The following is a 144,179-nucleotide window of genomic DNA, read 5'->3' as shown; positions in this document are numbered from 1 at the left end:
AAGGGGACTGGTAAAAAAATTCATGGCTTAATATATGTTCCGGTTTGATAATGCTGCCATTATGCAAAAATACCAGAAATGGATTGGCTTTTGTAAAGGGGGTTTATTTGGTTACAAAGTTACAGTCTGAAGGCCATAAAAATGTCCAAATGTTGTCCATCAACACAAGAATATCTTCAACGAAGGAAAGCCAATGGCATCCGGAAAACCTGTTAGCTGGGAAGGCACGTGACAGGCATCTGGTGATCCCAGATGGTGTTCCAGCTCCACTCTCAGCTCCTGTGCATTCTTCGATGTGTCTCTCTTGTCTGTAGCACCTCCTTTGGTCTGTGAACTTTTTACAGGACTCCAGTGATTTAATTCAGACCCACCATGAATGGGTGGGATAACACCTCCATGGAAATAATAAAATCAAAGTTCTCGCCCACAGGTGATAGAGTCACATCTCCATGGAAACTCTCAATCAAAGGATTCCAACCTAATCAACACTAAAACATCTGCCCCCACAAGATTGCATCAAAGAATATGGCATTTTGGGGGACATAATACATTCAAACCTGTACAATATTTTTTTCTGTGTTTTTTTTTTGTTTGTTTGTTTGCCAAATACATTGACATACACACATATCCCTTATTTCCCACTCTTCCTATTATTTTGAGACATTAAGACCCTCTCTTCGGTGCACTGTGGTCCAGTTGCTAAAGGAAAGGAGACAGTAACATCTAGCCAGATGTATGCTGGAGCCGGCTCATGCTGGCTCATGAAAGTCAATTGTTAAATTCTCAGGAATTTTACAAACTGATTGTTAAGCTTAACCATTATTAAAAATCAAATTTTATAAACTTTCCATGAAATAAATTATATAAATCAAAGATGGTAAACAACACTCATAGCTCATCACTTCCTAGTTATTTTACTACATTTACTATTATCTACGCTCTAGAAGCAATTACAACTGCTGTATTTAAATGGTGGAAATACTATATTGTGGTATTCAGTGACATTGTGTTGGTATCTTGAAATCAGCTTTAAAGGGAATATTTAGCAATTCTCTGCAGGATCTGAATATGGTGGATGATAAGCTCCCTCAGGAGATGTGCAATTCAACAGCTTGTTAGATCTAAGCATTTGTGATCACAAGAAACATGTTACTAACTGATTTCTGGTGATAACCATTTCCCCTCACGTGTAGCCTGAGCATTCTAGTTAAAGAACTGGAACACGCTGCTTACATGTGAATTGAACCCTGTGCAGGAAGCTTACCATTTTAAAGTATTCTATTGTAAACAAAAACATCACTCTCTAATTTGTGTGTTGAGTAAATGTTGATTTTAATTTTTGTAAGAAAAAAAAAGAAAGAAAGAAATGGGCAAAAACTACCAATAGGTTTGTTTCTTCTTCTGGAGAACCAGTTGTTAACCAGTTACCAGCACCCCACTGGGCCTAGTATGGGTTTAAATTTGGAACCTCTTTGCCATTGGAAAATAAATCTCCAGCAGAGAGGGCCCCTCCTTTCCTAAGCCCCTCCAAGTATGTTCGGGCAATGATGAAGGTGGGTACCCACGACTAGTGGGTGTTCACTAGCTTCTTTTGGAACCAAGTTTTGGGGAAAGAAGTAAAAAGGGTCACTTGGTGCCTGGTGGAAGATGTGTGAAGCCAGAGGTTCTGTGTTTGAGCCTGTGCACAGCTGCTGCATTATTCACAGCTGTCCGTTCTGCCCAGGGCAGCTCACACCAAACCCCTCAGTCAAAAGTCCCCGCAAGTGTGGACCAGAGCTGCATATCTCCATGCAAACACACGCCTTTAGTTACAAGTGCTAGGAATCATCCCAGTGCAACCAGAGACAGAATGGTGAAGTCTGGATGATAAAACATGGTACCTCTCTTTCTCCAAATACTTACTAATTGCTTGACTGGATACATTTGGCAACTCCAGAAAGCCCTATTAGTATCAGGAGGAAGTCACTGGTGCCCCCTAGTGGCAGACTTTGGGGAAGTGAGAACCTGTGCAGCTGCCCAGAAAATGTGGAAAAAAAAAGAGCAGGTTAGGTGACTAAAGAAAGTGCAAAACAGTGCATGTGATTGGGCATCCACTGGCGTTACAAAAGGGGGGTGGGGATGGGGAAGCAGGTCTATACATAGACTATCTTTAGAAATGTTACCACCTGAATGCAGTGCTTTACAAAATGTTTCTAAAGAAATAGATAGAGACAGCTTGTCCTTGCATCAGTAGAGATCGCACAGCGAGTATTTACGGAGCATTGTGCCAGCCACTCCTGGGTGATGTTTCTCAAAGTCTCGTCCTCCAGCTACCTCATCAGAATCCTGTAGCATGCCGATGCATTCCCCAACAGCACCCAAACCCTGCTAGGTAAAAGGAGCGGGTAAAATGAGCTCCCCAGGTGATTCTTATGAACACATGTTTGAGAACCCCTTGAATACAAAGAGGAGTCAGAAATTCCAAGGGATTGTCACTGTTTTTGGCTGTCTCTCACTGACAGTCTCCCATGTAAACTGTCCCAGATTGAAAGAGAGTAAGGAGACAAGACCACAAAATACAATGTGTGGTCCCAGATTGGATCCTGGTCTAGAAAAAGGACATTAGTGGACAATTAATTGAAGACATTTGAAAAGTAGATAGCGTAGTTAATAGTATTGTCTCAACATCAATTTCCTTTTGATCACTGTATTATGATTATATGTAAGATGTTAACATTTGGGGAAGCTTGGTGAAGGGTCTATGGTATTTGTATTATTTTTTTTCAACTTTTTTTTATAGGTCCAATATTATTTCAAAATGAAGAGTAAAAAATTAAAAAAAAATTTAAGCCTCCCATTTGGTAAGTACTTTGCATTTTGGCTTCTGGTAGGCAACAGAGCCAGAGATTCTCAGCTCCCGCAAGACTACGGAATCGGCGCTGCCCCCGGACAGGTTCCCCAGGTGATTCCTCGAAGTCGGAGAAACACAAACCTTACTCCCATCACCTCATCTAATCCTTCCAACAATACTACAATTCAGATATTACCATCTGTACCGGTTTGTGTATATTATGTCCCCCAGAAAAAGCCATTTTCTTTGATGCAATCTTTTGGGGGCAGACATATTGGAGGGGATTAGGTTGGAATGTTTGGATTAGGTTGTTTCCATGGAAATGTGCCCCACCCAACTGTGGGTGATAACTCAGATTGGATAGTTTCCATGGAGGTGTGGCCCCACCCATTCAGGGTGGGTCTTGACTGATTCACTGGAGTACTTTAAAAAGAGCCACACAGACCCAGATGTTTGCTACAGCCAAGAGGAACACTTTGAAGAATGCACAGGAGCTGAGAGCACAGCTGCAGCTGAGAGACAGCTTGAAGACAGCCTTTGAAAGCAGACTTTTGCTCCAGAGAAGCCAAGAGAGAAAAATGCCCCAAGAGCAACTGTGAGTGACATTTTTGAGGAACTGCAGCCTAGAGAGGAATGTACTGGGAGAAAGCCATTTTGAAACCATAACTCCAGAGCAGATGCCAGCCACGTGCCTTCCCAGCTAACAGAGGTTTTCTGGACACCATTGGCCATCCTCCAGTGAAGGTACCCGATTGCTGATGCATTACCTTGGACACTTGATGGCCTTAAGACTGTAACTGTGTAACCAAACAAACCCAATTTTATAAAAGCCAATCCATTTCTAGTGTTTTGCATTCTGGCAGCATTAGCAAACTAGAACACCATTCCCATTTACCAATTTGGAAATAGAAACAGAGAATTGTTACTTGTCCTGTGTCAGGTAGGTGAATAAATAGAAAATCCAGATTTGAACCCACCTCTGACTCTAACGCCCCTTCTCTTAGTCATGTGCTGTGTCCCATCTGGCTGCAGACAGACAAGTCACTCTTATATGCAAGACTAGCCTCAGCAATTAGAGACAGCATTTTCTGGCTTCCCACCTGAAGGAAGGAAGACAGGGTAGGAAGAGCACTGAACCAGGAGTCCGGAGGCACAGGGCTGACCCTGCCGCAGGCTGCACGGCTCTGTGGTTCTTTGAGGCTGCTAATCTTTCAGACCTCGGTGTCCCCATCTGTAAAATGAATGAGCAGGACTAGACTCTGTTCAGTGCTTTCCAGCTCACCTGTCCAGGTCATCTCATTGCTGGTGACCCTTATCCAGCCGGTGCTGCAGGTCGCGGGAGGGGCAGGAGAATCTGTTTTGTGCACCCGGCCGTCTGGGCCTCCCCGGGCTGGTCTTCCGCACCCAGGGGGAAAGCCGCCTGGGCCATCGGTGTCCTTTGCTCCCTTCCACATCACCTCCCTGCGGACGTCCCAGCACAAAGGCCTTTATCTCAAGACAATAGGATTATACCCTCAGCTGGTTGTCTGGGTCAGAAAGACCTGAGCCAACCAACCCACTTTCGCTGAAAGCAGCCGGCGGTGTGGCCCGCCGAGGACGTCTCCGAGGACCCCGCGGCGCTGACCACAGAACCCGACAGCCACGGGCTGCTGAGGGAAATCCTCCCAGGCCTGTAGGTCTCCTGCCACGCAGGGGCTTCTGCTCAAAGCCAGCCTTTTGAGGAAGAAGGTGCCCGGGTCGCTAACACCATTACACAAAGGCGAGAGTGAGGAGGCCGCGGCCCCGGCGAGCCCCAGCGGGAGGAACTTCAGGCCACTTTAGGTTTCATCCCTCAGAAGATTTATATGCAAAGCCTGTCTTCCCGAGCTCCCTTCCTCTTCTCAGTCCCAGTGTGTGTGTGAGTGTGTGTGTGAGTGTGAATGTGTGTCTGTGTGTGTGCGAGTGTGTGCATATATGTGGAAAAGAGAGAAATTGAGATTGCGAGAATGATGTGAGAATGATAGAAACGTCCTCAAAAATCCACTGAAATTGGGTGTATGGGGCCAAAGGCATCTGGATTCCCAAGCGTGGGGAGTTTCACTTCTCTTACTTCTTTCTCTCTTCCTTATTGCATGGTTATTGGGAAACCTCACATTCTTAGAGCTGTGGTTCCCACTGGAGAGGGTTGGTAGGGGCTGGGGTTGAGGGTGGGAATCATCAGAGGAGCTTTTCATCTGTGCACCTAGAGCAGTTGTCTCAGACTAGTTTCCTAAGAATCACATGGGGTGATTCTACTACGGCTTGGGCAGGACCCAGGAATGTGCATTCTTTATAAGTGTTCCCAGACAGTTCTGCTGAGGGAAGTCTAAAGACCACCCTCTAAGAAGCAAGGGTCCATAGCAGAGCTCCTCAAACTTTAATGAACATTCCTGGGGATTTTGTTAAAATGCAGGTTCTAATTGTGTAGGGCTGGCATGAGGCCCAAGATTCTTCATATATAACCAGCTCTGAGAAGATACTGATGCTGGTCCCAGAACCACACTGAGTAGCAAGGCTCTAGTTTGAAGCTCCTTTCAGTTGTGTACTCTGATTTGGGCACTATCTAATGTTATATGCTTTGCTCAGGAGAGTTATCAGAAATACAGCTTGATCTAGGAAAGATAATAATTTTGTATTTGCCTCTTCTTGCTAAAAAAAAATGTGCATGAAATATTGTGTGATTGCTTGGGCTTAGGTAGAATTGTGTGAGACAACCAAACATAACTAAATCTTGCCAGTCAGCTAGCATTCATTGATTTCTGAAAGGCATATAAAATTCAATACAGCGTCTGCTGGTACCAGATGGTTTCCGGTCTTTGGAGAGAAACCTGCTAATTCAGTCTCCAGCTGCAAAGATTTTTTCTTCTCAGCTTTTTCTTTCCCCATTGGGAAAAAAAGCTTTTAAATTCTGTGAGAGCAGAGCTCTAGAGCCCATTTAGAAAGAACTTAAGATGTTCTCCAGTTTGCTGTCTGCCACGCTGTGTTTATTCCAAAGGCCCTAGTAGAAAGACATCTTCTCTGTACCAAAAGCAATGGAATGGGAAAGGGGACACCTTGGCCTAGGATGATCATGTGGAACCAGGGATTCTGAAAGGTCATAAGGTGTCCTTTTAGATGTATAAGCCAAGCCCACCCATTTGGGTGCCAGCATATCACTCTCATCCCAGGGCTGACCTTAACAGGATCTAAAAAGGAGAAAATTGTGTCATTCTCTGAGATGTGTTCAGCATCTCTAGTTCTTCATCTGTGCCCAGTAAGGCACAGCAAGCTCAGCGAAGAAAAATTCAAACTCTCAGCTGAGTTCTGAGCAGGTGATGAAAGCCTGAAACAGTTAGAAGACTTCACAGCTCCCAGAGGACAGTCTAGTAATTCCACTGGACTCTCTTCTTCCTCCTGCCAGCTTGTGTGCAGACTCATGCTGTACAGCATCTTAAATGTCCAATCCCTGGTCTCTGACCTTCCTTCAAGGCTTTCAAGGAGGTAACCTGACGTTGTTGTTGCTGTTTAGTTTAAATATACACTTCTTCTTTGTAGTACAATGTGATGCAGTCTTTCAAAACTGGAAATTCTCAAGGACTATGACCCAGTAGTGCCACTTCTGGGAATCTAACGGAAACATTTGCACATGTGCACAATAATATTGTGCAAGGCTGTTCATTGTCAAACCTGTCAGTCTTTTCCTTTACAATACCAACTTATAAGTTTGTATGCTGTCATAACAAAACCCTAAAATATGTGGCATAGGCTTTGTGTTGGAAATGCAACTGCTAAAGAAGCTTGAAAAAATGGCAAGCAAACTGTTAATGGAAGTTGGAAAAACAATGAGAAAAACTGCTATTACAGCTGGAAAAATAGCAATCTCTGTAATGTAGCAGCTCAACTACTGGTAAAACTGTCTCCTGTACTAACTTGGCTGATAGAAAATGTACTTAATGATATTTCAGATCTGGTTAAGGAAATTTCAAGGCAGAAAGTTGAAAGTGACAATTAGCTTCATTTAGCTGTGCATGGCACAGTACAGAAAACAAGAAATAAGCGAAATTGTGTTTTGAAGCACGATTTAGAGGAAATATAGAAGACCCAGGCAGAGCCTGCTGGGTTGGAAAGTAAAAACATTTCACATCTCCCATCTCTCCAGCTGGCAAAAGATTTTCAAGTAAGAAAAGGTCTGAGGGTAAAATAGTGGCTTTAAAACCCTTTTTAAGACCTCAGAAAGATAAGGTTGTGCCTAGTAGATCATCTCAGCCAGACAAAAGGTCCAGGTGGACTTTTCATGAATACAAAGTTGTATCTCATTCTGACCTTAATCCGTAAAGCCTGATAGATCATATTTCCATGTGTATTGGCCACTCACAATTCCTTTTCTGTGAAATGCCTTCATTCCTTACCACTTTGAGGAAGAGAAGGTCCTCCCCAGGAACCTAATGAGCTGGTGGGTTTTCTGGTCTTAAATGCTCTTCCTTTCTAGCATGACTAGTACTCTAAAGCTTCTGAACTCTTCCATGGATATTTTGGCAACTCCATCTCATCTCCAAAATTCAAGGAGCCATTCCAGCAATGCATTAGCACTGGCCACAGGCTTCCTTGCCAGGATGTTGCATATTGAGTCATGGGGAACTAGCACTAATGTGAGTCTCCATATAAATAAACTCTTCTCTATCTAACTTTCTAATCCATCCCCTGCCCACAGACAATACCTTCCAGATCCACTCCCACACTTATAGTCCTGCCTTCTGCTGACGTATATTACCCAGGTCCTGCAAGGTTTTTTTTTTACTGGGGGCGGCTAGGAGGTGGGGGGAGAGAGAGATACATTTGCTCTCATAGCAGGGACAGTGCTTCCCTGATCAGGCCATTCTGAGAGCCAAAAGTATTTATCAGTCTACAAGCAATGAATGGAAACAAAGGCAGATATTGAGAGGAACAAACATCATTTTGTAATACATCTGCATCAGGTGAGACTTTGCATGGTCTCTAGGTGATAGGAATCTGCTCTTCTCTACCAAGGTGGAAGGGCTGCTTCTATTGGCCAGAGTGTCCAAGACACCTGGGGCTTTCAATGCTTAAAAGCGCATCCAGAAAAAAACAACTCAGGTTGGAGGCAGGGCAAGACAGTGGAGTGGTGAGGTATGGAATTTAGTCACTCCTCTAGGGAAGCTGGTAAATAGCCAGGAACTGTTTGAAACAGTCTTTTCAGGGTTTTTGGTGATGGGTCACACATCGTACACCAGACACTGAGATTGCAGTCAAAAACTAAGTTTCCCCAGCCAGGGGATTGGTGCCCCTCCCCCTCAGACATGGCAGGCTGTCCTGGAGCTGGCTTCCCAAGGGAAAAAGAAACAATCCATTCTGGGAGCAAGAAGGGGAGCTCAACCCAGCCTCAGTTGCAGAATTAATTAACAAATTCAGACTGTTGAATAAAAGCTCCAAGCACAGATAAACCAGGAATAGGCAGGGGAAAAAAAAAAAAACCCAGGGGATCTTTGGCCTGGCAGAGAGGAGACAGGGCTAACAACAACAATAACAACAACAACAGATGCTTTTGGAGTTGGAAGTGTTCAGCAAACTGGAAAAGGGCAGGGCTCCAAGAAAAAGGGGCATATAGAAATGGGCACCAAATCAAGCTCTCATTTGCACTTTGAGAGCCACTGTCCAGATCCAAAAAGGGATTTTCCCCATTTTCTTTTCTTGCTCTCTGACTCTTTATCTTTTTAATCTTCAGTAGTCCCTCAGAGCTCCTGCTTCAGCACTGCCCCAGGCAAGGGTGGAATTAAAGGTGTTGTAGAGTAACTATTCAGGTGAAAGAGTTAATAGCCTAAAGCCTATATCTTTAAATAGTCTATACTGTGACTAACCAAACTTGGGGGCTGGGGAAAGGCCTTGAAAAGGGATTCCTTTTTTTTCTTTTCTTTTTTTCTATTAAAATAAGTATTCTAAGTAGCTCTCCATAGAAAGCCTCAGATATTTGCAGCTGCCACTGGACCAGGCAGTGGAAAGCTAAGATAGGTCTGAGAGACAAACCAACAAATCTAGTGGGGGAGACAACTCCCTAAAGGGCATAAATTCCCCAAGAAAAGGGGAGGGCAGGGCCCAGCTCAAGTGGCTGCTCTCCTTCAAAGAACTCTGACCCCAGGGGCTGGGAAAAAGAAACCCAGCTTGAGTCAGCCATGCTCTTTGCAGGGACAGAGGCTGTAGGGAATTTAAGGCACCTGTGGCCTCTCTTTACACTGGTGGGGAGCTGTGGGCTAATAAGTGCCACCTGTTGGGCAGGATAGGACAAGCACAGAGTCTAGAGGCCTCACAGGAGGGTCTCATTCTCAGGGAAGCTCCATACCTTCCTCCTGAGACCTGGGCCTCTCTGGACTGGGAAAACCTGACTGCAGTTGAATATATCTGGGAGACTCTCTCACAAAAAGATTACATAGAGGCAGGGCAAGAACCAGAAAAACAAGAGGTGAAAAATTCTGATCAACTAAAGAGAAGCTATGTTAGAGGTCTAGAAAAATTGATCTGAACACCAGAAAAGAGATAGAGAACAAAGCCAACCACCAAGAAAACCCTAGGTAAAAGAGTGAAAACAAGCTCCAGAATAAACTAATCAAGAAAATCAGATGCCTAGAGAGCTAAAAATAATGAGCCATACTAGGAAACATGAAAATATGGACCAGCCAAAGGAACAAACTAACAGTTCAACTGAGATACAGAAATTGAAACAACTAATTAAAGATGTTCAAACAAATCTCATAAACCAAATCAACTAGCTGAAGGAAAATGTGGGCAAAGGGATGAGGGATGTAAAGAAGGCACTAGATAGCCTTAAATAAGAAGTCATAAGCTTGAGAAAATAAATGGCAGAACTTATGGGAATGAAAGGCATAATAGAAGAGATTAAAATTAAAAAACAATGGAGACATGCAACAGGTTTGAACCAGCAGAAGAAAGGATCAGAGAATTGGAAGACAAGATATTTGAAATCATACACATAAAAGAACAGATAGGAAAAAGAATGGAAAAATATAAGCAAGGTCTTAGGGAGCTGAATGACAATGTGAAGCACATGAACATACATGTTATGGGTGTCCCAGAAGGAAAACAGTAGGGAAAAGGGGCAGAAAGAATAATAGAAGAAATACTCACTGAAAATTTCCCAACTCCTATGAAAGACATAAAAATACAGATTCAAGAAATCCAGCACACCCCAAACAGAATAGATCCCAAGAAACCTACTCCAAGACACTTACTGATCAGATTGTCCAATGTCAAAGACAGAGAATTCTGAAAGCAGCAAGAGAAAAGCGATCCATCACACACAAGGGAAGCCCAATAAGACTATGTAAAAATTTCACCACAGAAACCATGGAGGTGAGATGGTAGTGGTATGATATATTCAAGATACTGAAAGAGAAAAACTGCCAACCAAGAATTCTATATCTGGCAAAACTGTCCTTCAAAAATGAGGGAGAGATTAAAATATTTTCAGACAGACACTAAGAGTTTGTGAATAAGAGACCTGTACTTCAAAAAATACTACAGGGAGTGCTAAAGGCTGATAGGAAAAGACAGGAGGAAGAGGTTTGGAGAAGAGTGTAGAAATAAAGACCATCAGGAAGGGTAAAAGGTGAAAGAGAAAAAAAATAAGATATGACATAAAAAATACAAAAGACAAAATGGTAGAAGAAAGTACTGCCCTGAGAGTAATAACACTGAATGTTAATGGATTAAACTCCCCAATAAAAAGACATATGCTGGTAGAATGGATTAAAAAACAGCACCCATCTATCTGCCGTATACATGAAACTCGCTTTAGACACAAGGACAAAAATAGGCTGAAAGTGAAAGCATGGAAAAAGATATTTCACGCAACAACCAGAAAGAAGCAAGAGTAGCTGTATTAATATCAGACAAATTAGACTTCAAAAGTAAAATGATTAAAAGAGACAAAGAAGGACACTATATATTAATCAAAGGGTCAATTCATCAAGAAAACATAACAATCATAAATATTTATGCACTAAGCCAGAGTGCCCCAAAATACATGAGGCAAACACTGAGAACACTGAAAGGAGAAGTAGATATCTTGACAATAACAGTTGGACACTTCAATACACCACTGTCATCAATGGATAGAATATTTAGACAGAGGATCAATAAGGAAAAAGAAATTTTGAATTGTAAAATAAATCAACTAGATTTGACAGACATTTATAGAACAGTATACCCCAAAACAGCAGGATTCACATTGTTCTCAAGTGTGCATGGAACATTCTCTAGGATAGACCACATTTTGGGTCACAAAGCAAGTCTAACAAATTTAAAAATATCGATATCATACAAAACACTTTCTTGGATTGTAATAGAATGAAGTTCAAAATAAATAACAGGTAGAAGGTTATAAAATTCACAAACACATGGAGACTAAACAACACACTCTTAGAAAACCAGAATTTCTTTAAAGAAATTACAAGAGAAATTAGTAAATACCTCGAGGCAAATGACAATGAAAACACAACATATAAAAATGTATGGGATGCAACAAAGGTGGTGCTGAGAGGGAAATTTATTGCCCTAAATGCCTATATTAAAAGAGAAGAGAGAGCAAAAATAGAGGAATTAAATTTTCACCTTGAGGAACCAGAGAAAGAACAGAAAACTAACTCCAAAGAAAACAGAAGGAAAGAAATAGAAAAAATTAGAGCAGAAGTAAATGAAATTGAGAACAGGAAAACGAGAGATTCAACAAAACCAGGAGTTGGTTCTTTGAGAAAAATCAATAAAATTGATGGGCCCTACGTTAGGCTAACAAAAGAGAGAGAGATAGAGAGAGAGCAGATGCAAATAAATACAATCAGAAATGAGAAAGGGGACAAAACTACTGACCCAGAAGAAATAAAGGAGATAATGAGAAGATACCACAAGCAACTAAATGCTAATAAACTTGACAATTTAGCTGAAATGGACAACCTCCTAGAAAAACATGAACAACCAACATTGACTCAAGAGGAAACAAATGACCTCAACAAACCAATCACAAGTAAAGAGATTGAGTCAGTCATCAAAAAGCTCCCCCAAAAGCCCAGGATGAGATGGCTTCACATGTGAATTCTACCAAGCATTCAAGAAAGAATTAGTACCAATCCTGCTCAAACTCTTCAAAAAAAAATGAAGAGGAGGGAAAGCTAACTAACTCATTCTATGAAGCCAACATTGCCCTATTACTAAAATCAGACAAAGACACTCCAAAAAAAGGAAATTAGAGACCAATCTCTCTAATAAATATAGATGTAAAAATTCTCAACAAATATACTCATGAATCAAATCCAGCAGCACATTAAAAGAATTATACACCATGACCAGGTGGGATTTATTCCAGGTATGCAAGGCTAGTTCAACACAAGAAAATCAATTAATGTAATACACCATCAATAAATCAAAGCAGAAGAACCACATGATCATCTCAATTGATGCAGAATAGGCATTTGACAAAATTCAACATCCTTTCTTGATGAAAACACTTCAAAGGATAGGAATAGAAAGGATCTTTCTCAATATGATAAAGGCAATGTATGAAAAACCCACAGCTAACATCATACTCAATTGGGATAGATTGAAAACTTTCCCTCTAAGATCAGGGACAAAACAGGGATGCCCACCGTCACCAATGTTATTCAACATTGTGCTGGAAGTTCTAGCTAGAGCAATTAGGCAAGAAAAAGAAATAAAAGGCATCCAAATGGGAGAAGAAGAAATAAAACTTTCACTGTTTGCAGATGACTTGATCCTATATGTAGAAAATCCAGAAAAAATCTACAACAAAACTACTAGAACTAATCAATGAATACAGCAAAGTGGCAGGCTACAAGATCAACATGCAAAAATCTGTAGTGTTCCTATACACAAGTAATGTATAACAGGAGGAGGAAATCAAGAAAAAACTTCCATTTACAATAGCAATCAAAGGAATCAAGCATTTAGGGATAAACTCAACCAATGCCACAAAAGACCTAGACAGAGAAAACTTCAAGAAACTGTTAAAAGAAATGAAACAGGACCTAAAAAAAAAAAAAAAATGGAAGAAATATCATGTTCATGGATTGGAAGACTAACTATAATTAGGATATCAGTTCTACCTAAACTGATTTATAGATTCAATGCAATACCAATTACAATCCCAACAACTTACTTTGCAGAAATAGAAAGACCAATAACCAAATTTATTTGGAAGGGCAAGTTGCCCCCAAATAGCCAAAAATATCTTAAAAAAGAGGAATGAAGTGGGAGGTCTCACACTATCTGTCTTTAAAACATATTACAAAGCTACAGTTGTCAAAACAACATGGCACCAGCATAAGGATAGATATACCAACTAATGGAATCAAATTGAGTGTTCAGAGATAGACCCTCACATTTATGAGCAATAGATCTTTGATAAGGCAGTCAAGCCAAAGCAACTGGGACAGAGCAGTCTCTTCAATAAATGGTGTTTGGAGGACTGTATATCCATATCCAAATGAAAGAAGACTCCTATCTCACACCATATACAAAAATTAACTCAAATGGATCAAAGACCTAAACATTAGTGCTAAAACCATAAGACTATTAGAAGAAAATATAGGGTAATATCTTAAAGATCTTGCAATAGGTGCTGGTTTCCTAGACCTTACACCCAAAGTGCAAGCACCCGAAGAAGAAATAGATAGGTGGGAGCTCCTCAAAATTAAACACTTTTGTACATCAAAGGGCTTTGTCAGAAAAGTAAAAGGGGAGGCTACCCAATGGGAGACAATATTTGGAAACCACATATCAGATAAGGGTTCGATATCTTGAATATATGAAGGCATCCTACAACTCAACAACAGAAATACAAACAACTCAATTTTTTTTAAATGGACGAAATGCATGGACAGACACTTTTCTGAATAGGAAATACAAATGGCTCAAAAGCATGAAAAGATGCTCAAATTCACTGGCTATTAGGGAAATGCAAATTAAAACCACAATGAGATCTCATCTGACACCTACCAGAATGACCATTAACCAAAAAATAGAAAATTATAAGTGCTGGAGAGGATATGGAGAAAGAGGCACACTTATTCACTGTTGGTGGGTATGTAGATTGGTGCAACCACTCTGGGAGGCAGTGTGGCAGTTCCTCAGGAAGCTAAATATAGAATTGCCGTATGATCCAGCAATTTCATTACTATGTATATACTCAGAGGAACTGAAAACTAGGGCATGAATGGACTTTTGAAAACTGATGTTTATAATGGCTACCAAGAGATGAAAACAGCCCAACTATTCGTCAAGGGATGAGTGGATAAACAAAGTGTAGTATGTACACATGATTGAATGTCACACAGCTGTAGGACAGAACAAAGTCACAGAACATATAATTACTTGGATGAACCTTGAGGACATTACGTTGAGTGAAGTTAGCCAGAAACAAAAGGACAAATACTGTATGGTGTCACTGATATGAACTAACATTTATGAGAAAACTTTGAGAATTAAAAGCTGAGAACATAAGTTATCAGGAGATAGAAAGAGGGGAGAGATCAGGCATTTGATGCTGAAGGAGTGTTCAAAAGGATTTTTTGTATAGATCCAAAAATGGATAGCATAATACTGTGTGATGGTAGCACAATATTGTAAGCACACTGAACAAAGATGTCTGTGAGTAAAGCTGAAAAAGAAGTGCTAGGGGCAAGTATTACACCAGAAGGAAAGACAGACAATGAAGACTGGGACTGTATAACTTAGTGAAAACTAGAGAGGTCAATGATTGTAACTAAATGTACAAATATAAAAATGTTTTTACATGTGGGAGAACAAATGAGTATCAACCTTGCAAAAAGTTAAAAAAGGGATGGTATTGGGGAAAAAATATAATGAAAGCAAACTGGAGTCTATGGTTAACAGTAACATTGTAATATACATCTATTAAATGCAGCAAAGGCAATATACCAAAGTTAAATGTGCATGAGAGGGTGATTTAAGGGGGAGGTATAGGATTCTTGATAGTGGTGTTGTCTGACCTCATTATATTTTATTGTAGAGTATTTTATTATCTTTTTCTTTATTCTTTAAAAATTTTTTTTCATAGTACTGAATGTGTTCAATTGCTGATTGTGGTGATGAATGCACAACTATATGATGATACTGTGAACAATTTGTTGTACACTGCATGGGTTGTATGGTATTTGAATATATCTATATAAAATTGTATGGGAAAGTATAAATAGGGATACAAGTGCTGGAGAAAACATGGAGAGAGGGATGTACGTATTTACTGTTGGTGGGGAAGTAGAATGGTGTAGCCTATCTGGAGGGTGGTGGTTCCACAAGAAGTTAAGTATGTGGGTGCCATAAAGTCCTAAAACCACATTATAGGGTATATATTTGGAAGACCCGAGAACAGCGACATGAATGGACATTTGCACACTGGTGTTTATGGAGGCAGTGTTCATGATTTGCAATGGGTGAAGGTGGCCTAAGGGTACATCAACCGATGAACAGAATGGTGAACTGTGGTGTATGCACACAATGGAATATTGAGCAACTGTGAGGAGTGAAGCTATGGCACACACAATGAGGTGAAAGGATCCTGTGGACAGGATTTTGAGTGAAGTATGCCAGAAACAAAAAGACAAACATTATAATGCCTCACCAATGTGGACTAACTACAATGTGTAAACTGTGAGAATTCAATCTTAGATCACAGCTTATCAGGGGGATGCTTATTGTAGTGGTCCCTAGATTGTAAGCTCTTACAGCAGTCACATCTATTCCTGAATTGTAATGGCTATCTTCAAATTCTGAGATGATGATCTCTTTGTGTTTAACCTGGTCAGTCTCTGGAGCACTGGGTATCTGTGTGACACCTGAAACTCAGAGCTAGAGCTTGGCAGCTATGAATGTCAGTATTAGCACATACAGCAACTGCTAAAAAGCTGAAAAAGAATACAGACTTCAATTAGAGATATGAATGAAGCAGATCTGTTAGGTAAAGGATGTTATTGACTGTGTTTTGAAACTTCAACTTCCATGTGAGACCAAGTGAAGAGACATTTATTTGGTGCAGGACATATAAATTCTGCAGCACACTAAATAATTTAACTTGTATGATCAATTTATTCAAACACCATAATTACATGGAATTCTGAATAAGAAGTGAGATCTGATAAATAGGGATACAAGTGCTGGTGAAAACATGGAGAGAGGGATGCACCTATTTACTGTTAGTGTGAAATAGTGGTACATCCCAAAGTAATTTGGGCAGAGAATAAAAATATATCTTCAGGTCCTCCCTGAGGAGCTGGGGAAAAATGTGGAAATGTTTGATGCCCCCTCGCCCAAGTTATTACTGATATTCTCACAAACATTGAGGACTGAAAATTTGGTATGCTGATCCCTTGATCTTGGGGCTTGCCCTTATGAACTTGTTACTGCAAAGGAGAGGCTAAGCCTACTTATCATTGTGCCTAAGTTCTCCCCCAGAGAATCTCTTTGTTGCTCAGATGTGGCCCTCTCTCTCTCTCTCTAAGCCCACTTGGCAAGTGAACTCACTGCCCTCCCCACTATGTGGGACCTGACTTCTAGGGGTGTAAATCTCCATGGCAATTCAGGATATGACTCCCAAGGATGAGCCTGGACCCAGCATCATGGGATTGAGAAAATCTTCTTGGCCAAATGGGGGAAGCAAAATAAACAAAATAAAGTTTCAGTGGCTGAGAGATTTCAAATGGAATGGAGAGGTCACTCGGGAGGGCATTCTTATGCACTGTATAGATATCCCTTTTTACGTTTTAGAGTATTGGAATAACTAGAAGGAAATACCTGAAACTGTTGAGCTACAGCCCAGTAGTCTTGATTATTGAAGATGATTGTATAACTATGTAGCTTACATGGTATGACAGTGTGATTGTGAAAACCTTGTGGCTCACATTCCCTTTATGCAGTGTATGGATGGATGAGTAGAAAAATGGGGACAAAAACTAAATGAAAAATAGGGTGAGGTGAGAGGGGTGGAATGATTTGGGTATTCTTTTTTCTTTTATTTTTTAGTCTTATTTTTATTCTTTTTGGTGTAAGAAAAATGTTTGAAAATTGACTGGGGTGATGAATGCACAACAATATGCATTCTGTGAAGAGTTGATTGTACACCATGGATGTATGGTATGTGAATATATCTCATTATAACTGATTTTCTTTTTTAATGGAAAAAAAGTGCATCCACCCACATGTCCCCATCCCACATCTCAGGATCCTAACTTTAGCAAAAAAAGCCTTTCTGGAGCTGTGAATTCATTCTATAGTGTAACTCTGCCAGCCTTACAATCAAATTTTGGACCTGGTTTTTAGCATGGTCTACCTCTACCTCTAGCAGCCAGAGGGGAAAAGTTCACATTGTGGGCAGAGGAACAAATAAAAGAATGACAGAATTTTCACCAAAACCAGTGCAAACCAGAAGATAATAGAACAAGATTATTAAGTTGTTTTTTTTAATACTATAACCAGGGAGGGGGCAAGATGGTGGAATAGTGAGAAGTGGAATTTAGTTCATCCCCCTGGGGCAACTAATAAACAACCAGGAACAACTAGTACATAATTTGGAATAACTGCTGGGGGGTAGCCATGACTATCCACACATCGTACACCAACCTGGATTGGGAGGAATGCCTGAGACCACAGCATAAATTCTGTAAGTAAAAACTGTGGAACCACTCCAGAAGCTCCCTGCCCCCATGGCAGGCTGAGCTGCAAAACCTTACTGTGGTAGAGAGCAGCACTCTCTGAGCAAGTGAATATAGCTCAACCCAGCTCCAACTGGGGTTTTCATTAACAAATGTGGACTGCTGAATACAAGTTACAAATCCCCAACAAGCAGACAGAGGCTTTTAGTGATGACTGACCTTAAAAAGCTGGAGGATTTCCTCTCTCCTGAGAGGGGAAGCCCAGAAGACCAGGTGCTCTCTGGTGATGGGTGAAACTGGCGGGCTGTGGACTGGCTCTGAAAGGGAGCTTTCTGTCCTTTTTTCTCTCTCAACCTGAGGTGCCCAGTGGAGAAACCCTCAACCATTTTCAATTTTCAGCACTCTGACCCAGACAGGGGAGTAGATAACAGAGTCAGAGAGACAGAGGAGCTATTCAAGTGCAGCTGATAACTCCCTAGGGGAGATATCTTCCCTGAGAGGAAGGAGGTGGGATCCAGCTCTTCTACCAGTCTTACCTTAACAAGTAGAGCCCAGAGCTGGGGGAAAATAGCCAAAACAGAAACTAAATGGGTCACACCTCCTTACACCAGTCAGGAGTGACACGCTGACAGGCACGACCTGCTGGGCAGGTTAGGAAGAGTACAGTGGCTAGAGACCTCACAGGAAAGTTCGTCAATCTCTAAGACACGCCCTAAGGGAGACTTGAAACTGAATATAACCCCATTCTGAGATCTGAACTCATTCTGGTCTGGGAAAATCTGATTGGGGTAACCAAGGAAACCAGATGTCTAGACAATGGAAAACTACAATCCACACTAGGAAAAACAAATATATGGCCCAGCCAAAGGAACAAACTTACACCTCAGTCAAGATACAGTTGATATATTGTTTCACTTTAATGAAACAATCTATTAAAGCTTTTCAAAGAAATATGCTAAATCAAATAAAAAACAGGTCAATAAGTTAAGGGAAGATATGGCAAAAGAGATGAAGGCTATAAAGAAAACACTGGGTGAACATAAGGTAGAAATTGAAAGTTTGAAAAAAGAACTGACAGAAATGAAAACAAAAGGCACAACACAGGAGATGAAAAACACAATGGAGACATACAACAGCAGGTCTCAAGAGGCAGAAGAAAACACTCAGGAACTGGAGAACAAGACACCTGAAATCCTATACACAGAAGAACAGATGGGGAGAAGAGTGCAAAAGTATGGGCAACATCTTGGGGAATAGAGTGACAACATGAGTCACGTGAATGTATGCGTTATGGGTGTCCCAGAAGGAGAAGAGAAGGGAAAAGGGGCAGAAGCAATAATAGAGGAAATAATCAATAAAAATTTCCCATCTTTTATGAAAGACATAAAATTACAGATCCAAAAAGCTCAGCATACCACAAACAGAATAGATCCCAAAAGACCTACTCCAAGACACTTAGTGATCAGATTGTCCAATGTCAAAGACAAAGAGAGAATCCTGAAAGCAGCAAGAGAAAAGTGATCCATCACATACAAAGGAAGCTTGATAAGACTATGTGCGGATTTCTCAGTAGAAACCATGGAGGCAAGAAGGAAGTGGGATGATATATTTAAGATACTGAAAGAGAAAAACTGCCAACCAAGAATCCTATATTTGGCAAAACTGTCCTTCAAATATGAGAGTTTAAAATATTCTCTGACAAACAGACAATGAGAGAGATTGTGAACAAAATACCTGTTCTACACGAAATACTAAAGGGAGCACTTCAGACTCATAGGGAAAGAAAGGAGTGAGAGGTTTGGAACACAATTTTGGGTGATGGTAGCACAGCAATGTAAGTACACTGAACAAAGATGACTGTGATTATGGTTGAAAGAGGAAGGTTAGGAGCATGTGGGACACTAGAAGGAAAGAGGAAAGATAAAGACTGGGACTATATAGCTCAGTGAAACCCAAAGAGCTCAACAATTGTGATAAAATTTACAAATATGTTTTTACATGAGGGAGAACAAATGAGTGTCAACCTTGCAAGGTGTTAAAAATAGGGCGATATTGGGGGAAAATACAATCAATGCAAACTAGAGACTGTAGCTAACAGAAACATCATATTATGCTTCCTTTAATGTAACAAAAGGCAATATACCAAAGCTAAATGCCCATAAGAGGAGGACATAAAGCAGGGGTATGGGACTCTTGGAATTGGTGATGTTGTCTGAGTCTTTTATTCTACTTTAGTTTAATTCTATCATTCCTTTTGTTGCTTTCTAGCTTTCTTTTTTTTTTTCCTTTCTTTTCCTTTGTCTCTCTACATTCTTTGACTCTTCCTCCTTGTTTGTGGGAGAAATGGAGATGTCCTTATATAAATAGTGGTGATGGTGTTGAATACATATATACATGACTATACAGGGAACCACTGATTGTTTACTTAGGATGGAATGCGTGGTGGGTGAACAAAATCATCTTAAAAAAAAATGGGTTGATGAATCCTTGAGGGCACTATATTGAATGAAATAAGTCAGACCATAAGGACAAATATTGCATGGTCTCATGATATGAACTAATTAAAATATGTAAATTCATAGACATGAAATATAACTTACCAGGATACAGAACATGGCTAAAGAATGGGGAGTGGTTGCTTATTATGAGCAGAATGTTCAACTAGGTTGAACTTAAATGTTTGGAAATGGACAGAGGTGATGGTAGCACATTATTGTGAGGGTAACTAACAGTGCTGAATGGTGTGTGAATGTGGTGGAAAGGGGAAGCTTAGAGCCACATATGTCACCAGAACGAAAGTTGGAGGTTAAAAGATGGGAATGTATATAACAGTGAATCTTGTGGTGGACAATGTCCGTGATTAACTATACAAATATTAGAAATTTCTTTCATGAACTAGAACAAATGTATGACACTATAACTAGAAGTTAATAATAGAGAAGTATATAGGGAAAAATATACCTATTGTAAATTATATACTACAGTTAGTAGCATTTTAACATTCTTTCTTCAACAGTAATAAATGCTATGAGTGAAGAATGGAGGGGGTGGTTACTGGTATGGGAGGATTTGAGTTTTCTTCTTTTGTCTTTATTTCTTTTCTGGAGTAATGAAAATGTTCTAAAAATTGAAAAAGAAATTAATTGTGGTGATGGATGCACAGCTGTATGATGGTATTGTGGGCACTTGATTATGCACTCTGGATCTTTGGATAATTGCATGTTATGTGAACAATCTCAATAAAATTAAATTAAAAAATTACTATAATCAGAGAAAATACCTTTCAAAGTTGAAGGTGAAATAAGAATTTTCAGACAAGCAAAAACTGAGATAATTAATGACCAGCAGATCTTCCTTACAAGAATTGTTTAAAACAGTTCTTCAGACCAAAGGAAAATAATTCCAGATGGAAACTTGGATATAAATAAAGGAATGAAGAGCACAGAAAATGGTAAATATTTTGAGCAAAAATAAATTATATTTTTCTCATTTTTAATCTCTTTAAAAGAGTGTTTAAAGTAGAAAGAATAACAGTGTATTGTGGGGTTATGACATGTAGAAGTGAAATATATGACAGTGATAGCACAGAGGACAAAGAGGAAATAGAAATACACTGTTGGAAGTTTCTTTCACTATACAGGAAGTGATTATTATTAGTTGAAAGCAGACAGTGATAACCTAAAAATGTATATTTTAAACCTGGAACAACCATTTAAAGAAATTAAGGGAGTTATAACTAATAAGCCAACTATAGACATAAAATTTTATTACAAAAATACTCAAACAATCCAAAGAAAGGCAAGAAAAAGAAGGGAAAAGAAACAAGGAAAAGATAGGATATTTAGAAATAAAAGGAAGATGATAGATTAAAACCCAGACATAACAATAATTATATTAAACGTAAATTGTCCAAATCCTCCAATTAAAAGGCAGAGATGATCAAACTGGATAAAAAAGCAAGACCCTGAAATTGACATTAAATATAAAACTATAGATAGCTTAAATATAAAAGGACTGATAAAGATATGTCAAGCAAAAACCAATCAAAAGAAAGCTAGAGTGGGTTATATTAATATCAAAGTATAAAAGAGGACGAGGAATACTACCAAAGATAAAGTGACACATTTCATAATGTCACAGGGCTTAATTCATCAAGAAAAACAACAATCCTAAATTCGTATATACCTAGCATCAAAGCACATGAAGCAAAAACTGATAGAACTAAAAGGAAAAATGGACACATTCTCCATGAGAGTGGGTGATTTCAATACTCCTCTCTAAGCAGTTGTAAAAATGAGTAAATAAATGATCAGTTAAGATACTGAAGACTTGAACAACACATGCCCTAATTGACGCTTACAAAACAGCAGAATGCTCATTCAAGTGCACCTGGAAAATAGATCAAGAAAGACCCTATTCTGGACCATAAAATAATTCTCAATAAATTTGAATGAAAGTAATTAAAGTATGTTTTATGACTGCAATGAAATCATATTAGAAATCTGTAACAGAAAGATGTTTAGAAAATCTCTCAAATATTTACAAATTACAAAACAGGGGTGGAGGTGACCAGGAGGGCTATGAATGAGGGAGAAAAATTGGTGCACGTGGTTTGCATGGGTGATATTTTTTCATGAGGATATAATGAGGACCTGGGAGAATTTAACCACTGTTGGCCCCTTGATTTGTAGAATGGAGGAGGAGAATAAACATTCACAAGGTTTAGCCACAAGGTTTTCACAATCACAGTCACACCATGTAAGCTACATAGTTAGGCAATCATCTTCAAGAATCAAGTCTACTTGGTTGCATTTCCACAGTTTCAGGAATTTCTTTCTAGCTATTGCAATACAATAAAAACTAAAAGGGTTATCTATATAGTGCATAACAATGGCCTCCAGAGTGACCTCTCAACTCCATTTGAAATCTCTCACCCATTTTTGTTTTATTTCTCTTCCCCCTTTTGAGTTCCCCTGCCAAGTGGGCTTAGAGAGAGAGGTGTGGCTCACTTCTGAATTGTAAAATTTTGGCTGCACACATCAAGGAGGTGTCAAAAGACTCAAAACGCCACTAGATAAGTTGGCAGTAATTTCAAGACCTTCTCAACTGATATCTCATAATATTCACAAAAGAACCACAGTTGTCACTCTCCAGAAGTGTGAGTTTGTTTGAGTAGAACAGTTTATTGTCTTGACAGATGTGTACACACTATGCATTTACGGTTTCAAATCTCAGCCGTAGCCTCGACACGTCAGCAGCCCTATTCCGTGTTCCTGCTGAGCGGCCATCATCTTTATCCTCACAGCTGTCTTTCCTGATCTTGCCATATTCTCTCAGCATAGAAGTTTGCTCTAGTTCATGGAGAAAAATGGAGTCTTTCAAGCATGAAACCTCCTAATTCTCTGCCCCCTTTCCACTCAGTTATTTGTATCTGCACCTACACATACCTCCTTTGCCCCTCCCTGCTGCTCCATAAAGAAAGATGTGGTTCTCCATCCACGCAAGGCTAATACAGGCTCTTGTGCTCTGGATCCATCTCCTCAAACATGTTGCTTTTCAAGAGTATTCCTTCTTTTTCCTGTATCACCAACTTCTCCCTTTCCATTGGCTTCTTTTCTTCAATAAACATGCTCATATTTCTTAAGTCTTGAAAAAAAACCAAAAGCACCTAAATCTTTCCTTTCATGGCAACTTTTTCTACTTCACCATTACTCTGGTTTTTAATTGAAAAAGTTTTTTTGCTATTTCTAACTGTGAAGGGAAGACATTTTTACTGCTGGACAACTTTTTACTTAGCCAGAATTAAAAATAATCTACTTTCATTTTCCCTAATTTAGTTACATCAATGTATTAGGCTCAGAAGCAAGCCCTTATAAAAGGAAAAGTTGTAAACAGATAATTAGCATCATACCAACTACCATTCCAGTCTTCCCGGCCCCTGTGCTCCCTCCCTGGTTCTAAACCCAACGCTGTCCTAATTCTTCACCCAGGAAGGTGTCACTGTGACCACTGAGGGTGTGATGGCTCCTGCTGGTCCATGTCTTGGACTCTCTGAGCTCCCCACCTACTTGAGGGCCAAGGAAGGCACAAAGTGGAAGTGAATACAATGGATGGCCTGGCCACCAGAGTCCCCAAAGAAACCCTGAGGTAAGACCAAGGTTGACATGTTTAACAATGCTCCACACCACCCAATTTCTACACCATCCCCCTAAAGCTTTAATTGGCTTATTACCTCTTCAAACTAAGTCAGAAGAATAGAAGTGTGTGTGGGGGTATTACTATTGGATCAATTACTTTCTTTGGTAATAATCCATAATAATTGGGAATCAAAGCTTTCTTTTGGTCAAGTCTCGTATTCTCATACAAAGTCGCACCTGTCTGACCCTTCTTTCCTTGTCATATCTCTCTCGGATTCCAGCCAGGACAGATTCTCCACTTGTAAGAACTCATGTGATTGGATTGAATCCACCCAGATAATCCAGGATAATCTCTAGATCTCAAAGTTCTTAACCTAATCATGTCTGCAAAATTCTTTTTTCCCTGGAAGCAAACATGTTCACAGCTTCCAGGGATTAAGATATGGACATTTTTTGATTGGTGGTGGGAAGACATTATCCTGCCTACCACAAATGGTGTGTCCTAAATTTTCAATAACTGAATCTTCTGCCGTAACTCTTTACGAGCATGAGAATGTTGTACAGTGAAGGTGGTTTACTGGTGTGAACTGTCATATTGATGATCATATGCTGAGTACAGTTAGGGCTGAAGTCCAGAGGCCTTGGTCCACTTATTCAAGCTATCACTCCAGACACAAAATCTACACACTGTTGGATGCACAGAGAAGCCCTCAGTTGTCTAAAGATAATGAGAAGTATCTTAGGTATTTAATAAAGATGTTAAATTGTTAAATTTGTCCATTTTAAATGAATTCCAAACTTTTTTTCAGCTCTATATGGAGAGGAGCAGGGACATCAGATAGCTAGTCTTTCACATTTTTGGTTGTCCCAGTGCCCATCCAAATTATAAGAAAGTCTTTCTGAATGGGTTTCATTTAATCTCTCCACTGATAGGCATGATTGGGTGACTACAAATTAGCAGAACCTGCAGATACATTTGCTTATTGGAAATACTTGAATTTATTACCACAAAGCAGTGTTTGCTCGGCAAGGCAAAGTATACACAGTGGCCATAAAAAAAGATCTGGGGAGGGGCACCCCTTTGTTGAGATATGTTTGATTCCTTTGGTATCTGAACAAATTGGTTTTGAACACAGCCAAAAATCTTGCTGAGAAAATTTTGAACTAAACAAAGACTTTAGCAACTTAAGAAGAGATCTTCATAAAGGTTTTTCCAATCCTACTGGCAACCTTGAGTTGCATAAGAAATGTTTTTTCGTCATTTGGGGCATCATCACCAAATAACTTGATGCAAATATAAATTCTGGCAATCTTTTCAAATGGCCTCTCCTAACCAAAGTTTGTGGAACAAAAGTCATAGCCCTTTGCTTAGGAACTGTCAAAAGGATAAATTACAGGTAATCACCTTTCTAACTATGAATACATGTGAATTAGAATTCTTGGTGCTAATTTACATCAATCCTAAAAAATTCTCATTGATACAGAGCCTCATTTGTTTCATAAGCAATGTGAAATTGAGCTGAATACCTTTGTTTCTTGACTGATCTTAAAATTTCCTTCCATTGGGGAAATATTGGGAAATGTCTTATTGTTTATATTACATGCTATACTTCATTTCCATGCATGGTAAGTGATACAGTTTCCCACATGAGCTAGAAATATAAATTTTGCTTTTAAAATACATTTATACTAGTAAAAAATGAATCAAATTAGAGAAAATAATATTTAATAATGAATAGTATAAGTGGCAAAAATCATGAAGATGGTATACAGAACTGAATTTTGGGTAACACTGAAGTAACAAATATAAAATCTTTGACTAAGTACCTGGCAGATAGTAAATGTGCGATGAAAGATAGCTACTATTGTTTAAACATTTTTACTTATTTTGTTAGTTAAAGTATTATGAAAGTCTATATTTACATTATTGTATTTTTTAATTTAAAAATCCATTGAACAAATAGATATTGTCTGCCTATAACATGCCAGGCCCTGGGAATTCAAAAATGAAAACAAATGAATTATAAAATGAAAGGTGCTATCATTTTAGTGGAGAGAAATAGACCAAGCAACAAGTAACAACATAATATTCTATTATTAATAATAAATTGGAGCTACGTTCAAAGAGTTGTAGGAGCACAGGGCAACCCATTCCACCCCAAGTCTGCCAATCAAGGGCAGGGAATTCTTTCCAGGGGCAAGCATTTGAGCGGATGTGAAGGGTGGGTAAAGGGTTCCCCAGGCCACTGCATCTCCAGGGAGATGAGAAAAAGAGGGAGATGAAGCTGAGCAGGAAGGCAGGGTCAGCTCTCAGGGCCTTAGGGTGCCAGGCAAGCTTTAGGTTGGATTCTGTGGTTAGCAGGGAGCCACTGATAACTGAGCTCTCGGAAGTAATGTAATCAGATTTGTATGTAGGAAAAATCACTCAGCCTGGAGCAAGGTGGAGAAGGCATTGGAGGGCACAAGGCTAGAGGCAGGGAGAGTGGCTGAAAGTTGCACCCAAGCCAGACACTCAGACAGGGCGGCCGAGAGGAGCTGCCTCCAGGCTCTGCCAGACCGACCTGGGGATGGACAGGAGATGGAAGGCGAGGGTGGACCTCTCCAGCTTGCCCCTCAAACCTACCAGATTTCTAGATGATTCTGTAATCAGTTCCGCTTTCTCTTATTCCAACCACACCAGCATCTTTGCATCCACGGACTGACACTGTCATGCAAAATAACAGGAACCAGTTGGTTTCCAAATCAAGCAACTGTTGATTGCCTTGTCTTTGGAAATCAGTATTCTATTCACAATACTGCAAATGGCCTCTAATGAATATGACTTGAACAGATGTTAAAATTATGTTTTGGGTAACTAGGGTGCTCTGTGAACAAGGTTGGAATCTTCCCATTGCAATTTTCCAAAACCACACACCTGGCATCTTTGCTAATTGAAACTATTTGATAGCATTCACCATATATCCTCCTCACATGGCTTATACAGCATGAAATTATGCCAATTGAAGCAAAACATAATATACAATAGATACTGGTAAAACCGGTGACCATGACAGCAGGCTTGCATATGGAGCACGAAAACAGGTTTTCTTCTTGGAACATATGGCCAAGTCTTATTTTTCTTTTTTAGCTTAAGTGGAATACACAAAACAAAATACTGTAAGTGATGTTTACCAAATGCTCATCATAAAGTAAAAATTCCCTGGTTATGGAAACAATGATAAGGATGACACAAAGGACCATAGTAAGGTTGTCCCTGATTTCTGGAAGGTGGTTTTGCAAACTTGGTGCCTTGCAGGTGTGTGCAGATCCTTCAGGTCGAGGACAAACTTGGGAGGTCAGGGCCAGTTATCCAAAGGCATCCACTTCTCCCATGCTCTGCTCTGCTTGCCTGTTTCTCTGCCCTCACTTTAGGTAAGGGTTAGGTATTCCTTAATAATGGTGATGATAATATTTATTATTAAATTATTTAGTGCTTACTATCAGCCAGATATGTCTCCAAGAGTTTTTACATTAATCTAAGAGGTTTAGATTAGTGGAGGCCCCTTTCAGCCAAGGCCCTTTTCCGCCAAGGAAATCAAGGCACAGAGAGGTTTACTAACTTGCCTAAAGTCACACAGCTAGGAATGACAAAGCCAGGATTCAGACCTGGGCACTACTACACCACTAACTGTCTTGCTCCAAGAAGGAGCTTGGTGGCCTCAGGATCTGGATTCATTCTTGGGTTTACGCCTTCAGCAGAGCCACCTGCATGATAAACCAGAAACCTACCACATTCTTTACATCAACCAAACACTGCAAGAAAATACAATTAAAAAGTGAGATTTCATTTAGGATGATGACCTCTCCCACCCCATCCCCCCCAAAAAACGCAAGACCTCCTAGCACTTGTGCAATAATTTAACTTAGGACCCAAGAGAGTTAATTAATGAAAACTGCAAAATCAGAGTGGGGGTTAGTTAAGCTGAGTCAATTAGCATTAAATATATAGAAATATTTCATATTATTTCTTGTTTCTTTTTCTGGATAAACCCTATCATAAATTTATAAAGTTCTAGAAAATATTCTTTGAGAATTTTAATCTAAATGAAAACTATAAAATGAAAATCCTTAAAATAATGTTAAAAACTAAAAAAGACTCTCCAGAAATTGACTCCAACAATTATATGAACTTAATGAATTTTAAACCATAAGTAGCACAGCAGAGGGGAAAGGGAAACACTCTTTAATAAATGTTGTTGGAACAAGTCTATAACTCGGTAGCAGATGGACAAAGTTGTTTTACTCCCCAAACTGCAAAATAATGCAGGTGAGTTAGGAAATTAAATATTTAAAAATCTTTAAAACTCTAGTTCATCCAACTGGGAAAGAGAAATAAACTTATGGATGAAGAAATGAAAGATATTATCAGTTCTAAGATGTGTAGGCATTTTAAAAATTTATAAATGCATAATGGAACATATTTTGTACAGGTCAAAAGAAAAACAACAGTCAAGAAATTGTATTTGTAAGAACATGTGACAAAAGCTGTATGTTAAGAACATATAAAGAATCAAACCAAAAGTATCTATTAAATGCCCAGATTTCATTCTATGAGTGATTCAAAGAAGATTAATTAAGACTTTACATGGAAGGAAATAGAGACAAAAGCAACAAATAAAACATTGTCATATTCAATAACAAAAGAAAGGTATTTAACGCAACTGAAAGAACTATACTACAAATGAGAACTTTTTGCTTAATTGTGTTTAAAACTCTAGCTCCTGCTGCAATGTTTAACACATAGATGGTCTTAGAAAAATTATTTGAAACACGAGAATAGGCAAAAATTTCTAAGTTCTTTCCGAGGAGTGCTGACTTGCACCTTTGATTGACTTTCTTTTGACTGGGCTATTTTCCAACTCTCTAGGCAAAGAGGTCAACTTGTGGATTTTTGTTCGATAGAGATGCAACTATGTCTGTCTGGTGGAAAAGACAACACCAAAGGTTAAATTTATGGTCTTACAGGATATTAACTAGTTTTCTATCTAACCCAGCAATCTTATCCCAACATTCCTTTATTAAACTGCTTATAAGTCCCCAGTCCCCCAAATGCTCCTTGAGTCAATTTTAACATTTTACTGGTTCCCTCATTAATTAATGAAATTTAATAATGTCTTTGGCACTGTTCATGTTATATTTGTATCAGAGTCATGATTTTACCTTTCTGAAAGTTTGCTTTCCAGCAGTTTCAGGCGTCACCGAATTGAAATATCCAAATGGACTCACCCAAGACAATTCAGCCGCCTTGCTTGAGCAGTGAACTTTGTTGGCTTCCAGGGGATTCTCAAATGGTGATGGACTTCAACTTTACTGATTCTGGTGGTGTTTTATACCCCCATCCACTGATTTTGTGGGTTTTTTTTTTTTTTTTTTTTTTTTTTTTTCTGGTTCATCATGGCCAATCAATCAGTCCCCATCCGTGGCAGTGATGAGTAAGAATTTGGTGATGCGGTCTGATGACTGGGGGATCCCTATCGAATGGACGATGGAGATTTACTCTCTATTGGAAGAGATGAGATAGAATCTGGTGTTTTAGTCTTTTTGTCTATTTGTATCTTTGTGAGATCAATTCAATTTGTGAAATAGCGGGTGCCCACTGGGAGGCAGCTCTTTGAAACCAAGTCGGGTGACCGTTTGTATTTGTCTTTACTTTGGATGGGTGATTGAAATGTAGGACTGAAGCTATAAGCTCTCCCTGTGTGTATGCATCTGTAACTTAAAACAGTCTTTACATCATGGCATATGAAATATTACTGCATCCAGAGGTTATTGATGAATTACCTCCCTTAAGTAATGACTGATAATAGGAATAAATAAGTGCTTAAGTGAATAAAATAGTCCCAAAATTCACAGAAAACAAAAAGAACAATACCTTTAATACTTAAAATGTGCTAAACTTTTAGGGAAAAAAATCATTCTTTCAGAAACTGCTAGCTTAGAAACATCATAAAAATCCATGTTTATATAATTAAAGTGACTCATCAGACAAATCTGACTGCTTTGACAGTTTTGATTTAAGAAAGAAAATATAAACAGTTTTATGTCTTTTCTCTGATTTTATCAGTACTAAGTAAAATATAAGCATATACTACTTTAGTTATAATTCTATAAAATTTAGGTTGGCTTTCACTTCAAGAGATTAATTTGAACATCCTAAATTCCTTATATTGATTTATTTATCAAATAAGCTAATATTACTCCTACAAAATGTTTAGGATGATTAAAAATGTATATTTGTGTTCAGTTAAATTGAATCATAATTTTAGCTAAGGTTTTTATAGCAGTAATTGTTTTAAAGTATGTCAGCTTAAATATAATTTCCAAGATTCTAGGTAACTTAAAAACTTGGAATAATATTAGATTAATTTAATTAATGAATAATCTTTTTTATTGCTCTTTTTATTGTGAAATATAACATATATACATAGAAGTGATAACTTTCCAAGTGCAATTTAACAAGCAGTTTGAGAGCAAATGTCAAAGAATTTTATGGGTTACAGTCCCACAGCTTCAGTTACTTCCTTATTGTGAAATATAACACATATGCAAAAAAGGTGATTACTTTCAAAGTACAATTTAACAAGTAGTTATATAGGAAATTTCCAAGAATGTTATGGGTTACAGTACCATAGTTTCAGTTATTTCCTTATTGTGAAATATAACATATATACAAAAAGGTGATAACTTTCAAATTACAATTTAACAAGACAGAGCAATCCTATCTTTGTGTAAGTATGTGTAAGTAGGAATGCATATGGCTGTAGAGTGTGTTATGTGTATCCAAGAACTTTGCTTGTCTGCTGAAATCCTTGTGTGTAACAGACAGTTCTCATTTACCTGCCTCCTTTTTTTCTATTTGAAATACTAAACTAGTTACTTTATTAAAAGTTACAATTAAGATGCATGGTTAAGATTATACTAATAGTAAAGGAGCAGAAAATTACAACTCTGCATGCAAGGCAATGAGTTTTTATTTTCAAAGAAAAAAGGATATTTTGTCCTGAAGCATCAGTTTGTTCCATAATATGCAAGAATATAATGAAATACAAAATTCCAGTGAATATTGAGTTTTCGAGAATCTGCAGGAATTAGATTTTATTTGCCTTGGTTTATAATATCCAAGTAAAAAAAAGGCATAAAACTGTTTTACAATATCCAAGTCCATTTTGACAAAGTTTGCCCAGTTTTAATGGGCTTATTCACATAGTAATTGTTTGGTGGTGGTTGTTGTGGTGGCTTTCATGAAACATTTACTGCTGTGTCCTATGGTAATGCAAAACTAGAACTTGGCTTTCTCTCTATTAAATGATAAATTGGTCTTGGAGCTCTACCAACAGGTAGGGAAAGGTTATTCTTTACCTTCTAGGTGATCTGCCCAAGAGCAGAGATTCTATACCTGACCAGAGTAGTTTTCTCTGTATTGTGTTAACTTTATCATGTCTTTGATCATTAAAAACAAAACAAAACAAAAAAGATAAATTATTTGTGAAAGAGCTAATGTGCCTAACAATCTTGTTGCCTTCTCCTATGTTCATTTAAAAATACTTTAGGGCCACATAGATTAAAAAAGTAACCAAGTATTGCTTCCCAGGCTCCCTATGATCCTATGTTAACCAAGTATTTGAATATCCTCTGATTATTCTTTTGATTTTTGTCTTTCCCAAATCAGGCCTTAAAATCTTAAAAAAGGGAGAGGATTGTCTTTTATACCTAAAACTGTCTTTGGAATTTCTCTGAGGGCCCTTGGAAACCACAAAGATTTGTTCTATCACCTTATAAAATGAAATATGCTAGAAATGATTAGTTTGTACAATATGCTCCATACTTCATCAGCTCAACACTATTATGAAAGTGGCATAAAAAAAAAAGTCCAACTGGATACATTTATATGGGTAAAATGTTTTTAATGTAAATATTTTAAAGCATATGCTTTACAGAAAGGTCTTGGAGAATTATAAATGCTTGTCTACAATATGTTCTTACTTTCAGGGATAGAATGATTAAACCCTTATGAAATAGTACTTATTCCGGTTTGCTTGTGCTGCTGAAAACCGGAAGCAAAATGGATTGGTTTTTATAAAGGGGGTTTATTTGGTTATAAATTTAGAGTTCTAAGGCCATAAAAGTGTCCAAACTAACACATCAACAAGAGGATACCTTCCCTGAAGAAGGGCTGATGGTGTCCAGAACTCCTCTGATAGCCAGGAAGTCACGGGGCTGGCATCTCCTGTTCCTTTGCTCCCGGGTTGTGTTTCAAAACGGCTTCTCCAAATTGTCTCTGAGTTTCTCTTAGCTTCTCAGGGGCAAACTTTGGGCTTCATCCCTTAGCTTAGCATCTCCAAATGTCCTCCTGTCCACATCTCCAGCCATCTCTAAGCATCAGCAAGCATCTGGGTCCATGTTGGCTGTTAGCTTCTCTCTTAAATACTCCAGTGAACCAATCAAGACCCACCCTGAATGGGCAGGGCCACACCTCCATGGAAATACTCTAATCAAAAGTATCACCCACAGTTGGATGAGTCACATCTTCATGGAAACACTCAATCAATACTTCCCACCCTAATCAAAAGACTAATAAATCTGTCCCCACAAGATTGCATTAAAGAACATGGCTTTTTGGGGGACATAATATATCCAAACCGGCACAGTAATGTACTGACCCCAATAGAGAATTTACTTTCTTACGTGCTGATATATTATAAATTAACCACAACTATTCGGTCTCACTATCAAAGAGTTGTCTGCTTCCCTTTGATGCTTGCCTGAAGGCTCTGCTGTGAGCTAGGATTTTGTGCCTTCAACAAAGGGCAGTTACAGAGCCCCATAGAAACGACCATGAGGTGAGCTCAACTATTGATTCTCCAGGAATGGACTCTGCGTACAGGCTTTTGAAGTGACATTGCTGAGGCAACGTTCAGACTGTACCAGTGACCTGGGTTGGAATTTCTAGGACTCTTTTTCATCCAGATCCAGACGTACTTCTTGAAAGCAGACTGCTGACCTAAGATGCAACCACACAAGGATCGATTACCTAGGGCTGAGTGAATTAAAGAGGGAAATGTAATTGTGGTTTTTTTTATTTGGAATACTGTTGGTATTATTTTTAAATCTCTATTTGTTCATGGAGCTAGAAAGAAGCCCTTTCTTTTTCTTTTCAAGGTATGACTAATTCTCAGGATAGTAACCTTTCCTTTCAAAACTGAAGTGAAACCTTATTTAATGGTATCTGATGCTCACTGACCTCTCAGAATTCTTAAACAAATACCTTTACTAACTCTCCTTAATTGTCATAACAATATAGTAATTTGTGTATGTGCAATAATAATTTGTCTGCCTTTTTCCAAGGAAATAATGGGGTAAATCAACTGAGCAATGAAGACTATATCTGGAGTGATGTATTTGAGAATGATTCTCACTGTCAAGGTATGAGAAGCCCGCAATTAAGGATCCAGGTTGACTTGACTGGTGGAGCCAGTGCCTACAGTTCTCAGGGAAGCTGCCCAGTACCTGGCTTACAGGTCCCACCTGACAACTGGTCAGGAAGGGCATTCCTGGCAGACCAGGGATCTTTGCAAATTTGGGGGACCTCAAGAAAGTAAGAACTAATACATACTGCAGGAGAAATATAGTGCATAGAGTATCTTGGGCTTGGTTTGGAGCCTTACAGTAGAAACGCAAGTAAAAGAATAATCTGAGATTTCTGGTGAAAATTTCCAGACTTATTTCTCTAGCTTGGGAATTGTGGATATTGCACGGCTCTGGGTTTGCAGAGCAAACTCAAGTTGGCCTCATGGTTAATGAGTATGCTTGTTACACCTATGTAAATAATCAAGCCAACCAAATCTTATTCGACCAGCCTTTTTGTAATGGAGGATGTCTTTGGAGTTTATTTCTGGTTGAAAGTGAAAGAAACTGTCAGAAAACCGTGCAAAACTTGGAAATAAGCAAAAGAGACTTCTGGGTGTTCTTTCTGGGTTTGCTCTTTTGACTTTCTACCAACTGGTCATTTTACAACTCTTTTTAAAAAATTATTGTGGTAACATATATATAACATAAATTTTTTAACCATTCCTAAGTGTGCAATTCAGTGGCATTAAATTCCTTTTACAATTTTGTGCTACCATCCCACATTCCAGTACTAAAATTTTTCATGACCCCAGATGGAAACTCTTTCCCCATTAGCTAATAACTCCCCTTTTCCTCTCCCCCTGGCCCCTGGGAGCCGTTAATCTGCCTCTGTCTCTATGAATTTGTATATTCGAGGTATTTCATATACTGTAAGTGAAATCTCACAGTATCTGTCCCTCTTTGTCTGGCTTGTTTCACTCAGCATGATATCTTCAATCAAGGTTTACCCATGTTGGAACTTGTTAGTTTACAACTCTTCAAAAGTTAACCTAAAGAGGTCTGGTTGAGATGCAAATCATTTCTGTCCAGTGGAAAAGATAACTCTCAAAGTTGCAGTTTATTACACTGTAAGATATCCACCAGATTTTATCTACCCCAGCAATCTTGCCCTAACATTCCCTTGCTAAATTGCCTATATCTTCCCAGCTCTATAAATGCTCCTTGAGCCAATATTAGTGTCTTACCAGATCCCTCATTAATTAATGAGGTCGGTAAGATCTTTGACACATGTTCATTTTATATTTGCAGGGAAGTTACAATTTTACCTATTTTAGCAGAGGTTGAAATGCCTGTTAAATAACTACAGGGCCACACAGATGAAGGTGCAGATTGTGCACTTCCAAGGCGTGAGTAGGAGGCTGAAATCTAGCTCAGGTTCCACCCACAAAGCCATCTACTCTGCCAGGGGGCTGTGTCCTTCCAGAGGAAGGGCACTTGTTCTTTTCACAAGGATGCGACTGTACAGCTGCCACCTTCTAACTCGCAGAAAAGCACTGATAGGCTAGCAGAAGCCCTAAATGCATCCATCAAAGTAATAAAAATATTTAAAAACTATAAAACCCAGTGAAGGAGGCACTGTGTGAAAATGGTACAAATATATTGTGGGTGAGCCAGAAGTATTTTCAGTCTTGGGAAAGCAACATGGCAACATACAGCAAGTGATGAAGTGCACCATAATTTTAATTTAATGATTCTACTTTAGGGTACAAGAGGATAGATTCTTTCCCTTTCTCCTTCCCAAATAGAAATGTGTATACAACAGCATGTTAATAACATCAAAATAATGGGAAACACTATACACAGTTTGGACTATGGCAATACCTGGGAGTTTCCATAAACTTGTAGATTTTTGAAAAAGAACAGAATTTAACAATGTAAACTTTTTGATGGCAGGAATCTGTCTCCCCTACACCTGTAGCACTGGCAGGTGTGGTGCTCATTAAAAATGTAAAAACAGAATACATTTGTTAGGATAAAGACACTTAATATAGTCCTGTAAATACATCTATAATGGTCCAATTTCAATGATGCTGGAAAGGATTGGAGCCAGGTAGTGGAGGCTATCAGGTGCCAGGCTGCAGAGTTTGAACTTTATGCTCTGGCAATATTTTCAAGCTGGAGGATGTTTTTCAAGATGAGAAGCAACATGTTGAAAACAGTGTTTTAGGAAGTAGTTATGACTGTTTGGACAAAGATTAATGTGGGATAGAGATGGCTTCGGTATTCCTAGTCTTGAAAACTGACAGATGATCAGTTGAAATATTCTCTGTTTATATATGATAAAGGAGCATTTGATGTGATATGAATAGTAAAGAGCTTAGTACTTCTTTTTTTCTGTAAAGTTGTTTAAAGTTCTAATAAATTTGGTAGTAATAATCTTCTCATTCTTTTTACAATCTTAATTGACCAGGTTCTCTGTTACGTAGAAACACATCTTGGATTTCCATGGGATTATTGCTAGAGGGCGACCTAATCATGTCCACTTTACATCTCGAGGGCCTGACTGCTCAACGTGTAGCATCCTCAGGTGCTTAAATGCAGAATTTGGGCTCCCCCTGAGACTTACAGAATCAGAGTCTGTGTTTTGACAGACTCCCCAGTGATTTGCGTGTACATTAAAGTTTGGGAAGTGTTTCCTGGGCACACAGAGCTCTCCATTCAATCGCTCACCTGCTGTTTCTATCCTCTCCCCTCTGTTCCTCCACATATTTGCTTTTTTTCCTGCTGCATTGTCCAATTTTTCAGCTTCTCTGCCCCCAGCCCCCACCATAACTAGTGCACAAGGGAAAGAAAAAGAGGACAGGAGTGGATTTTTAAACCAACCCAGCACAACCCACAGCTGCTCAGCTAGTCCCTAGGGCTGGCACTTTTTAAAGGCAACACAAGAGCAGCTGTTTCAATTCTCTTGTGTTTCTGTGGGATAAGCAGATAAATTCCACTTTTTGATTTACCAAAACAGAAATAGAGGACAGCTGCTTCTTAAAGTGCATTTACCACTGGGGTCCCATTTTAAAAGTTAAGATTTAGCTCTTAAAATCAGTCTGTCTGGAAAACCAAATGGCATAAACCAGCAGCCTTCCCCACGCTCTCCCAAAGCAGGAGGAAAGGAGGAGAGGAAGTCTGTCTGCCTGTGGGCGAGGTCTGTCTTTTTAACCAGCCCGGGTCCTGGCGGAAATGAGCTTGGTGGGAGAGGCTCTTTGCATCCTTGCAATTGTTCGTCTCCATGAGGACTCTGGCAAATTGGAGCAATGAGGTCCAATTTATGCTGGTGGGATCCTGCCAACCTGCACCCCCATTTCCCAGCAATCTTACTGCACTTAGAGTTAGCCTTTGGCTTGCCCTTAACACAGGGAGGTGAGACTGAGCAGAGGAGGTCCTCCAGGGGTGGGAACTGCCACATTCCCATTGCAGCAACCAGAGTTGTGACCCATAAGTTCAACCATGTCCTACGACTCTAGATCAACAGCCCCCAGATTTCCTGGGCATCAGAGTCACTTGGAAGGCTTGTTCAAACACAGATTGCTGAGCCCCACTCCTAGGGTTTCTGGTTCAGTAAGTCTAGAATGGGACCCAAGTGTTTGCACTTTTAATAAGTCCCCAGGGGAAGCTGATGCTTCATATATTCTAAGGCATCCTCCTTTGCTGCCTGTGCATTCCCGCAATTGAAAATTGTGGCAGGCCTGAGGAATTTCTGTAGATATTAGTTAGCTTTATTGTTTGTTTGCTTTTCTTCCATTTAAAAGCCCATTTTACACTGTCTAAAGATCTAAGATGGAAAGATGATCAAATTTAGCTCAGCCCCATGTGAGGGCAGGTTTACTTTCTGGATTTCAGTCTAGTTTTGCAGGCACACAGGCTTTCTGCTGAAGAACCCACCTCTTGTCCATAATGCCACAACCAAGAAGGTGGGACTAAAGGGCAACCACAAAGAAGGACGGGAAAATCCCTGTGATCCCAGGGCATCCAGCAATGCTTGTAAGGGGGCCACGAGCACCTTCGCTTCTGCCTGAGAATGTAAATGTCTCAGTCACCCCATAACCAATAGCACAGTGAGACTACTAGAAACTTTGATGGGTCTCCTGCACAGTCCCCATTCACCGTACCACTTTCTTCCCACCTCCTTATATCAGCATTTGCAATTAATTTTTTTAAGTTAAGGTAGTGTTCTGTTAAAAAGCAAATAATCTCAAGGGGGTGGGGTGGGTGGTAAGCCACTATCAGTCACGGAAGTCTGAGTTAGTGCATCAAAGTTTGGATAAAAGGGAAGGAGGAAAGATGGATCAAAACACAGAAAGCCAGGTCTACCTGAAAAGCTCAGTGCAGATTGTAGTTGGAATGAGGGTAAGAGACACCTGGAGATAGAGGAGACCAGAAGTCAGAGGGTGACAAAGAACACTCTCTCCTTGGATTTTTTTGTGTTAGAGTCTGCCCTATACGTGCATCTAGACAGATTGGCATCATGTTCAGACGGTCTTCTCTTCCCAGAAGTAAACAACCTTAATCTTACATGCTTCTTAAAAGTTACGGCATTTCATAATTGCACTTGATGGTCTTCTGTTGTCCACTAAAAAATAATCACTTGCGACTGCATCAGGCCCTGTCATGGTCACCACTGAGATTAGGTTTCTTCACTTGTCCTAATCTCGGATGTGACAATTTTCTACTCACCTGTCCAAGACAGTTACTTGCCCAGGATTTATATTTTAATTATCATTTATTTCCCTGAGTACAAAAATAATACCTGTTCACTGTATCAAGAACTTAGTGAGTCTGAGATTTTACCCTGCTTGCTGGCTAATTAGTTAACTTACCACAATTCCATGGATACTGGCAGAAGACACAAGACTCCTGGGTCAGAGTCAAAGAACTTTACTACTCACAGCATTAGCAGTGGTGAGAATATCAGCATTTGCACAGGTTCCCTGAGCATCCATTTCCCCCAGGGTGATGCAAAAAGGGCCAGGTGACACCTGCACATGCAGTGGGTTGCACTTTAGGAGAGGAAACTTGATCTTTTATAATGGGCAGGAAGCTTTCCTGACTTTTGTCCCAGAGGGAGACAGTATCTTTATTATAATGGACAGTTAAACCTGCCCTTTGCTCCAGAGGGAGACATTATCTCTATCTTCCCAGTTTGTTCGTTATACAAACATCCTTGAAAAGATAGCCCAGAACAAAGGCAGTCAGTGCCTCTGCTCACAAAATGTACAAAATCACCAGAGACCCACAGATAATAGTTTCCCATTCCACCAGAGAAAATAAGCACCAGTAACAGAAAAGATATGTTGTGATCTTATTTCTTATAGCTAAGCATTATTACCATGGGGTATAGCCTTACAAACCTTTTTCTATTCCATGCTGTTAAATGCGTTATTTCCCATAAATATCTGACAACTTTTCATGTCATTAAATCATATTCTATAACATAGTATTTAATAGTTGCACAGTAGTGCATTGCATGCATATATCACAATTTATTTACCAGTCTTCTGCTGTTGGATATTTAGTTTGTTGGTTTTATAAATATCTTCTTCAGGCTGAGTATATTTTAAAGAAAGCTTCATATCTGAAAAGAAAATATAACATCTTTCATATTTCTATTCAGCAAGTCCTTATTTGGGGAAAAAACATACATAAAATGTGACCTCTGACTTTGGGACATTTAGGAAAAATATATTTGAGCAAGAGAATGCCTTTTTACCAATTGAATAGGGCTAGTTTAATGTAATGTAACAGAAAGGCAAATTGTAACAGAAGGTATAACATGCCCAGAACTGATTCCTGAGCCATTGAATTCCATAGATAAGCCAGGCCCAAAAGATATACCAGTGGCTTGGAACTCATGAGGCTATTTAGGCAGAGATGGAAAAACACTAACATATATATACAAAGTTGTTAAAGGCCCAGGTTCCACTTAATGGAATTACATTAATTTTATATATATTAAAAAATTAGGGTTAGGGTTAAGGTTAGCCATAATTTTATATATATATATGTATATATAAAGTTGTTGTTAAAGGTCCAGGTTCCACTTAATGGAATTCCTTTCATAAAACTTGGAAGACATCCAGAGTAAAATCATTCGTGTTGCATAGCGAATGCTAAACTGATCATATCTGACCTGCTCCGTGTAAGGGGCTGTCCACTGTTCCCAACACAGCACCACGGAAAAGCTCAAAATAGTATTAATTGTCCAGAACACATTTTAGAAAGTCTTTCAGGGAGAGGTGGGTGTGGGCATGCATGCATCTGCCAACGTGTTAGAGAGTAATAACAGTTCCTCCTTTCTTGTAACCCAGCACATTCGAGTTTGAGGTCAGTGGCTGGGTCTTATGCTTCAGTGTATTTTCACTGCCCAGCACAGAGGTTCCTCAGTGCAGTCTGCAGACCCTTAGCTGCTTGCAAAAATGGGATTCCAGGGTCAAATGTCCTTCTGACTGCAGGACTTCTCAGAGCCCTTAATAAGCCAGTGTTGACTGGGAGTTTTCTTTCTTAAATTTTCCAAATTTTCCTAAATCTTTTTTGACTGTGGAATAATTCTTTCATGGAGCTCATTGCAAGCCAGTTGTTGAACAGAACTAAGCTTGAGACTTGCTGGCCTACCCAACAGTGTGGAAATGGGATGATACTATGATGGTATCTGCCTGGAAACCCCAGGACCCTGAATATCTAATCATGTCCTTAACAAGCTGCTTCTCCCCATAAAGGTCAGTAAGGGAAATAAATGCCCAGAGGATGAGAAGTGAATTTGACCCTTTCTATTACTATTGAGATTTGACCCCAATCCAAACACAGTGGAAGAGAATGGACCATGTAAAGAATGCCTTTTGTCCACTTTAGATCAAGTCTAGAGCCTAGAACAAGGAGAGCTGAAGGGCCTCCTCTCTCCTTTGTGCACATTTTTTATCTTCTCACTCTGAGGATGTGAAAATGTTGCGCCAAAGAGGAGAAGAAGAAAGAGAACGCTGGCCTCACTCAAGGCTCTCTCAGGCATTGGCGTGCTGGGTGGGACGGCATCCTCCACCTTTCTGACCCCCGGCTGAGGCAGTCCAAAGAGCCCCAGAGGTTCTCCACCAGAGGAAGAGGGACCTGTCACCCTAGCTGCCTCTTGGACTCTGAGCATCATCAGGGAAGCATCTCACCAATCCATCCATCCATCCATCCATCCATCCATCCGTCCATCCATCCATTCACACTAACACTAACTCTGTGCTGGGAATCGGCAGGGGCTGGGGTGCCCCGGAGGAGGTCTCTGTGCTCAAGAAGAGCTCCCTTCCTTTGCTTCTGGGGGCTGGGGGCAGAGAGAGACGGAAGATAATCAAAGCAACAGATGAGTATATGTCAGGGACAATAAGTGTTGTGGAGAGAAATAAAGCAGGGGAGGAGGACAGGGAACGTTTTGTTCTCTGGATTCTCAGCACCTGACACAAAGTAGGTGTGCAATAAATTTTATTAAATCAATGAATTATCCTCACTGGAACTTCAAGAGGTGGGTATTATTATCTTCATTTTAAAGCTAAGGAAACTGAGATTCAAAAGGGACTAAGTCACTTGCCCAAAGTCGTGCAGCTGATTGACACAATAAGTCTTTGAACATGAATGTTCTGGCCTCAGAGCCCAAGATTGAGGACCCTGTGTTATATTAGTGCATCTCCCTGCTCTTTTGAAGCTTATAGCTCGAAGTTTAAAACTGAGGTTTGCTTTGATAGAGAATAATAATAACAAGAATGGAACCATCCTTACAGCCTTAAAGAATAAAAAATCTAAGACTCTATGCTGCATGTTAGTGTGATGGAGTTGGGGAAACACCCTTTAGCAATCCAAGTCCCAAAATTGGAGAGATGAATTTTACGTGGGCAATAATACCAAAATTATTCAAAGGTGCTATCACCAAACAAAATGGGGATTTTTTAATGTAATAAACAAAACCTAAGGAACGCTGATCCATTTATTGGCTTGGAGTTCAACCTTCCAAACATGCAGCCTTCACCATCACATTAAAGATGAGAACATCAAAGTATAGGGTTGGGACACTGAAAAAAAAAGAACAAAGCTTTTCTCTACTTGCTAGTTCATATCTTATAAAATGCCATTTCCTCTGGTGGGAATTATTTCATAAGCAAGTTTAGTTCTTTTCTGAGGTGGCATCTTATCTTCCCTCCTTCCTTCCTGGAGAAAATCCTCCCCTCTCCTCTGTCCTTAAACCCTGATCTTCCCCTCTGAAGTCCACCAAAAATGCAAAGATTTTCAACCCAGTGAGCAAAATCCAGTGAGCTAAGAGAAACTTACCCACACAAGTTCCCATGAGGAATATTCCGCCCTTAGAATAATCATGTACTGCCTCACGGACCACAGAACGGGAGGTAAAGAACTGAAAATTAAAATACAGGTGGAAAGATCACAGAAGCTCAGGCTCTTTCAGCAACAAGAGGGAGTGTGACAACTTAAAAAGACTATTCTGTTAAAAAAGATAAAAAAGGGAATAATAACCCATGTGCCACTTCACAGTGGCAATTACATGAGAATGTGTTTTATTATTCATAAGTACCTGAAAAGCCAGCCTAGCATAGCACCCAGGAGATCCCTATTTCTGCTAAAAGCAAACTTTAAATTAGAGACCTAGATGAAAGAACCAGAATTTCCTGATTCAGACAACAGTGAAATAACCATAAATGTTGAAATCCCATAGTAAGCATTCAGAAGGGTGTTTTGCCTTTGTGGCAAATTCCAACCCTCAGGCTTTCGGGGGAAACTGGGTGAGTTTGTGTCCAGAGATGAAGTACTGGCATCTGCTGGCAGAGCCGGTGTGCTGGGCCCTGGCTCTGTCCCCTTGCTCCCCACTGTGATCTTCCTCCAGGAAAGCTAACTACTCTTTGATTTGTCCGCAGCGGACCATCAACCATAGTTGCCCCATATAACAACTACAAGGTTCTTAAAGTAGCTATTTCACCAAAAAGCCATACATGCATTTTGAAAGGTTATCTGTCTCTCATAACATCCTGTATCTTGGTATTATTAAATTAGCAGAACTTTTGGGAAATGTATGGGTATATTTTGTGACTTTTCAGGTTTTGCCTTGGCTGCTGGAGGGTAGCTGTGCCTAAAATGAAGCCCATTAAGTACCGAGTTATTTCCAAAGGGGGTCCAAGCTCCTTCCTTGCAGTTTGCAGAAACTGTCCCAGAGCCAGCTGCCTCCTCCAGTCGAGATCCCGGGCTGGCTGGAAGCCATGACGGGGGGTGAGAAACACGTCCTTGGGTCTCCTAATCCCAATGGCACCATGAAAATGATGAGTTCATGAGAATTCACAAAAAATAGGGAGACTTTCCAGTTAACTGCCAGGGACACATGATTCATGGGCTGAGGGTGACTTGGGCTGGTGTGGTCGCCATCATGTCTCCATGCCACGTGCTCCTCTGCAATGCCACCTTGCAACACATCCTCACTAAGAGGGAGAGTCGGGTCCACTCCCCTTGAATCTGGGGAGCTTGACTGCTTTGGACAACAGAGGGTGGCAGAAGGGGTGCTGGAGACTCGCAAGGCTGGGCCAGGAAGGGCGAGGCTGGGCCGGGGCTTGGGGCCTGGGCTCCCTGAGACCACATGAGGGCGCTCAGGATGGCAGTGCTGGCCCTGGAGCCCGCCCAGCCCAGGATCCCACCATGGGAGTGAAGGAGCCTTTGGATATGATTCTGGCCCCCAGCTGAAGCCCCAGACACTCTGGAGCAAAGGCAAGCAATCACTTCGAGTTCCTGACCCACTGAATCCGTGATCTGCCTGTTAAGTGTGGAGTTAATTTGTTGAGTGGCAATAGCAGGTGGGAATGAGGGCATGGCCCGTAATAAAGTAGGCATGAACCTGAGCTTCACCTGGGTAGTCAGATCCCTGGAAGCCAAAATTACCAATATACCAATTGAAAAAAACTATCCTTAGCATTTGCCAATTACTGAACCTTAGCAAGAAAGTGTTTGGGGTTGCAACTTATCTCTTATCAGGTGGTTACTGGCTTGGCCCTTGGAGAAAGGAGACATGCAGTTGAGGCCTAATTCTGCCACTTACCAGCTGTGAACTTGAACAAGGTACTTTACGTCTCTTTGCCTCCAGTCCTTGTCTGCAAATCAAGAATACCAACTTATCCCAGGGCTATTGGGAGGCGTTGTAGCATGCTTATAGTTAAGTGCATATAGTAAGTGCTCAATAAATGTTTTCAGCCATTATTTGTTACAAGCATTAGAGAAAAGGCTGAACTTGACTCTCAGTTTTCCTATCCAAGCTTTCTCAGGTTTCTGTCCTTTGAATTCTCGGGGGAAAGAATTCTCCAGCAAACTCTGCAACAGAGTTATTTCGAGGAATATATTGCTGCAAATGTGGATAGCTTTTAGCCATGAAATAAGCACTGTCACCAGAGAAGGCTCAGAGCATTTTAAGATAAATAAATAATATGCTGAAGTAGCAGTCACAATAATAACTATTAAACAGAAGCCAGGGCATGGCATTAGATACTTTTCCATGCTCAAAGAGAAATTTGCTGCCCACATATTTACATTTGCCATTATTTGGGATACAAACAAATCAATTTGTATTAATGTGACTTATTGAAAGTCACCCACCACGTAATACAGGTATGAAACCCAATGAATCTTTTGAGGTATGGATTTGATTTTCTGGGTACTTTTTGGGCCTGAAGTCTGCCATCTAGTGGCCATATTGATTAGTGCAGACACTGTCAAACCAGTGGAAAAAAAAAAAAGAAACGAATGTTTATCAAGGATTTATTGATAAACCAGGCATTGCCAGCAGGTACTTTATTTCTTTATATCGTTTAGTCTTGTCCAATCTTTGCTGTGAATATGTCATTGCCGTAACTCCTCATAAGCATATGAAAAGCAAAGGAGAAGTTTCTCCTAAGGTTACATGGAGATTGAATGGGAGAAAACCGCAAAGAGGGATCCAGAAATAAGGAGTTCTAAAACTTCTTCCACGACCATAGGCACTAAATAGATCAATGGATTTAAATATTGCCTGAGACACATGAAGTGCATAAAAGGTAGCTACAGTGATGCTGTTGATAATTATATTACAAGATTCTTGAGAACTGAGCCCATGTGCTGTTTGTATCCTCCATAGTTCCTTGGTTAGTATGCACTCAATAAATACATTCTGGTTAATGGGTTGAATCAACCCTCTAAAAGAAAGGAGGTGGATATCAATCACAAAAAAAAAATCTCTTCTCTTCTAGTGCCTGAAAGATTAACCCTAGGATCTGAGACCGTGAAGCCAAATCATTGATTCATGAGGGATAGATGGGATTTGGGGGTGGAAGTTCTAGAAGAGAAGTAAATAAGAACATCTAGAGGAGCATTCTACCCAATCCTGGTATTTGGAAGATGAGGTTTAATTAAGATAAAAATGTCTGTAGGCACATCATAGCATGATGGAATAGGAGGTCTGACTGGCAGGGACATATATTTTATTTCTTTGGCAAGATGCTTGGAGGTAGGCAACTCAATGAAGCCAGGATGCTGGGTGAAAATGTGATTCTCTGGGCCTTTTCCTCATGTTCACAAGATGGCTCTGCACTTCAGTGATCACATTTTCATACAATTGCAGGAAAAACCAGGCTAGGCAGAAATGTAAGCTTCTATAATGCTCTTCTATCTTGAAACATGGTAATTCCCTGTTTAACTTTCTAAGGAGCTGCCACACTGTTTTTCACCACAGCTGCACCATTTTACAATCCCACCAACAATGCACAAGGGTTCCTGTTTCTCTGCATGCTTTCCAACACTTGTTATTTTCTATTTATATTTCTGTTTTTCTGGTGGGTGTGACATGGTATCTCATTGTGGTTTTGATTTGTATTTTCCTAATGGCAAATCATATCGAGCATCTTTTCATGTGCTTCTTGGCTATTTGTATATCTGCTTTGGAGAAATGTCTACACAAATCCTTTCTCCATTTTTAAATTGGGTTGTTAGACTCCTTGTTGAGTTGTAGGAGGTCTTTATATATTCAGGATATTAAACACTTACCAGATATATGGCTTCCAAATGTTTTCTCCCGATCTGTACGTTGTCTTTTCAGTTGGATAATGTCCTTTGATGCACAAAATTTGTTAATTTTTATGATGTCTCATTTATCTATTTTTTTGTCTTTTGTTGCTTGAGCTTTTGGTGTAAAGTCTAAGAATCCTTTACCTAATTCAAGGTCCTGAGGTTGTTCTGCTATGTTTTCTTCTCGGAGTTTTACGGTTTCAGTTCTTGTTTGTAGGTCTTTGGCCCATTATGAGTTGATTTTTGAATAAGGTGTGAAGTAGGTGTCCTCCTTCATTCTTTTGCATGTGGACATCCAGTTTCCCCAGCACATTTGTTAAAGAAACTATTCTTTCTCCATTGGGTGGATTCAGTACCCATGTCAAAAATCAACTGGCCAGAGCCCTCAATCTTGGGGCTTGTCCTTATGAAGCTTGTTACTCGAAAGGAGAGGCTAAGCCTACTTATAATTGTGCCTAAGAGCCTCCTCCAGAGAACCTCTTTGTTGCTAAGATGTGGCCCCCTTGCTCTCTAAGCCCACTCGGCAGGTGAACTCACTGCCCTCCCCACTATGTGGGTCAAGACCCCAGGGGTGTACATCTCCCCAGCAATGCAGGACATGACTCCTGGGGATGAGCCTGGACCCAGCATCATGGGATTGAGAAAATCTTCTTGACCAAAAGGGGAAAGTGAAATGAAACAAAATAAAGTTTCAGTGGCTGAGAGATCTCAAATGGAGTCAAGAGGTCACTCTGGAGGGCACTCTTATGTGCTATATAGATATCGCTTTCTAGGTTTTAGTGCATTGGAATAGTTAGAAGGAAATACCTGAAACTGTTGAACTGCAACCCATTAGCCTTGATTCTTGAAGATGATTGTGAAACTCTGTAGCCTACATGGTGTGATGGTGTGATTGTGAAAACCTTGTGGCTCACACTCCCTTTGTTCAGGGTATGGATGGATGAGTAGGAAAATGGGGACAAAAACTAAATGAAAAATTGGGTGGGATGAGGGGGATGGAATGATTTGGGTGTTGTTTTTTACTTTTATTTTTCTATTCTTCTTTTAATTCTTTTTGGAGTAATGAAAATGTTAAAAAATTGGTTGTGCTAATGAATGCACAACTATATGGTGGAACCGTGAACAGTTGATTGCACAGCCTGGATGATTGTATGGTATGTGAATATATCTCAATAAAACTAAGAAAAAAATAAATTGGCCATACGTGTGAGGGTGTGTTTCTGAAACATCAGATCTATTCCATTGGTCTATATGTCTGTCCTTGTGCGAGTTCCACACTGTTTTGATTACTGTAGCTATGAATAAGTTTTAAAATAGGGCAGTGTGACTCATCCAATTTCGTTCTTTTTCATGATGGTTTTGGCTGTTCAGGGCCTCTTACTGTGCGATGTGAATTTGTTGACCAGCTTTTTCATTTCTGTAAGGAAGGGTATTGGAATTTTGATTAGGATTGCATTGAATGTGTATATCACTTTGGGTAGAAATGACATGTTAAGTATATTTAGTCTTTCAATCCATAAACATGGAATGTCCTTCAGTCTGTTTAGGTTTTCTCTAATTTCTTCAGCAATGTTTTATAGTTGCCTGTGTATGAGTCTTTAAGTACAAGTACAAGTCAGATAAATTTATTCCTAGATATTTGATTCTTTTAGTTGCTATTGTAAATGGAATATTTTTCTTGATTCTTATTTAGATTGTTCATTACTAGTGTATAGAAGCAGATTTATTTTTGTGTATTGATCTTGAATCATGCCACTTTGCTAAATTTATTAGCTCTTAGCTTTGTTGTGGCTTTTTCAGGATTTTGTAGATATAGGATCGTGTCACTACAAATAGGGAAAATCTTATTACCAGGGGATGGGGTGGGGATAGGGAAGTTAAGCTTAAAATATACTGGGTTTCTATTAGGAATGATGAAATGGGTTTGGGAATGGATGATGGTAATGGTAGCACAACATTGTGAATGCATTTAACAGCACTGAAATATATAACTAACTATAATTGAAAGAGGAAATGTTACAATGAATATATGGTAACAGCATTAAAAATTTTAAAAAAAATCCATGAAACCACAGTACACAAACAGTGAACATTAAGTTAAACCAAGAGCTTTAACTACTGGAGCAATTATCAAAATCTGCTATCAATTGGAACAAATGTTCCACACTAGTGCAAGGTGGTGGTGGTAGGGTGATGTATGTGAATCTTGTATTTTATGCATGATTGTTCTATAAACTCACAACTTCTCTAATAAAGAAAAACAAGAGCCCATTGCATCCCAGACACAAGCTGGTACATGGGTTCTTTCTGAAAATAAACTCTGCCCTTTAAGTTGGAAAAAAAATCAACAATAGTATAAAATTTGTCAAATATTTTTTAACTGAGGTGACTTAATTAATAAATCAATTTCACTAGTAGCTCTCTTAACAATGAAAAACCTTCGTATTCTGGAATAAAATTCTAGTTGTGTATGATGTTAATTTTTAGAACTCAGGCCGTCAATTTGCTAATATTTAGGTAGGATTTTATATCTATTAATATTACTGAGATTGATCTAAAATTTTGTATGTATGTACTTATTTGCTTTAGATAATAGATAATGATGTTGCTGGTAATTGCCTTCTGTATCTTTTATTCATTTTATACTTATTATTTTAAGGATACTTCTTGTGAATAGCCCATAGTTGAATTTTGTTGTTTATCACACAATCTTAGAGTCACTGATTTACCATATTTGCATGTTATGACTGTTGTTAAATTTAAGGATATTCTCTTATTAAGGAAACAGCATCTTCTAGACTTCTGTAAAATTCTAAATGCAATTTTGAAATTTTCTTTTCATGCTTTATCTTATTCCAAGCAAATTTGTTGTTTATGTATCTTAGTCCTTTGCTTTTATTTATGTGTGCAGTTTCACTATGGTTTTATATCTTAATAAGTGATTCTAATGGTGGGTATTTCAAGCATGGTAAAGAGAGAAAAGGGAAAGGTTTGGGGGTCACTTAGTCTTAGGATCCCCTTTAAAGACTGCCATTTTGGTTGTTTTCCAATTCTGAATAATCAAGCTTAAGTTTGGGACTGAAAGAGTCCCATGGGAAGAAATGACCTTTAAGAACTTTTCCTATATGATTCAGGGTCTCATTTCCTATCACATGTTAAATTTTTTGTTTCTTGAATTATCAATTGATACTTTGCCAGCTAAGAATAGATACCTGAAGTCCAACAAAAAGCTCATGTAGAGCAAAATATGGGTGTATGTGTTGGTGTGAAGCTGTTATGTACCCCAGAAAAGGCCATGCTCTCTTAGTCCATTTCTGTGGGTGCAGACCCATTGAGTGGGACCTATTGATTATTTCAGTTGAGATGTGACCCATCCCATTCAAGGTGGGTGTTAATCCTTTTACTGGAGTCTTTTGTGAGGGGATTAAAGACAGAAAAAAACAAGAGAGAGCTTAGAGAGAAAAACCCTGGAGAAGCTGAGAGGACCCACACAAGCCCAGTGGCTCAGGCCACTAGAACGAGAAGCTGAAGGCAGTGAAATCCAAGAGTGAAGGACCAGCAGATGCTGGCCATGTGCCTTGCTCTCTGACAGAGGAACCCTGGATGCAGCTGCCTTTCTTCAGAGAGGGTATCTTCCTCTCGATGTATAAGGGAAACAGTGAGGTGCTTCCCAAAACTTACATCTCTTCCAAAGAGAGGAGTAATTTTCAAATGGTAAGAATCAACTACTTTTAAGAATGAGTAAATAATGCATTATAGCACTGTCTGAAGAACCTCTGTGGATCCCCCAATTTTATAGGACAGACCATTTCATAAGTTTCTTCCAGGACTAACAATAACTAAACTCTAGTGAATGGGTTTTAATAATTATCCATATTTTAATGAATTACATTTTATAGCAAATTCTGTTAGAAGGAAAATGAAGCATGATTTCTTTTCATGACTATTTTATGGTTAATGCTTACAAGTAAAATGTTTACTTAATTTTATTAGGTGGCCTAGAGTTTATGCCTGAACTACATCTAAAGTCAGAATATAATATTGTATTAGTTAGGGTTCTCTAGGGAAACAGAATCAATGAGAGGTGTCTATGACTATAAAATTTTTAAAAGTGACTCACACAACTGTGGGTGCATGAGTCCAAATTCTGTAGAGCAGTCAGCAAACTGTCAACTCCAAGGAAGATGTCCGATGAACTCGGGAAACGAACCAGCAACTTTGAAAAACTCCTCAGGAAATGAACTGGGATCTTCAATGAATGTGTTCGATGAACTCCTCAGGAAATGAACTGGCAACCTTGACGAACTTCTCAGGAAACACTTCTCTGGGCAGCTGAAGAAGAAGTGAAGGTCCTCTATCTGTCTCGCTTAAAAGTCTTCAACTGATTAATTGGATTAAATCCAGCCAATTACATTCTCTCATTGTGGAAGACACACCCTTTGGTAAGTCATCAGTCACAGCTGCAGTCAATTGACTGATGATTTAATAAACCAGCCTGTTGGTTTATTAACCAGCCACAAACGTCCTTGCAGTAATTGTTAGGCCAGTGTTTGCTTGACCAGACAGCTGGGTACTATCACCTGGCCAAGTTGACACACGAACCCAACCATCACAGATATACATATATTAAATTGCCTCACCTAGGCAGACCAACTTGAAAATATGTATTTATCATAGGAGGGAAATCCAGAAGAATGTTTGAACAGCTAGGAAGAATGTGTTTCACGTGAAAAGGGGCACATTGTGACCTGTGACTTACAGAAGACAACCAGACACTCACCTATTATACTTACCAGGACAGAGGTCATGCCCCAAAATGAACGTATGTGTATAAAAGTGTTTTATGATCATGGAGCAAGGTATGAAGTGGAAACACCTGACACTGGTTAATTAGGTGAATGAGACTGAAAATCACTTATTTGCATTTTATATGCTTCTGTTTAAATTTTTACAATTATTATGTTTGTAATGTTTTTAAAGTGCTTTAAATACTGAGATTGTTTCCTCTTTTTATTTTTTTCCCACCTATGATCTCCTTTAATTAAGATGCCCATGTTGATTTCTGAAAAGAGAGAATGTGAGAAAACCTAGAGAATTTGAAGGTACAACAATCCAACATCCTCATTTTACAGACTTGAAACTGAGGATAAATTTAAAGCGCTTTGCCCAGAGCCACACCACAAGGCGGTGGAGGCCAAACCAGAACTCTTGTCAGGCAGCCTGAGTTATCATCACAGACAAATGTAGTTCCCTCCACCAGAGACTCTCCTCGTGCTGTGAATCCATCTTCAAAGATTGTTCCTGATCATCCTGGACTGAGCTGCCAGAGAGTAGCTAAAGAGCACCCAAGATCCAGGTGTCAAGTATGGAGCCTAAAAGCATAGGGTCAGTATGGGAACCCCAGGCCCCCAAGTGTCTTGAAGACTGCGCACAGCAGTTTGCTTGACCTAGGACAGTTAAGGTTTAACCTACTCTCCTTGTAATATCAGTTGCTAAATGTAATCTATACCCAAAAGTACCTCCTCCCTGAGACTCCCTGAGATTCTGTTATCAATGAGATAATCTATAATCCTCACCTCCTCCCTATTGATTACAGTCAATCTCTCCCTACTCTGCACAATCTCCCACTCCCCACCTTATGCCCTCATACCCCCGGGAATGTCGAGCCCTATACCCAGCTTATTCAGCTCCTCCAAAGTGTGAAGTATTTTCACATTGAGCTCTGAACCCACTGCCATTCAGAGCAGCTCCTGAATCCATTCAGAGAAGGCCCTGAATTCAGGGCCATGTGACTCGACTTCCCACCCTGTCAGTAAGTCCCATAATAAAGGCTCATTTCTCAGAATGTGTCTGGTGCTTTCTTTAGTCCTTCAGCTACAAAAGCCCTCTTGGTTGGTGACACCATAGATGTCCTATGCATATATGCATCTGTGTGTAAAAACTCTTCAGGGAATACAAAACTATAAATATTGTTCTCGTGGGATTGTGAAAGACCCAAGAAACATCTATAAATGGAAAATGCAACATTAAAATTTAAAATTCTATGGACAGGTCAGGCAGCAGATTGGACATAGTAGAGCAGACAATTAGTGAACTAGAAGATAGAAAAAATATTTTAAATATAGCAAATTAAATCGTGGGTCATGTGACAGGATGCCATGAGAAGACTGCAGGATCATTTCTGTGATATTTTCGACACAAACATATAATCTGAATCTAATCATAGGAAACATCAGAAAAATCCACACTAGGGACCTTCTACATTACTGGCCTTCAATTTTCAAATGTATCAAGGTCATGAGTGTCAATGAAGACTAAGAAATTATTTCATACTAATGGAGACTATAGCGACACAACAATGAAATGCAATCCATGATTCAGAAATGGATTCTTTTCTTTCAAAGGGCACTGAGAGAAGTGGCAAAACTTAAAAGGTCTGAGGATTAAATGACAGAATGTATTAACATTAATTTTCTGACTGTGATGGTTATACTGTAATTGTGTAGAATGTCCTAGTTTGTAGGAAATACATACTAAAGTAATCAGCAGTGATGGGCATCACTTTGGCAATTTATTCTTTTAAATGGTTCAGCAGAAAAAAAGTTCTTTGTATAAAACTTGCAATTTTTTTCTCTAATTTTAAGACATAAGTTTTCAAAAAGTGAATCAAAAATAAATAGAAAAGGTGAAAAGCCTTAGGCAAAGTTTATTTCTCCATGAAGAAATATCTATAAATCAATATTTATAATTATTAAAATTATTTATAAGTTTGGTGGTAACATAATTTTAGTAGTCTAAACATTGACAACTGACATATCAGCAATCTATGAAAATGATAGCTATCTAAATCTTCATAGTTATACTGTGATAACTTACAAGTAAGCCATCAATTAACTCTACTGAAGTATTAACAATAATGTTTAAACAGCTGGAATTTTAAGCTGTTTGGCTATGTAACTTGATATAATGCTGATTTTCATTTGCGAAATCCATTTAAAAGTTTTAGATGCCAAGAAGCATAGTTTAAAACAATTTATTTAAAATTTTATCATACATATATATAAAAAACATTTTCCTTTAATATTTTCACATATCATATAATGGGAAAGCATTAAAATATTCTGTAAACAGCCTAGTAAATAAATCCTTATTATTTATCTTTCAGATCATAAACTTTCTCTTTAAAATTGGTACATATACTTGCAATGTTTTTAAAACTAGATCTTGATTTAGATTTGACTCATTGGTAGATCCTAGAGGAGAAGCTCTACAGCATCCAGATTCAAGCTCAACAGCAGCTAGAAAGGAAAAGAAAGAATTAAATCCTTAATCTAAAATACTTAATAGTTAAAACTAAGTACAAGTCAGTAAAGAAAGTTGAGAACTTTATTCATGTTAGAATGAAAAATATGCTTGTACAGCTACAGTAGAAAATACAATTACTATTACATATAATTTGCCCATATTTACACATTGAATTGTCACTGTGACTAAATATCAGGGCTTCTGGTTTCCTCATTCTTCATTCATTTATTCAAAACCATGTGCTAAGGTACTGTGACAAGCACTGGAATTATAAGATGAAAATGCCAAAGTCTACCCCTCCATAATTGTGTACTGTAACCTGAAAAACTATATGAACAGGCCACTTTCATACAAAGTCACATATATAACAGGTACAAAAACAGAGTACATTGGGACACATGGAAGGAACATCTATCCCAATTTGGTGTCAACATCACAGGCTTTTTAGTGGAGGTGACATGTAAGTTGCTACTCTAAGGATAAGCAAAAATTATGCCAGGAAGAAGCCTCCTGGAATTATATAAATAGTCTAGTTTGGTTACATGCCAGAGCAAGGGGGAGAGTAAGGGTAAGTGGGCAAGTGATAAGGCTGAGTAACTTATCAAGAACCATACTGATTTTCAGTGTTTTTATTCCATGCTAAGGAATTCGGAATTATCCTGAGGGCAAAAGAAGGCAAGGACAAAGTGAATGACTGGAGATTTAAAATGTCACTGTTCAAGTGACAGCTATTTGAATAGAAATTGCTTTACTAAGTATCATGAGATGAGCCTGTTTTTTGGCCTTCTATTGCTACTACAGTAAAGAGCAGTGGCTAATGCTTTCCTCATGTTTTCTGAGAAGAGTTTCAGTGGGCAGCCTGACAGTTCCCTAAGAATGGCAGAAGTGAAGGCAGGCTATATTCAGAAATAAAAAGGGGTACATGGACTTCCTGAGATGTTTAAAAGATTTGGAAAGATGATGATTAAATGAAGAATAATTATATTCTTAATTATGAATGTTTATGCTTTAATGTCTTTCATTAGATGTATGTAAGAAAAAAATATTTAACATTGCATCTAATATCCAAACTATAAAAAGGTATGGCATCTACTATTTATAGTTTATTTCAGAAATCAACACTATCTAAATTTAACTAGTAAATTTTATCAACATACCTGCTTGTAGTTCTCTAGCTACATTCTTTTCCAACTGCTGCTGCATCTATAATAAGTCAAATATTATTTATGATGTTTCAGTTAAATAAGACAGACAATATAGTAAGAATGACACATATCTTATGAAATATAGCCTTTAAATAATACTTCTAGAGACTAGATCTAAAGAAGAGATTGCTTAAATAAAACAAAATGTTTACTTATTTTAAGTTTAGATAATAGAGGGGAAGGTATATATACATCGATATACATCAATAATGTTATTAGATTAATCTGATAACAAGTACAATTAATATTTGGCCTACTGAATAGACATCATTTCAAAAGGGTGATAGTTAATCTTCATGGTACAAAGAAGGTTGAACAATTCAAGTCACATTTAACACTGAATGCATTACTTTATGGTTCTTAGCAAAACTCTGTTCTTTCTAAAAAGTTGAAACCAACTTTTTACTTTTCTAGATTTTTCCTTACAATAAAATATACTTGGAGCAGGGGAAATGGGACCCTGATGTTTAAAAGGTACAGAGATTCTGTTTGGGGTCATGAAAAAATCTTGGTAATGGATGGTGGTGATGGTAGCACAGCACTGTGAATGTAATTAACACCAATAGTGTACTAAAATTTGCTGAAATGGTAAATTTTATGTAATATATATATAGTATATACATATATATAGGATATATACATATATCAACAAAGAAAAAATAAAAATAAAAAATAAAATAAAGTATTAATAAAACAAACTTTCCATTCTTTACTTTTATAAAAGTAAAATCTAAAGTATATTCTATACTATTAATTTTTCAGCACAGAGTCATAAATACAGAAAATGAAGAAAGTGGGTACTGTGTCTGACTATCATGTGAAAATTCTACTGGCAAAAAAATTTTTTAACATTTTATACTACCTGTATCATTATGGAAACATTATTCATATGAATACAAAGAGTTCAGAAAATTTGCTTGAAGGAAGGATAAACGTAAATCAGAGACAGTTTTCAAACTTAGTTTCTTTGATCTATGACTTTCTAGAATTGGGAACAAAGAAAACAATGAACAACTCTAATGGTAACTTTGTTTTCCTTTACAGAAATTAGGATGAATTTTTTGAAACACTTGACTAATTGTAATTATAGTTACATTTACCTACTTAATTATGAAATGTGTAGGAATATTTCAAACTATATTTCAGTGTTCCCATCTAACAGAGTCTAAAACAGTATACTAATGGCTTAGTTTGCCAGGCTGCTGTGACAAATACCACAGTCCTTCCTCTGGGCCCCAAAAGACATGTGAATGAAATATATTTATTTCCTCACAACCTCCCCAAAGTCATACATTAGAACACCTCTAAGTATAAAGTCTCATCAAAATCCATGATGGGTGTCATCCTTCTGGGGCAAAGTTCCTCTCTGTGGACCTGTGAAACTTCAAAAACAAATTATCTGCTTCCCATACAATGGTGGGTCAGGCATAGGATAGATATTCCCATTCCAGAAGGGAGAAACTAGAAGGAAAACGGGTCAGAGGTCCCAAGCAAGTCTAAAACCCAGCAGGGCAAACTCCAGCAGATTCTGAATTCTGAGAATCACCTCTGGATTGATGCTTGTCTGCTGTGCCTGCTGGAGTGGCAGCACCACCCTTTCCCAGCACTGGGGCAGAGACCAGCATCTTCCTGAGTGGGGGGCAGGCTCCCCCTGAATGCAAGGGCCTGGGCCCCACCCTCTCTGAGCACTGGGGAGACAGCCACACTCTTCCTGAACATTAGGATGAGCCCCCACCCCTCTCCAAGCACCATGGATGGACCTTCTCTCTTGGCTCAAGGAGATCTCTTTGGTGCAGCCCTATGCTTCCATGGTTATTCCTTCCAACCAATATCACAACAAAATTTTGCCATGTTCATTCAACAATTATTTATTGACAGCCTTGGTAAAATTGGTATTTTTAGATTAAAATTTGGTATCAAACAAGCTTGCCCATTTAAGCCACTGCAATTCAATATCTAATAGTAAAAAGATGAATGTTTCAAGGAAATTACACTTAGTTTGTAAATATGAAATACATGTACTTTGCTACAGAGAAAAGAACTGTTGATCAAGGAGCTGAAGAATTAAGTAACAAAGCCATACATATATTTAAAGAACTCATAGTAAAGTGAAAATATAAATGAAAGAAAAAGAATTGGAAGAAGAAGGATATCTTTCAAAGGATAAAATGACTACTGGGCATTTCTCTAAGTAGATAAAATGAAGTGGAACTGTATAGAGCATGTAACTGATATATGCTGTTTATATAGAGAATATAATTGATATAAGAAACAAGTTTATTAAAACTCAGTCATTACCGTGTGAGTAGTTAGCAAAACTATTAGGAGAGTTTGATTAGAGTTAAAATTCAGAATAGACAGGCATTGTCTTGGTGATGTAAAAAGGGTGTTTATTTTAGTTGGGAGGAAATGTGACTCAATATTTTGTTAAGACACAATATTCTGTCATGTAAAAAGTTAAAGTCTTCCAACTACTAATTGTTTTGACTTTGATGTATTTGTATTTGTAGAACCACCTTTAGAAAAAGTCACTATATTGAATGGGCACTTGACAAATAGAGAAATTACGTAACTAAATCATTAGAAATTATTCTAAAGTGTCAGTAATGCACCAAAAATCCAAAATCAAAGTAAAATTAGTCTTCCCATTTAAGCTGGTTTAAGCAACATATCCCAGGCAACTCCTGTGTGCCAGGCATTGCACGGTGCATTGGATATGAACAAATATATCAGACAAGTCTTGAACATAAAAAATTTTTAAGCTAGAGAAATTTTTCTTTTATAAAATTTTAAAATTTTTAAGTTTTCAGTTCTTAGAAACAATTCCATGTTCTATAAAATCTAACTGGTAATTTATGTCTTCAGGCTTGTTTTAATTTTTATATCATAATAATATAGAATATCAGGTAGCTATGATCTTGCATTTGTGTTCTAAAATAGTCAATTTGCTCATTTTTAAGATATTTGGCAGCAAGGCTAGGAAACATTCCTAGTGTAGAGAAAAGCAGCATGGGATGTGGAAGAACTCTGATCTGGAATGACATGAAGCCAAAAAAAAAAAAAAAAAAAAAAAAAAGGTCTAGGTTTCATTTAACACTGGCCTATGTTACTCTTCCCTAGAGTAGAAGACCATGAAAATATCATCAAAATAATAAGCCAATATATACTGAAATACATGTTCTAATAACCAGTTACTATTTTGCTTCCTATTAAAATACTCTTCATATCACCGCCCTCTTATAGTCATCAGTCATTCAAGTGATGGCAAGACGTAGAACCATAAGTGAACGTCATTCTTAAAATTCAAACATTTGCTTCATTTAACTGTTTTAAAAATATGGTGTAGTTGCCTGGCAATAGACACACTTTATAAAACTTGAGATAAAAATGCTGTCAGTAAAATTGCAATTAAGAATGTACTTTCATGTAAAAAATGACAAAAATTTTAACTTAAAAATTAACATACTTAGGGTCACATGTTTATTGAATCCACTAAAAGGATTTATCTGGGTTTCCTTTAAATAATGAGCACCCACATGTGCTTAAATATTTGGATGCCAATCATTCACTTATGCTTAGGGTAGAAAAGTTCAGATGTACAGGAAACCTTTCAAAAGGTTAAGAACAATAACCAACCTCAATGCAACAAGAAAGTAAGTCAAAGCATCTAAGTGTTGGTTATTAGGCAATACATTTTAAAATTTAAATGCAGCTTTTCAAGAAATTTAAATTGTGTCGGTTTAGTTACATTTATTAAATAAAGTTAACAATGGCTATCTCTGAGACAGGGTCTTGAAAAAGAATTATAAATTTTCTATATCCTTTCTTTGTTAACACAAATAATTATGACCTTTACTTAAAGTGCTCTAGTAATTAAGAAGCACAGTATTTCACAGATTTGAAACTTGAATTATGTCAGAAACCTGAAACCCAAGGAAAAAGATATCAGAACTTACCTTGGTCAAGTAGGTCTCCATGCTGCTATTTGAAGGCTGTGGGCTTGAGGAAGGAATTACTAAATTTGCTCTTGGAATAAGATTTCTGTTGAGCACTAAATGATTATTAAGATTTCCAACACAAGATGGCTCCAGGACTGACCTCGTAGGAAGAGTGCTGACTAAATATCTGTTCTGTTGTTTCTCCATGAGAAATTTGGTGCTGATCTCTGCTAGATGCTCATCAGTCCTGTGATGATTATAGAAGACAAATGCCTAGGATTTCACTTTTCCCTAAACAATGCCTCAATGAGTTACATTTCTTAAGTTGCCATAACAGTAATTGGGATTGCGCATTAAACAGTGATCTAACACTGAAATGTGACGGAGCATACCTACTACATACAATTACAGTTTTAAAATTGTTTTAGCAAAGTCACATTCTAGGGGGTTTCCAAACCAACAAATACTTCAAGTGAAGGCTGGAAGGGAGAGAAAAGGTTCTCAGTGTTGTCGATGGCCACCTTCTGGAATGGTTCCACTGACAAGAGTCTTGATCCCAATAGAAACACTTGTACTGAGGAAACCAGTTTAGAGATCAGGGAAACCATATTTTCAAGCATTTGCTCAAACCACCCTTGTTCATTTCACTCACTACCTTATAGAAATTAAGCACGAGGCACTGGGGAATAATGCAGAGTTACACAGCCTCTGGGGGAGAACAATAAGTTGAGGTCTTGATCCAAAGGAACTAAAACAGTTCCACACCTTGTTATCAAGTCACTGGAGGTGAGACCTGCCCTTTCTGTCTTCCACAGAGCCCTAAGGCTGAATTACACTTTCCTTCACCCTATGTTCATCTTTTCCCTCCTTCACAAGTGTGCCTTTATGGAAAGGGGAAAAGCAGTAAAGGATGGATGGTCTCAGGGTGCCCTCTAGTGACCATACAAAAGTTCACACTCAAGAAAAGTTCATTTACCAAGTGCCAAAGTATGCCAAGAATAGTAGTAGTACTTGATTCTTTCTCTGGGTTTAAGTTATCTTTCAGAAAATAGTTAAACCCTAAAAAAATAAACAAACAAATGCATTAACATTTCTATTTAGGAGAGTTCTGACAAGCAATATCATAATAATATCACTGTCAAAATCATAAAGCTTCAGTGGAGGAGCTAAGATGGTGGCATAGAGAGGAGTGGAAGACTGTTAGTCCCCCCAGGAACAATTCATAAATGACCAAAAAACTAGTAAATAACCTGGAATAACTGCGGGGAGACAAATGTGACTGTCCACTCATCATCCACCAACCTGAATTGGGAGGAATGCCTGAGATCACAGCATAAAATCTGTAAGTAAAAACTGTGGACCCGTGCTGAGAGCCGAGAGCCAAGAGCCTCTCCCTCACAGAAGCCTTGTGGTGCTAGAGAGCAGCACTCTCCGAACAAGTGAGTGGACCTCAGCCCAGATCCAACTGGGTTTTTAATATTAACTGCTCAATACAGTGAATCCCCAATAAGCACACAGAGGCTTTTGGTGACAACAGATCTTGGGAGAGTCGGGGGACATTTCTGTCTCAGGATGGGGAGCCCAGAGGATTGGGTGCTATCTCTGGCTGATAGGTGAATCCGGGAGCTTTCTGTCCCTTTCTCTCTCTGTGGAGAAAACCTCAGCCATTTTCAGCCCACAGCGCTTTGCAGTAAAGAAAGCCTCAGCCATTCTAAAATCAAAACACTTTGATCAGCAGAGTCAGAGAAACAAAGAACTTATTGATATGCAGATGAACTCTCTGGAGGGGGCATAGCTTCCCAAGAGGAAAGGGAGAGGCCCAGCTCTACTGCCTGCCTTACTGGAACCAGACCCCAAAGCCTGGGGGAGAAGAGCCATGGGCCACACCCTCTTACACCAGCTGGTGACAGGCTGACAGGTGAACCTGCCAAGCAGAAAAGCACAGGTGTGTCAATCCTCTAAGAAAAACCATCAGGGAAACTGGATACTGAATATTTCCTCCTTCTGTGACCTGAACCTGTTCTCATCTGGGAAAACCTAACTGGGGTGGCCTAGGAGGTCAGATGTCTAGACAACAGAAAACTACAAACTACACTAAGAAAAATGAAGTTATGGCCCAGTAAAAGGAACAAACTTACACTTCAACTGAGATACAGGAATTTAAACAACTAATGCTAAATCAATTCAAAAAGTTTAGAGAAGATTTTGCAAAAGAGAGGCTGTAAAGAAAATACGGCACACATAAGGCAGAAATCGAAAGCTCAAAAAAACAACTAGTAGAATCTATGGAAATGAAAGGCACAACACAAGAGATGAAAGGCACAATACAACAGCAGATCTCAAGAGGCAGAAGAAAACACTCAGAAACTGGAGAACAAAACACCTGAAAGCTTACGGGCAAAGGAGCAGATAAAGAAAAGAATGAAAAAATATGAGCAATGTCTCTGGGAACTTAAGGATGAAACAAAGTATAAGAATGTACATATCATTGGTGTCCCAGAAGGAGAAGAGAAGGAAAAAGGGGCAGAAGCAAAAATAAAGGAAATAATCAATGAAAATTTCCCATCTCTTATGAAAGACATAAAATTACAGATCCAAGAAGCGCAGCGTACTCCAAACAGAATAGATCTGAATAGGCCTATGCCAAGACACTTAATAATCAGATCATCAAATGTCAAAGACAAAGAGAAAATCCTGAAAGCAGCAAGAGAAAATCCATCACATACAAAGGAAGCTTAATAAGACTATGTGCGGATCTCTCAGCAGAAACCATGGAGGCAAGAAAGAAATGGTGTGATATATTTAAGATACCAAAAGAGAAAAACCACCAACCAAGAATCCTGTATCCAGCAAAGCTGTTCTTCAAATATGAGGGAGAGCTCAAAATATTTTCCAACAAACAGACAATGAGAGGCTTTGTGAACAAGGCACCCACCCTACAGGAAATACTAAAGGGAACACTACAGAGTGATAAGAGAAGACAGGAGTGCATGGTTTGGAACACAATTTTGGGAGATGGTAGCACAGCAATGTAAGTACACTGAACAAAGATAACTATGAATATGGTTGAGAGAGGAAGGTTGAGAGCATTTGAGACACCAGAAGAAAGGAGGAAAGATAAAGACTGGGACTGTGTAACTTGGTGAAATCTAGACTGTTCAGCAATTGTGATAAAATGTACAAATATGTTCTTTTATGAGGGAGAACAAGCAAATGTCAACCTTGCAAGGTGTTAAAAATGGGGAGGCATTGGGGGAGAGATGCAATCATCATAAACTAGAGACTGTAACTAACAGAATCATTGTATTATGCTTCCTTTAATGTAACAAAAGTGATATACCAAGGTAAATGCAGATAAGAGGGGGGGATAGGGGAGGCATGTTAGACAATTGACATTGGTGGTGTTCTCTCACTCTTTACTCTACTTTGATTTAAGGTTATTTTTCCTTTTGCTGCTTCCTAGCTGTCATTTTTTTTTCCTCTTTCTTTTGCTTCTCTACCTTCTTTGACTCTCCCTCCTGCCTTCTGGAAGAAATGTAGATGCCCTTATACAGATAGTGGTGAAGGTGGTGAACACATAAATATGTGACCATACAGAGAACCATCGATTGTTTACTTAGGATGGAATGTATGGTGTGTGAACAAAACCATCTTAAAAAAGAAAAATGGGCTGATGACAAAAACTTGAGGGCAATATACTGAGTGAAATAAGCCAGACACATAAGGACAAATATAGCAGAGTCTCACTGATAGGAACTAATTATAATATGTAAACTCATAGACATGAAATATAAGGTACCAAGTTATAGGACAAGGCTTAAGAATGGAGAGTGGTTGCTTAGTATGAACAGAATGTTCAACTAGGATGAACTTAAATGTTTGGAAATGAACAAAGGTGTCGGTAGCAAGACGTGAGAATAACTAACAGTGCTGAGTGGTGTGTGAATGAGGTGGAAAGGGGAAGCTTAGAGTCATATATGTCACCAGAAGGAAAGTTGGAGGTCAAAAGATAGGAATGTATAAAACTGAATCCTATGGTGGGCAATGTCCATGATTAACTGTACAAATATTAGAAATCTCTTCCATGAACCAGAACAAATGTATGACAATACAATCAGAAGTTAATAATAGAGGGGCATATAGGGAAGAAATATATACCTATTGCAAACTATATACTACAGTTAGTAGTATTCCAATGTTCTTTCATAAACAGTAACAAATGTGCTATACCAACACTACGAGTCAACATTTGAGGGGGTTGGTTAGGATATGGGAAGATTTGAGTTTCTTTTTCTTTTTTTTTTCTTTTCTTTTTTCATCTTTCACTTTATTTCTTGTTTGGAGTAATGAAAGGTTTCTAAAAATTGAACAAAAATTAAGTGTGGTGATGGATGCACAGCTGTGTGAGGGTGCCAGGGGCAACTGATTGTGCACTTTGGATCTTTGGATGATTGTATGGTACCTGAACAATCCCAATAAAAATTAAAAAGGAAAAAAAATCCTAAGGCTTCAAAAACACTTTGCTTCAAAGGAAAACCACAATGAGATAGAACTTCACATCCACTAAAATGGCTATGAAAAAAATGGAAAATAACAAGTGTGGAAGAGGATGTGGAGAAATAGGAACACTCATTCATTGTTGGTGGGAGTGTAAAATGGTGCAGCCACTGTGGAAGAGAGTTTGGTGGTTCCTCAGAAACTTAATTACCATATGACCTGGCAAAATCACACTATTAATTCCTAAAGAATTAAAAGCAGACTTGAACAGATATTTGTACACCAATATTCATAGTGCCATTATTCAAAACTGACAAAAGATGGAAGCAATCCAAGTGTCCATCAACTGATGAACAGATAAACAAAATGTGTGTATACATAGAATGGAATGTTATTCGGTCATAAAAAGGATTGAAGTTCTGATAATTTGTGACAACATGAATGAACCTTGAAGACCTAACATTGAGTGGAATAAGTCAGACACCAAAGGACAAATATTGTATGATCTCACTGATAAGAAATAACTAGAATAAAAAAATTCATAGAGTCAGAAACTAGAATACAGGTAACCAGGGGTGAGTGGGGGTAGGGAATGGGGAGTTAATGCTTATTTGGTACAGTTTCTGTTTCCAGTGATAGAAAAGTTTTGGTAATGGATGGTGACGACAGTAGCACAACACTGTGAATGTGACTGACACTAATGAATTGTGTATCTGAATGTGCTTATAAGGGGAAATTTTAGGTTATATATACATTATTAGAGCAAATTTGAAAATAAAAAAGCCACAGGACTGTACAAACAGTGAACCCTAATGTAAACTATGGACAATAGTTAAGTGTAATTATAATAATATTGATTCATCAATTATAAAAAAAGAACCACACTAATGCTAAGGGTTAATAATAGGGAAAACTGAATAAGAGTGGGATATAGGGAAACTGCATTTTCTGTATGATTTTTCTGTAAACCTACAATGTCTCTAATTAAAAAAAAATACAAAAAAACCTTTTGCTTTAAAACTGGTATACCAGGCTCACTATATGAGAATATTAAGGAAAAAAATAAAGCCATGTAAAACCAAAAAAAGGGGGGTGGTTACAAACTATCCTAGACTAACATTTTAAAGGTAAATTCATTTACTCACATAATTTCCTCAAATTCTACTGTGAAGCTAGCTTTCTCTCCTACTTATCTCATAAACCTAGCTCACTAAAAATTATACTTTAGAGGAAAATTGAGCCAAATTTATTTTCTATGATTCTTTGTTTTGACTTGTTTACTTTCTCTGACAATAACTTTCTAACATTTAGTTCTTTTAGATAAAGCTGCTTGTATTTTTCCAACTCTGATTTATTAGAATCTTCTTGGGAAGTTTTCACTTCGGAAAGCTCGGATTCTAAATCTTTTATTCTGAGTTACATCTGACTTCTTATTGAAGCATTATTATTCTCCCTTAACTGCTCTGAGTTTTCTTGAGATACTGCTTGTGTCTAAAGCAAATTAAAAGAACACATAATAAAAAAATTATAACCTTAATAATTAGAGTGTATTTCTTCTACTCTTTTAAATCAATGATTAAGAAAGCAAACTTAAATGTGAGAAAAACTGAAATTTAAAATATTTATCATTAATGTCAGCTGAATTAAATCTGAACTATAAAAAAGTTGAATCATTGATATTGGTGCTTATATTATGTGATAACTCAAAAAAATTAAAATCAATTTAAAATTTTAAAAATTGAGCTCCTTCCCTCTGAAGACCTTGTGTGCCTGGGACAGCGAACTTCACGGGGGTCTGGCGCCGGCATAATCAGTGGCTCTCAGTTTAAACACAGAGCCTCGTGCTTTCATCACTAATCAATATTGGAACATTTTCATTGCTCCAAAAAGGAAAACCCCATATCCTTTATACCTCCCTATTATTGACAATTAGCATGTGTTGTACTTTTGTTACAATTGATGGAAGTTATTAACATATTACTGTTAACTATATAGTCCATAGCTTGAATTAAGTGCATTTTCCCCCATATACTGCGCTATTATCAACACCTTGTAATAGTGACATATATTTGTTCTAGTTCATGGAAGAACATCTTATATTTGTACTATTAACCACCATCATCCACAACAGAGTTCACTACATTAAACACTTCCATGTTTTATCCTCCAGCTTTCCTTCTAGTGATATACACAACCCTAAACATCTTTCAACCACACACATGATTCAGCACTGTTATTTATACTCACAATAATGTGCTACCATCACCTGTATCCATTTCCAAACATTTTCAATCAACCTTATTAAAAATTCTGCACAAATGAAGCATAAGCTTCCCATTTTCTACCCTCACTCTCTTCTGATAACCTGTATTCTAGCTATTAACTCCATGAGTTTGCTCATTATATTTAGGTCATGTTAGTGAGATCATACAATATTTATCCTTTTGTGTCTGGCTTATTTTGCACAACATAATATCCTCAGGGTTCATCCATGTTATCGCATGCATCAGGATTTCATTCCATCTTAGTGCTGAATTGTATTTCATCTTAGGTATATACCACCCTTTGTTTATCCATGCATCAGTTGATGGACACTTGGGTTGTTTCCATCTTTTGGCAATTGTGAATAATGCACTCTGAACATCTTTATGCAAATGTCTGTTTGTGTCCCTGCTTTCAGTTCTTCTGAGTATATATCTAGTAGTGGGTTTGTGGGATCATGTGGTAGTTCTATACTTAGCTTGCTGAGGAACCACTAAAGTGACTTCCACAGTGGGTTTACCATTTTACATTCCAATCAGCAGTGAATAAGTGTTCCTTTTTCTCCACATCCTCTCCAGCATTTGTAGTTTTCTATTTGTTTAATAGTGGTCATTCTAGTAGATGTGAAATGATATCTCATTGTGGTTTTGATTTGCATTTTACTCACAGCCAGTGATGTTTAACATTTTTATGTGCTTTTTAGCCATTTTCTCTTTTAAAAAATGTCCATTCAAGTCATTTGCCCATTTTTAAATCAGTTTGCTTGCTTTTTATTGTTGAATTGTAGGATATCTTCATATACTCTGGATATTAAACCCTCATCAGATATGTGGTTTCCAAATATTTTCTCCCACTGAGTAGACTGCCTTTTCACATTTTTGTGACAGTTTTTTGAAGCATAAAAATCTTCAATTTTGATGTGGTCCCATTTATCTTATTTTTTCTTTCATTGCTTGTGCTTTGGGTGTAAAGTCTAAGAAACCACTGCTTACCACAAGATATTGAAGATTTTTCCTACATTTTCTTATAGAAGTTTTATGATCCTGAGACTTATATTTATGACTTTGTTCCATTTTGAGTTAATTTTTGTATGAGGTGTGAGATAGGGGTGTTTTTTTGTTGATGCATTTGTTAAAGAGACTGTTCTGTCCTAAATGTGGCCATAAATGTGTGGGTCCAATTCTGAACTCTCATTTTGGTTCCACTGATATTAGTATGTCTGTCTTTATGTCAGTACTATGCTGTTTTGAACACTATAGCTTTGTAATATGCCTTGAAGTCAGGAAGTGTGATTCCTCCAACTTCATTTTTCTTTTTCAAGATGTTTTTGGTTACTCAGGGCCCCCTGCCTTTCCAAATAAATTTGATAATTGACCTATCCATTTCTTCAAATTAGGCTGTTGGAGTTTTGATTGGGATTGCATTGACTCTGTAAATCAGTTTGGGTAGAATTGATATCTTAATGATATTTAGTTTTCCAATCCATGAACACAGAATGTTCTTCCACTTATTTAGGTCTTTGATTTATTTTAGCAATGCTTTGTAATTTTTTGAATAGAGGTCCTTAGCATCCTTGGTTGAATTTATTCCTAGATATTTGATTCTTTTAGCTACTGTTGTAAATAGAATTTTTTTTTGATAAATGAATTTCCTGCTCAGAGTGCTCATTACTAGTGTCTAGAAACACTACAGATTTTTGTGTATTGCTCTTGTATCTTGCTAGTTTACTTGTTTATTAGCTCTAGTCAGTTTGTTGTAGATTTTTGGGGGACTTTCTGATAAATGTTCTTCAGATCAGCATTAAAGTAGTAATATTATCCAATTTTTTATACACAGCAAACACCAACTGATTTCTGAGTAAAAGAAGAAAAGCTATCTATGAATTCCTCTAAAAATAATAATCCAGGTAAGACTTCTGACAGTGGAATTACTCTTCATGGTTCTAACATAGATGAAGAAAATCAGAGCAAGAAAATGTTGATATAATGAAAGAGCAATTTAAAAAAACCACTGTGTAAATTCATGTGTTTTTTCTTGCTTAATATTCTAGAGTTCAGAATTTTTTAAGAAGTTAATTGTAGGCAATTTATTCTGTAATAGAATATTCTCTGAAGAAAAATTTACTTATTTTTGGTTGCTGAAATCCAATATATCCCATATATCTTCCTTTAGATAAAAAAAATAATTTTTTCTTATTTAAAGAACTCCAATATATCCCATATATCTTCCTTTAAATAAGAAAAAAGAATTTTAAGTTAGAATGCTGTATGTTTCCTCTATAATCATATCACAACAAATTAGACACATTATAAAAATGGTTATTTTATTTTATTTTACACCAAATGGATTACATTTAGTAAATGAATATTCATTATTGCATAGTGATTTGTGTCACTAAAAAAATAACTGTCTTTAAAATAGGAACTCAGCACTACCTTTCTGGTACCATAAACAAATGACCAATCAGTAAGAACTGAAAAACTGTGTGCGCTAACACCAGTACATTTTTGTAATGATACCTGCTGATAGTAGAGAAGTCAGAAGGGCAAGTTCTGTTTAAGACACAGCTTATTTTACATTTTATCATAGCAACAAGATCTCATTGTTCATATAAATTAAAACACAGTGAGATATCTTGACTTCATTAGAACAAGACACTTTCTCCTAACTCTTGGATAATTGTCATGATTTAGTAATTTTGTAAATTTGTTAGAAGAAGTTGCTTTATTGCCTTTAGCCAAAAGATTAGCATAATGAATATCCAATAGCCCAACTGTGGATTTGACAAATTATAATAAAATGACAAAAGCGTTTCTCAACAACAGAACGCTATGGTGAAAACTGTGCCTGATGTGGCACCTAGTGCAGTGTACAACCTGAACTGCATGAAGACCCCTTTAATTTAATGGACAGTTGACAAAGAACTTCTGTACGTTGGGTTTTGCAAGTTGCAGTAGACACAAAGATGAAATATACAGTTTTGATCTTCAAGGTGCTTAGAATAGAATAAAACTGTTCTGTGGTTTTCCAACAGAATTTAAAAAAACACTTTTATTCATTTATTCCTTTGTCCACTTAAATATCTATGAAGTGTCTTTTATGTACTAAGCATTATTCTAATGTTGCAGAATACAAACATTTTAAAAACACAGGCCCTGACATCCAAGTGCTTTTTATTTTTACTATGTACTATACTTTATTCAGGCTTATTATGTGCTAGAAGCCCTTCAGAAGCACACAATTATCATTACTATTTACTAGTACTTCAACCTCCATTCATAGTTCAGTTTGAGAATGTGAAACAGAGATTAAGGTGACTTATCTAGATCCTACATGTAGAAAGTATCAGGAATGAGATTCGAATTGAGGTTTCTTAAATTTGACCTCAATGGTCTTTCTTCTTTAGCATCCTATAGGTGAGTGTTTTGGTTTGCTAAAGCTGCAATATACCAAAAATGATTGGCTTTTACAGTGGGAATTTATTAGTTAAAGAATTTACAGTTCTAAGGCCATGAAAATGTCCAAATTAAGGCATTAAGAGGTAAATACCTTCTCTAAGGAACAGGCTGATGGTGTCCGGAACACCTCTGTCAGCTGGGAAGGCACGTGGCTGGCATCTGCTAGTCCTTTGCTCCTGGGTTGTTTTGCTTTCAGCTTCTGATTCTAGTAGCTTTGTCCTTAAGTGTCCGTGGGTTATCACTTAGCTTCTCTGGGGCAAACTCTGGATTTCATCTCTTAGCATCTTCAAATGTTTGGGTCTGTGTTGGTTCTCTGAGCTCTCTTCAAAATGTCTCTACCTTTTATCCTCTCATAGAGAACTCCAGTAAACTAGGTAAGACCCACCATGAATGGTTGGGGTCACATCTCCATGGAAATAATGTAATCAAAAGATCCCACCCACAGCATGTTTGCACCCACAAAAGTGGATTTAAAGAACACAGTCTTTTTATGAGGTACATAACAGATTCAAACCAGCACAGTGAGTGTGTTAATAGAAAGGTGGGGAGTGGGTTTTGTTACCACAATGGAAAAGGATAAGCATGGAGTTAGCAGGGGAGGCAAGTTTGAAGAGGAACAACACTGGGTTGGGTAGGAATAAGGGTTTTAGAAAAGAGATATCAGAATATTGGGGTTTATGACATATTTGGTAAAAGATAAATTATAGGGATGAAGGACATAGGATGTTGGAAGTTTTCTAGAAAGGCTGGGGGCTTCAAGGGGATACTGAACAGGTTGCTGCTTTTTAAAATTTTTTTTTAATTGGAGAATCTAACAAACTTCAAGATTACTTCTATTGAAAAATGTTAAAATAACTTGAGCCTCTGGGAAGAGTCTCTTCACAGCAGATAGGAATATGGGATCATCTACCTCCACCCCAATTTACAGAGGGTGACTCAGGCCCCCTAGCATACAAGGGGTCTGGAGGTTGCTGGACTATCCAGGTCTGTGGCCCAGCATGGGTTGTCCCTTAACTGTCACCCCTTTGCCCTGTTCACTGTTGTCCTTCCCTTGTACATGTAGGGAAGGGGTGGGGTGTGGCTGGTTGTCAGATCAGTCAGTAAGCTTCATTTGGGTAGTTGGTGATATGGCTGTGTTGGGGGTCAGTTACTGAGACTCCATTTAGTGTGTTTCCCAGCAGCAGGGAAATAGAGAGCATCTACCCTTGGCCATTTGAGCCCACCCTTGTTCCAGAAATCTGTCTTCATAGACTGAAGATTTAAATATTGGGACTGCCCCTGAGCCCTGCAGAAGGAGGGATCCAGGAGTGAGCCCATAGGAAGGAAGATCCCTAGACAGTACCTAGGGAGAGAGAGGCACAATGACCAGGAGTCTGTTTTGCAGCAGTCTCTCTCCTGGGGTATCTGAGTGCTTGTTGGGGTTTTATGGTCTTGCTAGTTTATGTGGGCCTGAATAAGGCAGCACCTGTATAGGAAAAAAATTGGATTTTGTAATATTAAATGTTTTAATCTCTCTGGAAATAATTGTCCCACTAACAACATATGAATTTGTTCTTTGACTTTTGTCCATTTTGGTCCTAAACATTTCAAGGACTCCCTGCGTGGTGTTTAGAGTAAATGGAGGGAAGGGGAGCAGTGCTTTCACCTTCCTGAGAAGGTGGTGAAGAAACAAGACTACATTATTGCCATAGATTAGTCTTTAAACCAGGGACAGACCATGGAGAAGGGGCAGTGTATCTTTCTACCTTGTTTCAGGTTATCAGGTTTTTCCACTTCAGGTAAGAAAAGTTACATCCATTGAGAGTTTCAGTTCAGCCCCCCAGGACTTGGGTGATGAAAAGTATTCTCAGGCTTTGCCAGTATCCTGGCTGACACTTTTTGTTATGGGGCTAAGAGTGAGTCTTCATTGAGTATTTCATAGTTTGGGAGAAGTGGAATCAGGATTAAATAACCTAATTCTTCTTAATAAACCAAATTTTAATTATGCCAAGAAACATTTTTTAATATATACATAGCCAGCTTTTCACCAGATTTTTAAAAAAGAAATGAACTTACTCATATTGCTGCATATTTTTGTTCTAAAGGCTTTCCAGCAAACCTGTCATTGATGACTTGTGGCCTACAACAGATGATTAAGACTTAGATTTTGATACCAAGGTGAAGTGCTCTCTTGTGAAATTAATTTTCCTGCTCTGAATTTAGTTTTATGTAGTATTTACTCTTAAAATTTAGGTGGTCTACCTATCATTGTTTTATGTTTGTAATGGAGAATTGGTCAAAGAAAATCAATTAATAAAAATGAATATTTAAATTTTTTTCATTTTGTTTTTTCCTTTTTTAAAAGCTGAAGATTGGGGAGTGGAGGCTGAAAAAAAGAACAGGCAGGAAAATACGTAGTGAAAATAAAATTATATTGAGAAAAGCCTTCCCTCAATGGAGGAAATATGAAATATGGTTATGGATAAGGATACTTACTGTGACTTTAAATCATACTAAGATGACTTTTTATAATTCTCACGGTTAATGAAATTTTTAATGGATCCAATCCCTTATTTTAATAATTCTGGGATCTCTCTGGTACCTTACAGTTCTAAAACTATAAAGCATATACTATATATTTTTTTTCTTGGACTCTATTTTTATACCCTGTAGTTTTTAGGAGAGAGCTTTTCTCTATTTCCACCCTTGGGTCTTTATTTACATTGAAACAATATGAGAAATAGTGTGAATTTAGAAATTTAAATTCTCTTTCCCCAAATCTCTATTATGAAGAGATTTCCCTGTGTTTTCTAAATCATTCTCTGAAGAGTATATTTGAAACTCATCATCTAATTGCAGAATACATGTTTTGCCTAGAATATAGCCAGCTCTAGAAGCAGAGACTCTTGATGACCATATGTTAAAATTTCTAATTTCAGACCTTTTGTGTATTATGATTTTTAAAATTATCCATTCAAATCCCTTGTATAACATTAAAAAAATCCAAATTTTAGAAGTTTTTGTATTATAGTTATTTAAAAATCATTTTAAGGCCCCTTTATCTTTATAGGCTACTGGGCGATAGGAAATATTTTTGCCCATACCTGGAGCACCTAGAGTAAGTCTTGCTTGAGATAACAAATTTAGTATTTTTGAATCAGACTTAATGAACAGACATGGATTTCTCTATAACAGAGCATTACAAATAATATAATAAGCATTGTATATCTATTTCAATTTCTAAAACTATGGCTTAAATTTAATATTCCCTTTTAATATTTAAGATGTATAAGTTCATTTGAGGTATATTGAGGGAATATGTTATAAATAAGAAAGAAGTTTATAGTATATTTTCTGGTGTCCCCCCATAAGGAGCTTAGATTAGGTGTAGATAAAAATTTATCAACCTTCACAGCCCCAACCCATGTTCTCTTAAAAATATGTTTTCAAGCCAAACATTATTCTTTGGAAGTTTTGTTTACCTATTCTTTCTCTAAGTAGTGAGCTGATGTGTTAGGAACATTTCCTTTTCCATTTTTCTCTCTCTAGTAGTAATTTAGAGCTTTCTTGTAGTGGTAGAAGACTGTGTTCAACTAATTGAATGACTTATACAGACAATCATAGAGTAATACAAATCATTTTTTTAGAGAGTTACTATGAACAAATGTCTTTGTAATTATCTGTGAGATACACACACACACACTACACACACACATTTCTCCACATACCTTTTTGTAATTTTCTTTTTTCTTGTTGTATCTTGGCTAAGCTTGTATTTGATTGACTGGTCATGTCTCATGTCCTCCAACCCTGTTTTTCTTTTTCTTTTCTTTTTTATTTACTCCAAACCTAAGTTTTCCTTCACAGTAAACATTTCTTCATTGTCTGTTTTCTTGGTCATTTTTCTGTAGCCATCGTAGTGCATTTATCTGCAGCGTTCTACTTAATAGCTGGATGTGTGCGTCTGGGTGTGTGTGCTCACTTTCATTCATCAGTCATTGCCTGCCAAGGATTTTTCTTTTTTTTTCCTTCTCTTTCTTGGAAGGGGATGAATTTATTCAATCATTTATCTTTAGTTTTTGACAAAAGAAGCAACTTACCCTGTTTGCAATTCTAACCCATCTAAGTAAGATACTACTAAGAACTAAACTATCACATTTCCCCCAACATGAGATAAATTGGATGACCATATAAATCATGCAAATATGATGCTAATCAGACTTCAAACTAAAACAATTTAAATTTCTCAGTGCTATTATTTTCAAGAATACTCTGAACTACCCAGGAATAAGTTTTTGTTCTAGATTATTTTGGTTAAGAAAACATGTAATGGATATCATAATTTTTTGTATCATATCAGTTATGGGTAACTGGAGTACCATTTTAGGGATAACCTATATAATTTCTCATAATCCTTACCCATGAGAGGATGTAAGTGAGTTAGTAAATGGCAGAACTGGGATTTGAATCCACATCTGAATGACAGTGACTCCAGACTGTGCTCTTTGTATTAGATCATAAAGTAATAGTTAATACTACAATTATATATATTCTATAAAGTAATAGTTAATATTATAATTATATATATTTATCAAATTTGTTACTTATTATTCTTAAATTTATTTTTTTTTCTAGAATCTCCCCAAACCAAGCTTAACAAAGCTAATGACTGCCTCTCAGCAATCCAGGAAAAATAGTAAGCTATTTAAAGACTGTCCAATGTTGTTTTATTCACTGATTTGAAATTACAGATGTTCTCATGTACTCTTTAATTTGTTTTTACTGCAGTAGAAGAAAATCATAGCATTGTGAAACTGGAAAATAGAACCTTGTTAGAGGACAATAGTTCTGATAGTGAACATGAAGATGTGGTTGAAACCCTCCCAGAGTGGCCAGTCCGAGTCCAGGGCATCTCTCCTGCTGCCTTTCCGTCACCTGAGCCTCTTCTAAAACCTCCCCTGGAGATTTCAGCAGTCCATGGTGTTACAAAGGTAAAGGTGTGTTTTGTTTTTTTACTTTTTCCATGCTTTTTTCACATTCTGTACCCCCATTCTCTTAATAGTTTACCAACTTAAAGATGAAAAGTATTCTAGAATGAAATAGAACTCCTCAAGATCATAATAGAAAAAAAGTGCAAGAGCTAGCAGGTTAGGTGAGCAGGGTTGATATTTATGAAAAGTTGCTGGTTATACAATTCTTTGGTATGACATTATGTAAAGAAAGAATTAGAAAACCACCAAAAAGAACAGCTAGAGAAATATGAAGATGAGAGAGAAGAATTCATTCACAAAGGGTAAGATGAATATACAGGGTGAAGAGAGTCAATCTGAGAGAGATTATTGTAAAAACACAAAAAGAAATAATGTGGCTAAATGAGAGCAGGAACTTGATTATAGAACATGACAGAAATTTTTCAAATGCAAATTAAGAAAAGGAAGCCAGGTAATGAAAGAAAATACTCAGACTCTTCTGAATGACTTACTGCTGACTTTCTTTGAAGAACTAGAAGAAAATTTAATCCTCACTTCTTTTACTTTTAGTAATTTCTTATATTTAATTTAGCAAACCCTGTATTCATAGGGTCATCTGTTCATGGTGAAATCTGTTTTAAAAAAGCATTATCAGATTTACTATGGATTACGATAATTGTCCCTATTCTTTCTTGTGATATCTAACTTAATTGTTCTACTCTTTGTTATACTCAGTAGCTTTTTCAGATCTCTTAAGAATAAAGACAGAACTATATAAATAAACATTTAGTCTTTTCACTCATTACTATTTAAAAATAAGTTTGAAATTTCTGATTGTATAAATGAGGCTCTAAATATGCATCCATTAAACAAGAAAACAAATTTTAAGCTGAAACACTCTTAAATGATAGAAAAGATGTAAACTCTCTTTTCTGTAGAGATTCTGATTAATATTTACCTAAGAACTATCTGTATATATTGGACACATGCATGCATATATCAAATGGGTGAAATCACAATTTATGATTTTTTTTTCTAAAACAAATTATTTGTTACCTGTAAAGAAGAAAAGGCTTCCAACAGAGCATACACAATTATCTCTGGCAGATAGTTTTTGACTTTTTAAAATACTTCCAGCAGTGAGTACATTTCATTATTTTCAGGAAATGTTATTAACTTCAGTATTCATAGTTGTTAAACCTTGCACAAAAACCTTATCTAAAGCTCAGGAATCCTATTGACTTGACTTTTTTTAGTTCCTGCCTGATAACCATAGGCACATTTGAAGACTTTAAAACCTTCCATTTGGGTAATCAGAGCTTTATTAATTTTTTTAATGCTATGTCCTTTCTCCAGTCTTTAACAACCATCCTGTGAGGTATATGATATAAAATTATTGTATGCTGTTTCATAGAGAAATAAATAAATCTTATGAATTTTAAAGTCAGCTTTTACATCATTCTTATATCATAATAGTACTTAAAATGCCTCATCATTCTATAATCACATAAGCATTTCTCTTATGTAGTTTAAAACTTCTCTTTAATTTTTAAAAATAAGCTTTTTGGTAATATTTTGAATTGGTGTTTTAAAATTAAATCCTTTCATTAAATGTAAAAATTCATATTTCCCTAATATGTCAGAAATGAATATTTGCATATATTAATAAAAGAATATTTATTTTTTATCTTTGAACCAGATGTTGAAATATTGATTGGAAAATTGAATTCTATGGTTTTATTTCCTGCTCTTGTTTTCATTTTCAAGATTTCAGAGTTCAGTATAGGTCTGCATTATTTAATAATGCCAGTTTAGCATATTTTACAAATATTTATCTTTTTTACCATATTCTTTTTCTTAGTAAGGTCATCTACTACTCCAAATGTATCCAAATCTTTCTTCTTGGTCCCCTGTATGTCTCCAATTTTTTGAGTTTATAATCAAGCCTGTCACTCATTTTCCCCAATTTAGTGAAAAGCGCTATTGGAAACAAGTAAATGGGAAACATCCTGGACTCCAACCCTCCCAGTCCAGGCATCCACTCAGTCACCAAGTTGAGGATTTTCTACCTCATGCCAGCTTTTCATATGTCCTTTCACTTCTCTCCCTACCCTTACTACCATTATACATACATTCAGTCACCAAGTTGAGGATTTTCTACGTTTTGACCACCTTTTCATGTGTCCTTTTGCCTCTCTCCCTACTCTTACTACCCTAATACATCCACTCAGTTACCAAGTTCAGGATTTTCTATCTTCTTACCAGCTTTCCCTGTGTTCTTTCACTTCTCTCCCTACTCTCATTACCCTAATTCACTTTCTCACTTGTAATTTTGAGATACTTTTCCTGGTCTTGCTCCCTTTATCTTCATTTTTACATTGCTGCCAGTGTGACCTTCCTAAAATATATTTGTGATGGGATAACCCCTCTGCTTACAAGCTTACAATGGATTCCCATTACCTAAGGGGGAAAATTCACATTCTACCATGACACCTCTGTGATCTGGTCCTAATTCTCCAGTTTTATCCCTTAATCCCATTTTCAATACCTATGTCCCATTTTAACCACACTACATCTGTACACTCTTTTAACTCATTGTTTTATGCCACATCCTTTTGCTCCTGCCATCCTGTCTAGAATGCCCTTCACACCCTCCTCTGCACCTTTTTGTTTTTCAAGATATAGCTCTATCTTTGCAACATTTTTGGAGCTCCCCAGATAGAATAGGCTATTCTCTCCTCAGTACCCTTACTGTTCTTTATCCACTTCTGATGTATAACTAGTGAATGACAACTTTTCTGTCCTTATATGTTTTTATGTATCTCTATCCCTTCTAGAACATAGAATGGAAACTCACCCATTCATATTTATAGCTACTCCCAGGATAGTACCTAGGATTTTGATACACAAAATAAATGTTTATTGTCTTACTGCTGATGTACTGACTGAATGAGTGAGTGAGCAAAAGAATATGTTTTCTGAAGTTGTTTTTTTTTTTCCTTTTCAATTACAGGAAGGAGCAACAAAGCTCGCAATTGTAAGAAAGGAAACTGGCATTGGTATTACTGAAAGTGCTCCAAGACAATGAACGAATAATGACAATATGACTTTTGTTGTTGGAGCACACAAAAATGATAGAAGTGGTAAGTATGAAAATTTTTCTTTCCTTAAATATGGTTATAAAGAACCTAATTGAAACTATTTTGATCTACATATGATATCATTTGTTTCCACTATTTTTCTTTGCTGTCTTTCTTTACAAGTATTCAAATTACCACCAACCTCTTTCTGAAACTACCTTAACTTTCTGAAGGTCTTTTCACTTCAACTTTTGTTCCATTGAAACATTCATGAATGCAGATAGACATACATGTATTTAAAATTCACAGTAATGAAAGTTCTGTTGAATTTTTCTGTAACTACATTTTATAGATATGTTGTCAGCTTTAGGATTGGGTGAAGATGAAGATATAGAATCACCTTGGGATTCTGAGGTACAGTCTATTATTTTAAAGTATAATCATTGAGTGATGTTAGAAAGTAAAAGAGAATGATTTGCCTTTACTTTCACATCTCTGTATATGTCCACAGGAAATTCTTTTGTTTTATTTTTCAACCTATAATTAACCAAGCAATTACATTCTAAATACAAAACTGCTACATAGTATAATTCACTAATTTGCAGGATCCACTTAATGAAGCCAGTGTATGTAAGCAAAAAGCAAGGCTTGGAAGTCATAAACAACCAATTTAGGTTCTTGTGATGGTATAACTCCTCTGCTTACAAGCTTACAAAGCTTAACAATAGAAGTTAAGTTTTTCTAGAGAGACTCCCAGTTGACCAAGATGGCATCATCAGATGCTCCAAGGTGCAGTCCCCCCACAGAATCTTTGAATGACTAGGAGTCTGGCAGAGCCATCTTCCTCAAAAGTCCAGAAAATAGTTAAAGGATTGCAGTAATTGGTCAAGTGCTGAATGAAAAAAAGGGCAAGAAAAAAACAATAGGAGAAGTCTGTGGCACTCTTGCTGGCCTACCTCTACACCCTTCCCAGCATAGGGTTGGGGGTGCTCCCATTGTGAGACCCTGGCTCTGTTCTGAAGAAAGGAGAACAACCCTTATGTGTTTACTGGGGTGCTTGTACACTGGCACCAACTTATTGTGTGACAGCCTGACAGACTGAACCAGGGCACTGGTCTGCAGCTCTCCCTCCCAGAAACTGCCACATGGGAAGAGGCAGCTTGCAGCCAGCTAAAGCAGTGTGAGAAACAAGTCAGTTAAGCAATGTTGGAAACAGTTAAGCAGGGTGTGCTGGTTTGAATGTATTATGCCCCCAGAAAAAGCCATATTCTTTGATGCAATCTTGTGGGGCAGACATTAGTGAGGATTAAGTTGGAACATTTAGATTCAGTTGTTTGCATGGAAATGCGCCCCACCCAACTGTAGGTGATAACTCTGATGAGATATTTCCATGGAGGCATGGCCCCATACATTCAGGGTGGGCCTTGATCAGTGGAGCCATATAAATGAGCTGACAAACAGAAGGAACTCAGTGCAGCTGTGAGTGACATTTTGAAGAGGAGTTACAGCCAAGCGGGACACTTTGAAGAAAGTACAGGAGCTGCAGATGAGAGACAGTTTGAAGATGGCCGTTAAAAGCAGACTCTTGCTCTAGAGCAGCTGAGAGAGGACAGATATCTCAAGTGCAACTAAGAGTGACATTTTTGAGGAACTGTGTCCTAGAGAAGAACGTCCTGGGAGAAAGCTATTTTGAAACCAGAACTTTGGAGCAGATGCCAGCCACATGCTTTCCCAAGTAACAGAGGTTTTCCGGACACCATTGGCCATCCTTCAGTGAAGGTACCTGATCACTGATGTGTTACCTTAGACACTTTATGGCCTTAAGACTGTAATTGTGTAACCAAATAAACCCCCTTTTATAAAATCCAATCCATCTCTGGTGTTTTGCATTCTAGCAGCATTACCAAATCAGAACACAGGGTAAGGAAAATTAAGTGTCCTGAGGCAAAGGATTACAGGCTTTAAGACACACAATAGAGCACCCTGGAGGGGGACTGAGTCTATTTCCTAGGGAGTAGAGGGGACATTATGATTCTTATAAAAGGGGGAATTCCTAAGGCCATGAGTAGGCAAGACAGAAACTTGGAAAAGACAGAGAAGAACCTGTCTTTAGTTTTGCCTTGGGCTGATCTTTTTGATAGGAGAGCTGAATTCTGAAGCAGAGTACCAGCCAATGAAGAATCAAACTGCAAACACTGTGAAAGGTTTATTTATTTATTTTTTTTGCATTGGTTGGTTTGTGTTGTTAGTGCTTTGCACTCTAGGAAATCTGTTCATACAGCTAGCTGGATACAAACTTAAGAAACAGCTCAGGGACTAAATCCCAGAGTTACCAATTAAAAATATTAAAAATTTAGAGTGTGCAACTAAAGATTACAAGACAAACAAAGGCCAACAGGAAATGATAACCCATCCTAAGGAATAAGATAAAAATTCAGAAACCATCAAAGAAGACCAGACTTTGGGTATACTGGACAAAGTATTTTAAAAAATCTTTGATATGCTCAAGGAGAAGTAGGAAAACACAGAGAAAGGACTACAGGATATCAGGAAAATGATAAATGAACAATATGAGAGTCTCAATAAAGACATAGAAATTAGAAAAAGGAATGCAATAGAAGTACTGGAGTTGATGAAAAATTCCCTAGAGGATTTCAACAGGAAATTGGAACTGGCAGAAGAAAGAATCAGTCAACCTAAAGATAAGACAATTGAAATGATTCAGGCTGAGGAGCAGAAAGAAAAAAGAATTTTAGAAAGAGAACAGAACCTAAGAAACGTGTGGGGCAAAATCAAGCATCCTAATATACACATTATGGGAGTCTCAGAAGGAGAAGAAAAAGAAATAGGGGCAGAAGGACTATTCCAAGAAATAATGACAGCAAACTTACCAAATTTAACAAAAAGACATGAATGTAGACAATCATCATGCCCAGTGAAACTGAAACAGGATAAATTCAAAGAGAACCATGTCCAGACACATGGTAGTCAACATGTTGAATGCCAAGGACAAGGAGAAAATTCTGAAAGCTGCAGAAGAAAGGCAATATGTTATGTACAAATGAACCCTAATAAGATTAAGTACTGGTTTCTCATCAGAATCCCTGGAGGCAAGAGGCAGAGGGATGAATTATTAAATGTGCTGAAAGGAAAGAGTTGCCAACCAAGAAATTTATATCTGGAAAGACTGTCTTTCAAAAGGACAAATGATCTCACTGATATGAAAGAATTAGAATAAGCATATTCATAGAGTCAGAAACTAGAATGCAGGTTACCAGGTACTGTGGTAAAGGTAGGGAATCAGGAGTTAATGATTAATTGACACTGAGAGTTTCTGTTTAGGTTTTTATACTAGATGGTGGTGATGGTAGCACAGCAGTGTGAATGTGATTAATGCCACTCAATTATATTTGACTGTGGTTAAAGGGTAATTTTAGATACTACAAATATTACTAGAATAAAAATTAAAAGAATAAAACCATAGGACTCTACAACACGAACAGTGAAACCTAATGTGAATGATGGATTATATTTCATAGTGTAATTATGATAATATTGTTTCATTATCTATAACAGTGGTTACCACAGTAATACAGTGTTGACAACAGGGAACCCTGTATGTGTGAGGGGCATACATGGGAATTCTGTATGTTCTGCATGTTTTGTTTGTAAACCTACAACTTCTCTAATAATAATAATAATTTTAAAAACTAGAGATTTATTCCAGGTCAACATATGGCTAAATGTATGATTCCATGTGTAAAAGTCCTAATGAGGTTCCCAGAGAAACAGTTTTGCACTATAGTGGTTTTTAACAACTTGGAACTTGAAAAAAGTTAATGCCTGGGGCTTGAAAGTATTATTGTATTGGGATGGTCAAGAATATTTGCAAGATATTTTTCAGGTGAATGGTAAGCATGGGGAATGGTAAAATAGGTGGGTTACAATAAAGACAATTGTGTTTAGTGGTGTTTTAGTAAGTAAAAACTATTTTGGATAGTTAAAATAGAATGCATGAAAACATTAATGGCAGCCATGCTAGTAGTAATGTTAGAATAAAGTTAATAGCTGTACTAAGGTGACTGTTGGGGAAGGTGGAAGGAAGGGACTGGCAGCTGCTACACAGAGGTACGAGCACTGTATTTGAAGTCTCAAGTCATGTTAGTGTACTTGGTTTCATCACTTACTAGCTATGGGATCTTGGAAAAAATTACTTAACCCATTTGAAACTCAGTTACCTCATTCATAAAAATGGTACTTAAACCTAACTCTCAGGTATGTGTGATTTGGGAGCAAATGTGAAAACTATGAAGGGTGCTATACAAATGTAAGATAAAATGATCACCATGGTATTTAATGAATGAGAAGGGCAAAGAGTACAGGGAGCCAAATGAAGAAAAAGTATTGATTGATATTTTTTTAAACCTGAAGGAAAATAAAATGGCAGAAGCATCAATAAAAGAAGGGGGAAGTTAGAATGGATGAGTGGATTTATAATTTGGGGTTGTTGTTGAATTCCAACTATGTGACAGACAATTAGACACTGAATATAAAATGAGGGCTTACGTTTTAGTGGTAGGAACAGAAAAACCAGTCACTATAAGTGTTTCATATAAGGGAAAGTGGGAATGTTAGCTTAGAGATTCTTGGATGAATTTCTAGCTGGGCTGGGTTGGAGTACTGTGTTTAGGTAGTCAGAGAAGTTCTCTCTGAGCATGACCTTTAAGCTGCCAACTGAAAGATGACAAGGAGTCAATCCTCTGAAAGTGGGAGAAGAACATTCTGGACAGAGAGAACAGTGAACCACAGCTGTGTGTGTCTTAATCATTATTTTAAACTAACATGTTGGAGTGAGCAGCAAGTAAGAAGTGGGATAGCTGTTATCATAATTATTCTTTTTCTTATTACATGTAGAAAAGAAAATGTTCATAAGTGCTTGGCATATTTTAGGTGCTTAATAAATATTCTTATTCTTCCCTTGTTATTAAAGCTTACTATACTTTTTTGAAATAATTCTTAATGAACAAAGAGTTGCATGTTATGTCTCATTTTGTTTGCTATTACTTAAATAAAACATAAAGAAAAGTTTTTCTTACTACTTTGTCATTTTATTTAATTATTTTTCCTATAGTAAAAATAAAAAAAAAATTATCATGAAGCATTAGCTCTCATTTGCTATACAATATAATTAGTCTCCTCCAAGTCCTTGTTTACTACATGAAACAAGTTCTAAGATGTTTGGTTTATACTCAATATGATGTACTCCAAAGTTCCTTGTGTCAAGCATCTTATTTTACTGCTGCATTAGAACAAATGTATTTATTAAAAAATCTGTTTACATAATTTTTAAAATGTCCTCTTATTTTTGGTGGCAAATGCAAATTAGATTTAGGTGTTTTGAAGTTAGTTTCTTGTTGGAATGTAAATCAGTGTTTTGTGTGTGAATATGTTTGCTCTGCCTTCCTTGCTCAATTTACAGAGTCAACAGCCAAGTGAATATAAGAGTTAGACACACACTAGAGACTCTATATGAGGTTCTCCATTTAAATGCTTTCGTTATTAATACATGCTATTTTTTTAAATTCAGTTTTATTAAGAAATTTCACATACCATACAATCATCCATGGTATACAATCAACTGTTCAAAGTACCATCATATAGTTGTGCATTCATCACCCCAATCTATTTTTGAACATTTTCCTTTCACCAGAAAGAATCAGAATCAGAATAAAAATAAAAAATAAAAAAAACACACCCAGATCAGCCCCCCATCCCATTCTATTTTTCATTTAGGTTTTGTCCCCGTTTTTCTACTCAAACATCCATACACTGGATAAAGGGAGTGTGATCCACAGGGTTTTCACAATCACACTGTCACCCATTGTAAGCTACACTGTTATACAATCATCTTTAAGAGTCAAGGCTACAGGGTTGGAGTTTGGTAGTTTCAGGTATTTACTTCTAGCTATTCCAATACATTAAAACCTAAAAGGTGCTATCTATATAATGCGTAAGAATGTCCACCAGAGTGACCTCTTGACTCCATTTGAAATCTCTCAGCCACTGAAGCTTTATTTCATTTGATTTTGCGTCCCCCTTTTGGTCAAGAAGATGTTCTCAATCCCACGATGACAGGTCGAGATTCATCCTGGCAGTCACATCCTGTGTTGCCAGGGAGATTTACACACCTGGGAGTCAGGTCCCATGTAGGGGGGAGGGCAACAAGGTCACCTGCCAAGGTGGCTTAGTTAGAGAGGGCCACATCTGCATGCTCTTATTTTTAAGTGTAATTGATTTTAAACTAGGAAATTCAGTAATTTTTTCAGAAAGTGATTAGGAAATCTTTGTGCAATTCATTATTGTAACAGAGCATCTCTGAGAGTGTTCCAGAGAAGTATTTTTCTTATTTATCTGGAGCCACAGGTCAGAAAGGAAAAAATATATTAAATGGAGAAAAAGAAGGTAAAACTGCATTTTATAAAAATTTGTTGACAATGTTTATTTGACACATGAGCACTGGTGTTTTATAATAGAAATCACCTATTAAATTCATAGTGTGGAAAAAGAGAAGTAAAATGGAGAAAAGTTGTATATGATTAGAGAAGATGCCAGCAACAGATTAAAAATTATGAGTATTACCAAAGAAGTCAAATTATGGACAGTCAGGAAATAGGGAAGAGGAAAGGCACAAAGAGAGGAATGAATGAGAAAGACAAAGACTACAGGGAGTCAAATGAAGAAAAAGAATGAGGTGTGCATAGTGGAATGTGGTCAAATAAAATGAGTCTTTAGAACAAGGAACAGACTGTTATAAATGCACGAAGAATATAAAGTGAGATTCCTATACCAAGCATGTCAGAGCAGTAGAGCACTGAGTTCCCACTCTGACTCTCTTCCACACTGTTGGAAGGCATTAATGAAGGAGGCTCCTGAATAACCCATATGAGGAGACACTAGATGCCACCAGGTTCAAGAAATACAAACATCATAAAGATTCATTCAGAAATTCATCCACCCAACATAAATGAACAAAACAACCAAAAACAAAATTGAAAAAATAGAGTAGGAAAATATAGTGGCACACTGTCCACTATTCTCAACTTCATGATAGTACTTTTTAACAGCACACTGAACTTCAACTACGTTATTCATGGTTTTCAAAATTACATTACTTTTATACCTCTAGCAGTGTATACCTATTTCCTATATATCTGAAATGTTTATATCCTTTTATCTAAAATCCTATACTGTTTATTCCATTGCAAATTTTGTTCATCTTTTAAGACCAGCCTGTTATGTGAAGTCTTCCTGGATAATTATGAATATTTCTTAAAGAAGTGAATATTCAGCTAAAGATTAACCTTATTTTACATTTTCAATTGTTAAATGTTATTTTGTTTATTATTATAAAGATTATATCTTTTATCTAGCTGTTCTAAGTCTTTCATTTTAACTAAATATATAGATATGTCAGCAGAACTAGACTTAAAAGCGAAATCAGAGCAAGAACAAGAGAGGCTTGATGGAAGTGAAAACAACCAACCACAGGTATGTGAAAGTTTAAATTTTTGGTATAATTTTGTTTTGGTGCTTTAATAACTAGCATAGCCCAAATGAAATTACATTTGGACTAGACTGTAAAAAATCTGTAGATTATAATGTTTAATTTTTAAAACAATTTAACTATGTATAAAACTTAAAATTTTCCTAGAATCATTAGGAACTTATAGCCAAACTTTATCTTTGGAAGAAAAAGAGAACCACACCTTCCAGAATGAGGCTCTTGGTATTAGAGTACAAATCATGATGTTCCAATTTCTTTCCCTACGTGTCTTCCACATATTTTATTTTAGGGTAGAAAATCAGTGACTATTATTAATAATTTTTGACACCTCCCCATTAGTGTACAGTAGTATCTATTAGATCTGGACAGAGAGATAATCTATCTAGGTACATAATGCTATCATAGTATATAATTTGAATTAAAATTTAGGAATTTGCTCTTCTTCCTGATTGATGTTAACGGCCATGGTTCCTAATCATGTAATGTTTACCTGCTCTCCAGTTACTAATGTGTAAAAATTGTGTAATTGCACTGTAGGGGCTCTATATGTCAGGCATGGTCAGGTGAAATGTTTTTAAAGTGAGGAAACCTTTGTCATATTAAAAATTCACTCCTAACTCAGTTCTCTTAGATTTAATATATAATGAATTAAGCTTAATACAAACAAACAGTGATGAAATTGTGTTTGCATCTTCATGTTTTTCTCATGTTTTAGGCTAAGACAAGTTACTTGTTACTTCTTAGTTACAATTCATTTATTTGGGAATAGCTAAACATATATTCCAAGTTAAATTTTAATTATTTTCTAATTGTTCTTTGTCCATACTTGATGCCTTAAGGATAAAATTATTTTTAAAACATGCACCCTGACAGAAAGATATCTGAAAATCAGACTGAGCCAATTAATCTTCCACTTTTGCATCTGCAAAAGATGTCTCAAGAACCAGAAATGAATGAGGAATGTGATAGAAAGGATATCTCTGTATATTCAGGGCTTCATTTTCTGCAAAAATATGAGGAAATGTTGATCAAACAAGGCAAGTTAGAATTGAGAAATAATTTGAAACTCATCACAAATGAGTTAAAGGAGAAGTTTGCTGAAATTTGTGAAAAATTTAAAATTACTGCTTATCCTGAGGAAGAGCCACTACTTGACAACTCTAAAGGAGCAAACTTAAAGGAACTATCCTCTAATTTGACAAATAATATACTTGATGATGAGGAGAAAGATGCATCTGGAGTCTCTGTCTCTGTTGTATTCCAGGTAGTTCCTGAAAAAAGAGAACCCAGTCTCGAAAATGTCTTTTCATCTCATTTATACTCTGGGTCCCAGGAATATACTTGCCAGTCATCTTCTAAACTTGATTAAAATGATAATAAATTAGACTATGAAAATGATTATAAACCTGAAACTGAACATGTTTTTCACAAAAATAAGGAGAGTTTTTATAAAGATGCAGGAAATAAAATAAGGAACCCAAGTATACTTACAGTTGAAATGAAAGAAGACCAAGAGTTTGGTATGCAAAAGACAAAAAATGCAAACCAAAATACCATGAACTGGAAATCAGACATTGAACATACACATCAGTCTAGTGATCCCTGAAGCCTTCTTGATTTGTGACTTACTTGCTCTTGGGAAATGAAACATGATTCAAACAAAAAAGCCCACTCTGTTTGTTGTTACAAACACTTATGAGAAAATAAAACCAAAGCAAGACTTGTTCCAGAAGCCATGACATGATAATTGCAGTGCTGATAACTGTAAAACCTTGGAACCTGAATTAGAAAATGTGGGTTCTTCTCCACCGATAGTGACAGAACATCAAAGGTGTATCTAAATGAAGAATTACAAGATATGCAGAGGTTGAAGAATGAGATAGGTATTTTCCAAGTAGAGTTCCAGGCTTTGGATAAAGAGAAAGTTGAGCTTCAAAAAGAGGTAGAGAAGTGGGACAAGATGGCAGAGTGGTGAGGTGTACATTTTAGTTACTCCTCCAGAGAAGTAGATAGAAAGCCAGGTACTGCATAGACCAGACACTGCAGAGCAATCTGACTTTGGGCATACTTCATACAACACTCATGAACATGTGGAACTGCTAAGATCAGTGAAATCTGTAAGTTTTCACAGCCAGGGGACCCACAACCCTCTCTGCCAGGCTCAGTCCCATGGGAGGAGGGGCTGTCAGTGCTGGGAATGAGAAGGGAGAACTGCAGTGGTGGCTCTTCTTGGAAACTCATTCTACTGATCCAAACTCCAATCACAGATAGACTGAGACCAGACACCAGAGAATCTGGGAGCAGCCAGCCCGGTGGAGAGGAGATAGGGATAGCAAAAACAGCAAGAAAAAACCCCAAAATAAAAGTGGAGGGTTTTTGGAGTTCTGGGGAACATAGAAAGGGGAAGGGCAGAGCTCAGACAGTGTCAGGCTCATATGGAAATCCAGAAGAAAAACCGGTTTCTCTACCTCCTGGACCTTTCCTTAATGACCCTAATTGCTTTGTCTCTTAGCGTTTCAATAACCATTAGATCTGCAAGGAGGGCCTTTTTTTTTTTTTTTTTTTTTATCTTTTTCTCTTTTTCTAAAACAATTACTCTAAGAAGCCTGATACAGAAAGCCTCAAAGACTTGCAATTTGGGCAGGTCAAGACAAGAGCAGAACTAAGAGAGCTCTGAGACAAAAGGCAAAAAGTCCAGTGGCTGAGAAAATTCACTAAACACCACCACTTCCCAAGAAAAGGGGGGTGTCCTCTCACAGCCATCATTCTGGTGGACAGGGAACACTCCTGCGCATCACTGGCCCCATAGCCTAGAGCTGCCCCAGACAACCCAGTGTGGTGGAAGTGCTTCCAATAACACACGCACACACCACAAAATCAGGCATGGACATTAGCCTTCCCTGCACCCTCAGCTGGTTGTTCCAGAGTTGTGAAGGTGGAGCAGTGTGAATTAACATGCCCAATTCAGCCATCCTTTCAGCAGACTGGGAGCCTCCCTACACAGCCCTGCAGCCCAGAACTGCCCTGGGGGGATAGCACTCACTTTTGACATAGCAGAGTCATCCCTCAACAGAGGACCTGGGAGTGCACGGCCTGGAAGAGGGACCCACTCACAAGTCTCAGAGGCCATATGCCAATATGAAGGACTTGTGGGTCAGAGGCAGAAACAAACTGGCAGGACTGAACTGAAGGATTAGACTATTGCAGCAGCTTTAAATTTCCAGGAACACCAGGGAGATTTGATTGTTAGAGCTGCCCCTCCTCCCTGACCACCCAGACACAAACCCAATATACAGGGAGGGCAACACCAATTACATGCAAGCTTGGTACACCAATTGGACCCCACAAGACTCACTGCCCCAATCACCACAAAGATAAAACAGGGAAGAACTGGCTTGAGGGGAATAGGTGGCTTGTGGACGCCACCTTCTGGTTAGAGAAAGTGTACTCCAGAAGCTGAAGATCTGACAAATTAGAGATAAAGATTTTAATCAGTCTACAAATCCTAAAAGAACCCTATCAAGTTAAGCAAATGCCAAGAGGCCAAAAACAACAGAAAATTTTAAAGCATATGAAAAAAACATGATATGGATAACCCAAGCCCAAGCACCCAAATCAAAATATCAGAGGAGACACAGTACCTGGAGCAATTAATCAAGGAACTAAAGAGGAACAATGAGACCATGGCACGGGATATAAAGGACATCAAGAAGACCCTAGAAGAGCATAAAGAAGAAATTGCAGCAGTAAATAAAAAAATAGAAGATCTTACAGAAATTAAGAAACTGCTGACCAAATTAAAAAGATTCTGGATACTCATAGTATATGAAAAGAGGAATTTGAACAAAGAATCAGTGACCTGGAAGATGACAGAACAGAAAATGAAAGAACAAAGAAAGAATGGGGAAAAAAATTGAAAAAATCAAAATGGACCTCAGGGATATGATAGATAATATAAAACATCCAAATGTAAGAATCATTGGTGTTCCAGAAGTGGAAGAGAAGGGTAAAGGTCTAAGAAGAGTATTTAAAGAAATTTTTTGGGAAAAAAATCCCAAATCTAAACACCATAAATAAACAAATCATAAATGCCCAGCAAACTCCAAGTAGAATAAATTCAAATAAAACCATTCTGAGACATATTCCGATCATACTGTCAAATATGGAAGAGAAGGAGCAAGTTCTGAGAGCAGCAAGAGAAAAGCAATTCACCACATACAAAGGGAACAGCATAAAACTAAGTAGTGACTACTCAGCAACCACTATGGAGGTGAGAAGGCAGTGGCATGACATATTTAAAATTCTGAGAGAGAAAAATTTCCAACCAAGAATCCTTTATCCAGCAAAGCTCTCCTTCAAATTTGAGGGAGAGCTTAAAATTTTCACAGATAACCAAATGCTGAGAGAATATGCTAACAAGAGACCTGCCGTACTGGAGATACTAAAGGGAGCCCTACATACAGAGAAACAAAGAAAGGAGAGAGAGAGATGGAGAAAAGTTCAGTACTAAAGAGATTCAGTATGGGTACATTAAAGGATATTAATACAGATAAGGAAAAATATATATGACAAACATAAACTAAAGGATAAGATGGCTTATTCAAGAAATACCTTCATGGTTATAACATTGAATGTAAATGGATTAAACTTCCCAATTAAAAGATATAGATTCACAGAACGGATAAAAAAAATGAACCATCAATATGTTGCATACAAGAGACTCATCTTAGACACAGGGACACAAAGAAATTGAAAGTGAAAGGATGGAAAAAAAATATTTCATGCAAGCTACAGCCAAAAGAAAGCAGGTGTAGCAATATTAATCTCAGATAAAATAGACTTTAAATGCAAGGATGTTATGAGAGACAAAGAAGGCCACTACATACTAATAAAAGGGGAAATTCAACAAGAATAAATAGTAATCATAAATGTTTGTGTACCCAATCAAGGTGCCACAAAATACATGAGACAAACACTGGCAAAATTAAAGGAAGCAATTGATGTTTCCACAATAATTGTGGGAGACTTCAACACATCACTCTCTCCTATAGATAGATCAACTAGACAGAAGACCAATAAGGAAACTGAAAACCTAAACAATCTGATAAATGAATTGGATTTAACAGACATATATAGAACATTATATTCCAAATTACCAGGATACACATTCTTCTCTAGTGCTCATGGAGCTTTCTCCAGAATAGATCATATTCTGGGACATAAAACAAGGCTCAATAAATTTTAAAAAATTGAAATTACTCAAAGCACATTCTCTGACCACAATGGAATACAATTAGAAGTCAATAACCATCAGAGACCTAGAAAATTCACAAATATCTGGAGGTTAAACAACACACTCCTAAACAATCAGTGGGTTAAAGAAGAAATAGCAAGAGAAATTGCTAAATATTTAGAAGTGAATGAAAATGAGAACACAACATACCAAAACCTATGGGATGCAGCAAAATTGGTACTGAGGGGGAAATTTCTAGCATTAAACACATATATTAACAAGGAAGAAAGAGCCAAAATCAAAGAACTAATGGATCAACTGAAGAAGCTAGAAAATGAACAGCAAACCAATCCTAAACCAAGTAGAAGAAAAGAAATAACGAGGATTAAAGCAGAAATAAATGACATAGAGAACAAAAAAACAATAGGATAAACAACATCAAAAGTTGATTCTTTGAAAAGATCAACAAGATTGACAAGCCCCTAGCTAGACTGACAAAATCAAAAAGAGAGAAGACCCATATAAACATAATGAATGAGAAAGGTGACATTACTGTGGATCCCAAAGAAATTAAAAAAATTATAAGAGGATACTGTGAACAACTGTATGCCAACAAACTGGATAATGTAGAGGAAATGGACAATTTCCTGGAAACATATGAACAACCTAGACTGACCAGAGAAGAAACAGAAGACCTCATCCAGCCAATCACAAGCAAAGAGATCCAATCAGTCATCAAAAATCTTCCCACAAATAAATGCCCAGGGCCAGATGGCTTCACAAGAGAATTCTACCAAACTTTCCAAAAAGAACTAACACCAATCTTACTTAAACTCTTTCAAGATATCAAGGAAAATGGAAGACTACCTAACTCATTTTATGAAGCTAACATCAATCCAATACCGAAACCAGGCAAAGATGCTATAAAAAAGGAATACTACCAGACAATCTCCCTAATGAATGTAGATACAAAAATTCTCAACAAAATACTTGCAAATCGAATCCAAAGACACATTAAAAGAATCATACAACATGACCAAGTGGGGTTCATTCCAGGCATGCAAGGATGGTTCAACATAAGAAAATCAATCAATGTATTACAACACATTAACAAATCAAAAGGGAAAAATCAAATGATCATCTCAATAGATGCTGAAAAAGCATTCAACAAAATCCAACATCCCTTTTTGATAAAAACATTTCAAAAGGTAGGAATTAAAGGAAACTTCCTCAATATGATAAAGAGCATACATGAAAAACCCACAGCCAGCATAGTACTCAATGGTGAGAGACTGAAAGCCTTCCCTCTAAGATCAGGAACAAGACAAGGATGCCCGCTGTCACCACTGTTATTCAACATTGTGCTGAAAGTGCTAGCCAGGGCAAGCCGGCAAGACAAAGAAATAAAAGGCATCCAGAGTGAAAAGGAAGAAGCAAAACTGTCATTGTTTGCAGATGATATGATCTTATATCTGGAAAGCCCTGAGAATTTGACAATACAGCTACTAGAGCTAATAAACCAATTTAGCAAAGTAGCGGGATACAAGATTAATGCACATAAGTCAGTAATGTTTCTATATGCTAGAAATGAACAAACTGAAGAGACATTCAAGAAAAAGATACCATTTTCAATAGCAACTAAGAAAATCAAGTACCTAGGAATAAACTTAACCAAAGATGCAAAAGACCTGTACAAAGAAAACTATATAACTCTACTAAAATAAATAGAAGGGGATACTAAAGATGGAAAAATATTTCATGTTCATGGATAGTAAGGCTAAATGTCATTAAGATGTCAGTTCTACCCAAGCTCATCTACAGATTCAATGCAATCCCAATCAAAATTCCAATAACCTACTTTGCAGACTTGGAAAAACTAGTTATCAAATTTATTTGGAAAGGGAAGATGCCTCGAATTGCTAGACACTCTAAAAAAGAAAAATGAAGTGGGAGGACTTAAACTCCCTGACTTTGAAGCTTATTATAAAGCCACAGTGGTCAAAACAGCATGGTACTGGCACAAAGATAGACATATTGATCAATGGAACCAAATTGAGAATTCAGAGATGGACCCAGAGATCTATGGCTGACTCATCTTTGATAAGGCCCCCAAAGTCACTGAACTGTGTCATAACAGTCTTTTCAACAAATGGGGCTGGGAGAGTTGGATATCCATATCCAAAAGAATGAAAGGGGACCCCTACTCACACCCTACACAAAAATTAACTCAAAATTGATCAAAGATCTCAATATAAAAGAAAGTACCATAAAACTCCTAGAAGATAATGTAGGGAAACATCTTCAAGACCTTGTATTAGGCAGCCACTTCCTAGACTTTACACCCGAAGCACAAGCAACAGAAGAAAAAATAGATAAATGGGAACTCCTCAGGCTTAGAAGTTTCTGTACCTCAAAGGAATTTGTCAAAAAGGTAAAGAGGCAGCCAACTCAATGGGAAAAAATTTTTGGAAACCATGTATCTGACAAAAGACTGTTATCTTGCATATATAAAGAAATCCTACAACTCAATGACGATAGTACAGACAGTCCAATTATAAAATGGGCAAAAGATATGAAAAGACAGTTCTCTGAAGAGGAATTGCAAGTGGCCAAGAAACACATGAAAAAGTGTTTGGCTTCACTAGCTATTAGAGAGATGCAAATTAAGACCACAATGAGATACCATCTCATACCAATTAGAATGGCTGCCATTAAACAAACAGGAAGCTACGAATGCTGGAGAGGATGTGGAGAAATTGGAACTCTTATTTATTGTTGGTGGGACTGTATAATGGTTCAGGCACTCTGGAAGTCAGTCTGGCAGTTCCTTAGAAAACTAGATATAGAGTTACCCTTTGATCCAGCAATTGCACTTCTCGATATATACCCAGAAGATCTGAAAGCAGTGATGTGAACAGATATCTGCACGCCAATGTTCATAGCAGCATTATTCACAATTGCCAAGAGATGGAAACAACCCAAATGTCCTTCAACAGATGAGTGGATAAATTAAGTGTGGTATATACACATGATGGAATACTATGCAGCAGTAAGAAGGAACGATGCTGTGAAACATATAACAAGATGGATGAACCTTGAAGACATAATGCTGAGCAAAATAAGCCAGGCACAAAAAGAGAAATATTATATGTGACCACTAATATGAACTTTGAAAAATGTAAAACAAATGGTTTGTAATGTAGAATATAGGGGAACTAGTGATAGAGAGCAATTAAGGAAGGGGGAAAGATAATCCAATAAGAACAGATAAGCTATTGTGGGTAAATTTAATGTTCTGGGGATGCCCAGGAATGACTATGGTCTGTTAATTTCTGATGGGTATAGAGGAACATGTTCACAGAAATGTTGCTATATTAGGCTACTATCTTGGGGTAGAGTAGGAACATGTTGGAAGTAAACTAGTTATCTTAGGTTAGTTGTCTTTTTCTTACTCCCTTGTTATGGTCTGTTTGAAATGTTCTTTTATTGTATTTTTTTTAATTTTTTTTTACAGTTGATTTTAAGAAAAAGTGTTAATTAAAAAAAAAAAAAAAACAAGGAGAAAAATATGCAGAGCCCCCTTGAGGAGCTGGTGGAGAATGCAGGGGTATTGGCCTGCCCCACCTTGATGGTTGCTAATATGCTCACAGACATAGGGTACTGGTGGTTTGATGGGTTGAGCCCTCTACAACAGGACTTGCCCTTGGGAAGACTGTTGCTGCAAAGGAGAGGTTAGGCCTCCCTATAATTGTCCCTAAGAGCCTCCTCCTGAATGCCTCTTTGTTGCTCAGATGCGGCCCTCTCTCTCTAGCTAAGCCAACTTGGCAGGTGAAATCACTGCCCTCCCCCCTATGTGGGATCAGACACCCAGGGGAGTGAATCTCCCTGGCAACATGGAATATGACTCCCAGGGAGGAATGCAGACCCAGCATCATGAGATGGAGAACATCTTCTTGACCAAAAAGGGGAAATGAAAGGAAATGAAATAAGTTTCAGTAGCAGAGAGATTCCAAAAGGAGCTGAGAGGTCATTCTGGTGGGCACTCTTATGCACAATATAGACAACCCTTTTTAGGTTCTAATGAATTGGGGTAGCTGGCGGTAGATACCTGAAACTATCAAACTACAATCCAGAACCCATGAATCTTGAAGACAATTGTATAAAAATGTAGCTTATGAGGGGTGACAGTGGGTTTGGGAATGCCATAAGGACCACACTCCCCTTTGTCTAGTTTATGGATGGATGAGTAGAAAAATGGGGGAAGGAAAAAAACAAACAAAGGTACCCAGGGTTCTTTTTTACTTTACATGCTCTTTTTCACTTTAATTATTATTCTTGTTATTTTTGTGTGTGTGGTAATGAAGGTGTCAGGGATTGATTTTGGTGATAAATGCACAACTATGTAATGGTACTGTGAACAATCAAATGTACGATTTGTTTTGTATGACTGCATGGTTTGTGAATATATCTCAATAAAATGAATATTAAAAAAAGAGATAGAGGTTAACTTACTGCTATTCTGTTGTTTATACTTATCAATTATTTGATGTCTTTTGATTTTCTACTTATGAAAGCTTGTGTATAAAATGGGGTTATCCAAATATGCAATTATTTAGAAACAGATGATTTCTGTAGTCTGGGTAAGAGGAGTTCAGGGAAAGATTCTCATAATTTGTGTCCTTAGTTAACCTAAGCCTTCCAAGTGTCCTATGAGCTGGGAACTTAGGCAGATATGATGTGACTTCTGAACCAGGATAAACATTGAAGAAAAAAGAAAGTAATAAGCTCTAAGTATTTTTTTTCCTATTGGCGTAAAGATGTATTTCCTTAACAATAAAAAAAGAAAGAAGCAATAACTGAAAGAAGGGATACAAAAACATATCTAACCTTAAGAGTTGTAACAAATATTCCAGCTAAACAAATCTATGTATTGTGCATTTGTTTGTGCAACTTTATGTGCTTTACTCCATCCTTTGGAATTTATGATTCCACCATGTCCATTTTAAGATATTTTATAAATATGCTTCCATATAATTTTTTATCACTACTTGCAAATGTCTGTGAGTCAAATCTTTACATTAAGTTGTTTAATAAAGTCTTTTAGAGTTTTTCATGTGTACTATTTTTATCATAATGGTAGCATAAACTGCCAGTAAAAAAATTTAGTACTTAAAATTTGAAAGCTGAGTTTTGAGGTACATTGAATCATAAAGCTAGGAAAAATCTAGATGTATTCTCCTTTAAAAGGAAAAGAAGTTGAGCCCTTCTTTAGGGGACATTAAATTGAATTACTTTGCCAAAGTGTGACTTTTAATTTATCTGATTAATGAGAATTTATCAGTAATTTATCTGATGAAATTACATGACTCAGCATTATAGAATTGTATATCCTTTTTGGTGACATGTAAAATGCTAGGTAATGATGCTTTAGTTGCTTTGGGTGAATCATTTAACCTTTCTGGGTTTTGCTCCTATTATCAATGGATAATGCAGATAAAGTTGATAAATACATATATACCCTTCACCCATAAAGCTTTGTGGTTACTGAATTTAAAACTTGGGGACATTGCTCATTTTCCAGAATCCCACACTTAACATTTCAGCAGCTTTGCTCTGCTTCTTGTTCTGTGGGAAACTTTGCTTCATATATTTCAGCGGGCAACTTCACTTTTTTGGTAGCTGCAGGATCCAAATGAAAGGATTGTAAAAGACAGTGGGAGAAAGAAAAGCTTTGTGTGGCAAGGGGAAATCTCCTTTTCTCTTGCTGAAGCCTACACTGTCATTTCCTCTAGATCTGGCTGTTCAAGACTAGGTCCAGGTGATAAGGCAGAAAAAGAGAAATTTTGTGCTCTTCTTTTATTTTTCTGTCTCTGTTAGTCAAATGGGGATAAACATGTTAGTGATGGGTGGATGTAAATAAGAGCACAGAATTAAGAAAAGCCTTTTTGGAATTTTGGGAAATTCTGCTTCTTTCAATTACATAGAAATGAAGAAGAGTTTACAAAACTTCAATGACATGTAATGAATAACATTAAAGTAGGCAACAAAACTTTATTCATTAACATCACAACAGTGAAACTTGAGTCAAACGATAACAGTTAATGAAAACAAAACAGTTCTTTTTATTGAATAAAATAATGAAAATTATCCTGAGTATCAAATTTTTGTTAAAGGTTGAACAAGAAAGAAAGAAGCACAAAAGAAGTGAAATGGAAGTATCAGAAAACTTGTATGTTGCTGCTGCTGAGGATGATGGTGATGGATTAATTCAACAAAGAATGAGTGAAAAACATGATAGCAATTTCCTCTTAAGGATAATGATTCTAATAGTAAACCTAAATTTTTAACAGTTGGTATTATTGTTTTGCTATAAAAGTAATTCTAATTTGGCTAATAATCAAGATTAATAAATTTTATAGTTTTGCAAGGGATATTCAACTTTGGGAATCAGAAAAATGCAAATTTACACAGAAATGAGATACCATTTTGTGCAATCATATTGACAAATAGTATATTAAAAATTAACCAAGGTTGGAAAACATGAAGAAAAAGACAATCTCATACCCTGTTGGTAGATAAAATTGGTAAATTCTTTCTGAAAGGTAGTTTAATAGTATGTATCAGAAATGTCATCCCTTTAATTCAACTTTACTTCTGGGACTAGATCCTACAGAAAAATATGCATTTGTGCAAACACACAAAAAAACACAGGTTTAGTGTATTATATGTTATAGAGTAATATATAATATGTGTTCTATGTGTTAAGGATCTATAATATACATTTTTGTACCTTGGGGATATTTATAAAAATATGTTATATATATCCACTTAGGTGAAGAATAATTATGATATCATTGTCATATCAAAAAGCTGGAGATATTGCAACTACCCAGGAATAAGGAAATTAATTGTCATATCCATAAAATAATGCACTGCCCTGGAAACTTTTAGTTTTTTAAAAATGAGGTAGATCTATCGTGTATTGATTTTTTCCACAATTAAAATATATTTAAGCATTTGGTTTTGTGCATGTCTTGTGCAAACATTTGTTAGGACATTTGTAATATCTTCTCAGTTTCAAAAGGAGGCAGTGTGCTACACTGGTCCTACCTGGAAACAACAAAATTGCTAGAGTTTTGGTTTTTGTTTCCCATGTATTGGCACTCTAAGATTGAACCCTCAAATTAATCTGAGTATTGCTGAGGGATTGCACATGGCTCCTCATTCCATCTTCCATATAACATTCAGTATATTGGGTAAAAATTGAAGTAGAGTCAATATTTAAATATGACTAATGATTTTGTGTATTTGATTTATATAAAATATCATATAATTAGATGATTTTCATCAAGCAGGAAATACTGCCCTTGACACTTTTAGTCTTTCTGTGGTTATAAATTGAAGCAAAACAATAACCACGTTATATTATCATTATATACCTATGACATTTTCAAGGGTGCCTAGCACTATAATTTTATGGATTTATTATTTAGTGTCCTGGTCTGGCATTTGTTTTTAGCCATTTAGTGCCACATGTACTCAAGAAAGAAAAAACTTAAAAGTGTTATGGAAGTATTATGTAAACATTATGTAAGGATTAAAAACAACAGGTAAATGAAAAGAAGAAAATCAGATCATCTACCATTATGCTAAGATGTCTTTGAAAGAACTGTCAGTACTTGCTGACTCAATAGTTTCCCTTCCATTCAGTTTTTTTTTCTAAATTAGAGAAGTTGTCAGTCTACAGAACAATCATGCATAAAATACATGATTCGCTTATACAACTCCCTTTTAACAAACTGCATTGGTGTGGTACACCCATTACAATTGATGAAAGCACATTTTTATAATTGCATTATTAACTATAGTCCATGGTGTAACTTTGTTAATGTTGTGCAGTTCCATGGATTTTTTAAAAAAAATTCACTCTATTATTATATATAACCTGACATTTCCCCCTTTCACCACCTTTAGACATACATGTCAGTGCTGACAATTATGTTCACAATGTCATGCTACCATTGCCATCACCCATTACCAAAACATTTCCACCATTCCAAATAGAAACCCTATATATTTTAAATCTTAACTTCCCAATCCCTATCTGCTGCCACCTGCCCTCCCAAATAATCTGTGTTCTAGATTATGACTCTGAGTTTGCTTATTGTAATTGTTACAAATCAGCAAGACCAAGCAATATTTGTCACTTGGTGTCTGGTTCTCATTATGGTATTTTCAGGGTTCATACATGTTGTTGCATGTGTCAGAACTTCATTTTTTTATGGCTGCATAATATCCTATTGCATGTACATACCACCTTTTCTTTATCCATTCATAGGTTGATCGACACTTGGGTTGCTTCCATCTTTTGGCAATTATGAATAATGCTGTTGTGAACATTGGTGGGCAAAATCTGTTTGATTCCTTACTTTCAATTATTTGGATATGCACTGAGTAGTGGGATTTCTGGATCATATGGTAGTTTTATACTTAGGTTTTTGAAGAACTACCTAACTGTCTTCCACAGAGGCTGCACCAATTTACATTGCCACCAGCAACGAATGGGTGTTCCCATTTCCCAGTATGCTCTTGAACACTTTTATTTTCTGTTTTTTTTTTTTTTTAAATCACAGTCATTTTAGGGTATGATGTGGTATCTCATTGTCGTTTAGATTTGCATTTCCCTAATGGCTAATGATGCTGAGCCTCTTTTCATGTGCTTTTTGGCCATTTATGTTTCCTTTTTGGAAAAATGTCTATACAAGGCTTTGGCCCATTTTTAAATTGGGTTGTTTGTGTTTTTGTTGTTAAGTTGAAGGATTTCTTTATATATTCTGGATATTAAACCTTCATAAGATACGTGGTTTCCAAATATTTCTACCAGTATGTAGGTTATCATTTGACTTTCATGATAAAATCCTTTGGGGCAAAAAAGTTTTTAATTTTGATGAGGTACCATTTATGTTTTTCTTTTTTGCTTGTGCTTTGGGTATAAAGTCTAAGCAACCACTGCTTAATACAAGGTCATGAAGAGGCTTCCTACATTTTCTTCTAGGAGTTTGATAGTCCTGGTTCTTATATTTAGGTCTTTGATCCATTTTGAGCTGACTTTTGGTTTTTGTATAAGGTGTAAGGTAAGGATCCTCTGCCATTCTTTTGCAGATGGAGATCCAGTTTTCCCAGCACCATTTGTTGAAGAGACTGTTTTTTCCCAATTGAGTTGTCTTTGCCTCCTTGGCCATAAATATGAGGGTTGATGTCTAAACAATCAGTTTGATTCTATTGGTCTATATGTCTGTTCTTGTGCTGGTACCATGGTGTTGTTTCCCCACCACCACATTGATTCTTCTTTTCCAAATTATTTTGGTATTCTAGCTCCTTTGTCTTTCCATATAAAGTTTACAATCAGTTTGGCATTACAGCTTAAAAAATTCTGTTGAGATTTTGATTGAAATCATGTTGAATCTCTAGATTAATCTGGGGCTAATTGACATCTTTACTATGTTGCATCTTCCAATCAGCAACATGCTGTTTGTGTATTATGTTGAATCGGTAAGTCGCTTTCACTTGAATTGACATCTTAACAATTTTTAGTCTTTTAATCCATGCACCAGAATGTCCTTCAGTTTGTTTAGGTCTTCCTGGATTTGTTAGCAATGCTTTTTAGTTTTCTGTGTACAATCCTTTACATCCTTTGTTGGATTTATTCCTTGATAGTTGATTCTTTTCATTGTTACTGTAAATGAAAAGTTTTTTCTTCAGTTGTTCATTGCTTGTGTATAGAAACACTACTGAACTTTGAGTGCTGCTCTTGTACCACACCACTTTGCTAAATTCATTTGTTAGCTCTTAGGAGCTTTGATGTGGATTTTTCAGGATTTTCTGTATTCCGTTCACCTTTGAACTAATTTCAGTTATATTTTCACTCTCACCACTTGGCCAAAATTGTTTTTCTTACGGTCATCACTGATTTCTACTTTACTAAAAATCTATAATTTCTTAAACATACTTTTACTTGATCTATTAGCAATATTTGACTCAGCAGAAAACTCTTGCCTCCTAGGAAATCCTTTCTTCACTTGGCTTCCATGATATCTCTTAGTCACCTGGTTTTCCTCCTTCCTTTCTGGTCACTCCCTCTTGGTCTGTTTTGCTGCTCCCTCCTCATCCCACAGCTTTTGCACATTGCTTTGTTGCTGGGCTTAGTCCTGTAGCTTCTTCCTCATGACTTATTTACTAACTTGTATATGCTAATGATTCTCAAATGTTTGTGTCTAGACCAGATTGCTGTGCCTTAACTCAAGACCCATCAAACTTTCTACTTGACATCTCTCTTTGTATCACTATTGAATATGTCAAACTTAGCATGTCTAAAACTGAGCTACTGATACTTCCCCTCATATCCCTCTACCTCATGTAGTCTTTCCTACCTCAGTAATGGCAATCCCATCCCTCCAGTTGCTCTGCCCAAATTATGGTTCTTATCCTTGACTCCTGTCTTTCTTTTACACCCCATGTCTAATCTGTCAGCAAATCTTGTCAGGTCTGACTTCAAAATACATGCAGAAGCCAGTCACATCGCTCCATGCCCATTGTACCATGTGGATCAAACCACCATCATCTGTTGTCTTGATTAGTGTCATAGACTGCTAATTGGTCTTCTTGCCTTTTTTTTTTAACCCTATTTCCATCAATTCTCAATATGAGGGACTATTAAAACATTGGCTAAATTATGTTTTCCTCTGTGGAAAACTTTCTAATTGACTTCTCTTTAACCCAGATTACATGCTGAAGCCCTTCCTCAGACTTAAAAGGCCTTACATGATCTGACCCCTGTTATCTCTTTGACTTAAACTTCTATCTCTTTCTCCCTTTCAGTCTTCTTCAGCCATATTTAACTTCTCACTATTCCTTAAACACTCCAGGCATATCCCTGCCTCTGGACCTCTGAGCTAGGAGTTGCCTCTTTTGGGGATGCCTTTCTCCCAGATAACCTCATCACTTGCTCCCTCCATTCTTTTCTTTACTTAAAAGCTGCTTTCTTAGTCCTTCTCTGGTCATCCTGACTAATATTTCAACCACCTGTCCCCCTACCACACATCAGATTTTCCTTTCTCTGTTTAAGGTTTTCTCCTCTAAGATGCTATATAATTTGCTTATTTATCTTGTTTATTGTTATTGTGTGTTTACCTCACTCTTATGGGTAGTTTTTCTGTCTGTTCACTGCCATAGCCTCAATTTTTAGAGAAGAGGCTACAGACACAATAAATCTCAATCAATATTTACTGAATGAGTGAATAGAATTTACAGTGTTCACCTGTGTGGATTTTTTTGAATGTTAGATTAATTCTCAGTTAAACAGAAAACAAGTTTGATGTGGGTCAAGTCTGACAGTTTTAATTGGCAATTATGTACTTTTTTTTTTTTACATTCTTTTGGTTCTTTGTAATAGGTGACATTCTCTCTATTTTTTTTTTTCATTTAGAAAGAAAAGGCCAATATTGTGTTACTTATTATTAATTCTTTTACTAGTATTTATGATAGTTTTACTTATGGTAAAGTAAAGTGGATCAGAGGAATAACAAGCCTCATTTATTAAGAAAAATAAAATGAGTGGTAAATTATTATAGGACTTAAATTTCTGAAGGATCATTAGTCCTCAATATGAGAAATAAAAGGACAAATTAGAATTTACTACTCTTCATGGTAAGAGAGAGCTGTACCAGCCTGGAATCTCTTCTAAGCGAACCCACTGCTGACCTCATGTGGGGTTTGGGGAAGAACAAAGGATTGGCACATTTCACAGGTCTGAGCAGGTCATTGTCACCTGTAACAGTGTGTTCCTGCCTGTGAGACTCTTGTTGATTGGCAGACTCCAAGGCACCTTAATTGAAATGAGTTTTCTTATTGTTAAGTTTCAACCTTAATTGAAATGGTTGACTTTCTTTCAGAAGCAATTGGCTGACATTGATTGGTAGGTGAGTGAAGCCAGAGGTCATTGAATTGGTTAAAAGGATTTAAAACCAGTTCTGGAGGCTGCTTGTTACCACTGCTACAGAAGTCAGCCTTCCTAAATTTGAGGTGACAGGTTTTAATTCTCATGACCAGATGTTTTCTGGTTAAAACTCCTCTTCCATCAACTATGTTCAAAATGAAAAATATTTCATATTCTGGAATTGCAGACTTATTTTTGAAGTTGGCTCAAGAGGAGTATTATAATAATTGATCTGAGGAGGATCTCTTTTTTTAGATGCTTAGTCTTAACTAGAAGACCTACCTACAAAACTTTTTTTTATCTTACTTTTTTTTTTTTTAATTTTATTCTCAGGGTCTCATGGTCACTTCCTAAAATGATAATCTCTAGTGGGAAAATTTTGTCCCTTTGTAAATGTTGTTGATACATGCTGATAATATTCTTTTCTTTGTCTTTGCCCATTTTTTTAATTGTGAACTTTAACATATTACACAGTGATAACTTTCAAAGTATGATTTCACAAATTGTTAGAGAACAAATTTCATAGAATATCATGGGTCACAGTTCCACAACCTCAGCCATTTTCATTATTGTAAAATATAACATGCATACAGAGAGGTGTCAACTCTCAATCTACAGCTCAACAAGCAGTTATATATGAAATTTCAAAAATTGTTATGTTTTAGAGTTCCAGAGTCGCAGTCCCTTCCCCATTATGCAATACAAGTTATATAGAGAAAGGTGAAGACCTTCAAGGCACAATTTAATGAGCAGCTGTAGAGCAAATCCCAAAGGATGCTGTAGGCTTCAGTTCCACCATGTCATGTACCTCCTTCTAGACATTCCAACACCCTAGCATCCATATGTATAAATATAATTATACAAAGTTTCAGTATTCACACACCTTTGATAAATCTTATCTTGTTTGTTGTTTCCCCTTCCTCTCACTTAATCTCTTTCTCCATCTTCAGGGGTGTCTAGACAGTGAGCACCCTACCTTATTCATATTAAAGGGGGTGTTGACATATGGGGAAGGGGGCCACATCTAATAGTTGACCTTAAAGAGGTTGTTGCCTCTGTGCATTAATCTTGTATCCTGCCACTTTGCTGATTTTTTTATTAGCTCAAGTAGTTGTGTTATCGATTTCTCAGGGTTTTCCAAATGTAAGATCATATCATCTGTGAATAATAACAGTTTTACTTCTTCCTTTCTAATTTGGAAGCCTTTTATTTCTTTGTCTTGCCAGATTGCTTTGGCTAGAACTTCTAGCACAATGTTGAATAATAGTGGTGACAGCAGGCATCCTTGTTTCATTCCTGATCTTAGAGGGAAGGCTTTCAGTCTCTCACCATTGAGTACTATGCTGACTGTGGGTTTTTCATATATGCCCTTTATCATATTGAGGAAATTTCCTTCAATTCCTACCTTTTGAAATGTTTTCATCAAAAAATGATGCTGAATTTTGTCAAATGCTTTTTCAGCATCTATTGAGCTGATCAATTGATTTTTTCCCTTTTGATTTGTTAATGTGTTGTATTACATTGATTGATACTCTTATGTTGAATCACCCTTGCATGACTGAAATGAACCCTCCTTGGTCATGGTGTATGATTTTTTAAATGTGTCTTTGGATTTGATTGGCAAGAATTTTGTTGAGAATTTTTTCATCTGTATTCACTAGGAAGATTGGACTGTAATTTTCCTTTCTTGTAGCATCTTTATCTGGTTTTGGTATTAGAGTGATATTGGCTTCATAAAATGGGTTAGGTAGTATTCCATTTTCTTCAATTTTTTGAAAGAGTTTTCATAGGAAAGGTGAGAGTTCTTTTTGGAAAGTTTGGTAGAATTCCCCTGTGAAGCAATCTGGCCCTGGGCTTTTATTTTTTGGAAGCTTTTTTTTTTCAGTTCAATTTTATTGAGATATATTCACATACCATGCAGTTATACAAAGCATACATTCAGTTGTTCACAGTTACATTATAAAGCTGTGCATTCATCACCAAAATTAATTTTTGAACATTTTCATTACCACACACACAAACGTAATAAGAATGAAAATTAAAGAGAAAAAGAACAATTAAAAAAGAACACTGGGTGCCTTTTTTTACCCCCATTTTTCTACTCACCCATCTATACACTGGATGAAGGGAAGTGTGATCCACATGGCTTTCCCAATCACATTGTCACCCCTCATAAGCTACATTTTTATACAATCATCTTCAAGATTCAGGGGTTCTGCATTGTAGTTTGGTAGTTTCAGGTATCTACTGCTAGCTATTCCAATTCTTTAGAACCTAAAAAGGGTTATCTATATTGTGCCTAAGAGTGTCCACCAGAGTGACCTATTAGCTCCTTTTGGAATCTCTCAACCACTGAAACTTATTTCATTTCATTTCACATCCTCCTTTTGGTCAAGATGTTCTCCATCCTATGATGCTAGGTCTAGATTCCTCCCTGGGAGCCACATTCCACATTTCCAGGGAGACTTACACCCCTGTGTGTCAGATCCCATGTAGGGGGGAGGGCAGTGATTTCACCTGCCAAGTTAGCTTAGCTAGAGAGAGAGGGCCACATCTGAGCAACAAAGAGGCATTCAGGAGGAGGCTCTTAGGCACAATTATAAGCAGGCCTAGCCTCTCCTTTGCAGTAACAGTCTTCCCTCTATCACTGGACTTGCCCTTGTTGGAAGCTTTTTGATGACTGTTTGGGTCTCTTTACTTATGATAGGTTTATCGAGGTCTTCTATTTCTTCTCTGTTCACTTTAGGTTTTTCATGTGTTTCCAGGAAATTATCCATTTCCTCTAAATTCTCTAGTTTGTTGCTATACAGTTGTGCATAGTATCCTCTTATGACTTTTAAATTTCTTTGGGATCTGCAGTAATGGCTCCCTCTCATTTATTATTTTATTTGGGTCTTCTCTCTTTTTGACTGCATCAATCTAGCAAAGGGTTGTCCATCATGTTGATCTTCTCAAACAACCTGCTTTTGGTTTCATTTATTCCATTTTTTTGTTGTTGTCCATATCATTTATTTCTGTTTTAATCCTTGTTACTTCTTTTCTTCTGTGTGTTTTAGGATTAGTTTCTGATCATTTGCTAGCTTCTTCAATTCTTTCATTAGTTCTTTGATTTTAGCTCCTTCTTCCTTTTTAATGTATGCATTTAGAGCTACAAGTTTTCTCCTGAGGACTGTCTTGTTGCATCCATAAATTTTGATATGCTGTGTTCTCATTTTCTTTCATCTCTAGATATTTAACAATTTCTCTTGAAATTTCTTCGACCTACTGATTGTTTAGGAGTGTGTTGTTTAATCTCCAGAGATTTGTGAATGTTCTGTATCTTTGATGATTTTTGACTTCTAATTGCATTCCTCTGTGGTCAGAGTATGTGCTTTGAATAACTGCAATCTTTTAAAATTTATTGAGGCTTGTTTTATGCCCCAGCCTATCATCCATCTTGGAGAAAGTTCCATGAGCACTAGAGAAGAATGTATATCCTGGTGATTTGGGATGTAATGCTGTTGATATGTCTATCAAGTGTAATTCTTCTATCACATTGTTTAGTATCTCAGTTTCCTTCTTTCTCCTCTGTCTGGCTGATCTATCTGTCGAAGAGAGTGGTATATTGAAATCACCCACAATTATTGTAGAAACATCTATTGCTTCCTTCAGTTATGCCAATGTTTTTCTCATGTATCCGTGAGCACCCTGATTAGGTGCATAAACATTCATGATTGTTATTTCTTCTTGGTGAATTGTCCCTTTTATTAATATATTGTGTCCTTCCTGTGTCTTATGAGGAAGACATACGGTCTTCCTATGGTCTACTTATGGTGGAGTGCACTTTTCCTGACCTACCAGCAGATGGCGCTCCTGAGCCAACAAACTCAAGTCAGTTTTCTCCAACTTCACCTCTGCACTGAGTGGGGGGCCAAACCATGTGAAGGTCCAATGAGTGCACCAATTTTTCACGTGCAGTGGGGTCTGCCAGCCCTGTGGTTGGGGGGTGTGCCCTGTGCAATTTGAAGAGAGTCTGCTCCAGGGCACAGTGGTCCTGGTCGTTCCTAGGGCTGCAGGTGGAGTACTTTGGAGCTGCAGAACTATGTGTCTCACCTTTCAGCTCAAAAGCCCCACACTCCTTCTCTGCCCTGGGCCCAGGAGTGGCTGGGATATGGGGAGGGCTCCTGGCTCTTCCATGCCACCTTCCTGCCTCTGTGATGTGCACACCGCGGGCTTCTGTGGAAGCAGGGCAGACACCATCACAAGTCTGCTGAATTCTGAATCCCTCAAGGAAACTCTCTGCCCAGGGCTGTGAAAGGTTGTTTCCCAGCTAGATGCAAAGGTGGCTGCACATGGCATGGAAAGCTGCCATTTCCGTGTTTGCCTGCCTGCTCCAACCTCTAGTCCCTGGAACGGGCTCTTGGCTGCGGGTATGTGAAGGGTTGTCACTCACACCAGGTAGTGAGGAGGGTACCTAGTGAGGAAGGCTACTCCCCACTGTGTTGTTTGCTGTCTCCAGCTGCCCATTCCCCAGTGGTGTTCCAGGATGAACCCCCACCTGTCTTGAAGGCAGTCTTTCAGTTTCTCCAAGTACATACTTTCTATGGGTGTAGAAGTCCCTGCCCAGCTGGTGGAACCCTGGAACTGCTGTTCTCGGGTGCTTTCTGTCCTATACCTCATGTTCTTCATGGAGGATAATTTGCTCTGTCTCTCCTAATCCACCATCTTGGATCTCTAATAATTTCTTTTCTATTCATTTACCCTAGGAAAAAAATAATTACAGTTTCTTTTGGTAAATAGAGCTTTTTATATTATGATTAGCCTAGGCTAAAAGTGAAAAAAGGTTAACAAATTATTTTGTTTTCCAACAAAATAAGATTATTGTTATTTTGAACTACATGTAATGGCATATGGATATTTTAAAAATAAGGCCCCCATCCAAGATTATTTCCCTGATTTCTTCTTTCATGTTATATGTGCCTCATGCTATTTGATAAATTTATTTTTAATTAAGCATTATATTTAAAAACAAAACCCAGAATTAGCACAAGTCTTACCTATTACTTCATGTCTAAGAGTCCTTTTGGGCAGTGAGCTCCAGCCTTTTGCTGAAACTTTCAAGGTTCAAAATTCCTTTCTGACTCATCTCTCACTATTTGCTTCCATATGTTTTCCACTTTTCCTTTCAGATTCCTAGGAAACACCATAGACCCCATGTGCCTAATCTTTGAGCTCACTTTGTGATCTCTTAAGTAGAATGGCTTCTCTCACTTCTGTGCCTGGTGAGCTCCTCTGTTATATTTGACTTCTGTAAACCCTTCCTTGTACTCAAAGAAAATTTTCATAGTATCAACTTTTACACATCACATTGTATCATCGTTGTATATTTACTTGTGTTTGATGCAGGGAATGTGCATTTCCTTGTAGATAGTCCATACTTCGTAACTGTTTTAAGAATTAATGAGTAAATAAAGATGTTGAAGAATTGGAAACTTACAAAAATTGTTTTATTATTATTTGTCAGTAGAATTGTTAGAAACTGTCATCTTCTTTTGTGTGTGGATTTTTTAAAGTAGAAGTCCTGCCTTGCATATGAAGGAAGTAAAGAAAAATGAGAAAGAATAATGGACCTCAAAGGAATCTGTGATTACAGCAATGTTTGAGAAGAGAGATTCACTAACTGACATCCTATCACAAGTGAATAATGACAGCAGTCTAAGTGAAGTAGATCAGGATGAAGAAAGGTAAAATAAATAAAGTATTTTCTTTTGAAGTAGTGTCAGCAGTGATAAAACAGGAGAATGTAATGTACAGGCTAAGGTAGGAGAATACTCAGCTCTATCACATACACTGGAAAGTTGATCAGGATGAGGACAGGTGGCTCTGATATGGAGAGTTTTCAATAAATGGTGGATGTGGAAGTGGAATCATAGTGGATAAGTGCAGAAAATCCTTTGCAAATTTTTACTGCAGAAGGGAATAGAAAGGGTGAGAACTAAAGAGGAATGTAGGGGTCAAGGGAGATGGGAGATTTTAGAGTATGTTTGCATGCTGGTAGAAATGATCCAGTTTGCATTTCTAAGTATCAGAGAGCTTGCTGATTATAATGCATTGCCTTTTGAAGACCCACAGTAAACTAATTGCCATTAGTATTTCTATTCATATATAGTTTTATGGTAGGTGGTTGTTCATTCAGAATGGTTTAGAAATGGAATATTCTCATATATAATTCAATATACAGATATTACTTAAAAGTCATACTATCGTAGGTAGATTTTTTTTCCTCAAAACACCTCATTATTTTATATACTTGGCCTATTGCTTGAAATTCATCACTTGAGTCTTGTCAGATATCTTTTTTTTTTAATTAAATTCAGTTTTATTGAAATATATTCACATACCATACAGTCATTCATGGTGTACAATCAGCTGTTCACAGTACCATCATATAGTTATGCATTCATAACCACAATCTATTTCTGAACATTTTCCTTACATCAGAAAGAATCAGAATAAGAATAAAAAATGAAAGTAAAAAAGAACACCCAAATCACACCCCCATACTACCCTAATTTACATTTAGTTTTTGTCCCCATTTTTCTACTCATCCATCCATACACTAGATAAAGGGAGTGTGATCCATAAGATTTTCATAATCACACCATCACCCCTTGTAATCTACATTGTTATACAGTCATCTACAGGAGTCCAGGCTACTGGGTTGGAGTTTGATAGTTTCAGGTATTTACTTCTAGCTATTCCAATACATTAAAACCTAAGAGGTGTTATATATATGTAGTGCATAAGAATGTCCACCAGAGTGACCTCTCGACTCCATTTGAAATCACTCAGCCACTGAAACTGTATTTCATTTCATTTGCATCCCCTTTTTGGTCAAGAAGATATTCTCAATCCCATGATGCAGGTCCAGATTCATCCCTGGGAGTCATATCCTGTGTTGCCAGGGAGATTTACACCCCTGGGAATTGTTTCCCACATAGAGGGGAGGGTAGTAAGTTCACCTGCTGAGTTGGCTTAGCTAGAGTGAAGTGTTAGAAAAAACATGGAGAGAGGGATGTGCCTATCTACTCTTGATGTGCAGGCAGAATGGTGTAGACTTTCTGAAGGTCAATGTGGTGGTTCCACAAAAAGCTAAGTATGTGAGGGCCATAAGGTCCTGCAACCTCATTACAGGATATGTCATCGGAAGACCTGAGAGCAGAAACATGAACAGACATTTGCACACTGTTGTTTATGGAGACAGTATGCATGATTTGCAATGGGTGGAGGTGGCCTAAGGGTACACTGACTGAGGAACAGAATGGTGAACTGTGGCGTGTGCATACAATGGAATACTGAGCAACTACAAGAGGGAGTGAAGCTGTGAGACAGGCAACAAGGCAAATGGATCCTGTACACAGCATTTTGAGTGAAGTACACCAGAAATAAAGGCAAACACTATAATGCCTCACCAATATGGACTAACTACAATGTGTAAACTCATAGGTAGATTTTTAAAAATGTATATAGTAATAAATATACAAACACTTAGGCCAGACTGAATAGAATGTAATCATTTCCTGATAATTCTAATACTGCAGTGCCTTTGATAGTATCAATGGCTATGATTTTGTAAGATAGTGTAAAATATCAGTCTATATCAATTTAATAGTTACTCAGATTCTGAGGGAAATGGGAGGATACTGTTGTATGTACAATAGAAAAAGAAACTACTGACAATCTATCCCAAATTACTACTTATGGATTATAACATTCTAAAGTACAAAAAGTGTTTTTCCCTGTATCCACAGTGAGCTTGATACATTTGTTTGCCAAATAACTATTTGTTGAATGCATGAATAAATATTCAATTGATGAAGGAATGCCTGTTGATGAATTTCTTTTGAAAAAACAAATCTTTCTTTAATTGAAAGTAGTTTTCCAATATTTCCTAGATAGAAAATCTTATTCTTAAAAAATATTTGCAAGATTCAGAAATTATTATTTATAATTATGTCCAGAAATGGAATGATAATATGGATTCATTTGCTACCATATTACTTGAAAACACCTAAAAATAAATATTACTTTCTGAGCATGTGTGAAACACGTGCTTTGGGGCCAGAATTCTGGATCTGAATTCTTTGGGTGCTACTGAGCAGCACTATGACCCTGGACAATTTACTTAGGCAGAAACCATGCCTCAGTTTCTTCCTTTTTAATATACCTCATATATTACCTACATCATAGAATTGTTTGAGGATTAAAATGAGTTAAGGTGTGTAAAGTGTTTAGAATAATTCATAGTAAGTGCATAGTGAATCCTCAGAAAGCTAATTAATGTCATCATTATTAAATAAGGAGGTCACTCATATGGGGATTTAACAAATACTTTCCAAATAGAATTTAGTGCCAGTGAAAGCTTGTTTTTATTGAAAATGGCAAAAGAATCATTTATTTTTTTTTCTATCAAATAATGCAAATAATGTTATGGTTTTCCTTTTCATCTGAATTAAATATTTCAATGATATTATTAGTATATTTCCCTTATCCTTTAATGTTTCTTTTCCTATTAATAGTTTAATCCTCATTGTGGAAAATTATTGCATTTTAAATTACCTGTAAACATTCTTAGGAAAAGGAGAAAGAAATTACTAATGCAATTGCTATATAAAAACAAAAGTTTTAGATATTCTTTGAATTTTACATACGTAATATTTGCCTGAAGGGAATTATTTGTTTTTTTTTAGGCCTGCAAAGAAAACATCTGATAAAAAGAACAAGGTACTATAAAAAATAAATTAATGAAAATATTATTCTTTCATTAAAATATGAATTTTGAAGGTTAAATTAAAAAAAACATTTTTGGTTATAAAGTAAATATTTTTAATTTGAAAAAGCTATTTTGAAACTAGCTACTGATAAAGGTATATTTTGACAGAACTCAGTTTTTTTAAGCAGTTTTTGCTCATATAAAATGATTCTAATTAACCACCTCTATAGACTTAGAATATGCTATAAATATTTTGGGAACATTTTGAAATAGTATTATTTATTTTATAGGACAAAAAGCAAACTAATTCTATGGATGACCTTGATGACTTAGATCAGTCATCTGAAATGACTTCAGAGGATTGTGAATTGCCTAACCCTAATTATAAAAATTCTGTGTTGCTAACTGAACAACTTGAACTTAAAATGGTTTCTAAAGGTAGGACCCTTGTATAAATATATACCGTTTTATGTATACTGTTGTAATATGTGCACACCTTGTTTAGTACTGCACCACAGAGCACTGGTGTGGTAGAGTGCTGTTCATCTCAGCACTACAGATCCACAGTCTATACCTCTGATAATTTCCACTGTTCTTGTCTCTGTGGGAATGGCATCCTAAGCTTTTCTTGAGTCCACCTCACTCCTATGCCTTCACCTGTGGTCAGGTTACGTTTATCTCCTACCTGAAATACTGCATCATCTCAGAACTGTGTTCCCTGCATCACAGCTCCCGAAACCATGGTCTACCATGCAACCATAATTATTACATATTTTTAAAAATTAAAATCTGTCACATCACCTTCTTGCTTAGAACCCAGAAATCACTTCTCATTGCTGTAAGGTTAAAGACCACAATCCTCTAGCTTCTCACATCATTTCCTATCTTCCTCTCTCTGTGTCCCAGCTACTTCCTTAGGTGTTTGTTCCTACAATAGAGATTTTTGTTTCAGCAGCTTTAGTGAGGTATAATTGGCATATGATATACTGCACATGTACAAAGTGTACAACTTAAGTGTTGACATATGTGTCCACATGTGAAAACATCACCACAAGCAATATAGTCAACATATCCTTCACCATCAAAAGTTTCCTCATATCCCTTTATATTGCCTTATTAAGAAACTGCCAAACTGTTTTCCAAAGTAGTTGTACCATTTTCCATTCTCACTAGAAGTGTATGAGAGCTCCAGTTCCTTCACATCCATGCCAGCATTTAGTAGAGACCATCTTCTCAATTTTAGCCATTCTAATAGGTGTGTAGTGTGTATATCATTATGGTTTTAATGTGCATTTCTCTAATGACTAATAATGTTGAGCATGTTTTCATGTGCTCATTTATCATCTGTATATCTTCTTTCATGAACTGTATGTTCAAAAATTTTCCCCATTAAAAAAAAGTTTGTTTTGTTATTCAATTTTGAGAGTTCTTTATATTCTTTATATATTCCCTTTAGCAGCTACATTTTTTGCAGTGATTTTTCTCCCAATCTGTGGCTTTTTTTTTCATTTTCTTAATCGTATCTATTGAAGATCAGAAGTTTTACTTTTTGATGAAGTTCAATTTATCCATGTATTCTTTCATGAATTTTATTTTTATTGTCATATCCAAGAACTGTTTGCTTAGCAGAAGGACATAAAGATTTTCTCCAATGCTTTCTTCTAGAAGTTCCATAGTTTTAGGTCTAACATTTAGATCTATGATCAATTTTTATTCAATTTTGTATATGGTGTGAGGTATGTCTCCAAGTTCTTTTTTTTTCTTCTGTTTTTTTCTTCTGTTTAAAAATTTCTTCTGTTTAAAAAATGGGATGCTTACATACAAGAAGACATGAAATAATTCAGCACCAACAATTTATTCTCATTTTAGACAGCAAAGACATTTACATATTGCTTGCTAATTTGTGACATTGCTATTTAATGCACAGTAATTTTGTGCTAAGAAGTCATTACTATGTAATATGTATTCAGCACCACTGTGTATATTGTTTGGTCCTAAGATCATTTTTTTGCATATGGATATTGTGTTTTTCTAACCTTTTTAATTTATACTGCATTGCCATTGTGCTTTTGTCAAAAATCAGTTATCCACATATGTTTCAGTTTGCTAATGCTGCCATTTTGCATAACACCAGAAAAGGACTGACTTTTATAAAACAGGGTTTATGTGGTTACAAAGTACAGTCTTAAGGCCATAAAGTGTCCAACATAAGGCATCTGCAACAGGGTACCTTCACTGGAGAAAGGCCATTGGCATCTGGAAAACCTCTGTTAATTCGGAAGGCATGTGGCTGGCATCTGCTTTCTCCCAGGTTGCGTTTAAAAATGGCATTCTCCAAAATGTCAGCTTTAAATGACCATCTTCAAAATGTGTCTCTTGGTTGCAGCTCTGAGGTTATTTTAGCCCCTTTATAAGAGTCCAGTGAACTATCAAGGCCCAGCCTGAATGCGTGGGGCCACATTTCCATGGAAACATTCAATCGAGGGGTCACACCCTAATCAAAGTTGTCACTCACAGTTGGGTGGGTCACATCTCCGTGGAAGCACTCAATCAGAAAGTTCCAACCTAATCAACACTAACATGTCTGCCCCCACAAGAGTGCATAAAAGAATATGGCTTTTTCTGGGGGACATAATATATACAAACCAGCACAACGTATATGTGGGTTTATTTTTGGACTTTCTGTCTCATCAATCTCTTTGGCTCTCTTTACACCAATATGCTGTTTTGATTACTATCAGTTTATAATACTTCTTGAAACCAGGTTGTTGGCCATCCAACTTTGTTCTTTTTCAGGGTTTTTTGGTTGTTATATAGGTCCTTTGCATTTCATATGAATTTTAGAATCAGGTGGTCAATTTCTAAAAAAAAAAAAAAAAAAAAAATGCCTGCTGGGAATTAGATTTGGATTGTGTTCAATCAGTAGGTTAATTTGGGGACCTTGACATATATCAATGTTGAATCTTTCAGCCCTGAACAAAGAATACCTCTTTGCATTTATATACACCTTACTTAATTTTCTCAGTAATATTTCATAGCTTTTACTATATAGATCCTTCCATCTTTTCTCAGATCTATCCACATTTCATATTTTTGATGCAGTTACAAATGATATGTTAGAAATTTCAATCTTTGTTTATTGCTTGTATATAAATACAATTGATTTTGTATATTGATTTTATATCCTGCAGTGTTTCTAAACTCACTTATTTGTTCTAGAAGGTTTTTTATAGACCTCATCTGATTTTCTACATAGACAAGGGGTCATTAAACTTTTTCTTAAAGGGCCAGATAGTAAACGTTTAAGACTGTGGTCAATATGGTCTCTATTGCAGTGATTCAACTCTACCATTGTAGCATGAGTAGCCACAGACAAAACATAAATGAATGGTGACATGTCTGTGTCCCAGTACAATTTTCTTTACAGAAACAAGCAGCTGGCCCACAGGTTGGAGTGTGCCAATTCCTATATGTGATCATGTTGTCTGTGAATAAAGATTGTTTTATTTTCCTTTTTACTCCTTTGTGGGGATCCACATTTCCATCCAGTACTTCTTCAGGTTTCTCTCTCTGCTCCACTCTCTCCTCTCTGGTGTTCTCTCTGATCATCTCCGTCTGCCTTGGCTTCTCCAGACTCTCAGCTTCTTCACCTCAGCTCAGGGAGTCCACTGGACCTCACCTCGGTTCCTTCTTCCTGTGTTGTCGCCTGGAAACTCTCTCAAGGCACTGAGCTGAGGCTGTCATAAGCCTTACTTGGTTTGTTTCCTCTCTTTCAGGGACCATTGTCCTTCACTGCCTGAAGCCCATTTTCTTGAAAATTGTTTAACATGTTTTGTCTGTTCTGTTTTTGGTTGTTTCAGGTGGGATGCTAAATCAGTCCTGTTGTATCATGACTGGAAGTGGATTGCAATGCGCTGTAGACTGTCCTGCATGCTCTTTCTCTCACTTTGCTCAGTTACTTCCTGCTCATCCTTTCAGGGAAATCTTCCCTGGGTGCAGTCTAGATCATGTGCAATGTGATCATAGAACTCTGTTTTCTTACCATATCTATCTTTATTGTAGTTATGCTATTTGTCTTTCTCCTACCTTAGACTTTAAGCTAAAGAAGGGCATGGATCTTGTCTATTTTATCTCTTGTCTATACACCAGAGCTTTGTTTAATGTCTTCCATAATATATATATATTACAATATGTGTATTTCAATATGTATTTGTTCAATGTATGAATGACTAAATGTGCACATGTACAGTTCATTATAGTTAAAAAATATACATACATTTTATTTCTATCTTTGTTTTCTCCCTGATACAGATTCTATGATCCTATTCAAAATCCAGGATGCAGTGCTTTCATATGAAAGATTAATAGAATTAAAAAAAAATCACTGTGAACTCCTTACAGGAAAAACAAAAAAAATGACAAATAAGGTTAGCAAACTACAAAAGGAGCTATCAGAAACCAAAGAAATGAAATCACATGAGAGCATAAAAAAGTGGAATGGGAACAAGAACTTTACAGTTTGAGGCATAAAAGCTTGGTTTTAAAAAAATATTTGAGCTACTAATGATTTTTTTTTTTATGTTGTACAATTCTCATTACTCTCCATTTGAAATAATTCTCATTACCCAAACACTGCATGGCTCTTTCAGCCCTTCATTATTTGTCCCTGATGTTTGCATGGTAGTAATAAGTATTCCTATTAATTATAGTCCCTAGTATGCAATAGGCAGATATTTCCCATATAGCATTTTATTGTCAATTCTCTGTACTAGTGCCATAACTTAGAAGTGTGTCATGCAAACAACTATTTATATGTGTAGTGCTGATATGTGGGATATATGCCGTTAAACAACATTTGATCCTATTTGCCTTCAATAGAGCTCTGATACTTATAATACCCTTAACAAGCAATCATCACCCCTATCCATTCCCATAGCTTTGAATTCAGCCTCATTAATATATCTGAGCATATTAGATTATCATTCCCTCTCCACTAGCTTCTGTGTTATCACTAGCTCCCCAATGTCCTGTATTTACTATTTAATTTTACTACAAATATGTAAGGGAATTTTGGTAATTGCCAATCTATCTTCTGGGACTTAATAGAGGAGAGAAACTCTTAGGTCTTCAGAATATGAAATTCTTAGAAATAATACAGGAAGTCTTTAACATGAATACTTATACTAATAATTAAATATATGTTTTATTTACTTTGAGTAAATTCTTCAATACAGAATTACTTAGTTGAAGCATAAGAATGTTTTAAAAGTGTCTTTAATCTGTATTTCTAAATTGTTCCTGAGGCAATTTATATTAATCTATACTTTCACCATCAAAATATGAAATGACCATTTTTCTAAAACCAGAATCATTTTTAAAAAAATTTGTGCAGTTTTCCATATGCATGGAATGAGAAGTAAAATGGAAATAGATTATCATTTAATTAGTTCACATAGATCCTTCTTGTTCCAAAAGGGATTTTAAAATACTTTATGAAATAGATAAGGAACAAGGTAAGATAAGTTGAAAGTGTTAAAGAAAGATAAAAAGCATGGGCTGACAGATATTAGGCCACCTAGCCTCTTGTTGGATTATAGCAATCTACAGATGTATGTTATACAAAAGACATCTGAAGGTGCCATGTTACACTGTAAATCCTTTTTAGGGCCCCTGTAGTATTTCATCTTCATGAACTCCTCAAAATTTTATTCTAGTGAATTTATAAACATTAGACAGCAGCTTCTCTTCTTAATTAGTCAACTCTAAATTATTTGTCCTAATGGAAGAGTAATTATTACTATTTGGAAATAAAGGTAATTTTCAACCCAAACATTACTGAATAATTTGAAAATTCCTTTCCCATAGTATTTACCAGAGTGCTAGTAACAAAACTTACCAATTAGCAGAATGTCTTTTTAGTGTTACTTTCAAATATCACTTTTGGAAAAGATTAAATTGAGAAATTAAAAGACAGGAGAACTTGGAAGGACAAAATTTTGAGAACACTGAAATTTCATAAACTGGATAATATACCAACATAAAGAGCCAGAGCACAAAGTGAACTTTTAATTTTCTAACAAAATGAATTTAAATTAAGCATTTTATTGCAGATTTACATTAAAACAAGAAGAAGAGAAAAGTAAATATGCTGATATGTTGTATGACAGAGTCAGAGAACACGTAAGAAAAGAAGAGCGGTATAACAAAGAAGTTGAAATGAAACAACTTGAACTCAGTCTTTGAACACTAGATATGGAGTTGAGGACTGTAAGAAATAATTTGTATCAGGTAAATTAATCTGTGGTAAGAATTTCATATATCTAACTTTATGTCATTGATATTATTTATGCTATCCCTTTGATTCAATGTGTAAAGTGAACCAAAAATATTATCCTAAAGATGAACTAAATATCCTTAGTCAACTATTATCTTAGTGCAATTGTTGGCATATCATAGGGTTTCAGTATGTTTTCTGAATAATAGAATGGAAGGTAAATTGAGTTTAATCATTAACTTAAATGTTAATTTTAGCATTTTTTATGTTGAAATATAGGTTAAATAGTTGTGATGGTTTAAGACCAAATGTTTCATAAAGACATTTTCTTTCAAAATATTATGTTTGTCTGTATTTAAGAGCTGTTTTTGCTCTATGAGAGATTTAGTTGTTATTTATGCAATTAAAATTTGAATAATTCAGAGGGGGTAAAGATCTTGCGTCTTAATAGACTATTTTAATTGATCTTTTTTTTTTTTTTTAAGGTTCTGCTCTGAAATAAGCTTTTAATTCAGACTCCAAAATTTAATGAAATGTGTCTCTAGCTTGTAGAAGAGTGAAATGACACCCAGAGGCAACTTTCTTGAGAACAGAATGCCAGAATATTACAAGATGGAATTCTGACCAGTCACCTTTGTAAACAGAAGGAGATTGAAAAGGCTCAAAAGAAAGTGAGTGAGAATTCTAATATATTTTCCTTAGTCATTTAAAAATATGTGTGTATGTATTTGTGTATATATTTTAAAAACCAACTATATGAGTCACGGAAAATATAGGTGATCTTTAAGAATATGTGTATGTATTTGGTGGGGTGGTGGGGTGTTGGCATATTTGGTCCATTGGATAAATTAACATTCTTAATTCAAAATTATTTGTCTACAGCAGTCAAGTGGTGACATTCACAATGGCTTTATCCAGAAAGAGCTTTTAATATTTTCTAGAGATGGATTATCCTTCTATAATCTCAAAGCTGTTGCTACTAACAGCAAATGTTATTCTTTTTGGCAGTGATAGATATTAATGGAGAGGTCAGTTTATCAGTACTACCCATAGATAAAGTGAGGAAAAATATAGCTGGAGGGATATTTTGAATATCATTCTCCTCACTCTTGAGAAAAGTAACAATTTGCCCCAAGTGAGGTCCTATTTCAGTACTAGGAGATTTCTGACAACAATGAAATGCCGTAACATACACTTAATGATAATTTATTGATAAATGTTTCATTCTGAGTAAAATAGTTCAGTTTATTTTCATCTTTCATATTTATTACTGTTTCAAACATTATGAAAATGAAATAGTTACTGAGCAGCAAATAATCTAATGATTTTCTAAGAAGCACAATATAAATTTTACCTTACCATTAGTCTTTTAAAATATGAAGTTTCTTTTGTATTTTGGTATTTATACTAGAAAAATAATGGTGGTTTAGTGGAAAAACATTAATTAGAAGAACACAAAAGACGTGGGAAATCCTGCAACTTTCATTTATTTTTGAAACTCTATTTTGCAGAATTGTGATAATTAAATTAGTTAATTGTTGTATATATAACTGCTTTATACAATGCCTAGTTTTATCAGTTATCAATTAATGTAATTCTTATAACTGACTATAAAAATGTTAGAAATATAAAATATCTCTGGAATATTCTCAGAATAAAAAGTAACTTTTAAAGGACTTTAAGAAATTTAAGATTGAAATTTAAGCTGTATGCAGAGCTGCAGCTTTTAATGAGGAGTAGCTGTATAGGTTAGATATCAACCTGTAAACCCATGTGGAATTAATTTAGATTAGAAAGAATGTGGTATTATTTGGGGCAATTCAGACAGAAGTATTTAAAATTACAGTATATGTGAAATGTATTTGATATTGTAATGATTGCATGTATGTTTGGAGGGGATTGTATTTAATATTTTTAGTCTGACCAAATCTATACAAAGCTCTTCATGTAGGGTAGCTCTAAACCCAATTTTTAAAAAAAATATAGTCTAATTTATTAAGGTTTATTTTGTTCCTTCTGTGTTTGCTGTAATACCAAGAAAGCATTACTAATTCAGATATTTAAAACAAAAATCTCTTCTAATTCCTTTTTTACTTTCATGAATTCATTTTTCTCAATTAAATTTTTGAACTTTTAAGAATTTATGCTGAATAATGTGTGTGGTTTGGATTCAACTTTATTTTTTTCCAGTTGGATTGTTCCTTGCTGCAGCACTTTTATTGTATGCACATATAGGTTATTCTTTAATTTCTGAGGCCATCATGATATGTCATTTTATTGAGTGGTAACTAAATGTCTACTTTGTTTCATAAAACATAGGTTTCTGATAATCATGAAAAAGAAAAAGATCGTTTGCATAAAAATCACATGTTGCAGGATGAAATTGCCATGCTAAGATTGGAAATAGAAACAATAAAAAATCACAAACAGGAAAAAGAAAAATATTCTGAGAACATGGAAAGTGTAAAAGAAAAAAATGATGACCTTCAAAAGACATTAAAACTGAATGAGGAAACATTAACAAAAACAATATTTCAGTATAGTGGACAGATTAATGTTCTGACATCAGAGAATGCAATGCTGAAGTCTAAATTAGACAGTGAAAAACAAAGCAAGGAAAGACTGGAAACAGAATTTGAATTATAACATTCTAGACTGGCTGCTTCAGTCAACAACCATGATCAAAAACAGATATCAAAAAGAGACCTGGAATTTGCTTTCCAGAGAGCAAGAGATGGGTGGTTTCATTTACAGAACAAAATGAATTTTGATGTGTCTAACCTAAAAGATAACAATGAGATTCTTTCTCAGCAACTTTTTAAAGCTGAAAGTAAATTCAAGAGCCTAGAAATTGAGCTCCATCACACAAGAGATGCTCTGAGAGAAAAGATTTTGATTTTATAATGTGTACAAAGAGACCTAAGCCAAACACAGTGCCAGATGAAGGAGGTTGAACACAGGTATCAAAGTGAACAAGGTAAAGTGAGTAAATACATTGGAAAACAGGAATCCTTAGAGGATAGGTTATCCCAACTGCAAAGTGAAAATATGTTGCTTTGACAACAACTGGATGTTGCTCACAACAAAGCTGACAGTAAAGAAAAGACAGTAAGTGACATCCAAGACCGATTTCAGGATATCATAAAAAAATCTTAAAGCTGAAAGTGAAAAACAAAGGCTTCTTCTGGAAAAGAGAAATGAGGAATTAACCAGTGAATGTAATCCTTTAAAAGAACAAATATATCAGTATGAAAATCACAAAGTAGAAAGAGAAGTAAGTATCAAGAAATATAAACATTTTTAGCTTCCTGAAAGAAAACTGAAAGCAATATTTGGTTATGGCTAAAATGTTGAGTCTAGTTGAATATGAAAATATATAGACTATAAATGTATTTTCTATGTCAGCATAGAAACATACCTTGTATCCAGCAAATAAAACTTTGACTTAAGAAAAGCTTTACTTTGAGTAAAGACATTGCGTCACCTATGAAATTTTAAGAGGTTAAGTTATAAATTTTTAATAGATGTATACCAGTGTTATTAAGTCTTGTGCTACAGAAATAATTATTTTAGTGTCTCTGTCACCATTTTTTAAGACCATATAAGGTCATGAATTAAGCAGATAACAGAAATGTTGATAGCTAAAATGAGTATTTTGAAGTTCAGATTCAATTAAGTGGGTTACCTTTGTTGACAGTTTATCTGATTTCCCAGATAAACTGAAGTGTAGATGCTGTATCTTATCATAATTTTCCTTCAGTAGCTTTTTTTTTAAGTTTACTATTTTATTTGCAAAAAAACTACAAGCAGAACTCATAAATAGACATTGCGATTTAAAGCAGGAAAATGATAAAGTGGCTTCTAATAACATAGCCGTGCACATGCCAGTAACAGGAATATATTAACATCTTTTATTTGCTAGGCAAAGAGCAGTGTCCAATATAAATTTCCCCAAAACATTTAAGACCTGTGAATTTCTGACAGTTCACAAAACCACCAACTGACACTTTACCATGAAGAAAAAAACAAACCTAACAGACTGTCAGCTCTAAAGATGTTACAGAGCAGAAATTTCCAAAAAGCATTATACAAGCTGTCTTTCTGGGAAAATGAAAAATATAGTTCATATAATACACTAACAAAAATTCATAAGATAAGATTATGTTTTGACATACTTAACAAGCATTCTCTGTTTGTCTCCAACAAACAAAGCTAAGGAAATAATGTAACCATCTTTACACAGTAAATTAAGGTTACAAGTCGTACATAAGAACAGAACTGCTTGCACATTAAAAACTGTTCAGCTCCATTGTCATACTCTAAATATTGGCTCTTAAACCATTTTCAGTTACATACAAGCAAAGGTTATTATATATTCAGCAATTAATAAATTTTCAATAATTTAAGGTATGGTAACTTAAAGTAGACTGAGAATAGTCTCAATAAGGCAGGTGAAACATCTTAGTGGAACTAAACTCACTGAAGCTTCTGCCAATGATTTTGAATATCCAAATTGAAACTGAAAGGTTTTGACTAAAATATTTTGTGGGTGTCAGAATGTCTTCACCTTTTTAAAATTTTTAATAAACACACGACTCAAGCAGAGCAGGTCAGGCAAGCCCTGTGTGTGTGCACGCACGGGTGTGTAGGATTGTGTGGTATCAAAACAAATGGAAACTTGGAAGCATAACACTGTGCTTTTGTTTTGTTTAACCTGCTTTCTGTGCCACTGAATACCAAGTATTTCTGGTCCTCTTTTAATATAAATCTTTATAATCTACGATCGTGTTTTTACTTGCTGCCTACTAATTGTAGGACAAATTGCAAATACAGGAAGTTACAGGAATTCCATTTCCAGAAGACATGCCTGAAGGATGTCATCAATTTCAGAAATTTAAAGTCTAATGTACCAACCACCTCACTACTCAACAGAATATGCAATGGCAGCTTTAAAGGACTGGCCCAGTAACATCAGATTGCTTAGGTAACTTCCAGTTAGCTGCAGTTTCTACCCAAATGGCAACTTCGTACCATTTGTTCTAAAGCAGTCTTCCCTTTCTTTACCCCTCCCCCATTCTTTAATTTATCATGGAGGCAAAACTGAAAAAAACCAAGATATTGGCAATGAATTAATTAGCAGCCCATGAGTAGCTGGTTATTCAGCTCTCCCACTCATCTAGGGGTCCAATCACTTTACATGAAACTAACTCTAAAAACATACACAGTGTTTCTAAACAAAGTGCATACCTACACTTGTTGGCTCAAAAAGCAGTGCAATCCACTTGATTTGGATGGCACTTAAGCCTTTTAAAAAGTTAATTAAAAACTTAGCAATTCCTTATACCCCTGGAAAATAAATATGGCTGACTAATTTATCCTCCCTGAGACCCTTAATAAAAGGAATATTGAAACTTTAGAAGGAATGTCTTTGCAATATCCCACTGACACTAAAATGTGGATTTAAAATTCATACTCAAATCACTATGTATTATATATTCTGATACTTGTAGAAAACATCTGATTTTGTTTGGTTCATTAAAAATACTTTTAAAAATGTATTTTAAAAGATAAACATAGCTTGCATCCCAGATACAAGCATTATTTGAAAAAGAGGGGAACATTGTCCATGAATTTGAGAATAGGACCACAACAACAAATGGCACTGCTTTAAAGTCTGTACCTTTGAGAACAGAATTTGAATTATGGTACATTAGGGACTACAGAATAGTTTTAATGCAAATATGAAAGGGACCTTTCCTATTGGCTACTCAAATCAAGCTGTTAATTTTTTTTTTTTTAATCATTGCCCCCAGGGACAGAAGTTGCTTCTATTCTTAACCAAATCAGGTTTTAACACCAAAACATGGTGCTTTATTTCAAATTGGCTGCCCTCCAAAAGTCCCTATGATCAAATTAAGGAACTTAATTTGTCACATTCCCAAACCTGAAATGACTGACGTACTACGAACTCTGGATATGAAAGTAAAAGTCAAATAGAAGAGACTCCAAATCCAAACAAAACAAAATATTAAAAATAGAGGGGTGGAATCATATTAGTGGTCTTTGTTTTTTGTAAGACAGTAAGTAAAACAGTGAAAAGAAACTTAAAAAGAATTATCAAGTTATCTTTATGCTGAGGAAGAAAAAAATCACACACTTGCCATCAGCAAGGGCTTTCCCTGCTCATCTGGCTGCTAGTGCTAAAGCTGTTCACTTTAGAGCTCTTTCCCACAGAAGGGAACTGAGAAATGTCTCCAAACACATAAACTGAATGTCTGGACTAGATGTGTGGTTGATAACCTTCTTTCAGTAAAACAAACAACGTATTTTAAGAAAGAAAGAAAATAATTCTCATAATGAATAGGTAGAGTAAAGAAGGGAACCCAGGGGAGACATGAAGCAAACAAATTTCAATTACAAAAAACCACCATGGAACGCGGAAACAAGTAATTGCTTCCTGTATGGACCAAAATTACAGTTCAGACTGTTTTAAATCCTAAAACTAAGAAACAGTTTATAGATTTCCCTCAGACATGAGTAGAGGTCTGGAAAATGGATGGAATTCAAGTTACAGAATACCATTTCATGAGTGCTTATGTAAGAAGAGCAATGTTAACATGTAACCGTAATTTACATGAATACTTGGCATTCTGGAGCTAGTTTAGATACTTCTGAATGATCAAAGCCCTCCCCAAACCGCCTGTGATTAGTCAGTTATTCCATTGCAAATGCAGGCCATCTTGAGCAGTGTTTAAATTTGAGATCACATTGTTTAAAAAATACGTATTTTCGTATCATCTAGTACTCTTTAGACAGATGAGAGTCAACTTCCCACGTGGGTTGCAACATACTTCATGTAAGACTGATTTTAATTTAATTTCAGTACTTTCATAGAAGGGACTGTCCCAGATCTGTAACTGCTCAATGTTGTATTCACAGTGTATCAACACCAGCGTTGCCATGGATTGGTTTCAAATAACCCTTTATATATAATTTTATATTTATATATATAGTTATATCAAAATTGATAGTACATAGTATAACTGGAAGAAAGAACTAAACTTAAAAGGATATGCTGAAAGAAAGAGTTTGTGAACACAGTAAATAAAAGTCCCCCCCCAACCCCTCCCCAACAAAACCAAAACCAAAACCAGTCGTAATGTACATGGAAAATTGGGCACAGCAGATTTTTTTGTTTGTTTGTTTTTATAAAAAGTAGATTCAGGAGCACATCCAATTAAAAATGATTGTTAGGAAAATCATACAAAACAATGGAATACATAAAAGTGTCAAGAGTAATCATCAGGGTGCGACATTCCTTGGTGGCCAGATGCCCATAGCAAGCAGAAATTATCCTGGTAGTGTCACTAAGAAGTCGAGGTCCACAGAAGAATCTCCAGGGGTGCAAGCAGCATGGGCAGGTGGAGGATTTGAATTTCATACCCTGATTCACAGTTTTCACAATTCCATGTGCAACTTCAGAAAGATTCATCGTTTACTGCTGACATGTCGCCCTCTGGCGTCGAGGAACGGGAGGAGCCCTGGTCTGTGCTCTCCGACCCCGAGCTGCTCTGGTTCTGCCGTTCTGACCCTGCACTGGAGGGCCCTGTGGATGAGGATGTTGAGGAGGAGCGAGTCTTTTCCTTCAAGTCTGTGATAACCACGGTCACGTCGCCCACAGTTCCCGCCAACTGCTGTGCATGCTCCTGTCCACGTTTTTCAGCCGGGCCTTGAGGGGTGATTTGTTGCACTGGTCTCTGGTGTAGCATTTGCAGACTGTATGCTGTTTGCTTCGCTAGGAGGGTCTTTCAGAATATCGGGCTTTGGTTTTGTTTTCTTGTTGGTATTTTTCTCGGTAACACTAGGACTAATTTATCTTTCCCAGGTTTTTCTTTGTCTTGCTTTTCAACTTTCTCTTTCTTCTCTTTTTTTAGGTGGTGGTGGGGTGGCATGCTCTTGTGCCACCAGCTGAGAACTTATCCGAGGTTTGCTGGCGGAGGTGCCTTCCTCACATCGCAGATGCTGCATGCAAAGGCTTCAGCGCTGTTTCTGAAGGTGCAGACGCTGCCACCCCAAAGGCCTTCGTCCGCGGCAGGTTTCGCTTGTCTTTCTGGCCTGGTCGGGGTCTTCTTGCCGCCCACGGTCGTGGATGGGCTGAACCCTCGCCCCCCCAAGCCGAAACCGGCGCCGCGCGGGGGAGAAACGCCGTCCGGGGAGTCGCCGCGGACCGGCCCCGCCCTCCCCCGCGCCCGCCCTCAGCCGCCGCCGCCGCCGCCGCCAGTCCCCGGACGAGAGCCAGTAGCTTTCCATACAGTTCTAGTTGGTGTAATTTTTTTCATGTCAATTTGAATTAAATCTGGAAACCTTTCAGTCCCAAATTATGTATTCCTCCCTGCTCAACTCATTAAAGGTACCTGCTTTTCATTAAATCGTAATTTGGGACAAATGTGTTGAATTTCAGCAAAACCGTATTTGATTTAATGTTCCCACGGCTATTTGGAATTTACTTTGAATGTTTCTAAAATAATTTGCTTTTCATTACTTCTCTTTTCAAGGCTCAATTATGTTAGTTTGGACATAAGTTTGCCCAATACAGAGATAACTGTAACTATCTGTGATTTGTCCTGTTGACATTGGAGTGCTCTTTTCAGACTGATGTTGGGTGTCAGGATTCCCGGTGTAGCAGGAGTGGAGTGGGGTGTGTGTGGAATCTCAGTAGCTGAGGTCAGGGAGGGAGGTGGAGGCCGGGTTACCCAGTGAGGCCTGGAGGGCCTTGTAAAGACTCTGCTCTTATTCTGAGATGGGAATCTAGTGGAAGGATTTGAGTGCAGGACTGAATATGGGAGGAAGTCTAAAGTTCCTTTGAACCTCTAATAAAACAAGAGGGAATAAGTTTAGAATTTCCCACCCCCAGCCCTACCCACATACCCATTTCTTTTTGAGATCAGTAGGTTTGTTAAATTTTGCACATTCATCAGGAGAAGGGGGAGGGAGAAGAGCTGACAGTGGGGCTGAATCTGTTGTCTCATAAACATAGTACTGATTAGGGAGAGGGATAACACTTTCCTCGTCCTTCACCAAATCCGGCAATAGCCAGCAAGGTATACGTGTGAGGGAAAGAAGGTAAGTTTGTATCTATGGGGTGACATTTTTCAAAGACTAACTCTTAGAATTATATATTGTGAACATAATTTAATAATAAAGTGATTTGCAAAATCAGTAACAGAAATATCTTATCAGGTAGTTGTGAGACAACTTCAACAACAACTGGCTGATACCCTAAAGAAACAATCCATGTCAGAATCTTCACTGGAGATTATATCCTGTTATCACATTAATTTAGAAGATGGGACACAGGATTTAAAGAGGAAATTAAGTCAAATCAGGTGTCAGGTATGTATGAAATTTAACTTGTCAACAGTTAATCTATAGCTGGTTAAAGAATGTAAAGTGTTTTGGGATACTAATTTTAGTGGGCAGTTTTTTGTATTTTCATTATCATTAAATTATTACAGTTTTATTATCTTTGTAATGTACTTATTTTTACAACTCTGACTTCCATTCAGCTATTTGTATTATACAGTGTAATATTTATCCTTAGGAAAGTTGAGAATTATGTGGCATTCCTCACAGAAGTTGAAAGACTTTTTTTCCTACTAAACACTATTTTTTAGTGATATCTCTTTTGTATATCAGTAAGGCAAGCCAGATTAAATCAGCAGATAGTGTTCAATGGAATGTTCAAGGAGATACACAGTCTGTATATATTTATTTAATGGATTTCAGCATAACTTGCCCCAGAAAGGCCACTAAACTGTTCTGCAAAAATGCACACTTTAGTTGTTTAACAAATTAGTTGAACAGTTATTTTCTTTATTTTGTTTTCATTTTTCATATATTGTAAAAACTTTGAAATATTGAGATTATGTATTAGATATATATTCAAAATATAGAATTAAGAGAATTATCTAGATCTCATGATTGGATTTCTTTAAACAACTTTATTGATCTATAATTCACATACCATACAATTCAGTAGCTTTTATTTACAGAGTTCTGCACCCATCACCACTGTCAATTTCAGAACCTTTTCATCACCTCAGAGAAACTCTACATCTTTTAGCCATCCTGCCCCAGCTCCCCTCCCACCTCTTCCCTCTTTCCCCCAGCCCTAGGCAAACTCTTATTTTCTGTCTCAATGAATTTGCCTATTCTGTGCACTTCATATAAACGGAATCATATAATATGTGGTCTTTTGTCTGGCTTCTTTTGCTTAACATAAGTTTTCAAGTTTCGTTTGTGTTGTTCAATATTTCATTCCTTTTTATTGCCAAATGATTGTCCATTGTACGGATACATGAGTGGAACTGATGTTGTTTATCGATTTATCTGATGGACATTTAGGTTGTTTCCACTTTCTGGCCATTATGAATAATGCTGCCAGGAGCATTCATGTAGGGGTTTTTGCGTGGACACATGTCATCTCCCTGCTGATGGGTTTTATCACCTGCATGAACTGGGCAGATTCACCGTCTCAGTGCCTTTGCTCTGGCCTTTCTGTCTGTTCAGTCTCTGTTCCTCCAGTCGAATCCCACATCCATTCAGACCTGGCTCACAGTCTCCCTCCTCCAGGAGGCTCCTCCGACTGTCCTCCCGCTGACCTCACTTCCCCTCAGCACTTGTCATCTACGCTGTGCAGAACTTTCTTTTTCTTTAACTTTTAATTTTGAAATAATTTCGAACCTATATGACAGTTTCAAAAACAATGCAAACCCTACACAGAGAACTCCAACATTACCCTCCCTGTGATTCCCAGGCCACCTTTTTTTTTCCTTTTACTTTAGGTAGGTTTTATTTTTTAATCTGAAACAAATTTTAAATGTAGGTTCATATGAGGTAATTTGTAAAAGTCCTTCCGAGTCTATTAAGGATTCTAAATATTCTAAATACTCTGTGAGATTGCTGTTTAAATCAGTGCAAGAAAGTAGTATATGAATACTATATTATAAATATGAATTGTACAGAAATTATCACAAATTTTTATATTTTGCTAAATTCATAGAACTAAATTGTTTCCATGAGATACATTAAAATATAGAAACAATTTGTAGTGATTACTTTCTACTGCTATTTCATAAAGTAGCCTAATTATCGTATATTAATGTTTTAAACTGGAAACCGATATTAGAGTGAAGAATGTTTATACTATTAGAAAATTACACTTGAATTAAAAGTTGAAAGGTTTTTTTCCATATTAATTAATCAATGATAGTATTATCACAATGATTTGTAAGTCAAGAGTTACAATTTGAGGAAATGTTTTAAATTAAGTTCCCTCTACCACTTTACAATTTTTTTCTTTTTTTTTTTCTTTTTTTTTTTAATTAAATTCAGTTTTATTGAGATATATTCACATAACATACAATCATCCATGGTGTACAATAATCAGCTGTTCATAGTACCATCATATAGTTGAGCATTCATCACACCAATCTATTTTTGAACATTTTCTTTACACCAGAAAGAATAAAAATAAGATTAAAAAATAAAAGTAAAAACCCAAATCATCTCCCCCATCCCTCCCTATTTTCACTTAGTTTTTGTCCCCATTTTTCTACTTATCCATCCGTACACTGGGTAAAGAGAATGCTATCCACAGAGCTGTCACAATCACACTCTCACCCCTTGTAAGCTACATTGCTATACAGTTGTCTTCAAGTGTCAAGGCTACTGGGTTGCAGTTTGATAGTTGCAGAGATTTACTTCTAGCTATTCCAATAAGTGAAATCCTAAAAAGGGTTATCTATATAGTGCATAAGAATGTCCACCAGAGTGACCTCTCAACTCCATTTGAAATCTCTCAGCCAGTGAAACTTTACTTCGTATCATTTTGCATCCCCCTTTTGGTCAAGAAGATGCTCTCAGTCCCTCTATGCTGGATCCAGATTCATCCCCGGGACTCATATCCTGCATTGCCAGGGAGATTTACACCCCTGGGAGTCAGGTCCCACGTAGAGGGGAGGGCAGTGAGTTTACCTGCCGAATTGGCTTAGCTAGAGAGAAAGGTCCACGTCTGAGCAGCAAAGAGATGCTCAGGGGGAGACTTTTATGCACAATTATAAGCAGATTTAGCCTCTCCTTTCAAGCTTCATAAGGGCAAGCCCCAACATAGAGATTGGGCTCGGCATACCGAACCTTCAGTCCTCAATGTTTGTGAGAACATCAGCAACGATCCAGTATCATGGACTGCATTTAATTGCCCTTATCTCTTTAGTCTCTTTCTTTTTATTTTTTAATTGCAGCAACATATATACAACACAGATCTTCCCCTCCCAACCCCTCCCAAGCATACTATTTGGTGGGATTAATCACATTCACAATGTTGTAGTAGTCTCACCACCATCCTTACTAGAACTTCCCTTCACCCCAAACAAACCCTACATTCATTTTGCATTTTCTCACCATTTCCCCTGCCCCCCACCTATCACAATCTGTACTCCACTTTCTGCCTCTATGAGTTTGCATATTCTCTGATATTTTCTTTATGGTTACCATGGATCTTAAATTTAGCATCCTAAATATATAAAAATTTTGTTTTCTTTGATATGAACTTAGCAGTTTCAATAGCATACCATAATCTATGTTCTTATACACCCTCTGTCCCCCCACCTTTATGTAGTTTGTCACAAATTACATATTTATACATTTGAGTCCAAAACCATTTATTTATCGTTATATCTCATCCATTTGCCTTTTAGATTACTATAGGGTTTGTTTGAGAGATCGGTATCATAAACTTTTTATTCTCTTTTTTCTAAGCAATAATTTAAGCAATTACACATAAAATTGAAAATATTTAATCCAACAGAAGAGAACTGTTGAACAAAATGCATATTTTTTTTTGTCAATATGAAAAAAATTCCAAATTTGATTTCCTTCATTATGGAGTCAGAACTGGGATTTACTTTACACCACTGTAGCAACTGTAAACTCTGGGAACTGACTTTTCTTACATGACATAGTATATAACCTCAATCTTCCCAGCAGAGTATTTGCTAAAGCAGTCCAAAATTTACAGTTGCTGGGACTGAATTGTTTGGAAACCTTGATTTAGTAATTCTCATCACTTCCTTGAGCCTGCCACTAAAGGTCATATCAGTTATGTATTAACTTCTCAACTCCAGGAGGTGCTATTTTTTTAAATTCAATTTTATTCAGATTTTTCACGTACCATATAATCATCCAAAGTGTACAATCAGTTGTTCATGGTACCATTATATAGTGGTGTCTTCATCATCACAATTTTTTTTTTTCAATTTTGGAACATTATCATTACTCCAGAAAAGAAATAAAAACACTAAATAAAACTCAAATCTTCCCATACACCTAAACCCCCATCCATAATTTAGTCAGAGTATTGGTATTGTACATTTGTTGATGAAAGAATGTCAAAACATTACTAACTGTAGTACATAGTTTGCAATAGGTACAGTTTTCCCTATGTACCCCTGTTATTAACGTCTACTTATAGTGTCATGCATTTGTTCTAGTTCATGAGAGAAATTTCTAATATTTGTATAGTTAATCACAGATATTGCCCACCATGAGATTCACTGTGTTATACATTCCCATATTTTAACCTCCAACTTTTCTTGTGGTAACATAGGTAACTTTATACTTCCCCTTTCCACCACATTCACACACCATTCAGCACTGTTAGTTATTCTCACAATAACATGGTACCGTCACCACTGTCCATTTCCAAATGCATAAGTTCAACCTAGATAAACATTCTGGTTATATTATCCAACTGCTTCCTATTCTTTAGCCTAATTTGATATCCTGGTAACCTATATTTCATGTCTATTAGTGTACATATTATAATTAATTCCTATCAGTGAGATCATACAATATTTGTGTCTGACTTACTTCACTCAATATAATGTCCTAAAGATTATCCATCAACCCATTTTTTTAAAGATGGTTTTGTTCATGCCCCAACAATCCATCCTAAGAAACAATTGATGGCTGCTTGTATAATCACAAAATTATGCATTCACCACCACCATGACTATCTATATAAGGATATTTTTATTTCTTCCACAAAGAAAGGAGTCAAAAAGTAGAGGGGCAAAAGAAAAAGAAAGAAAAGAAAATGTCAGCTAAAAAGCAACAAAAGAAAAGATAAAAATAAAGCACAATAAAAGAGTCAGTCAACATTACCAGTGCCAAGAAGCCCTTACTCCTCCCTTATATCCCCCTTTAAAAGACATTTAGCTTTGGTATATTGCCTTTGTTACATTAAAGGAAGCATAATACAATGGTTCTCTTAACTATGGTCTCTAGTTTCCATTTATTGTATTTTTCCCCACCACCTTCTTTTCAACACCTTGCAAGGCTGACATTCATTTATTCTCCCTCACACAGAAACATATTTGTACATTTTATGATAATCGTTGACCACTGTAGGTTTCACTAAGCTATACAGTCCCAGTCTTCACCTTCCCTCTTTCCTTCTGGTGTCCCACCTGCCCCTAACCTTCTTCTTTAAACAATACTCACACTCATCTTTGTTTAGTGTGCCCACATTGTTGTGCTACCGTCACCAAAACTGTATTGCCTTTTCTCACCTAGCCTTAGAAGTCACACAGAATCACTTCCTCCGCATCTCATTCATCAGAAGCAAAGTGATGTAAGTTGGCCAATATTCTACATTTTTAATGGGATGGATATCAGAGAACTTATGAAAATGTTTTAAATGCTCCTGCATGAAAAATAGTAATTTTTACTCAACACCCTCCACACTCGCAATTATTATGTCCTCTGGCTCAGGCTCAAAGTCCATCTCCACATCTTAATCAAGTCCAGAGGGGGATGTGGTACCTTAGTCGTGTAGCCCCTTGAGGACAGTTCTTGTGGATATGAACACTTGAGAACTAAAGGGACAAATTATTTGTTACCTGCATATCCAGAATTCTTCTAAACTGCTAACAACCCTCCCATTCACAAAGAAGAAAAAGAAGGGACTCCCAGGGCTCTGTAGTCCATAGTAATTCTGAAATACAACCAGGTGTATGTTGCCAGTTCTTTGATTAGGCCTCAGTCCACCTAATTATGGGGATGATTCTCCATAGCACTTTGCTGTAGCCTCTCGACTCTTTCCCCACCTTTTTGTCTCATAAGAAATGACCTGTGTTTTCATCTGAGTAGTTTTCTCAGCCTGCTTCCTCCCTGTAGAACTTCCAAGGCCCAAAGTCTTCTGTGTCTGTGTGTGTCTGTGTCTGTGTGTGTGTGTGTGTGTGTGTGTGTGTGTGTGTTGTCTTGGTTCCTTAGTCCAAGCTAGCAAGCAGTGTTGGTGCTACTCCATTTCTATTTCTCTATTTTTTTAAGACACATTTCTCTTATTGTTTTTTTACTTTTTTAAAACTTTATTTCTTGAAAAATTAAAACAAACAAAACAACATTGCAAACAAAACAATGGAATAAGAAAAACACATAACCTAAAATAACTACATTGCTTCCAACATGTTCCTACCAAAATTAACAAAACATTGTCGTTCCTGAGCATTCCCATAACATTGATTACCCTCCATAACTTATCTGTTATTAGATTTATCATTCCCCTGTCACTAGTTGCTATCACTAGGTCCCCTGCATTCTACAACATAAACCATTTATTTTACATTTTTCACAGAGCTCACATTAGTGGTAACATACAATATCTCTCTTTTTGTGCCTTGCTTATTTCACTCAACTTTATGTCTTCAAGATTCTTCCATGTTGGCATGTTTCACGACCTTGTGCCTTCTCATTGCTGCATAGTATTCTATCATGTGTATATACCACATTTTGTTTATCCACTCATCTGTTGAAGACATTTGGATTGTTTCCATCTCTTGGCAATTGTGAATAATGCTCTGATGAATATCAGTGTGCAAATATTTGTTCATGTCACTGCTTTCAGATCTTCTGGGTATATACCAAGAAGTGAAATTGCTGGATTGAAGGGTAAATCAGTATCTAGTTCTCTAAGGAACTGCCAGACTGTCTTGCACAATGGCTGTACCATTATACAGTCCCACCAACAATGAATAAGAATTCCAAATTCTCCACATCCTCTCCAGCATTTGTAGTTTCCTGGTTGTTTAATGGCAGACATTCTAATGGGTGTGAGATGGTATCTCATTGTGGTCTTAATTTGCATCTCTCTAATAGCTAGTGAAGCTGAACATTTTTTCATGTGTTTCTTGGCCATTTGTATTTCCTCTTCAGAGAACTGTCTTTTCATATCTTTTGCCCATTTTATACTTGGGCTGTATGTATTATTGTCATTGAGTTGTAGGATTTCTTTATATATGCAAGATATCAGTCTTTTGTCAGATACATGGTTTCCAAAAATTTTTTCCCATTGAGTTGGCTGCCTCTTTACCTTTTTGAGAAATTCTTTTGAGGTGCAGAAACTTCTAAGCTTGAGGAGTTCCCATTTATCTATTTTTTCTTTCGTTGCTTGTGCTTTGGGTGTAAAGTCTAGGAAGCGACCTGCTAATACAAGGTCTTGAAGATGTTTCCATACACTTATCTTCTAGGAGTTTTATGGTACTGTTTCTTATATTGATGTCTCTGATCCACTTTGAGTTAATTTTTGTATAGGGTGTGAGGGAGGAGTCCTCTTTCATTCTTTTGGCTATAGATATCCAGTTCTCCCAGCCCCATTTGTTGAAGAGACTGTTACGTCCCAGTTCAGTGGGTCTGGGCACCTTATCAAAGGCCAGTAATCCAAACATCTGGAGGTCTATTTCCAAATTCTCAATTTGATTCCATTGATCAATATGTCTACCTTTGTGCCAATACGATGCTGTTTTTGGTTTTTTTTTTTAATCTTCATTTTATTGAGATATATTCACATATCACGCAGTCATACAAAACAAATCGTACTTTCGATTGTTTACACTACCATTACATAGTGGTACATTCATCATCCAAATCAATCCCTGGCACCTTCATTAGCACACACACAAAAATAACAAGAATAATAATTAGAGTGAAAAAGAGCAATTGAAGTAAAAAAGAACACTGGGTACCTTTGTCTGTTTGTTTCCTTCCCCTATTTTTCTACTCATCCCTCCATAAACTAGACAAAGTGGAGTGTGGTCCTTATGGCTTTCCCAATCCCATTGTCACCCCTCATAAGCTACATTTTTATACAACTGTCTTCGAGATTCATGGGTTCTGGGTTGTAGTTTGATAGTTTCAGGTATCCAGCACCAGCTACCCCAATTCTTTAGAACCTAAAAAGGGTTGTCTAAAGTGTGCATAAGAGTGCCCACCAGAGTGACCTCTCGGCTCCTTTTGGAATCTCTCTGCCACTGAAGCTTATTTCATTTCCTTTCACATCCCCCTTTTGGTCAAGAAGATGTTCTCCGTCCCACGATGCCAGGTCTACATTCCTCCCCGGGAGTCGTATTCCACGTTGCCAGGGAGATTCACTCCCCTGGGTGTCTGATCCCACATAGGGGGGAGGGCAGTGATTTCACCTTTCAAGTTGGCTTAGCCAGAGAGAGAGGGCCACATCTGAGCAACAAAGAGGCATTCGGGAGGAGGCTCTTAGGCACAGCCATAGGGAGGCCTAGCCTCTCCTTTGCAGCAACTGTCTTCCCAAGGGTAAAACCTGTGGTAGAGGGCTCAACCCATCAAACCACCAGTCCCCTATGTCTGTGGTCATGTTAGCAACCATGGAGGTGGGGTAGGCGAATACCCCTGCATTCTCCACAGGCTCCTCAAGGGGGCACTACATCTTTTTTTTTTCCTTGTTTTTCTTTTTTTTTTTTTTTTTTAACTTTCCCTTCTTTTTTAAATCAACTCTATGAAAAAAAAGTTAAAAAGAAAACAAACATACAATAAAAAAACATTTCAAAGAGACCATAACAAGGGAGTAAGAAAAAGACAACTAACCTAAGATAACTGCTTAACTTCCAACATGTTCCTACTTTACCCCAAGAAAGTTACCTAATATAGCAACATTTCTGTGAACTTGCTCCTACTATATCCATCAGAAATTAACAGACCATAGTCATTCCTGGGCATCCCCAGAACGTTAAATAGCTTATCTGTTCTTCTTGGATTATTGTTCCCCCTTCCTTAATTGCTCTCTATTGCTAGTTCCCCTACATTCTACATTATAAACCATTTGTTTTACATTTTTCAAACTTCACATTAGTGGTAGCATATAATATTTCTCTTTTTGTGCCTGGCTTATTTCGCTCAGCATTATGTCTTCAAGGCTCATCCATGTTGTCATATGTTTCACGAGATCGTTCCTTCTTACTGCCGCGTAGTATTCCATCGTGTGTATATACCACATTTTATTTATCCACTCATCTGTTGAAGGACATTTGGGTTGTTTCCATCTCTTGGCAATTGTGAATAATGCTGCTATGAACATTGGCGTGCAGATATCTGTTCGTGTCACTGCTTTCCGATCTTCCGGGTATATACCGAGAAGTGCAATCGCTGGATCGAATGGTAACTCTATATCTAGTTTTCTAAGGAACTGCCAGACTGACTTCCAGAGTGGCTGAACCATTATACAGTCCCACCAACAATGAATAAGAGTTCCAATTTCTCCACATCCCCTCCAGCATTTGTAGTTTCCTGTTTGTTTAATGGCAGCCATTCTAACCGGTGTTAGATGGTATCTCATTGTGGTCTTAATTTGCATCTCTCTAATAGCTAGTGAAGCTGAACATTTTTTCATGTGTTTCTTGGCCATTTGTATTTCTCTTCAGAGAACTGTCTTTTCATATCTTTTGCCCATTTTATAATTGGGCCGACTGTACTATTGTCATTGAGTTGTAGGATTTCTTTATATATGCAAGATATCAGTCTTTTGTCAGATACATGGTTTCCAAAAATTTTTTCCCATTGAGTTGGCTGCCTCTTTACCTTTTTGAGAAATTCCTTTGAGGTGCAGAAACTTCTAACCTTGAGGAGTTCCCATTTATCTATTTTCTCTTTTGTAGCTTGTGCTTTGGGTGTAAAGTCTAGGAAGTGGCTGCCTAATACAAGGTCTTGAAGATGTTTTCCTACATTATCTTCTAGGAGTTTTATGGTACTTTCTTTTATATTGAGATCTTTGGTCCATTTTGAGTTAATTTTTGTGTAGGGGGTGAGGTAGGGGTCCTCTTTCATTCTTTTGGATATGGATATCCAACTCTCCCAGCCCCATTTGTTGAAAAGACCATTATGACTCAGTTCAGTGACTTTGGGGGCCTTATCAAAGATCAGTCGGCCATAGATCTGAGGGTCTATCTCCGAATTCTCAATTCAATTCCATTGATCTATGTCTATCTTTGTGCCAGTACCATGCTGTTTTGGCAACTGTGGCTTTATAATAAGCTTCAAAGTCAGGGAGTGTAAGTCCTCCCACTTCGTTTTTCTTTTTTAGAGTGTCTTTAGCAATTCGAGGCATCTTCCCTTTCCAAATAAATTTGATAACTAGCTTTTCCAAGTCTGCAAAGTAGGTTGTTGGAATTTTCATTGGGATTGCATTGAATCTGTAGATGAGTTTGGGTAGAATTGACATCTTAATGACATTTAGTCTTCCTATCGATGAACATGGAATATTTTTCCATCTTTTAAGGTCCCCTTCTATTTCTTTTAGTAGAGTTATGTAGTTTTCTTTGTATAGGTCTTTTACATCTTTGGTTAAGTTTATTCCTAGGTACTTGATTTTTTTAGTTGCTATTTAAAATGGTATCTTTTTCTTGAGTGTCTCTTCAGTTTGTTCATTTCTAGCATATAGAAACATTACTGACTTATGTGCATTAACCTTGTATCCCACTACTTTGCTAAATTTGTTTATTAGCTCTAGTAGCTATATCGTCGATTTCTCAGGGTTTTCTAGATATAAGATCATATCATCTGCAAACAATGACAGTTTTACTACTTCTTTTCCAATTTGGATGCCTTTTATTTCTTTGTCTTGCCGGATTGCCCTGGCTAGCACTTCCAGCACAATGTTGAATAACAGTGGTGACAGCGGGCATCCTTGTCTTGTTCCTGATCTTAGAGGGAAGGCTTTCAGTCTCTCACCATTGAGTACTATGCTGGCTGTGGGTTTTTCATATATGCTCTTTATCATGTTGAGGAAGTTTCCTTCAATTCCTACCTTTTGAAGTGTTTTTATCAAAAAGGGATGTTGGATTTTGTCAAATGCTTTTTCAGCATCTATTGAGATGATCATTTAATTTTTCCCTTTTGACTTGTTAATGTGTTGTAATACATTGATTGATTTTCTTATGTTGAACCATCCTTGCATGCCTGGAATGAACCCCACTTGGCCATGGTGTATGATTTTTTTAATGTGTCTTTGGATTCAATTTGCAAGTATTTTGTTGAGGATTTTTGCATCTATATTCATTAGGGAGATTGGCCGGTACTTTTCCTTTTTTGTAGCATCTTTGCCTGGTTTTGGTATTAGATTGATGTTAGCTTCATAGAATGAGTTAGGTAGTTTTCCATTTTCTTCAATGTTTTGAAAGAGTTTGAGTAGGATTGGTGTCAGTTCTTTCTGGAAAGTTTGGTAGAATTCCCCTGTGAAGCCATCTGGCCCTGGGCATTTATTTGTGGGAAGATTTTTGATGACTGATTGGATCTCTTTGCTTGTGATGGGTTGGTTGAGGTCTTCTATTTCTTCTCTGGTCAGTCTAGGTTGTTCATATGTTTCCAGGAAATTGTCCATTTCCTCTACATTATCCAGTTTGTTGCCATACAGTTGTTCATAGTATCCTCTTATAATTTTTTTAATTTCTTCAGGATCTGCAGTTATGTCACCTTTTTCATTCATTATTTTGTTTATATGGGTCTTCTCTCTTTTTGATTTTGTCAGTCTAGCTAGGGGCTTGTCAATCTTGTTGATCTTCTCAAAGCACCAACTTTTGGTGATATTTATCCTCTCTATTGTTTTTTTGTTCTCTATGTCATTTATTTCTGCTTTAATCCTTGTTATTTCTTTTCTTCTACTTGGTTTAGGATTGATTTGCTGTTCATTTTCTAGCTTCTTCAGTTGATCCGTTAGTTCTTTGATTTTGGCTCTTTCTTCCTTTTTAATATATGCGTTTAGTGCTATAAATTTCCCCCTTAGCACTGCTTTTGCTGCATCCCATAGATTTTGGTATGTTGTGTTCTCATTTTCATTCGTCTCTATGTATTTAGCAATTTCTCTTGCTATTTCTTCTTTAACCCACTGATTGTTTAGGAGTGTGTTGTTTAACCTCCAGGTATTTGTGAATTTTCGAAGTCTCTGATGGTTAGTGACTTCTAATTGTATTCCATTGTGGTCAGAGAATGTGCTTTGAATAATTTCCATCTTTTTAAATTTATTGAGGCTTGTTTTATGTGCCAGCATATGATCTATTCTGGAGAAAGTTCCATGAGCACTAGAAATGTATGTGTATCCTGGTGATTTGGGATGTAATGTCCTGTATATGTCTGTTAAATCTAATTCATTTATCAGATTGTTTAGGTTTTCAGTTTCCTTATTGGTCTTCTGTCTGGTTGATCTATCTATAGGAGAGACTGATGTGTTGAAGTCTCCCACAATTATTGTGGAAACATCAATTGCTTCCTTTAGTTTTGCCAGTGTTTCTCTCATGTATTTTGTGGCACCTTGATTGGGTGCATAGACATTTACGATTGTTATTTCTTCTTGCTGAATTGCCCCTTTTATTAGTATGTAGTGGCCTTCTTTGTCTCTCAAAACATCCCTGCATTTGAAGTCTATTTTATCTGAGATTAATACTGCTACACCTGCTTTCTTTTGGCTGTAGCTTGCATGAAATATTTTTTTCCATCCTTTCACTTTCAGTTTCTTTGTGTCCCTGTGTCTAAGATGAGTCTCTTGTATGCAACATATTGATGGTTCATTTTTTTTGATCCATTCTGTGAATCTATATCTTTTAATTGGGGAGTTTAATCCATTTACATTCAACGTTATAACCGTGAAGGCATTTCTTGAATCAGCCATCTTATCCTTTGGTTTATGTTTGTCATATTTTTCCCCTGTCTATTAATATCCTTTATTGTACCCATACCGCATCTCTTTAGTACTGAACCTTTCTCCAAGTCTCTCTGTCCTTTCTTTGTTTCTCTGTCTGTAGGGCTCCCTTTAGTATCTCCAGTAGGGCAGGTCTCTTGTTAGCAAATTCTCTCAGCATTTGTTTGTCTGTGAAAAATTTAAGCTCTCCCTCAAATTTGAAGGAGAGCTTTGCTGGATAAAGTATTCTTGGCTGGAAATTTTTCTCACTCAGAATTTTAAATATATCGTGCCACTGCCTTCTCGCCTCCATGGTGGCTGCTGAGTAGTCACTACTTAGTCTTGTGCTGTTTCCTTTGTATGTGGTGAATTGCTTTTCTCTTGCTGCTTTCAGAACTTGCTCCTTCTCTTCTGTGTTTGACAGTGTGATCAGTATATGTCTCGGAGTGGGTTTATTTGGATTTATTCTATTTGGGGTTCGCTGAGCATTTATGATTTGTGTATTTATATTGTTTAGAAGATTTGGGAAGTTTTCCCCAACAATTTCTTTGAATACTCTTCCTAGACCTTTACCCTTTTCTTCCCCTTCTGGGACACCAATGAGTCTTATATTTGGACGTTTCATATTATCTATCATATCCCTGAGGTCCATTTCAATTTTTTCAATTTTTTTCCCCATTATTTCTTTTATGCTTTCATTTTACCTTCTGTCGTCTTCGAGGTCACTGATTCGTTGTTCAACTTCCTCTAGTCTTGTACTATGAGTGTCCAGAATCTTTTTAATTTGGTCAACAGTTTCTTTAATTTCCATAAGATCATCCATTTTTTTATTTAGTCTTGCAATGTCTTCTTTATGCTCTTCTAGGGTCTTCTTGATTTCCTTTGTCTCCCGTACTGTGGTCTCATTGTTCATCTTTAGTTCTTTGAGTAGCTGCTCTAGGTGCTGTGTCTCTTCTGGTCTTTTGATTTGGGTGCTTGGGCTTGGGTTATCCATATCGTCTGGTTTTTTCATATGCTTTATAATTTTCTGTTGTTTTTGGCCTCGTGGCATTTGCTGAACTTGATAGGGTTCTTTTAGGATTTGTAGACCAATTGAAGTCCGTATCTCTAATTTATCAGATCTACAGCTTCATGGAGTACACTTTCTCTAACTAACTAGCAGGTGGCGTCCACGAGCCACCTGTTCTCCACAAGCCAGTTCTCCCCTGCTTAGCCTTTTTGCTGAGTGGGGGAGTGAGTCTTGTGGGGTCCAATTGGTGTACCAAGCTTGCGTGTGTAGTTGGTGTTGCCTGCCCTGTATATGGGGCATGTTTCTGGGCAGTCAGGGAGGGGGGGTGGCTCTAACAATCAAATCTCCCTAGTGATCCTAGAGTTTTAAGGCTGCTGCAATAGTCTAATCCTTCAGTTCGGTCCTGCCACAGTTTGTCTCTGCCACTGACCCACAAGTCCTTGGTATTGGCATATGGCTCCTGAGACTTGCAAGTGGGCCCCTCTTCCAGGCCGTGCACCCCCTGGTCCTCTGTTGAGGGATGACTGTGCTATGTCACAGGTGAGTGCCATCCCCCCAGGGCAGTTCTGGGCTGCTGGGCTGTGTAGGGAGGCTCCCAGTCTACTGAAATGATGGCTGAATGGGGCTTTGTTAATTCACACTGCTCTACCTTCCCAACTCTGGGACAATCAGCTGAGGTTGCAGGGAAGGCTAATGTCCACGCCCAGTTTTGTGGTGTGTGCCTGTTATTTGAAGCACTTCCGTCACACTGGGTTGTCTGGGGCAGTTCTGGGCTATGGGGCTGGTGATGGGCAGGAGTGTTTCCTGTCCACCAGGATGATGGCTGTGAGCAGATACCCCCCTTTTCTTGTGAAGTTGTGGTGTTTAGTGAATTTTCTCAGCCACTGGATTATTGCGTTTTGTCTCAGAGCTCTCCTAGTTCTGCTCTTGACTTGACCTGCCCAAATTGCAGGTCTTTGAAGCTTTCTGTATTGGGCTTCTTAGAGTAATTGTTTTAGAAAAAGAAAAAAGGATTAAAAAAAAAAAAATGGCCCTCCTCAGAGATCTAATGGGTTATTGAAATGCTAAGAGACAAAGCAACCAGGGCCATTAAGGAAAGGTCCACAGGGCAGAGAGATCAGCTTTTCTTCGGGATTTGCATATGCGCCTCAGGGCCTGAGCTCGGGCCTGAGCTCTGCCCTTCCCCCTTCTATGTTCACCAGAACTCCAAAAATCCTCCGCTTTTATTTTGGAGTTTTTCATGTTGTTTTTTTTCTATGCCTGTCTCCTCTCTGCTGGGCTGGCTGCTCTCAGATTCTCTGGTGTCTGGTCTCCGTCTATCTATGGTTGGAGTTTGGATCAGTAGAATGAGTTTCCGATAAGGGCTGCCACTGCAGTTCTTCCTTCTCCTTCCTGGAGCTGACAGCCCCTCCTCCCACGGGACTGAGCCTGGCAGGGAGGGGCGCGGGTCCCCTGGCCGCAAAAACTTACAGATTTCACTGATCTCAGCAGTTCCACGTTTTCATGAGTGTTGTATGAAGTATGCCCAAAGTCAGATTGCTCTGTGGTGTCCAGTCCACGCAGTTCCTGGCTTTCTACCTACTTTCCTGGAGGAGTAACTAAAACATACAGCTCACCAGTCTGCCATCTTGCCGAATGTTGGCTCTTAATAATTAGGGAAACTGCTCTGAAAGGTTGTGGCCGTTTCTGGTTTAAATTCAACAAACACGATGCTGTTTTGACTACTGTGGCTTTATAGTTGGCTTCAAAGCCAGGAAGTGTAAGTCATCCCACCTTGTTTTTCTTTTTAGAATGTTTTTAGCAATTCAAGGCATCTTTTCCTTCGAAATTCCACTTCTCATAAAAACTTTGTGAATTTCCTATGAATTTTATTGGGGTTCATTCCATTAGAAGAATCACCCCCATGTAGCTTTTTGAGACAAGCTCTTTTCCACCTTTGGCTTCTTGTGATGCTGTTGTAGGACAGTGCCCTTAAGATTCTTACACCCTCAAGCTCTTTAGAAGAATTTAGGTATTACCTTAAATGTTTTGGAGGTCTTAAAGGGTTTTACAGGCAGTGTCTTGGCTTCATCTTTAGAGCATGTTTTCCTAACAGCACCCTGGATTTGATCTTGGCCATTTCTTCATTTTAGCATCATTTGACATGTGGAGATCCTGTGAATGAGAAACAGATTTTCATCCCACTAAATCCAGGTTCCTTTATGTTCAACAATCTTCTTTTAGCTCACCTCTCTCTTCTATTATTTTTCTTTAAGTTGTAATGTAGCAAGAATCCCTTTTCCTCCACTTTTCAGTATCATTTTCTTCATTTGCCTTTAATCCCTTACTGTCAGCCACTTCAACAGCCATCAGACCTCAACTAACCATCTCTTTGAGGCCCTTTTGTTTTTCAGTCATCCCCTTCCCTGGGTGCTTTCAGCTTCTCCCCCCCTCCTGGTCCCAAAGCCACTCCTAGATATTTTGCAGGTTTTATTGTTATTAATGATGGCACCCCAAATTTATTATCAGTGTCTATGCCAGCAATTTACTGCTGCCTAGTAAACCACCTCAAAACTTAGTGGATCAAGGCCACCACATTTATTTTGTTCATGAAGGTGCAATTTAGCCAGGTCATTTCTTATCCACTTAGCATCATATGTGTTGACTTGAAGACTTGGGGCTGGAATCCTCTCAAGGCTGGTTCACTCACATGTGTGGCAGTCGGTGCTGGCCTTTGTCTGGGACCTTGGCTGGGGCAGGCAGCTGGCTCGTCTAGGGGAGGACTCCCCAGGTGGCTCTGGCTTCCTCACAGCTTGGTGGCTTGGTTCTAACGGCAGGTTTCCCTCGAGAGTCAGGTGGAAGGTATCACATGTTTTGCCTAATGTTGGAAGTCATGCAGCAGTTTCACCACATTTTATTTGTTAGAAACTAGTTCCTAAAGCCAGTCTATTCCAATGGGAGGAAATCAGTTCTCCCTTTTCATGGGAGAATCATCAAGGAATTTGTAGACGTGTTTTAAAACCACCAAATCCACTGACCTTTTCTTGTCAAATGATTATTACAACTAAAAGAAAGTGACTCTTCCCAACTCAGTACAACTGAAATTCCAGCAAGTTTTGTTGTTGTTTGGTATGCTCCTTATTTTGTAGCTAGTATGAAGGATTACTAGATAGCACTATTGAATTAAGGCATTTCCTAGTTAAAAAAAAAAAGTCTGGATCATCCCACTTAAGTTTTATACTGCAAAATGTGATTGCTCCTTAACTCTGAGAAACATTTCTCTTTGGAATACTATTCAAATTAGCATAAAACTTTTACATTATAGCATTAGAATCCATATTGTACAAGATTCATTAATTAGAGTCTTATTTTCCAAATCTTTTTCTGAAAGCCATTTATTGTCTCAGACCCAAATGACTCAATCTGATGTGAGTACCTTTTGTCCTTAAACTGTCGTTACAAGTTATGGGGCATTAGGTTGGAGAAGGGAGTACTAAGAATCTTTCTGCCTGAAGATGACTTCCAGTCATTTTAAGAAGGAAAGACATATGAAACAATCATAAGAAAATGAAAGACAGTATAAAATCAAGTACAAAATTGTGTGGCAAAGATGATGGGGGTAAAGAATTTATTTTTGTGATTCCTTGTGTTTTGAACCTTGTTTCTGATTTTCTGTGTAATTTCTTGTGTTTTAAACCTTGTTTCTGTCTAAGAATCTATGACAGTACAAATAATATTTTATTGCAGTTGAATAGATTTCAAATTTGATGTTGATGTGAGTTAGACTTTTCAGCCTACTTCCTTCAATAGCAAATTTTATTATTTTTATTCATGCAGATTGATGATCCCACAGCAAAACTTGAAACTGCATCTTCAAAATGTCTATATCTAGATGGAAAAAATCAAGATCTTCGACTGGAGGTATTGTCTATGAGAGCAATAGAAAAGAAATGTAAAAACCTAGAGAAGAATAAAAAGAAGTTGGAACAGGAAGTAGTAAACCTCAAACGTCATGTAGAAATGAATATGCTAGAATATGGTCAAGTAGAAAATAAACAGGAGATTGAAGAGCCAGACAGGAGGTAGTAGAAAAATTAAAAGAAGTCAGTCTGTTTTTAAAGGTTAATTTATTTGTGATGTGCTTTGATGTGTGACATTGTAAATTATATTTTGGATTTATACCTTGTGTAACTTTCCTCTGCTTCCCTTACAGCAATTTGTTTTATAGATTTCTAGAAGGAAGGTGGCACTCGGGTCTCACTTTAAGTATTTCAGTTTCCACCATTATCACTAAATTGGTCTTTAGGAATAAAGATTCTCATTAGAGATCACTTGATTATTAAGACCAGTTGGCATAAAACAAGACCATTGGGGGAAAAATTATGATTTAAAAATTGTACTATACTTTTGGGTTACTCTTAAGTGATATTGCTTGTTAAAATTTTAAATTGATTTTATTTTTCTTTGATTTATCAGATTACATAAGCACCAATATCAGAATGATTTGACTTTTTTAATAGTTTCAGTGTATGCAGCTGACATTAATGGTAAATATTTTAAACTTTAGCTTTTCTCACATATTTAAAATTGCTTTCTCAACCATTAATTAAAAAGACTAGAAGAAAAAATAGACTAATTATTCAGGTTATAATTATTTTTATTATGTACTCCTTTAATTTGCTTTAGATACAAGCAGCATCTCAAGAAAACTTAGAGTAGTTAAGGGAGAATAATAACGCTTCAATAAGAAGTGAGATGGAACTCAGAATAAAAGATTTAGAATTTGAACTTTCCAAAATGAAAGCTTCCCAAGAAGCTTCTAATAAATCAGAGTTGGAAACATACAAGCACCTGTATCTAGAAGAACTAACAGTTAGAAAGTTGTCAGACAAACTAAACAAGTAAGTCAAAATGCAGGATCATGCAAAATGAATTCAGCTCTTTAATTTGCCTCTAAAGTATAATTTTTAGTTAGCTGGGTTTATGAGATTGGTAGGAAGTGAAATCTAGCTTGACAGTATAATTTGGGGAAATTATGTCAGTAAATGAATTTACCTATAAAATGTTAGTCTAGGATAGTTTGTATCCCCCCTTTGTTTGTTTTCCTTTACATGGCACTATTATTACTTTTCCTTAATATTCTCATATAGTAAGACTGGTATACCAGTATTAAAGCAAAAGTGCTTTTTTGTATTTTTTTAAATTAGAGATGTAGGTTTACAGAAAAATCACACAGAAAATAGTTTCCCTCTATCCCACTCTTATGCAGTTTTCCTTATCATCAACACTTAGCGCTCGTGTGGTTCCTTTGTTATAATTGATGAATCAATATTATTATAATTACACTATTAACTATTGTCCGTAGTTTACATTAGGGTTCACAATTTGTGTTGTACAGTCCTGTGGTTTCTTTTTCAAATTTACCCTAATAACGTATATACAACCTAAGATTTCCCCTTTTAACCGCATTCAAATA

General features: G+C 37.0%; 1 protein-coding gene and 2 pseudogenes across 1 annotated transcript; 1 reads left to right on the top strand and 2 right to left on the bottom strand.

Annotated features, from left to right (window-relative positions):
• Nucleotides 1-52,331: 52,331 nt before the first annotated feature.
• Nucleotides 52,332-71,606, bottom strand: LOC119535196 (ankyrin repeat domain-containing protein 26-like). Its single transcript, XM_037837695.1, has 5 exons — nt 71,543-71,606; nt 63,389-63,494; nt 57,637-57,865; nt 53,633-53,678; nt 52,332-52,468 (listed from the first exon to the last, which is right to left on the bottom strand). The coding sequence occupies exons 1-5, from the start codon at nt 71,604-71,606 to the stop codon at nt 52,332-52,334; spliced, it is 582 nt and encodes a 193-aa protein (XP_037693623.1).
• An 11,725-nt stretch (nt 71,607-83,331) lies between these two features.
• LOC119535195 lies at nt 83,332-143,608 on the top strand (annotated as a pseudogene).
• Nucleotides 123,161-140,351, bottom strand: LOC119534725 (annotated as a pseudogene).
• Nucleotides 143,609-144,179: the final 571 nt, after the last annotated feature.

The sequence above is a fragment of the Choloepus didactylus genome, chromosome 5 (assembly GCF_015220235.1).
Source record: "Choloepus didactylus isolate mChoDid1 chromosome 5, mChoDid1.pri, whole genome shotgun sequence".
NCBI lineage: Eukaryota > Metazoa > Chordata > Mammalia > Pilosa > Megalonychidae > Choloepus > Choloepus didactylus.
The sequence above is the reverse complement of the archived record's forward strand: the minus strand, read 5'-3'. Positions and strand labels throughout refer to the sequence as shown.

What these genes read in the sequence shown, in the direction of transcription:
- LOC119535196 (XM_037837695.1), bottom strand. Translation starts at nt 71,606, where the DNA reads ATGACCAGTCAATCAAATACAAGCTTAGCCAAGATACAACAAGAAAAA. An exon ending in TTGTCAGAGAAAGTAAACAA is followed by an intron (nt 57,866 to 63,388) that starts GTCAAAACAAAG and finishes TAATCATCACAG; the next exon opens with GACTGATGAGCATCTAGCAG. An exon ending in AGCTAGAGAACTACAAGCAG is followed by an intron (nt 52,469 to 53,632) that starts GTATGTTGATAA and finishes TTTCCTTTCTAG; the next exon opens with CTGCTGTTGAGCTTGAATCT.